The sequence below is a fragment of the Doryrhamphus excisus genome, chromosome 3 (assembly GCF_030265055.1).
Source record: "Doryrhamphus excisus isolate RoL2022-K1 chromosome 3, RoL_Dexc_1.0, whole genome shotgun sequence".
Taxonomy (NCBI): domain Eukaryota; kingdom Metazoa; phylum Chordata; class Actinopteri; order Syngnathiformes; family Syngnathidae; genus Doryrhamphus; species Doryrhamphus excisus.
The window spans coordinates 13295738-13439916 of record NC_080468.1 but is presented as its reverse complement, the minus strand read 5'-3'; the positions used below and the strand labels follow the sequence as shown (position 1 = coordinate 13439916).

The 144179-nt window shown below is 37.6% G+C and overlaps 7 protein-coding genes across 16 annotated transcripts in view; 5 read left to right on the top strand and 2 right to left on the bottom strand.

Annotated features, from left to right (window-relative positions):
• LOC131125752 (solute carrier family 22 member 13-like) overlaps positions 1–847 on the top strand; it is an 11261-nt gene extending 10414 nt beyond the window's left edge. Inside the window, exon 10 of the mRNA XM_058067590.1 lies at positions 664–847. Coding sequence (XP_057923573.1) covers positions 664–739 — 76 coding nt within the window. The 3' untranslated portion in view covers positions 740–847. The remainder of the gene's footprint in view (positions 1–663) is intronic.
• A 1767-nt stretch (positions 848–2614) lies between these two features.
• On the top strand, positions 2615–12057 carry LOC131126629 (solute carrier family 22 member 13-like). The gene is made up of 11 exons (XM_058069404.1): positions 2615–2989; positions 4969–5072; positions 5227–5381; positions 6949–7117; positions 7196–7316; positions 9084–9178; positions 9257–9471; positions 10613–10721; positions 10814–11020; positions 11310–11362; positions 11936–12057. Exons 1-11 carry the CDS (start codon positions 2615–2617, stop codon positions 12055–12057), a joined length of 1725 nt encoding a protein of 574 aa, XP_057925387.1.
• Positions 12058–19270: 7213 nt separating this feature from the next.
• Positions 19271–29794, bottom strand: xirp1 (xin actin binding repeat containing 1). The gene is made up of 3 exons (XM_058067521.1): positions 29663–29794; positions 29527–29568; positions 19271–27574 (listed from the first exon to the last, which is right to left on the bottom strand). The coding sequence occupies exon 3, from the start codon at positions 27572–27574 to the stop codon at positions 20993–20995; it is 6582 nt and encodes a 2193-aa protein (XP_057923504.1). The 5' UTR covers positions 29527–29568; positions 29663–29794; the 3' UTR covers positions 19271–20992.
• A 22351-nt stretch (positions 29795–52145) lies between these two features.
• LOC131125722 (cysteine/serine-rich nuclear protein 1-like) lies at positions 52146–64938 on the top strand. Of its 3 annotated transcripts, none has more exons than XM_058067535.1 (5): positions 52146–52298; positions 59293–59474; positions 61988–62220; positions 62292–62555; positions 63608–64938. In XM_058067535.1, exons 2-5 carry the CDS (start codon positions 59303–59305, stop codon positions 64541–64543), a joined length of 1605 nt encoding a protein of 534 aa, XP_057923518.1. In that variant the 5' UTR covers positions 52146–52298; positions 59293–59302; the 3' UTR covers positions 64544–64938. The 3 variants fall into 3 exon arrangements, with proteins under 3 accessions (XP_057923518.1, XP_057923517.1, XP_057923519.1); XM_058067534.1 differs by lacking the exon at positions 52146–52298 and adding an exon at positions 54898–55424; XM_058067536.1 differs by lacking the exon at positions 52146–52298 and adding an exon at positions 55541–55627.
• A 339-nt stretch (positions 64939–65277) lies between these two features.
• On the top strand, positions 65278–73843 carry gorasp1a (golgi reassembly stacking protein 1a). 2 transcript variants are annotated; one of them, XR_009129054.1, is made up of 10 exons: positions 65278–65441; positions 66171–66251; positions 66329–66532; positions 66603–66689; positions 66765–66895; positions 67006–67147; positions 67319–67427; positions 68554–68697; positions 69021–69459; positions 71061–73843. XR_009129054.1 is itself a non-coding variant. In XM_058067538.1 (9 exons), the coding sequence occupies exons 1-9, from the start codon at positions 65379–65381 to the stop codon at positions 69392–69394; spliced, it is 1335 nt and encodes a 444-aa protein (XP_057923521.1). In that variant the 5' UTR covers positions 65278–65378; the 3' UTR covers positions 69395–69648. The 2 variants fall into 2 exon arrangements, 1 of the variants encoding a protein (XP_057923521.1); XM_058067538.1 differs by lacking the exon at positions 71061–73843 and having other exon boundaries at positions 69021–69648.
• On the bottom strand, positions 71143–82668 carry LOC131125721 (WD repeat-containing protein 48). 3 transcript variants are annotated; one of them, XM_058067532.1, is made up of 18 exons: positions 82552–82668; positions 81220–81360; positions 81062–81140; positions 80778–80990; positions 80614–80702; positions 79316–79417; positions 78987–79211; positions 78763–78837; positions 78488–78590; positions 78316–78413; positions 78130–78237; positions 75441–75537; positions 75260–75355; positions 75022–75127; positions 73903–73990; positions 72855–72931; positions 72579–72771; positions 71150–72486 (listed from the first exon to the last, which is right to left on the bottom strand). In XM_058067532.1, exons 1-18 carry the CDS (start codon positions 82621–82623, stop codon positions 72391–72393), a joined length of 2058 nt encoding a protein of 685 aa, XP_057923515.1. In that variant the 5' UTR covers positions 82624–82668; the 3' UTR covers positions 71150–72390. The 3 variants fall into 3 exon arrangements, with proteins under 3 accessions (XP_057923514.1, XP_057923515.1, XP_057923516.1); XM_058067533.1 differs by lacking the exon at positions 82552–82668 and adding an exon at positions 82158–82362 and having other exon boundaries at positions 71151–72486; XM_058067531.1 differs by having other exon boundaries at positions 71143–72486; positions 80614–80990.
• A 1294-nt stretch (positions 82669–83962) lies between these two features.
• On the top strand, positions 83963–142839 carry LOC131125718 (sodium channel protein type 4 subunit alpha-like). Of its 5 annotated transcripts, XM_058067523.1 has the most exons (29): positions 83963–84142; positions 84235–84389; positions 89849–90155; positions 92060–92180; positions 94655–94742; positions 95889–96017; positions 98673–98764; positions 98842–99084; positions 99173–99236; positions 107959–108100; positions 108922–109119; positions 109184–109366; positions 110999–111376; positions 111452–111581; positions 112845–113083; positions 114286–114459; positions 114545–114901; positions 120351–120758; positions 123986–124103; positions 124174–124328; positions 124423–124596; positions 129257–129283; positions 131075–131197; positions 132670–132942; positions 133021–133074; positions 133145–133282; positions 135313–135417; positions 139453–139723; positions 139808–142839. In XM_058067523.1, the coding sequence occupies exons 3-29, from the start codon at positions 89889–89891 to the stop codon at positions 141040–141042; spliced, it is 5886 nt and encodes a 1961-aa protein (XP_057923506.1). In that variant the 5' UTR covers positions 83963–84142; positions 84235–84389; positions 89849–89888; the 3' UTR covers positions 141043–142839. The 5 variants fall into 5 exon arrangements, with proteins under 5 accessions (XP_057923506.1, XP_057923507.1, XP_057923505.1 ...); XM_058067524.1 differs by having other exon boundaries at positions 83963–84389; positions 110999–111370; XM_058067522.1 differs by having other exon boundaries at positions 83963–84389.
• The last annotated feature ends 1340 nt before the right edge of the window (positions 142840–144179 follow it).

The window sequence follows — 144179 nt, the reverse complement described above, 5'->3', positions numbered from 1 at the left end:
AGAAGGCCGGGTACTCCGAACTGCCATTTGGTGCGTACGCACAAATGACAGTCAGGACCCTTTCCCCAGCCCGAAGGCGTAGGGAAATGACCCTCTCGTTCACCGGGGCTGACTCCAACACAGAGGCACCAAGCCGGGGGGCTATTAATAAGCCCACACCAGCTCGCCGCCTCTCCCCTGCAGCAACTCCAGAGTAGAACAAGGTCCAGCCCCTCTCGAGGAGTTTGGTTCCGGAACCCAAACTGTGGGTCGAGGTGAGTCCGCCTATGTCTAGTCGGAATGTCTCAACCTCTCGCACAAGTTCAGGTTCCTTCCCCACCAGCGAAGTGACATTCCATGTCCCAAGAACCAGATTTGGCCGCCGAAGACCAGGTCGCCTACGCACCCGCCCTTGACCGCCACCCAACACACATTGCACCGGACCCTTATGCCTGCCCCCGTAGGTGGTGGGTCTACGAGGGGGAGATCCCGTGTGGCTTCTTCGGGCTGGGCCCGGCCGGGCTCCACGGGTGAAGGCCCGACCACCAGGCGCTCGCCTGCGAGCCCCTCCCCCGGGCCTGGCTATTTATGTATAATTTTTTTTAATATTTATGTATAAATTCATGTATAATTACACCCAACATGTTGCTTTAAACAGCTGATTTATGTTTGTTGTCTTTCCAGAAATATGATCATCACCAAAACAGAAAGTGACTCCAAGCAAACTGAACACAACAGCAGAAAAGCAACCAAACTTTAGTTTATGTGGTTTGTCTCCAGCAGGGGTGTCCAAACTTTGTACAAGCTAATTTTCCAAAAATAACAACTTTATTTTGTTTGGGTTTCTCTGAATATTATGACTATAATTACAAAATAACATTTTTATTTCATATTTCAACTGCATGCTAATAAAATAGTTATTTTTCCTCCTAATATTAGGAATCTATTCTTGTGAAATGACTGATTTTTCCCCTCATTTCTGTTATTGTTGTTATTTATTATGAATTTTCTTCTCATAATATAACTTTATTCCCAGTCATATTATATATTTTTCCCCTGTACTCATTTTCCAAAAGTTAAAACTTTATTTTGTTTTGATTATCAATGAAATTTTATTTTGATTGTTAGTATTATTATCATAATACTACCACATAAATAATAACATTAAAAATTACCTAAAGTGATGTTATTTTCCACATAATATTCTGAATTTATTCTTGTAAAATTGTGATTTTTTTTTGTCATTAGAATTTCTCAAAAAATTAGATTTTTTAGGGTTTTTTCCCCCATGTCTGGTGTTTTTGTTGTTTTTTTCCCCCCATCTTTTTCAACTTTATTTTGTTTTGATTGTTTCTCATAATACTACCACATAAAAAACATACAAAATTAACTAAAGTGATGTTATTTTCCACACAATATTATGAATTGATTCTTGTAAAATTGCAACTTTTTTCAGTAGAATTTCTTGAAAAATTTGGATTTTTAAAATTTATTTATTTTTTCCATTTTTTTTCCAGTTTTTGTTGGTTTTTTCCCCATCTATTTCAACCTTATTTTGTTTTGATTGTTTCTCATAATACTACCACATAAAAAATAACATACAAAATTAACTAAAGTGATTATTTTGGTGGTTATTTTCCACACAATATTGTGAATTTATTCTTGTTAAATTGCGACTTTTTTCATTAGAATTTCTCTCAAAATTTAGATTTTTTTTTGTTTTTTTTCCATTTCTGCTGTTTTTAATGTTTTTTCCCCATTTTCTTTTACATTTTCTTGTAATATTATGACTTTATTCCCATCATATTGTCACTTTTTCCCCTATAATATTATAACTTTTAAAACGTATTATTATTTCTTGTAATATTACCACTTAAAAAAAAACTAAAATATTTTTTTCATGTTACTAAAAATGAAATTATATTTCCTCACAATATAGCAATATAATTCTTAGAAAATTCTAACTTTTTCTTGTTAGGTTTCAACTTTTTTCCCTGAATATTTTGACTTTATTTTTGCAAATTACTACTGATATTTAAATTTTTCCTTTATTGTAGTTTTAGAATGGACTGCAAATGACCCCTTGGGCCGCAATTTGGATACCACTGTATACTTGTATTCCATTTAAGAATGTTCACATGTTCCTTAGAGCACCCGTACAGTAAAGGTGACTGTAATGTAATCATTTACTTCGTGTACAGAATTTTGACTTTGGACATCCCGTTGTCGAACATTCAGCATTTGTTTTATTGCGTCTCTTCCATTTTCTAGAGAGTTAAACGACACGGGCGAGGATGATAAGCCAGGTTGCAATAAAATATAGTGAAAGCGCAACAACGCTGTATATGATGTAACCCTTATGTCATAATACGCCGTAGTACTGGAATAAGTAGCATGAGCGTGTTTTTACATATAGCTCATAATGAAGGTGGCAATGCAAAGTAGGAGGTCTTTTCTAGTATACTTGAATGAAGTGTTACTACACATTTAAAGGTACAGTACTACTGGTACAGTACAGTGACTATAATTCATGAAGTAATGCTGTCTCATCTTTCTTGTCCCGTACAGTTAAGGTTTAATTATTAACCCATGTGGTTTAAAAGTCATCATTTGGACCCGAGTCAGCTCTAAAATCATGGCTGATTTTGGACAGATCCTGAGGAACGTCGGGGAATTTGGAACATTCCAGAAACTCCTCATATGTGCACTTTCTTTCCCGAATCTTATTTTATCTTTTGAATTTGCGTGCATATTTTTCATCGAGTCAGATCCAGAACGACATTGCAACACGGACTGGATCCTGAAGGCTGACGCCAACCTGAGCGTACAAGAGCAGTTGAATCTGACGGTTCCTCTGGAGCAGGATGGGTCCTACAGCAGGTGTCGGATGTTTGCTCCGGTGGACTGGGATGTGGACGCCATCAGGGAGCACGGACTCAATGAGACCAGCGTGTGTGACAATGGTTGGGTGTACTACAGTTCACTTTATACAGCCACCATCGTCACGGATGTAAGTACTGCATGATCTGACAACGGGGGTGTCCAAAGCTTTATGGATGTTATAGAGATATGAAGATAATATTTCACCAAGTAAACACCTCTCAGCTTTGTGATATTGGTGAAAACCTTCAATTCTTTTTTCCTCATTTTTGCTATTTAAAAAAAATATTTTACCTTAAATTTTCTTTTCATATTATTATGATTTTAAATTTAAATTTCCATTACACGTTTTCCTCAATTTTCCAAAATTAAATTCATTTTGTTTTATTGTCATTACAATAGTACTTAATTTTTTATTTCCATTTATTTCCATATTTTTATGATTTTAAATTTATTTCCATTATACGTTTTCCTCAATTTTCCAAAATTAAATTCATTTTGTTTTACTGTCATTATATTAGTACTTAATTTTTTATTTCCATTTATTTCCATATTTTTATGATTTAAAATTTATTTCCATTATATGTTTCCTCAATTTTCCAAAATTAAATTCATTTTGTTTTATTGTCATTATATTATTACTTATTGTTACTACTATTATTACTTATTATTACTTATTACTATTTTTTAAAATTTGAATATTTCAACTCTATGTTCCGAAAATAATAATAATATAATAATATCGGAATATTAAAAAGACAAATTGTGACTTTCTTTCTTATTAAATTACAACGTTTTTGTTTTTGGAGTTTCACTTTATTCTTGTAAAACTACTGCTGTTTTTTCACTGGCCATGAGTTCTCCATTAGTTCCTCAGTAACCACTCTAAATGTATGTGTCGGCGTCATTACTTCCTCAGTAACTATTCTAAACGTGTGCCTTAGTTCCTTAGTAACTACTCTACTAGTTCCATATTAATTATTCATCCATTCCTTAATAACTACTACTAAATAAATGAGCTTTAGTCATTCGTTCCTGAGTAACCACTCTAAATATACGGTCCTTAGAAATTAGTTGACCAGTAACTACTCTAAACATATACCTTAGTTCATTAGTAACCACTCTACTCATTAGTTCCATATTAGTTCTTCATCCATACCTTAGTAACTACTCTAAATGAATGAGCCTTAGTCATTAGTTCATCAGCAACCACTCTAAATGCATGCTCCCTAGTCATTAATTGACCAGTAACTACTCTAAACGTGTACCTTAGTTCCTTAGTAACTACTCTACTCATTAGTCCCTTATTACGTATTCATTAGTTCCTCAGTAACTACTCTAAATGTATGTGCCTCAGTCATTAGTTCCTCAGTAACTATTCTAAATATGTGCCTTAGCAACTACTCTACTCTTCAGTTCCATATTAGTTCTTCATTAGTTCTAGTCATTAGTTCTTCATTGCTTCTATGGTTCTTAAGTAACTACTCTAAATGTGTGCCTAGTTCCTTAGTAACTACTTTACTAATTAGTTCCTCAGTAACTACTCTAATTGTATATGCCTTAGTTCCTTAGTAACTACTCTACTCTTTAGTTCCATATTAGTTCTTCATTAGTTCTAGCCATTAGTTCTTCATTACTTCTTTAGTTCTTAAGTAACTACTCTAAATGTGTACCTAGTTCCTCAGTAACTACTCTAATTGTATATGCCTTAGTTCCTTAGTAACTACTTTACTCATTAGTTCCTCATTACTTCTTAATTAGTTCCTCAGTAACTACTCTAACTGTATATGCCTTAGTTCCTTCGTAGCTACTTTACTCATTATTTCCTCATTACGTCTTAATTTTTTTACTGTAATATTTCAAGTTTATACAGCATTATAATTTTTTGAAAATAATTCTCCTCAGATTACAACTTTGATATTTAGATTTAATTCTTGTAAAATGACTGCTTATTTTTTTCATTTTTGCTGTAGTTGTTTTCTTGTTATCGTTAATTATAGTTTTTAGAATGTGCCATTGGTCCCTGGGCCGCACTTTGGACACCTCTGATCCAACACATTTACCCAAAATGGTTTTTTTTTCCCAATTCCCATTTTGTTGTCGTCGTAGTTTGATCTCGTCTGTGATCGAGCTCCTTTGCTGCAAGTGGCACAAACGGTAATGATGTCGGGCATTTTGCTTGGTTGTCTCTTCTTTGGACCGTTCGCTGAATCGTAAGTGATGAGCGTTTTTGTACTGCATTCTCTGGCTGCTACACACTTAAAATAATCAACATAAATGCAGCGTGAACTTTTAAAAAACTTTATTTTATGTGTGTACCGGGTTTCATATGACACATCCTAATCTGTGGTGTTTTGGTGCCTTCAGGTTTGGTCGTAAACGAGCAGTTCAAATTCCACTGTCCATCATCCTCATCTTTACCATCACTAGCGCGTTGGTCCCCAACTTCCTGTTGTATCTGCTCTCGCAGTTTTTGATGGGCCTTGGCTATGGAGGATTTCGGCTCAACGGCATTATATTGGGTAAAGTACTGCTTTATCTTATTGATAGTACACGCTAGTTTTATAAAGATGCTACATTACTGCTGAATGTGGGAGTAAAATGACACATTATGATGCTGGATGGACCAATCAGTTGCAAAAGTAAAATGTGAGGAAAGTCTAAAAATCTTAAATTTTCTTTTCATATCATTATGATTTTAACTCCAAAATATTAATAATAATATTAATTATTAATGTAAATATTAATTAATAATTTATTTCCATTATAAGTAACTTAATTTTCAAAAATTAAGTTCATTTTGTTTGTTTTAATTTTGTTATATTATATGTTTTAATTTAATTATATTATTACTTACTTTTTAAAAATCTGAAAATCTTAAATTTTCTTTTCATATCATTATAATTTTAACTCCAAAATATTAATAATAATATTAATTATTAATATAAATATTAATTAATAATTTATTTCCATTATAAGGAACTTAATTTCCCCAAATTAAGTTCATTTTGTTTAATTGTTTTAATTTTGTTATATGTTTTAATTTAATTATATTATTACTTATTTTTAAAAAATCTGAAAATCTTAAATTTTCTTTTCATATAATTATTCAAACTCCAAAATTAATAATAATATTAATTATTAATATAAATATTAATTAATAATTTAATACAATTATAAGTAACTTAATTATCCAAAGTTAATTTTATTTAATTGTCATTATATCATTACTTATTTTTAAAAAATCGAATATTTCAACTCTATGTTACTAAAATAATAATAATAATATCATAATATCGGAGTTCTCCATTAGTTCGTCAGTAACCACTCTAAATGTATGCGCCGGCGTCATTACTTCCTCAGTAACTATTCTAAACGTGTGTCTTAGTTCCTTAGTTCATAACTACTCTACTCATTAGTCCCTTATTACATATTTATTAGTTCCTCAGTAACTACTCTAAATGTATGTGCCTTAGTCATTAGTTCCTCAGTAACTACTCTAAATGTATGTGCCTTAGTCATTAGTTCCTCAGTAACTATTCTAAACGTGTGCCTTAGCAACTACTCTACTCTTTAGTTCCATATTAGTTCTTCATTAGTTCCTCGGTAACTACTCTAAATGAATGAGCTTTAGTCATTAGTTCCTCATTAATTCTTCTTTAGTTCTTAAGCAAGTACTCTAAATGAATGTGCCTTAGTCAGTAGTTCATCAGTAACTACTCTAAATGTGTACCTAGTTCCTTAGTAACTACTTTAGTCAAACATTATTTGTTGCTTTGATTCTCATATTACGGATTTAAAAGACATTTTTTTCTGTAATATTTCAAGTTTATACAGCGTTATCATTTTTTAAACTTAATTCTCGTCAGATTACTTATTGTTACTACTTATTACTACTTATTTTTCATCTTTGCTGTTGTTGTTTTCTTGCTATAGTTAATTATGGTTTTAAATTGGTCATTTTAGTCAAAAACTGTGAGGAAAATCTGAAATCTGAAAACAAACAAAACAAAAAATAAAACACTGCTACTAATGTTTACACAACATTTTTGATTTTTGAACTTTTTTTTTGTTTCTTTGTTCTGGTAGCCACCGAGTGGATCGGTGTATCCAAAAGGTCTTGGGGCGCATGCATCACTCAACTATGTGGTGCAATCGGACAGGCCATCCTTGCTGGTGTGATCTACCTTGTCCGAGACTGGAGACTCGCACAACTTGTCACAGCAGCCCCACTAGCAGTCATTTTCATTTATATATGGTAATCCCAAACAATGTACAGTATATTATATACGTATATAATATATATAATATACCATCATGTTCATCATGAAATCAGGTTCCTTCCGGAGTCGGCCAGGTGGCTGTTGGACAGAGGGAGGACAGAAGAAGCCAAAATGTTGCTGGTAAAGGTGGCAGCTGTCAACAAACGCACTTTTACTGACACTCACCTGGAAAAGGTATCAATGCCGTGGTTGTGTTGTTGAGCTATTGTCCGAAGTAACATTTAACTTTCCTTTTTTGACAGGTATTATGGATATTTATAAATAGTATTTATTCATAATCGTAACTTCAAATAACAGTGAATTGTGCAAATTACCATTTATGCTAATTTATGCTACTTAAAAATGGTACAGAATGTGCACAATGAATTTAACTACAGTGGGACCTCAGTTAGCAATCGCCCCGGTTAGCATGTTTTTGGTTAATGTTCATAATGTATGTAATGTACAACATTTACAATCATTTTGAGCAATTGTCCGAAGTAACATTTAACTTTCATTTTTAGATAGGTATTATGGATATTTATAAATAGAATTTATTCATAATGCCTGTTTTCAATATTGGCTACACATGACTTTCTAATGACGTCTTATGATTGGTGAACATTTGTACATTTTACCTTTTCATTTCTTAAACTTAAAATAACTGTGAATTGTGCAAATGACCATTTATACTAATTTATGCTACTTAAAAATGGTACAGAATGTGCACAATGAATTTAACTACAGTGGGACCTAAGTTAGCATCCGCCCCGGTTAGCATGTTTTTGGTTAACATTCATAATGAATGTAATGTAAAACATTTACAGCAAAATGTTGCCTCATTTTGAATACAATATCTTATATCTTTTTTCAAAAGACGTCCCTCTCAGTACCGGCCATATTTGATTATTTTGACTAAACTACACAGAATATTGTTTTCTAGGGATATATAAAAATGGTAGCTACCATAGGAAAGATTAGACTCTCAGATTTCATCACAAAAAAGTTTGTTTCTACCTTTTTTGTTTTCTTTTTTCTTTAGTAATCAGAAGTAGAACATAGGTAAGTTTCAGTTCCTAACTAAAAAAAAAACTGAGAAAAATTGATTTTTGTGAAAAGATACATTCCAACAGAAATTTTACTTTGACACAAAACTACAGCACACAAAAAAAATTGTTTTACTCGAAAATATAAATTTATTTACAAATATAACATCATGAACTAATAAAATTGGCATATCGTTTTTCTTCAAAAAAGCCAATATCGGACATTCCCAGTAAAAATATTTGGAAGTGAGCAGAGAAAGCATTTTTTTTTTTTTTTTTTTTTTACACTGACGTCACTGCAACCCGGACTTCCTTACATGAGCATGCCCAGTTGAGTAATACGTAGCTACCAGGATTTTTTTTTAAAGCTTTGGCAAGCATCAGGCAGAAGTGGTTTGAGTTTCTGATTCCCAGCCACGAAGACCAAAAATATGCTCATCTGTCAACTGAACTTCACATGGTCTGTTTTGTGAACATGGGCCAATACGAGCTAGCCTATGCTAGTTGCTGAAGTCTGACGCCTTTCCATAGTTACTAGGTCGTGCTCAAGAGTCAGAAAAGCAAGCAAGTCGCAATTTATCAGTTTCTGTGTTTATTGTCTGTTTATAACTGTGTTTATTTTGTGTAAGTAATCCAACAAAAGGGTTTCGGCAGCTCTCTGGAAGTCCCCGGGAGTGCTTGGGAGTATGAGAAATGACAGTAGAGCTAGCTTGGCGGGTTGTGTGCCGGTAGGACTCGGGGTAGAGTAAATTCCGCTGCCTAAAAACATGTCTTGTGTTTACATTTTTGGCTTTATGGAACAGATTGACAGTATTTCCTTTGATTTTGTTAGCATTTGTTACGGTTAGCCTTTAAAATTTTGGAATAATGATGATGAGTATTGCAACACACCGACGTCTGAGCATTTGTGTTGCAGATTGTGGTGAAAGAAGCAGAGAAAAAGATTGGCGTTTCGATACTTATCCGGTCATCTGTGCTTAGGAAGTATTTCTTTAGTGTTATATTTGCATGGTAAGTCACTGATCTAAATGAACTATTTTAGGTTTGTGTTTCATTTGTGTTTTTTTTTTTTTTTTTTTTTTTTTGCAGGTTCTCATTGAATGTTGCATACTACTGCATTTCATTCAACGTGGGGAATTTTGGCTTGGATGTATTCCTGACACAGCTCTTGTTTGGTGTGACTGAGATGCCCGCTCACATACTTTGTATGTGGCTGTTGGAAGCATTGGGGAGAAGAATATCGTTCATCTCAACACTTCTGGCTGGGGGGTGCTTGTGTATCTTAATGCTTGTTTTTATTCAAGGTAAGGCAGTACCTATAAAACGTTATTGGATGGTTTAGACCTAAATGTTATATTTATAATATCGGAAAAAGATGGGTTTTATGGTTGTATTTCATTTGAACATGCATCAGATTACCATTGAATGCATCACATAATCAGTTCACAGTTCCACATGTCCAAAAGGAGTAGGAAGAAGCAAAGCTTATTAAATCCTACCCCTCCATCTGGTACTTTTACAATCAGTAACTGTTACATTTGTTCACTTCCTGCTTTCCTAATATAGTTATTTTTTTATTTTTTATTTATTATTATTATGATTTTTTTATCACGTGCCAAAGTACGAGGTGTATGACCATACAATGACAATACATACAATGTAATACAATGACCATACAATGACCCTCCATCTGGTACTTTTACAATCAGTAACTGTTATATTTGTTCACTTCCTGCTTTCCTAATATAGTTCAAGTTTTTATTTGTAAAAAAATTGTTAAAAATTGTAAAAAAATATAAAAAATTGTAAAAAAAGTAAAACATTGTAAAAAAAAGTTTAAAAAAAAAGTAAAAAAATCGTAAATATTTGTAACAATTGTAAACATTTGTAAAAAATGTAAAAAATGAAAACATTTGTAAAAATTGCAAAATTTGTAAAATTTGTGAAGTTTTTAAAAATTGTTAATGTTTTTGTTTTTTAAACAATTTTTATTTTTTGGTCTCGTACCGAAATACGAGGTGATATGACCATCCAATGACATAATGGGTACCATAGTAAGTGTCAATATAGTGATATGTATAGCACATCATGACTGGTTCAAGACTCTTCATCCTTGTATTTAGCAAACATCAACTGCTTGTATTGTTTCTTGAATTGGCTCATCGTTGTGCATTGTTTGAGTTCCTTACTCAATCCATTCCATAGTTTGATTCCACATACTGAAATGCTATGGCTTTTTAACATAGTCCTAGCATATAAGTGTTTCAAATTATTGCTGACATTTACAACAAAATGTTGACATGATCGAGAAAACACACAATTTAAGGAAGCAAGACATTCAACCCATGCTTTCATGCTTTCCAATTTCTCAGTTTCACGGAAATTCACTTATTACAGTCAGGTCTGTAACGTTCTGGCATTAGGTTTTGTTTGATTCCGTTCCAGGTAATCCTGTTGCTTTAACTGTGCTGGCAACATCAGGACGTTTCATTGTTAACTCGGCTGCAACCGTATGTAACGTTTATGTCCAAGAGTTATTCCCAACATCTTGTCGGTAAGACCATTCCCATTAACACTTCATCAATAGGGAGCCATCAATCAATATATTGGAAAATGCTCTGAAAGAACATTGACTCTACATTTCAGACAAACCGCCTCTGGTTTAGGCTCCATCGCAAGTCGGGCTGGTGGTCTGATCGCGCCGTTGATCAACATGTTGGCTTTGTACCATTGGTCCATACCCATCGTAATCTTCAGCGGCCTCACTCTCATCAGTGGGGGTTTGAGCTTCCTTCTTCCTGAGACGCAAGGGATTGAACTCCCAGATTCAACCGATGAGGCTGAGAGGAACAGGTACTGTAAAAATAATGAAAATTATACTTCAAAGTATACTGTAGCTTTCTCAGGACGTTGATTTTTCGATGGTAACTGCACTTTTCAGGTTATTCCAGTTGTGATTAATTCAATTTAAGAATAAAATGACTTTGATGATCGGGAAGAACGGACAGAAGTCTATTGACTTTGTTGTTTTAGTATTTGAGTTAGGCTAACAGACATGTAATGAGATTGGACTGAATTTACTGCTTACGAATTTACGTAGTGTGAAGCTAATTGTGTTTTTTTTTATGTTCTTTTCTTGCAGAAATAAGAAAACAACCAAAGAAGAATGTGAATCAAACGTACACATCAAATCAAGTAAACTGTAGTGCCAACTCCAACGTATGTGCGGGTCCAAACAAAAGTTTTTAGATACACTGCCTGGCCAAAAAACTGAATTATTTCAGAATCATAATGGCCTTAACTCATCACTTATTCTGAGGTACAATTCCAAAACCTCAAAAAAAACCTAAAACAAGCACACTTTACAATATAAGAACTCAAAGACTCAAAGCCAGCGACAGCAATTGCAGCCATATTTTGGCGTATGCTAGAGTACCTGTCCTAACCGGAGGGGGATAAAGCAGCAAAGACGTGGGATCAGGAATGTCTGTGAAGCATATGTGTGAGTATCCTTGGATACGACCATGAACGGGTCCCTGACAGAGTCAAACAATGAACAGGTATCTCCGTAAAGAGGGGTGAATATTCCAGAATGTCTTAGTTGAATCACAACGACCTTAACCCAGATACCGTGGAAGAGGGACCAAAATGCAGATTAGATTATTTGGATTAGCGACTACTCAGTTGCTTGGTACTCCAACTGCTGTCTTCTGAATTTTGTAATACACTGGGAATCAAATAGGTAGATGTTTTCTGTGTCCTCAACAGAAAGAATCACCAGGCGCATGACCTTCCACTTCCCCCCAACACGTTCCTTCGACCCCGAGCTTCTCATTGAGATGATTTTGCCAATTGCATGGAAAATCCAGTGGATTAAGTCCATGATTTAGATTTGGAAAACAATGCAGTATCTAGGCTGTAGAAAATCCTGGTGTACATACAATATACTGACTGGCAATTGGAACTTTGAGGAACCGGGGATCACTACATCGGGTTGCAACACCTACCGGACCGTTTTTCCGTGCTACTCGTACAGCGCGGGAAAAACCTAGCATGAACAAAACCCGGATCAGCAGTATTGACTGTTGTCAATGTATTGTTTGGCAGGTACCATTTTCTTTTGTTACATTTTTTTGTTTTGAAATTATTCTTGAACCTGTAAGACAATATCCTAAACATATGATTCACGTTCGGTAAATCCAGTTCAGGGATTCAAAATAAAAATTATGTCGAAAAATATGGTCTCAAAGATTCTATGCTTCATTCATTCATTCATTCATTTTCTGCCGCTTATTCCGACGAGGATCGCAAGGGGTGCTGGAGCCTATCCCAGCTGTCTTTGAAGGAGAGGCGGGGTACACCCTGGACTGGTGGCCAGCCAATCACAGGGCACATATAGACAAACAACCATTCACACTCACATTCATACCTATGGACAATTTGGAGTCGCTAATTAACCTAGCATGTTTTTTTTTGGAATGTGGGAGGAAACCCACGCATGCACGGGTAGAACATGGAAACTCCACACAGAGGGTGGAATTGAACTTGGGTGTTCTAGCTGTGAGGCCTGCACGCTAATCACTCAGCCCAGTTGTAAACATTCATTCATTCATTAATTTTCTACCCCTTATCCTCACTAAGGTTTTGGGTATGCTGGAGCCTATCCCAGCTGTCTTCGGGCGAGAGGCGGGGTACACCCTGGACTGGTGGCCAGCCAATCACAGGGCACATATAGACAAACAACCATTCATACCTATGGACAATTTGGAGTCGCTAATTAACCTAGCATGTTTTTTTTTTTTGAATGTGGGACGAAACACCGGAGTACCCAGAGAAAACCCATGCATGCACAGGGAGAACATGCAAGGGGTGGAATTGAACTCAGGTCTCCTAGCTGTGAGGCCTGTGTGCTAACCACTCGACCTCCGTGTAGCCCAAGTAATAGCAGTTTTACGGAAAAGTGTGAATTTTTGGGGGGAAAATTTTGATTTTTTTTTCTGTATAGGTTCCCCGAATGTGTTGAACGGTTGGTGATCAGATTTTAGTGAAACTTTTGCATAGAACAAAAAATAGCTAGCCTGAACGTGTGGCAGTCGTATCAGGTAATTGGTTTTTGGGAAAGGGGTGAATTTTGGATCACCCCCAAAATTTGGCAGAGGGTGGGATTGAACTTGTATCTCCTAGCTGTGAGGTCTGCACCACTCGAACACCGTGCAGCCGATTCAATGCGTCATTGGAAAAAAAAGCATAGAATTGTTGGAAAAATCTGATTATTGTTTGTTTTGTGTGAAAGTACAGTTTGTATCCTGTCATTTTTCAGCATTTGGAGTAAAGAGGTTTTACACCAGCATTTCAAATCACAACTTAAGTCTTTTATTTGTGAAGCGGGTACAATGAAACAATACTTTTAACTTCACTAACAGTAGCAACCGGTTTTCAGTTACATCCATCTTGTCCAGCGGATCATTACATCATCATTTTGTACAGTAACCGCCAGTTGCCATCTGGCACCAAAATTTTTTTTTTTTGCTTAATTGACATAAACAGTTTCATGCAGGAATGGACTTAAAATGTATTATCATAAACATGGATTAGCATATATTGACTCAGTTTCAGTCTGTTTACTCTATCAATCACAACATCAATTTAAACAATAAATAACACATTTCAGCTTTACTTTCCTTCATAAATTCATAAGCTATCAGTGTGTTGTGACACAATCTTTATTTTGTAATGGAAAGCATGTGCAAAACAAATAAATCATATCATACCATAATGGTATTGAGCCAAAAGTGAAAAGATTTATTATGAAAAAAACTGTAATTTAACACAATAAAAAAACAATAACATTTACCAGTATTTGTCACATTACTCGTATACTACAGTAAACCTCGGATATATCGGATTCAATAGTTCCTACTGGTTTTGTCCGATATAAGCGAAATCCGTTATATGCGTATACTGGAAAATGTCCGTTTTACGCATATATCGGATTTATATCCGGTATATGCGTAAATCGGATTTTATCCGTTATAAAAAGGCACTTCCTTGACTATGTTTCCAATGTACCTGGACGCGCAGGCAACGCTGCAAATGACGTCGTATAGCGGCCTGTCACGATTCGGCGAATCGGAGCGCCACGATGCGGCCATCCGATATATGCGAGGGAAATTTTATGGAAATGCATTGGAACGGGACTGGAGATTTTGTCCGAAATAGGCGAAATCCGTTATAAAAAATCTGATATATGCAATGAATTTTTATTGGAAATGCATTACAGAAAAATTGGTTCTTTTTTATCTGTCCGTTGTGAGCGAATTTCTGATATATCCGAGTCCGATATATCCGAGGTTTACTGTAATTATATTACTTATTTATAGGCTTTGTTCTGTCCCTCAAATTACGTTTTTTTATCCAAGCAAATCATCCATCCAGTTGCTCTGCGCTGCTTGCTCTGTATTGTTGTTGTCCGATTCTTTCAGACAGTCCAAAGTTGAGGATGTATTTCCTGACTCAGCATTTGGCAGCAACTCTGTTGCGAAGATGTCAAGAGAGAAAAGATCTCCCTGATCTGAAGAAGCTACTGTGGATGTTGCCGCTGAACCAAGCGACCCATTCAGTGGATTAGCACTAAGAACATCTAAACTAGCTGACATTTCTGTCAATGCAAAGATATCATCAGGGTCGGATGTTTGGTTTATGTGTAATAAAGTAGTATTTGGGCTGAATATGTCAAAATCCAATTCCAGAATGTGTGTTGGGCTATTTGTTGTCAGCAGGTCTTGATTAAAAACCTGGTTGACACACTCCGGGGCAATGAGTTGATCAGTTAAGCCGAGCTCGTCATTTTCAAGAAGGTTAAAATTTTCAGTAGCAACTGAAATCATCAAATCTACGGCATTATCCCCAAAAAGCTCCTGAGAAACAAACTGGTTGGTGGTGGTATCTTGCAGAGGCTCTTGGTTGAGATCAACAATTGTGTTGGGGTCAATATTTGTTTCTATTGGCTTAGCTGCGTCATCTGGTTCATCTTTATTGGTGAGAATGATGGACGGATCAACAAAGACCTCGAAAATGTCACTTTTCATAACTGTCAGTTGATCAGTTGACACTTGAGAGCCCTGAACGTCAGTAGAAGGAAAGTCTTCACTGCCGGCTAATGCCAGGATGGTAGCGTCATTGTTCTTATCATTTGTTTGATCTGTTTGAAGAGGTTCTGTTAGGCTGTCACTGATAGATTTGCTGTTCTTATCTGTTTGATCCTTTCGAACAGATTCTGTTCGGCAATCACTGATAGATTTGCTGTTCTTATCATCCGTTGGAACCATTTGAAGAGGTTTTATTTGGCTAGCACTGGTGTAGTTGCTGTTCTTATCATCCGTTTGATCTGTTCGGACATGTTCTGTTAGGCTATCACTGATAGATTTGCTGTTCTTATCATCCGTTTGATCTGTTAGAACAGGTTCTTTTAGGCTATCACTGCTGTAGTTGCTGTTCTTATCATCTGTTTGACTTGTTCGAACTGGTTCTGTGAGGCTATCACTGCTGTAGTTGCTGTTATCATCAGTTTGATCTGTTCCAACAGGTTCTGTGAAGCTATCACTGATAGATTTGCTGTTCTTATCATCCATTTGATCAGTTTGAACTGGTTCTGTTAGGCTGTCACTGGTGTAGTTGCTGTTTTCATCATCAGTTTTATCTGTTCGAACAGGTTCTGTTAGGCTATCACTGATAGAGTTGCTGTTCTTATCATCTGTTTGACCTGTTCGAATAGGTTCTGTTGGGCTATCACTGATAGAGTTGCTGTTCTTATCATCTGTTTGATCTGTTCGAACAGGTTCTGTTAGACTATCACTGCTGTAGTTGCTGTTCTTATCATCTGTTCGACCTGTTCGAATAGGTTCTGTGAGGCTATCACTGATAGATTTGCTGTTCTTATCATCGGTTGGAACCGTTTGAAGAGGTTTTATTTGGCTATCACTGATAAGCTCACTGTTCTTATCATCCTTTTGATCTGTTCGAACCGGTTCTGTGAGGCTATCACTGGTGTAGTTGCTTTTCTTATCATCCGTTTGATCTGTTCGAACAGGTTCTGTTAGGCTATCACTCGTATCCTCACTGTTGTTATCATCTCTTTGATCAGTTCCAACAGGTTCTGTTCGGCTATAACTGATAGATTTGCTGTTCTTATCATCCGTTTGATCTGTTTGAACAGGTTCTGTTAGGCTATCACTGATGGATTTACTGTTCTTATCATCCGTTTGATCCTTTGGAACAGGTTCTGTTAGGCTATCACTGGTGTAGTTACTGTTCTTATCATCTGTTTGATCTGTTCGAACAGGTTCTGTTTGGTAATCACTGCTGTAGTTGCTGTTCTCATCATTCGATTGACCTGTTCGAACAGGTTCTGTTAGGCTATCACTCGTATCCTCGCTGTTCTTATCATTCATTTGATCTGTTCGAACAGGCTCTGTTAGGCTATCACTGCTGTAGTTGCTGTTCTTATCATTCATTTCATCTGTTCGAACAGGTTCTGTCAGACCATCACTGGTAGCCTCGCTGTTCTTATCATCTGTTGGAACCGTTTGAAGAGGTTTTATTCGGCTATCACTGATAACCTCACTGTTCTTATCATCCTTTTGATCAGTTTGCACAGGTTCTAGTAGGCTACGACCGGTATCCTTGCTGTTCTTGTCATCAGTTTTATCTGCTTGGACGGGTTCTATTAGCATACCAGTGGTTTCATTAGTTAGTATGTGGTGCAGGATCAATGGGTCTTTGGTCTTAGCTTCCTCTTTGTTGTTCTGCAGTGTGTTTGGGTTCGAAGAAATTTCCCGGTTTTGAATGTCATCCAGATGTTTGACTTGAGTGGCAGCACCCTCATGAACCTCCTCTCTATTCGTTTTGTCATCGCTATGTATTTTGTGGGATACCGGTTTTGTGGCGTCTTCGTTTTTGTCTGAGGATTTCTGAAAGAGTCTTGCCAGGAGTCCTCCGCCAGGCTTCTCATCAACTTTCCTGACATTTTTTGCTTCAATTTTGTTAGTTTTCTCCGTGACGTTCACTGGGAATAGCTTTGACAAAGGACTCTTTTGTTTGGACCAGGATCCCAGTCTGACTTTGGATCTCTCAGCCTGTTTTGCATAACCCACAAGAACCTGTTTACTGCTGATCTGGTCTTTTTGTTGTAGTGAGTTTATCTTATCAGCCGTACTTGTGTTGCTTTTGGAGGTCCCATCAGTTCTGGTAGGAGGATGTGTACTTTCTAACTTGATGTCCAGTTTGTCATCGGTTGGTAGGATTTCTTGATTTTTCTCCATTTTATCTCCAGACTGTGTAGTGCTTGAATGTCTTCTGGGTTCTTGTTCTGGGTGTGTTTTTTGATCTGAGTCGTTTTGTTCACATTCAACATTTGGATTATTGAATGTATTATCTTCACGTTTCTGCATTTGGCTCAAATCAACTTCTGTTGCACCTGAGGTCTGTTGAGGAGGCTTTGCATCAACAATTGGTGCAAAATGGACGGACCTCCTTGTTTTTGTAGAACTAGCATTTTGTTTCTCAGGAGATTTATCATTGTTTGTTTTCACAACTGTTGTCTGACTTTGTTGTCTAACTTTCGAGGATATGTTGACTTGGAAATGTTTGGATTTTGTAGGAGAACTCGTGGGTTTTGGATTCTCTTCTGCGTTATGGGGTTTTGTCGGTGCTTTATCCCTGATTTCTGAGACCATGGCATGCGGAAACTGTTTATCTGTTAGGTTCAAACCCGGGGGATTTACAGACTGGAGTGACTTCTTTTTCTCTGGTGGCCATTTCACTTTCAGTTTGCCCCTGACGTCAGCATTAACGCCATGCTTCGTTTCAGCCGGACGCGACTTTGTGACGTACACTTCAGTGGACGACTCTTTGGGGACTGTGGGAGTGTTTAAACTGCTTTTTGTCAATTTCGATGTGGTCGTAGAATCGGGTTCATCTGTTCCTTTATCTTTCCTAAGCCAACGGTCTTTATGTTGCTTGTGCCCAAATCCCTCATCATAATTTCCTTTTCTTTTGAAAAGCTGCTGGTAGTGAGACATGCAGTAGAACTCGCCATAAAGAGAGGAGTAGTTGTGAATGCTGCAATAAAAAAGTCGTGTTTTTGAATCATAACAAACATTGTTTTTTTTTATCTGCACTTTTGAATCAATAGAAACGGTCTCCAAATTTGATTGATTGGTTGATTTGAATCATCGTAAACATCTCACCTGAGCTTCTTCTGACAGTGTTTACAGCAGAAACACTTGCTGTGCAGGGTAAGTTTATTGGCCACCATTTTTTCCATCGGATACACCGGCGTCATACAGGCTGAACACATTTCCTTGACAGGTGACAAAAACTATAACAATAGAGACAAATAAATGTAACAAACTGCAAATGTTTTGTATTTATTTCTTAAATTGGTTATTTTCTCTGATTATATAGTATATGATATTGGGTCATTTTACAGTGACCATATGGTTATTTAAAGTTTGATAATGTTCAAAAGATGGTTCCCGCACACTGTGTCAGTTTATCAGTTTATTCGGGTAACGTTTCGGTCCGTTTGACCATCAGACATGTAAAAATTTTGTATAAAATATTATATAAAATATATTATTATATAAATTATTATATATTATTATAATTATTATATATATATATTATTATATAAAATATTTTTAAAAACTATTTAGAAGGTCTTAGACAGATTATCTTTGCCATAACTATGAAAATCCCAATGATAGGAAAACCCAGGACACGTTGGAGAGACCATGTCTCTCCGCGGGACGACTTGGGAGCCGCCAGAAGGAGTCGGATGTAGCATGGGGGAGGGATACCCGACCTCGGATAAGCGAAAGATGATGGTTGGAGCCCAGTAACACACCACATAGTACAGGTAAGATTTTAATTTAATTTAATTTAATTTAATTTAATTTAATTTAATTTAATTTAATTTAATTTAATTTAATTTAATTTAATTTTATTTTATTTTATTTTATTTTATTTTATTTTATTTTATTTTATTTTATTTTATTTTATTTTATTTTATTTTATCTGAGCTGTTTTTAATGTTATGGGATTTATCGGTATGATGTCATAATCCCTCACATCGACCCCTTATTATTAATATTCACTGTCAAGTTCATCAACAAACTTGTGTGTGCGGATATCCATCCATTCAGTGAATCTCATAGAACACAAGAAGAACGTATTTTTTTTCTTAAACTGTAATTTATTGAACAATTTACACAACACTTTACAGCTATTTTGTTTACATTTTATATAATAGAGTACAGTATAAAATTTCTAAGACAAATGTTTCTTGAATAAAAACGTAACATATCCATCACTACATAAGTTGAGATTTTAGAGTGAACAAAACTGGATAAAACAAATACAAAATGTGGGTTTTTAAAGGAAAACATTTTGGCCATCTTCCTCAATCTTGGGAAACACATATTCCGCCTATAAATCCTGCTGAAAAAACTCCAAAAAAACACTCGAACTATGTTACTAGCACTGTGACATCTTGCCACACCACATAGGCTAACTAATAGCCAGCTAGCAAGTTGCTTTACCATGAACGAACGGGTCAAAAGAACTAGTTTTACTTTTTTGTGAACGGAATGAACGAGGCCACCGCCCCTAAAATACCCGTTCAGTTTGTTCAGTTGCAAATGCTTTTTTTTTGATTGGCTGGAGAGTCAGTTCATTGTTCCTTTTGCAGGGCGGGACGATCTGTGTGCTTGCCTGTCTCATCCTATCGTCACGCCGAGACCGTCTTTCTGACTGGGGAGCTGAGACGCTCAGATCCAGAGGACTGTCATAATACTTCTGATTTCAAGGTACTTCATCACGTGTTGTTGCGATGTTTTTTGTTTTTTTTTTTTAGATAGTTGAGTCGGAATGAACGTGAACATGAGTGAACGGACTGACTCGAAACCGCTGACCGGGTCTATGTACAGGGGGAGATCACAGGCTAACGACCAATTGACTGAAATGACCAAAATGACCGAAATGAACGAAATGAACGAAATGAACGAAATGAACGAAATGAACGAAATGAATGGATCTTTTTACTGAATGAACCGGAATGATCTGGTTCACTGAAATGAATGGTTTGGCCCCCACTGACTCGAACAAACTGACTCAAAACGGCTGACCAGGTCTATTCACAGGGGTAGATCACAGGCTAACGACTAATTGACTGAAATTAATGAAATGAACAAAATGAAAGCAAATTAATGGATCTTTTTACTGAATGAACCAGAATGATCCGGTTCACTGAATTGAATGATTTTGCCCCCCACTGACTCGAACGAACTGACTTGAAATGGCTGACCAGGTCTATTCACAGGGGTAGATCACAGGCTAACGACTAATTGACTGAAATTACCGAAATGAATGAAATGAACGGATCTTTTAACTGAATGAACCGGACTGATCCGGATCACTGAAATGAACGGTTTTGCCCCCCGCTAGCCTGCAGCACATCACAACCGAAGGTAACGCTACATTTTACATTTGCTTCTGTGTGTTTATTTTTGTGTTTTGAAATGTGTCCAATGCTAATGTAATGCTAATGCTAATGCTCAGGTAAAGGACCAAAATACAACCAAATACTGTAAGTATTACATGTTGTCATGAATGCACCTGTTCCATGGTTATAGTTGAGGGTTTTGGCGGTTGTTTTAACAGCAGTCTTTGTAGGCGGCATAGGTGTGTCTCGCACTTTTTTATCTGTTTTTATATCTATAGAATGAATATGTTATCCTTCAAAGACTACAATTGAGATGGGTTTGTTCAGTGTTGTTTGTTGGGCGGTTGGCTAAACGTTACAAACATCTCTTTCTGACGCAGCTTCTCATCCTCAGGTTGGAAAGTAGATCTTTGTGGTAATGGAGATGTCGTGACTTCGTATCTGCTTGGGTTCCCGACCACCTCGAACAGAGCGGCTGTTTGACCGTCAGACCGCGTGGTGACAAACGTAGACTTCACCGAGGACACAAAACTGTTTCCAAAGCCGTCAGTTTCTTCGTAGGTTTCACTGACGGTCTTTGTACCAACGATTCCTGAAGGTTCCTTGGGAAGTTTTTGAACCTCGAGCACGCTGACATTGCGCTTTGATGGGATGTTAGAAGACGTTTGGGTCGGATCATCTTCACTGCTTTGAACTTTGTCTTCCAGGGTTGGTTTAAATGTGGACATGGTGGGTTTGTGTTGTTGAGAAGGTCTTCTGGCAGCGGAATGAATGGAGATAAACGAAGGGGACGACTGGGAGGAGGACTTTCGAATGAGCTTTGGCGATTCTTTCTTTGGAGGACTGGGTCGATTTATTCGTTCGTTGCTTTGACACGATTTAACCTTGGTTGTCCCAATGCTGATTTTCCTAAGCTTGTTTCCAGGTTGAACATCCGATTTCAAGGATTCGTCAAAAAGTCCCGACAACCCTGCAATGTCTGCCTCGGATTTTAGATTAGAAACCGAGTAGAGAGCTTTTTTGATGGCTTCCTCGATGTCAAGGAGCTTCGCTAAAGTCTGTTCCTTCAGATTCAATATCTCCTTACTTGCCTTTTCCAAATCTTCAAACGCGGTTTCAACGGATGAAACGCTCTCCAGATCATCATCCTGTGTCTCGACTTCTACTTTCTTCTGTACTTTTTTTGGATCTTCACTTGGTGACACCATCCAAGCCGGGACGGTATTGTAAAAAGTCTTCAGTGAGCTCATGTCCACGTTACTGCTTTCGCTTTCTATCTCTTGGACCTGAGATAAAATTCCCTTTAGTTCTTCTCGTTTCCGTATATTTTCGAAGATTTCCATAGCGGCCTTCACATTCCCGGTCATGATCTCGTCCTTGTGCACGGAGAGCCTCTGTCGTCGCTCGTCTTCGGTCTCCTTTACTTTCTTCTCCCTTAAAACGACTTTATTTTTTGTTTGGATTTGACTTAGACTATCTGGATTATTATCGATGTCGCTGAGCGGATTGACACCGGTTGACGACTTTGGTTTGGAATTTTGAGCGACGGTTGTGTTCAGGGTCGGTTTCTTTGGATCTTTAAGCATTTTCTTTGAGGGTAAGAAATTGGCTTTTATATTCAAGGTCTCAGAGCCCGTTCTGTTGAAGTTCTTCAAAGCATCCTTCAAGCTCTTGTTCATTTCATGCTTGGTATTGTCTTCATGATCCTTTATGGACTTTTGGATCTCCTCTGATGCGTTGATTTTTTGTATGACATTTCTTTCCATGTTCGGTTCAGTAGGGTTGGACTTTGTTATTTGGGAATCCGAACATCTGGTCTCCTCAATGAAACCATCACTGGGATGTTTCTTTGCATTTTGATAAGTCAGATGATCTCCAATCGTAGGTTCGGTGGTGTTTGACTTTGTTATTTGGGAATCCGAACATCTGGTCTCCTGAATGAAACCATTACTGGGATGTTTCTTTGCGTTTTGATAAGTCAGATGATCTCCAATCTTAGGTTTGGTCCAATGTGGCTTTGGTGGCAACGCTGGCTTTTGTCGCGGCGGCGTAACGGTTCCAACTTCAGAACTGGCTTGGTTTTCTACCGAATGGTGATGTGTCGTGACGGATGGTTTCTCTTCACAGGTTACTGAAATTGAAGGAGACAACGTTGTGTCAGATGGAGGCAAAGGAACCACAACACTCCTCTCTGAACAACCTGACTTCCTGTACAGCATTGCGGATTTAAAGTCACCTTTGGATATGTTTACTTTAGACTTCTCAAGCGATTGCAGCGCTAGGTGAATGTTAGCTCCTATAATGTCTTCTTTATCTGGGAGCTTCTGCTCCGTTGCTGCACTTTGCAGAGATCTAATCGCAGCTTTTATATCTCCTTTAATAACATCTTCTGGATCATCATGTGTTGATGTCACACCATTGAATTCGTAGCTTAATAAAGGCTTATTATTACTGACTATAACTGCATCGCAATGGGATACAGTTCCCGGTTTGCAGGCATCTAAGGGAACATTTTCCAAACTTTTCACTGCATCACTGACCTTCAGATAAGTCTTGACTTGTCGGCTTCCGGAGGGAGATGATTGCGTAACCGCTGATGAGCTTCCTTCCTGTGCCGGGACTTCTAAATTGTATATTTTCCCAGGAACGACGACATCCCGTTCTAGGTTCATGCTTTGCTGTTTAGCGTTTTCCAAGGACTTTTTAGCTGCTTTTACATCTCCACATATGATGGTCTCTTTTTGGAATTCTTGGAGTTCTTCAGTTTCGGGATATTTATTAGATAAGTCCATATCGTAAATAGTTCCAGGTGTGACGACTTCCCGGTCGGTGTGCATGCTCTGTTGCTTCGCACGTTCTAAAGATTGCATCGTTGCTTTAACGTCACCGGCGACAATTTCCTCTTTTTCCATAAGGAATGCCGGTTTTACCGCAAGTTGTTGCTTAGCTGTTGAAACATCACCGGGAATTATTTCATTCCTCGGAATAGAGTTTTCAACAACAAAGGCGCACTCTGATGAAAATACTTTCTTAGTGTTCTTCACATCGCCCGGAAGAACATCGGAAATAGTTCGTTCTATCAGGTCCCGTTGTTGGGAAAGACTTTTCTTAGCTTCCCTGATATCGCCTTGAAGGATTGTAGTTTGCTCCTTGGAAAACTTCACTTCATCTTCATCTTCCGGTACCTCAGAATGGAGACTTCTCAGGAAGTTCAGATCTCCTTTCTCGATACAACTTTTGTATAAGTTCACGTTCCCTTTCTCGGTTTCGTTGATTCGATAAGACGTGGATGATTTTTGTCCGTGGGCGATGGCGAACAAATTTCCAATCGCCGACTTCACGTCTCCTTTTTCAATAGCAGGATTTTTCGTTTTAGTTTCGTTGTGGTTAATAAGCGAATAAACAAACATCTGTGCTTGTCCTCCAGAAGTCTCTTGCATAAGGATTCCGTTCTTGAAGTTCGTATCTTCTTCGTCGATGATCTTAACGATGTTTTGTATTGTTTGATCTCGTTCCAGAGTAATCGCTGTCGATGAATCGTAAATCGGGAGTTCAACTACGGTGGAGTTTAGTTGACCTTTTTCCGTTTCTCTGAGAAGATTAACTTCTGGGTTGGTTGGTTTTAGTAAGAGCTGGAGAATAATGTTCCTGAGGTTGCCTTCAACGACTTCTTCCTTCTGGATTTGGACTTCGTTTGTGTTTCCGAGATGGAATTTTGCCATGGTAACGTTCCCGCTTTCATTTGCTTCGATTATGATGCCACCTGAGTGAATTAATCGTAATTCGTTTAAGTACACCAACGTGTCGGTGATGCTACTAGATGTGATTTTGTCCAGTGGAGTTGTTTCAAAGAGCCAGGTTGTGCACTTCACATCAGTTTTTGGTATCTTCTCATCCGTTCCTCGGAATGAGGTTTCTTCATGTTGCTTAATTTTGTCCAAAGGTTGGGATTCAAACAACCAAGTACAACGTTTCACATCTCCTTTCTGGCTGTCTTCTCTGAAGACTGTTTTAACCGGATTTTGGTCTTCAGGTTCTCCCTTGAGACTGTCGATGGTTTGATTCTCAAAAAGCCAAGTGGAGGTCCTGACATCACCACGCTGAACATCTGTGACGCTGACCATCCTTACGAACTTGTTAGAGTCATCGGATTCGAACCTTTTTTTATTGAGCTGCACATTACCGCTCCCGAAGTCTTCAATGACTTTGACCGAAGGTTCTTCTCGACAGGTAAGGGAGTCCAGAGGTTGGGTTTCAAACCTCCATCTGGCTGATTTAACATCTCCTTTCTCGACATCCTCTTGAGTGACGGCTCTGATCACGTAAACTTCGTTCTCCGCCTTGATGGCTTCAAGTGGTTTGGTCTCAAACATCCATCGGGCTCCTCGAACATCACCGCTTAAAATCTCCTCCTTTTTTACAGTCGTCACTTCATGGAATTGTCCTTCTTTGTCCCGAATGGCATACAGCGGCAGGGACTCGAACATCATGGTGCTGGACTTGACATCAATATCGCTGATCGGTTCTTCAACAGATACTGATTTCTGTTCAAGTGCTTTCTGGTGGATTTGGTCCAGTGATGAGGTTTCAAATATAAACTTTTTGTTCTTCACATCTCCAATCAGATCTTCGGAAAATTTTTGTTTATTCGCATCATCGCCGTCGCCGTCGTCCTTGTTGATCGTGCTAACGGAACAGTTCTCGAACAACCATGTGAATTTGTGTACCGATCCCTTACGGATGGTATCGTCATGATTCCGTTCATCGTATGACATCTCTGATCCGATTTCATCCAGGGACTGGGATTCAAAAAGTTCTTTGACTCTTGAGACATCTCCTGATTGGACGTTAACTTGACTGACACATCTTAGGTCTTGGTCTGAATGTGGGTCATTCGGAAGTCTGTCCAGGGTCTCGGTTTCAATCAGATGTTTAGCTGTTTGAAGTCCGGTCTCAGGTTTGACGCAGAGTCTTAGATTGTAGTCCTCACCTTCTCCGATGTGGTCCAACGGTTGGGATTCAAAAAGCCACGTAATGGACTTGACTTTTGGGTTGTCCACGGTTTCCGTGTCTTTAACTCGGTCTGATTTATCGTACAAAACGTCCATCGGTTGCGTCTCGAAAAGCCATTTGCATGTTTTGACGTTGCCTTTACAAGGTTCGACTCCAAGGGAATCGCTCGGTTCCGTGTGGTTGAACTTGGAATGAATCCCGTCGATTGTCTGCGTTTCGAAAATCCACTTTGCTAACTTGACGTCACCGGTTGTGTCTTCCTGTCTGGTGATGCCTTTGATGACCTCGACGTTTTCTTTTCCATCCGTGAACTCATTTAAAGGCTTGGTTTCGAACATCCATTTGTAGTTCTGCACTTTTCCGTGGATTAATTCCTCACGGTTGACTGTTGTTACCTCGTGGAAATTTCCACAGCTGTCTTTTAAGGCGTACAACGGAACATCTTCCGATGTGGGGTTTTCTTTCTCGAAGTTCTCATCAAAATGAGAAATCTTACTCAGAGGAATTGTTTCAAAAAGTTGTTTGAATCCTCGAACGTCACCTTTTTCGATGTCTTGTTCTTTTCCGTAGACGCCGGTTCCAACGCCGCCGCAGTTCTCGAAGATGATCTTCTTGTCTTGGACCGTTCCCGTTTCATCCGCTGAAACGGTCACTTTCTTCAAACTACCGACTTGGTAGCTATCATTCAGAGTCTCCATTGGTTGAGTTTCGAACAACCACAACGAGGTCTTCACGTCTCCTCCGATGATGTTTTCTTTCTCCAAATACTTTTCCTCTGAGTTTCCTCTTAGCGTTTCCAACGGTTGCATCTCGAAGAGCTTTGTCTTGTTGGGAACGTCAACCTCAAATTGGTCCACTACAACTTCTCGGATGTCGTCAAAGGACTGAGTTTCAAACATCCATCTTTTTCCGTCTGTTGCACCTCGGTGGCGTTCCTCCAGAGATATACCCCGAATTATTTTCACTCCATCGGTTCGGTTTTTAATCGGGTCCAATTGTTGGGTTTCAAATAACCAACGTGCGGAGCTGGTGTTCCCGTTTTTGATCTCCTCCCTACAGATGGATTTAACGGAATGGATGTTGCCGTTTTTGTCTCTGATGGCACATCGAGGTTCTTCTGCCTGGAAGAGTTTCACGGTTTTCTGAACGTCTCCTTTTTGTTCCTGGAGCTCGGACCTCAGTTTTAGAAAGTTATGGTCTTCAATTGAGTTACAGCGTCCGAGGTCGCTTAGGGGTTTCGTTTCAAAAAGCAACCGAGTCCCGCTAACATCTCCTGGCTGGATTGCGTCTTTCAACACGGCTTCGACTAGCTCGTTATCTTCTTTTTTATTAAGAGAATCCAAAGGCTGGGTTTCAAACAACCAGGTAGATGTTCTCACGTCCCCTCTCACAGACGTTTGACGTTCCGCGTATGTCTGCTGTCTGCTAGCATTGTACTCAAACATGGAGGACGTTCCTTTGACGTTTCCACCGCTTACATCCTCCTCATGTAGCAGCTTCTTAGTTTCATGAGGATCTCCGATACTATCCAGGTTCCAGTTCTCAAAGATCCACCTCATTGACTGCACTTCGCCCTGGTTTGCTACGTCGTCTGATGCTTCTGTGTCGTTCAGCTGCACCGCTTTCATGATCTCGTCGTCCACAGCATCTCCAAGCTCTCCAAGAATGTTCGGGTGGATGTGTTTGAAGAGACGTTTCAGTTCAGTCTTCTGCCGTTGTTGGTAGTATGTGGAGAAGGTTTCTTTAGGTGGAGGCATGGGGAGGTTATTGGGACCTTCATCGTCAATGGACCTGGCTGGTCCAGGAGGGGGAGGAGGAGGAGGTGGGAGAGGTAGGTCGTCTTCATCGTGAGATGATTTCGAAACTGTGACTTTCCTGGCTGTGTCAGCCATCTTTAAATTCAAAAAACAAAAAACACAGAACATGCAACAATGTCAGTCATCAGTCAGTAGAACCAAAATCAGACGACATGCATGTGATTAGTTGGCATGCATTTAGTATGTAAAGTCGTACGTTACCTTTTTTTTTATGCTCGCTTGATGTTTTTCACTGCAAAGCATCCTCCGTCACACCAAGGTTAAGAAAAACACTACACACAGCTGTTAGTGGAACATGGGGGTTCTTCCTTGGCATGTTGTTGGGAATGAATAACGAATACTGCCCTCGCCTAACATACCGTATCTCGCAAAAGTGGACACATTGCAGATCTTCTCAAAGGACAATACTACAGAAATGTATGTTCACTTTTATGTTAATGGTAATGGTTTTATTTCATTTGAACATGCATCAGATTACAATTGAATGCATCACATAATCAGTTCACAGTTCCACATGTCCAAAAGGAGTAGGAAGAAGCAAAGCTTATTAAATCCTACCCCTCCATCTGGTACTTTTACAATCAGTAACTGTTACATTTGTTCACTTCCTGCTTTCCTGATATAGTTTAAGTATTTTATTTTATAAAATTTGCTTTGCTTTTATATATTTACTTTACTTTACTTTACTTTACTTTACTTTACTTTACTTTACTTTACTTTACTTTACTTTACTTTACTTTACTTTACTTTACTTTACTTTACTTTACTTTACTTTACTTTACTTTACTTTACTTTACTTTACTTTACTTTACTTTACTTTACTTTACTTTACTTGTTCACAGTTCCACATGTCCAAAAGGAGTAGGAAGAAGCAAAGTTTATTAAATCCTACCCCTCCATCTGGTACTTTTACAATCAGTAACTGTTACATTTGTTCACTTCCTGCTTTCCTAATATAGTTTAAGTATTTTAATTAATTTTATTTAATTGTATTTAGTTTAATTTAGTTTACTTTAGTTTACTTTACTTTAGTAGTACTTTAGTAGTACTTTAGTAGTACTTTAGTAGTCCTAGCATACAAGTGTTTCAAATGTAGTTTGAAGATGAACTATATCAGCAAGTTGAAGTATTTGTATGATTATTTATCCAGGTATTAAGTATTTAAGTACTTCCGGTTCTCTGTGCCATTTGGTAAAGAAGATAATAGGATGCTATTGAAGGTTAACAACATAGCAACACGTATGCCATTTGCATGCAAACCGAGGTGTTAATTTTTTTTACGTTAACCGAGCTTCTATTGATTTACTTTCGGTCAGCGTTAAACCACAATATTCTGATACTTTTTCACAGTTCCACATGTCCAAAAGGAGTAGGAAGAAGCAACGTTTATTAAATCCTACCTCTCCATCTGGTACTTTTACAATCAGTAACTGTTACATTTGTTCACTTCCTGCTTTCCTATGTTAATGTTATTTAATTTTATTTTGTTTAATTTTGCTTTATTTTGTTTACTTTACTTTACTTTACTTTACTTTTCCACATGTCCAAAAGGAGTAGGAAGAAGCAAAGCTTATTAAATCCTACCCCTCCATCTGGTACTTTTACAATCAGTAACTGTTACATTTGTTCACTTCCTGCTTTCCTAATATAGTTTAAGTATTTTAATTAATTTTACTCAATTTTATTCAGTTTACTTTACTTTACTTTACTTTACTTTACTTTACTTTACTTTACTTTACTTTACTTTACTTTACTTTACTTTACTTTACTTTACTTTACTTTACTTTACTTTACTTTACTTTACTTTACTTTACTTGTACTTTACTAAACTTTAAATACTTTAAACCGCAATATTCTGATAAAACTGCATAGTTTAAGCATTGGCGTACTGTGATATTGATGTTTTTGATTGCTAATAACGAGATAATCGGGGCAAGCAAAGAGTCAGTTACACCGCACACATTCAAAAGCAAACAGAGATTGTTAATAATAATAATAATAATAATAATAATAATAAAACACATTACCTTATTGCTTTTAGTCCTCGTAAGTGAAGTGCCAGTCACACCCTGTTCAACGACAGAAGGATAATAGCGCTCATTTCCTATTGAAGCCCCAGGACCCAAAGTGTGTTGAGGAATGAGAGGCATTCCAGGAACTTACTGGTTGCGTCCAACCTCCAATGGACTCGATGGACGTTGCTCTTGACAGATAGAGAGCTGACCTTTCTCTAACAGAGGAGGCCGTCACTTGTGTTGATAGGACAGCCCGCTTGGTCGGTGATGTATGATGTTTGTCATCTGTAGAAACACAAAGATAGTTTTTTTTTAAATGCAGTTCACACTCACAGACAGGTGGTCCAAAATAAACAAAGCAGGGCTGTCCAAACCTTGGCCCGCATCGTGAAAAATGAACATATGCGACTTTGCAATGGTGATATTTTCTAAAGCAATACAAGTGGTTAAATATATTTTAAGAAAAAACAGCATCTCAGCTTTGCATTATGGGTGAAAAAGACTTTTTGTAACATATTTTAACTTTCTTCTTGTAAATTTTGTGACTTTATTCCTGTCTAATTACAGCAGCATTTTTTCCCAACTATTTCAAATTATGATTTAATTCCCATAATATTATTTGTATCATAATAATAATAAAATAACTAAAAAATAAAAACAAAAATAAAAATAAAAATAAAAATAAAAATAAAAATAAAAATAAAAATAAAAATAAAAATAAAAATAAAAATAAAAATAAAAATAAAAATAAAAATAAAAATAGAAAATGAAAAATGGAAAAAATAAATACATAAAAAATAAAACATAAAACATAAAACTAAAATAAAACAAATAAAATAAAATAATAAAAAAATAAAATTAATAATTTGTATAATATATAATATTATTATTTTAAACTTTTCCCCAACCTAACTTTCCCAAAAAATACAACTGCATTTGGTTTACTTTCTTCATAATATTATAATATGTAATAATTAAAAATAAACATAAAAAATGATATAATATTAATATTATGACTTTAAAACATGCAACTAAAATTCTCGTTTATTCTCGTAGAATTGCGATTTTTGTCATTAAAACTGGCTTTTCTTTCTCTGCATATTTTGACTTTATTCTTGCAGAATTACAGCAGCATTTTTTTTTCCATTTTCCAACTATTTAAAATTATGATTCAATTCAAATAATATTATAACTTTTCCCCAACCTAACTTTCTCAAAAAATACAACTGTATTTGGTTTATTAAAAAAAATATATAAAAATAAACACAACAAATGATATAATATTAATATTATGACTTTAAAACAAATTAAAATTAAGTTTATTGTCATAGAATTTAGATTTTTGTCATTAAAACTGGCTTTTTTTTCTCTTCATATTTTGACTTCATTCTTGCAGAATTACAGCTGTCTTTTGTTTTCTGCTGTTGTTTTATTTATTTATTTATTTAATTTTCCAACTATTTTTTTCCTCTTGATTTTATGGCTTCATTCTCATAATATTTTGACTTTATTTTCATAATATTCTAACTTTTTCCCCCCAGCTAGTTTTCCCAAAATGGTTTGTTTGTTTGATTTCTACTTTATGCTACTAAAATTTATTTTTTTCCTCAAAATATTACTGTAAAATTACAAAGTTTTCATATTGGATTTAAAAAAAAATTCTTTATATTTTGACTTTTTCATTGTAAAATTGCTGTTAATTTTTTTCAGTTTTTGCTGTTGTTTTTTTTTAACTTTACTTCACATTGTTCACTTGAGCTCCCTGCCATGAAAGAATGCAACACTCGCGTGGATTGTCTATTCATATTCATATTCAGATGCACAGATAGCTGCAAAGTGGACACAATACGCCGGGTCAACAACAGCTTTTGCTCTGATTTACAGCCTTTGCAGCTGTAAGTCACGTTGGAACACACCTCCCCTTTTCACACAGTAAGCCCTGACAGGACAATAGCTGGCGCCGCTCACTAGGCCGGACTTAAAACATTTTCATAGATGGGTGAGCAGACAGAATGAGGCACGGAGCGGAGCTGAGAGGTCAACTTCGTCTCTTATTACACTTTTACACCACGGGTGTCCAAAGTGAAGCCCTGGGGCCTAAAAATATAATTAAAATATATATGTAAATAATGTAAAAAATTAAATAACATTTAACCAGAACACTTAAAAAAAAACAACAACAACAGCCAAGGAAAAATCAGAACAAATTTTCCAAAAATAGAGTAAAAATATTCAGACAAAATACTTAATAAGACATATGTTTTTAAAGTGCCAATTTTATGAGAAAAATAGGTTGCCAAAAAAGTCATAGTTTAATAGTAAAGTCCAAATATTATGGGTATAAATGGTATAAAAACATATTTATCACAAATTAAAAAAAATAAATAAAAGATTAAATGGAAAAAAAAAACTATAGCGTCAAAATGAGGAGCACCAAGTTTCTATTCAAGAAAAAAAATAAACTTTTGAGAAATCATCAAAACAAAACTAGGTTGTCATTTTGGAAAATTAAGTTGTGGGAAAAATATATAATATTATGGGTATATCGTCAAAATATTATGATATTGCAAAAAGAAAATTTGCAAATTGAAGAAGAAAAAGCAGCAGAAATAGAAAAAAACAAAAAAAAGTTGCAATTTTACAAAAATCGAGGGAAAATAATGGAAAAATAATTAGTAATATTAGAAACAAAACTAAATAATACAATTATTTAATAAAATTAGGTTGGGGAAAAATCTATGGTAATTAAGTCAAAATATAATGGGAATTCTGAAAAGAAAATTTACAAAGTTTTACAAATATTTGAAATTAATTAATGGAAAAAATGGCGGAAAAGCTGTAATTTTATGGAAATAAAGTCAAAATATTAAAAGAGAAAAGTAGCATTAAAACGAGATTTTTTTTACCAGAATAAACTAAACTAATGTAATTTGAGTAGCATAGATTTAAAATATTAAAGAAAAAATTGGTTGTTTTTTGGCGAGAATAAAGTCAAAATATTATGGAAATGAAGTCATTTTTTTTTAAATCACAAATATTTAGGAAGAAAGTTGAAATATTTGTAAAATTTACAAAAAAGGGGGAAAAAAGGAGCAAAAGGAGTGAAGTTGATACAAATAAAAGGCTTTCATCACAGCCACAAATGACAGACATAAACAAACAATAAACAAACGTTTATCGAAAAAGACCTAAAATAAACAGCCTTGTGAACGATCCAAACATTCTCAGGCCTTTCCTTCAGACATCTCTTGAATCAGCGCTAATTCTCAAGGAATGAGGAGGCGCTATTAACGGCGCAGTAACGTGAGGGCGTTGTAGCCCGCAAACAGCTGTACAAATGACGATGAAATGCGCTTGGTATTTACTCCTTTGCCGTCGCCACCGCGTCCTTCCCTAGCATCAGCTGTCGGTGATTGTTTCCACATTCGCAGACTGTAATGAAAACCGCCTGGGACCCAACCCTAAAAGTGTGTGGGTTACACCAGACACCTGAAGTAACCTTTTGCATGACTTGTTTTTATACTCGTTGATTGACATTTACTGTATCTAATCAATTATTAATGTGTGTTTATAGTAACATGCTAATCTTAGCATGCAACATCTAGCATAATAGTGTTTATGTATACGTCTCCCTATGAAAATTTAAAAAATGCTACTATGCTAATGTTAACATGCTAGCAATGGTAGCATGCTCACACCTAGCATGATAGTGCAAAGTGTTTATATCATTGTCTACCTATGAAAATGGCTATAAATGCTACTATGCTAATGATGGCATACTAGCAAAAGTAACATGCTCATCTTAGCATGCCAACACCTAGCATAATAGTGTTTATGTATGCGTCTACCTATGAAAATAATAAAAATGCTATTCTGCTAATGTTAACATGCTAACAATGGTAGCATGCTAACACCTAGAATGATAGTGCAAAGTGTTTATATTATTGTCTACCTATGAAAATGGCTATAAATGCTACTATGCTAATGATAGCATGCTAACAATGGTAGCATGCTAACACCTAGCATGATAGTCAAAAGTGTTTATATCATTGTCTACCCATGAAAATGGCTATAAATGAAACTATGCTAATGATAGCATACTAGCAAAAATGATATGCTAATCCTAACATGCTAACACCTAGCATAATAGTGCTTTTATATGTGTGTACCTATAAAAATGGGTAAAAATGCCGCTATGCTAATGTTAACATGATAGCAATGCTAACATTCTGATGTTAGCATGTCAACACATAGAATAATAGTGTTGATATACTATACGAAGCACACCCAGCATGATAGTAGTGTTTTATATGTATTTTCATATATATATAAAGAATATAAAAACATATTCATCACAAATTAAAAATTAAAATGAATTAAAAAAATTATTAAATTATTAAAACTAAATAAAAGGATAAATGGAAAAAAACTATAGTGTCAAAATATTATGAGGAGAAATGTCATTTTAGCAGCACCAAGTTTCTATTCAAGAAAAAAAAATCCTAGAAATCAACAAAACAAAACTAAGTAGTCATTTTGGAAAATTAAGTTGTGGAAAAAATATATAATATTATGGGTATATCATCAAAATATTATGATATTGCAAAAAGAAAATTTGTAAACATTATTGAAGAAGAAAAAGCAGCAGAAATAGAAAAACAAAGTTATAATTTTTACAAAAATTGGTAACATTATGAAGAAAAAATAATGTCATTCTGTTACCATAGAGTTTAAATACTTTTTGATTTTTTTAAGCTGGAATATCAGAAATAAGACGAAATAATAAAATTACTTAATAAAATTAGGTTGGGGGAAAATATATGGTAATTAAGTCAAAATATTACAAGAATTCTAAAAAGATAATATACAAAATCTATTTGAGTAAGACGTTTAAATATTTGAAAAAAAATAATAGCAAAAATGGGGAAAAAGCTGTAATTTTATGGGAATAAAGTCAAAATATTAAAAGAGAAAAGTAGCATTAAAACAAGAAAAAATAAATAAACGAAACTAATGTAATTTACAAATAGAGAAACCAAAGAAGTTGTAATTTTACAAAAATTGGTAATATTATGAAGAAAAATAATGTCATTCTGTTACCATAGAGTTGAAATACTTTTTGATTTTTTAAGCTGGAATATCAGAAATAAAACTAAATAATAAAATTATTTAATAAAATTAGGTTGGGGAAAAATATATGGTAAAGTCAAAATATTACGGGAATTTTAAAAAGACAATGTACAAAATTCAAAATTTATTTGAGTAAGACGTTTAAATATTTGAAAAAAAATAATAGCAAAAATGGGGGAAAAGATGTAATTTTATGGGAATAAAGTCAAAATATTAAAAGAGAAAAGTAGCAATAAAACAAGAAAAAAAAATAAACAAAACTAATGTCATTTAGAAACCAAAGAAGTTGTAATTTTACAAAAATTGGTAATATTATGAGGAAAAAATAATTCTGTTACCATAGAGTTGAAATACTTTTTGTATTAAAAAAACACATCTTAATAATGTCAATATCATACAGTCACACTGAACTCGGTTATAATAAATACTAAAAAATACTCACAAAAGTTCTATCCGGCGGTGGTTCTCTGTTGGAATTTGTTCCCTGGAGGCCTCAGTGATAACGCCTGCCTCCTCTCTGTCTTTCATTCAATCCACTCTGACGCTCGCCACTCCACTGGCCGAGGCCCGTGACAGCTGATTTTTATCAGAGCGACCCCCCCACACCCCCACCCCTCTGTGTTAGACGGGCTATTTTGGGAGGGTGGCTGGCGGCTGCTATTCGACTGAGTCAATCACCTCCGTTAGTCACTAAACGATGGGGGGGGGGGTCACCCCTCCTCCGGTTCCCATTCCCATTGATACTTTGTCATCCTCTATAACAGTCAGTATGCGTGTGGCAGGAAATGCTTACATAGATCAAAATTCTTCGTCAAAATTTGAAGTCCGATTATAAAAGTGCAAGAATTAAAGGAGAACTGCATCATTCAAAATCCTTATTAGAAACATAAACACATATTTATTTCCCTTTACTGTGCATTATAACACGAGAAAATGAGTTAATATCAGCTAGCTTACAATGCTGTCATTGGGATGTACGTTTTTATTATTTTTTGTATGTATTTTGATGATTTTAAACACTACCCAAACTTGGCGTCCACTTTCTGGAACAAGGGTGGGCAAACTTTTGGACTCACGGGTGTCCAAAGTGAAGCCCGGGGGTCTAAAAATATAATAAATATATATGTATATGTAAATAATGTAAAAATTAAATAACATTTAATCAAAAAACAACAGCCAAGAAAAAATCTGAACTAATTTTTCAAAAATAGTCAAAATATTCAGAGAAAAAAGTTAATAAGACATATTTTTTTCTAAGTGGCAATTTTCTGAGAAACAAATGAAGCCATTTTTAGAAAAGTAGGTTTCCAAAAAAGTTATAGGAAGTCCAAATATTATGGGTATTAAGGGTATAAAAAATATTCATCACAAATTTAAAATCAAAATTAAAATTCATTAAAAAATAATTAAATTATTAAAAATAAATAAAAGAATAAATTGAAAAAAACTATAGCGTCAAAATATTATGAGGACAAATAACGTTATTTTAGCAGCACCAAGTTTCTATTCAAGAAAATAAAGAACATTTTGAGAAATCAACAAAACAAAACTAATTTATATATTATGGGTATATCATATTATATAATATGGGTATATCGTATAACTTTTGGACTCCTGGGCTGCGTTGAGTTAACAAAATTGAAAAAAAATCCCGGGGGCCAGAATATAGTATATTTAATACACACAATTTTATGCTTATAATTCGAACAGTCCGCATTTAATTATTTGGTAAATTTTACAATACTATCAGCTATATGTTCGCATGTCCCTTTTTTCACTTTTAACATCAGACCACATCAAACTACGAAATTTAATTTTACTTAATTTAATTTTTTCATGTTGCTAGCTTGTATGTTAAAAGTTGAAATACTTCAAAAGCAACTGGCGGGCCGGATTCCAACAGTTGGTGGTCCGCATGTGGCCCCCAGGCCGTAGTTTGCCCAATTTTCCCTAGCTTCTCAATTGTATTTAGATTAGGGGATAGACCTTTGATTCGTGAAGCGTTGACCTGTTGAAAAAGCCGGTCCTGACCAGTGAGGGACAGCCATTTGACGCCCCTGCACAATCTGAGGCTCTATTGTTCCATTGAAGGATCAGGATGTTTGGTGTTCTGCAAATTCCAAAGGAGCAATTCGGGGCTTGTCTTGATGGACAGCCAAGTGAATCATCTGGTTGCGTAACAGTGACATTTTTTCGGAGTATACCACTTCCACAATACTCAGGATCTTTGAAAAAGTGAATGTCTTACTGCGTCCAATCAGCAATCGCGATCTGCGAGAGGCCTTGTTTATGCGACTCAACAATCTCACCGCTTTTTTTGTCTTTGCCTCAAGATCCGACAATCTAAAATGTAAATTATTTTGTGTATTTTACGGATTTTGTTATCATCCATTGTTAAGTCTTGCTAGCTCAAAGCTAACAATACAGTGTCAAAGCAACATGAGTTCAATGATATCAGATCCAAAACCGTCAGCGCCTATCTTAGGCGTGTGTGCCGTACGCATAGTTATGCATTTACGCCGATACATCCTGGTCTTTTTTTAGTCGGGCCAAGGGCAACACAACACTACTCTGAGCCAATGGTGACATGCTTTTTTGGAGGCTTTGAGGTGGATTTGTTCAATATAGAAACATGTGATGCATTGGTGTCAGAGGACAGATCGTGATGACAAATTTGTGTAACCGTACACCACAACTCACCGTATGAGTATCTGGACAGTCTGTTCAAAGACGCAGGGAGTCCATTTGAGGTCCTTCCCCCTTCCACCTGGGTCACTCTCTGTCATTGGAAGGAATAGTAGCATGACTTATCTTGGATTTTGTACAACATTAGCCTATCCCAGCTGTCTTCGGGTGAGAGGCGGGGTACACCCTGGACTGGTGGCCAGCCAATCACAGGGCACATATAGACAAACAACCATTCACACTCACATTCATACCTATGGGCAATTTGGAGTCGCTAATTAACCTAGCATGTTTTTTTGGAATGTGGGAGGAAAAAACCCACGCATGCATGGGGAGAACATGCAAACTCCACATAGAGATGGCCGAGGGGGAATTGAACTTGGGTTTCCTAGCTGTGTGGCCTGCGCGCCACTCATCCCACCAATAAATTAATCGAAACGTAATTTTGGCTAGGTTAATTGGCAACATATATAATATAATGTAATATAATAATAATATAATATAGACCTCACAGCTAGGAGACCAGGGTTCAATTCCACCCTCGGCCATCTCTGTGTGGAGTTTGCATGTTCTCCCCGTGCATGCGTGGGTTTTCTCCGGGTACTCCGGTTTCCTCCCACATTCCAAACACATGCTAGGTTAATTAGCGACTCCAAATTGTCCATAGGTATGAATGTGAGTGTGAATGGTTGTTTGTCTATATGTGCCCTGTGATTGGCTGGCCACCAGTCCAGGGTGTACCCCGCCTCTCGCCCGAAGACAGCTGGGATAGGCTCCAGCACCCCTGCGACCCTTGTGAGGACAAGCGGTAGAAAATGAATGAATTAATTAAAATATAATATCATAATTATTTTTATTTTATTTTATTTTATTTTATTTTATTTTATTTTATTTTATTTTATTTTATTTTATTTTATTTTATTTTATTTTATTTTATTTTATTTTATTTTATTTTATTTTATTTTTGGAGTACAACTTTTTTTTTTCCTAATAGATTTTGCAATAGTAAATATTGTAATAATACTATAAGAAATATCTGACCTCTAACAAGTACTAAGTCCAGTTTTACTTGGGGATGAAATACTTATTTCATTCAATCAAGTACAACTGAATGTGTAACGTTCATTTCATTTTTTGTTGATAATTTTTTGTGATTATTTTAGCAATGAATAAAACTGGCACTACCTGAGACATGGTGTCATGACTTCTGACGTCCTGCAGAGGACAGTCTCTTCCTGTCTTTCCATTGCTTGTAGATCCTGATGATGAGCTGAGGAGGGCGCTGCTGCTGCTGCTGCTGTTGAGGTTCTGCTGCTTCCCCTTGGACTCGAACAGTGCACACAGAGTCCTGGTTGCTGAGATCTCCTTCTGAGGGAGGTAATCCATGGAGCGACTTCTTGACAGACTCAAGGTTCTTGAAATTTCTCTGCCTTCCGAGCCTCTCCATCCTTTTTCTGTAAATCTGTCTGATGTCTGAAAGAGAGGCCATTTTAGTTTTCATCACAGCGATATTAATAATGCATATTTAAATATGTTATACCTGGAATGTATGCTCCTCTTTTTCCACACTCCTTAAGTCTCCACAGCTTTGATAACTATTCAAAAAATAATAATCACATTTATTCATTTTGATAACAACAAAAAACCTCTCAAACTATTTTGGGAACTTTGGGACCTTGCAGTGATTCTCAACTGGTGGCTGAGAAAATGTGGGTTGCAGATCGCAGAAAAGAATAGAAAATGTATAACCTGATGTCCATGAATGCACCTCCGCATTCTTGTCTGTGCTTTTCGGTTTCTACGTGCTATGTTTATGGGCGACTTTGTCAGGCTTGATATGGTCTCCGACCGACACACAGCTGCAGATGTCTGCTGGAGAATCTGCTGTCTTCAGGCTACACCCCAGACTGGTGGCCAGCCAATCACAGGGCACATACAGACAAACAACCATTCACACTCACATTCATACCTATGGACAATTTGGAGTCGCCAATTCACCTAGCATGTTTTTGGAATGTGGGAGGAAACCGGAGTACCCGGAGAAAACCCACGCATGCACGGGGAGAACATGCAAACTTCACACAGAGATGGCCGAGGGTGGAATTGAACTCGGGTCTCCTAGTTGTGAGGTCTAGGTGGCAAATGTGTAAATGTGCAAATATACAAGTGTACAGTGACAGTTATGATGTTGTCACTACCAACAGCACTAAATTCATAACATAGCAACTTAACACCCAAAAGGTGTACCTGATACAAACCTGATACCAGACTGGTGGCCAGCCAATCACAGGGCACATATAGACAAACAACCATTCACACTCACATTCATACCTATGGACAATTTGGAGTGCCAATTAACCTAGCATGTTTTTGGAATGTGGGAGGAAACAGGAGTACCCGGAAAAAACCCACACATGCACGGGGAGAACATGCAAACTCCACACAGAGATGGCCGAGGGTGGAATTGAACTTAGGTCTCCTAGCTGTGAGGCCTGCACGCTAACCACTCAAATTCAGTTTGAAGTAAAACTTGATTTTTTTGTTGACATGGTCTTGTTGTCAGTATTTCCTTGTCCTCCTAGTGTCACGGGGTATGCTGGAGCCTATCCCAGCTGACTTTCAGATGGCCGAGGGTGGGATTGAACTCAGGTATCCTAGCTGTGAGGCGTGCGTGTTAACCACTCGACCACCGTGCAACAGGACAATGTCTCACCTACCGCACTGAACAGACCAAAATAATCATAGAAGATTCATGCAAGATGCGGTTTTATTATCAGCTGCTCCAGCTGCTTCTGCCCTCCCACGGAAAGTTATGTGCTGCAGTGAAACGCGTCCAAGCGGAAACGACAGTTGTCAAAATTGTCCCCCACTGGGGTGGCCAAACCAGCTGAGCACCACTGATCGATCTACTTGATACCTACTGTTGCACCAGCTGAGACACAGATTTTCGGTCCCAGTGGGTGGGAGCTGGTAGGTTCCATGACCTTTCCTGAACCCACGAGAGGCTCCTCAGGGACTGGGTCCTCCTTAGGCTGACCGCTTCCATTACATGAGCCTGAATGAAGACAATCATATGTCTGTGACAGTACTAAGTGGCAATGACAAACTAAAGCAAGGGGGGTTCAAACTTTTTCAGTGAGTGGAAAAACTAAAGCAACACATGCTAAGAAGTTCTTGGAGTCGCTAATTAACCTAGCATGTTTTTGGAATGTGGGAGGAAACCGGAGTACCCGGAGAAAACCCACGCATGCACGGGGAGAACATGCAAATTCCACACAGAGATGGCCGAGGGTGGAATCGAACTCGGGTCTCCTTGCTGTGTGGCCTCTAACCACTCATCCCACCAATAAATTAATCTAGGTTAATTGTTATTTGTATTATATTATATTATATTATATTATATTATATTATATTATATTATATTATATTATATTATATTATATTATATTATATTATATTATGTATTAGTAATTTATTAATTCATTTATAATGAAATTTATTATATATTATATTATATGTCATTTTCTTTTTGGAATACAACTTTTTTTTCTCTTAATATTTTGAATTGATTTTTGCAAAATTACTGCTGATTTTGCAATAGTAAATATTGTAATAATACTAGAAGAAATATCTGACCTCCACCAAGTACTAAGTCAAGGTTTACTTGGGGATGAAATACTTATTTCACTCAATCAAGTACAACTGAATGTACAGTGAAGAAAATAAGTATTTGAACACCCTGCTATTTTGCTATTTCTCCCACTTAGAAATCATGGAGGGGTCTGAAATTTTCATCGTAGGTGCATGTCCACTGTGAGAGAGATAAACTAAAAAGAAAAATCCAGAAATCACAATGCATGATTTTTTTAACAATTTATTTGTGTGATACAGCTGCTAATAAGTATTTGAACACCTGAGAAAATGAATGTTAATATTTGGTACAGTAGCCTTTGTTTGCTATTACAGAGGTCAAACGTTTCCTGTAGTTTTTCACCAGGTTTGCACACACTGCAGGAGGGATCTTGGCCCACTCCTCCACACAGATCTTCTCTAGATCAGTCAGGTTTCTGGGCTGTCGCTGAGAAACACGGAGTTTGAGCTCCCTCCAAAGATTTTCGATTGGGTTCAGGTCTGGAGACTGGCTGGGCCATGCTAGAACCTTGATATGCTTCTTACGGAGCCACTCCTTGGTTTTCCTGGCTGTGTGCTTCGGGTCGTTGTCGTGTTGGAAGACCCAGCCACGACCCATCTTCAATGCTCTGACAGAGGGAAGGAGGTTGTTCCCCAAAATCTCACAATACACGGCCCCAGTCATCCTCTCTTTAATGCAGTGCACTCGTCCTGTCCCATGTGCAGAAAAACACCCCCAAAGCATGATGCTACCACCCCCATGCTTCACAGTAGGGATGGTGTTCTTCGGATTGTACTCTTCATTCTTCTTCCTCCAAACACGCTTATTGGAATTATGACCAAAAAGTTCTATTTTGGTCTCATCTGACCATAAAACTTTCTCCCATGACTCCTCTGTATCATCCAAATGGTCATATGCAAACTTAAGACGGGCCTTGACATGTGCTGGTTTAAGCAGGGGAACCTTTCGTGCCATGCATGATTTCACATCATGACGTCTTAGTGTATTACCTACAGTAACCTTGGAAACGGTGGTCCCAGCTCTTTTCAGGTCATTGACCAAGTCCTGTCGTGTAGTTCTGGGCTGATTCCTCACCTTTCTTAGAATCATTGAGACCCCACGAGGTGATATCTTGCATGGGGCTCCACTCCGATTGAGATTGACCGTCATGTTTAGCTTCTTCCATTTTCTAATGATAGCTCCAACAGTGGACCTTTTTTCACCAAGCTGCTTGGTAATTGCTCCGTAGCCCTTTCCAGCCGTGTGGAGGTGTACAATTTTGTCTCTGGTGTCTTTGGACAGCTCTTTGGTCTTCGCCATGTTACAAGTTAAAGTCTTACTGATTGTATGGGGTGGACAGGTGTCTTTATGCAGCTAACGACCTCAAACAGGTGCATCTGATTCAGGATGATACATGGAGTGCAGGTGGACTTCTAATGGGCAGACTAACAGGTCTTTCAGGGTCAGAATTCTAGATGATACACAGGTGTTCAAATACTTATTTGCAGCTGTATCACACAAATAAATTGTTAAAAAATCATGCATTGTGATTTCTGGATTTTTCTTTTTAGTTTATCTCTCTCACAGTGGACATGCACCTACGATGAAAATTTCAGACCCCTCCATGATTTCTAAGTGGGAGAAATAGCAAAATAGCAGGGTGTTCAAATACTTATTTTCTTCACTGTATAACGTTTATTTCATTTTTTGTTGTTGTTGATATTTCACCCAAATATCAACAAGCGATTTTATTTTATTTTATTTTATTTTATTTTATTTTATTTTATTTTATTTTATTTTATTTTATTTTATTTTATTTTATTTTATTTTATTTTATTTTATTTTATTTTATTTTATTTTATTTTATTTTATTTTATTTTATTTTATTTTATTTTATTTTATTTTATTTTATTTTATTTTATATGATGTTTGTCTATATACATATGCCTTGTGATTGGCTGGCGACCATTCCAGGCTCTACCCCCCCCCCCCCCCGTGACCCTTGTAAGAAAAAGCAGTAAACCCACGCATGCACGGGGAGAACATTCAAACTTCACACAGAGATAGCCAAGGGTGGGATTGAACTCAGGTATCCTAGCTGTGAGGTCTGCGCGCTAACCACTCGACCACCGTGCAACAAGACAACGTCTCACCTACCGCACTGAACAGACCAAAAAAATCATTAGTATGAACCGTGGCCTTCAGTTTCACCGTTTATTATCAATTATACTATACAACTACTATAAAACTGGCTTCACAGGTGGTATAACTACAATATCAATACTATGAATATTATGCAAATAATACTTCTACTATCTAAGCAAAGGTTAATGATTATGTACCAGGCTGTCACACTGAATGTCATATGACTTTGTTAATGTTTATAGTGCCACAAAAATATACTTAAATATAATAAGTAAGGTATTATATTACAAGAAATAGAAATTACTGAATAAAATAATAAGAAGCAGAATTTATATATTGAATATTTTCATTTTAAACAGTAAAACTTTTGTGCTGTAAAATGAAGGCAGTGATAAGTGGTTGCCAGATATCCGATGCCAAAGTGCAGCAAAGCATAATACACACATGGGAGAGATTTTACTTATGTTATGCTATATATACTGTAGATAATAATAATAATAATAATAATAATAATAAAACACATACCAAAAGAGAAGGCAAGACCACCTGTGCATGGGTGTCTCAGAAGGCAGGCTTATGGTTCAAGAGCATCTCTCACAAGATAGACACGGTCTTATGTCCAAAGTCCTCCAAAACCTTGTGATTCCAGGTGTCCGGATATGACATCCGCCATCGTAACATCACCTAATAAATCTCTGCAACAGTCCCATAAAGTAAAAAAAAAAAAAACTCCACAAAGCCATGTTTTATTTCACAAAAGAGTACACACTTATGTGATTTTTTTTTTATCCGTGTCTTCAGGAAACCAGAGACGTGCATGCAACATGGCAGCTGCTCCGATTGGACATCAGTGTTGAAATTCCTGGCAGGACTTGGTAACCGTCGTTCCTAACCGTTCCTCGCCTAAGTGGATGTTAATGTGGGTTAAACTGCCGGTGCCGCTAGTTAATCTGTCACATGTCACGGGGTCAAGGAGGGCTGACGCTGACATTGAATTTATGTTGTCGTTGTATTCATCTGTTGATGCAGACTGGAAATGTAGACGTTGCTGGATGGCAGGTGGGGCCATACTTGAAAGTCAGATGGGATAGGTTCCAGCATAACCCTACAGAGCGGCTCTACTTAAATGACATTGATTTTTTTTCAACCTTTTTTCTCCTTAGAATAAGGCCTTTTTTTTTTCTTTTGACTTTATTCTCATAAAATGTTTTATTTATTTTTTTATTTTTGCTGTTGTTTTTTTCTTTAAAATGTCCATCTATTTCAGTTTTGTAAATTTTCTTCTCATAGTTATGACTTTATACCCATAATATTTTGACTTTATTTTCATAACACTATAATGAGGACCCAACCAAATTGCCAAAATTACTTTATTTGTTAATTCGTTTTTTTTTATAATATTATGACTTTCAAAAAATATTATATATTTAGTATTATATTAGTATATTATTATATAGTATATTTAGTTTGTTTTTTATTTTACTTTTGACTTTATTCTCGTAAAATTTTTCATTTTTTTTTATTTTTGCTGTTGTTTTTTTCTTTAAAAACATCCATTTATTTCAGTTTTGTACATTTTCTTCTCATATTTCATATTTCTCAATATTTGGACTTTATTTTCATAACACTATAATTTGGACCCAACCGAATTGCCAAAAATTACTTTATTTTCTAGTTTTTTTTTATATTATGACTTTCAAAAAATATTTATATTTAGTATTATATTAGTATATTATTATATAGTATATTTAGTTTGTCTTAATATTTTTTGCTTTATTTTTATAAAATAATTTCTCATTTTTACATTGATTTTTCAAGTTTTCTTGTAAAATGTTCTCATAAAACTATATTTTTAAATTTTAAGAGAGTTGCCAAGCAAAAGTGATAGATTTTTTTCCATTTTTGTTGTTGTTTTTTTCTTTAAATATGTCCATCTAATTTATTTATTCATTTAAAAGAATGTTCTTCTCGTAGTTATGACTTTATACTCATAATATTTGGACTTTATTTTCATAACACTATAATGTGGACCTAACCGAATTGCCAATTACTTTATTTTTTTGTTGTTGTTTTTTTTTTTTAATATTATGACTTTCAAAAAATATAATATATTTAGTATTATATTAGTATATTATTATATAGTATATTTAGTTTATCTAAATATTTTTTGCTTTATTTGTGTAAAATAATTTCTAATTTTTACATTGATCTTTTTGTTTTCTTGTAAAATGTTCTCATAAAACCATATTTTTTAATGTGAAGATTTGCTGTGTAAAAAACATTTCAAAATAAGAGAAATTGGGGGCATTTTTGTCCTACAGTTTTTTTAATGGGCCCACAGAATGTTCAACAATATATAGTTTAACAACAAAAAAAGCAATAACAACGATAGAAAAAAATCTGCAGTAATTTTACAAAAATGGGGCAAAAATATTAAGACAACTCAAATGAGAAATTAAAATATAATACAATTTTAGCTGCATATAGCTGCAATTTAAAAAAGTATTTCTTGGAAAATTAGGTTTGTGGAAAAAGTTGTAGTATTACAAGATTAAAGTATGAATAGAATAAATATTATGGGTATAATTTTAAAACACATTTGCAGTATCAAAAACTGAAAAAACAGTTGTGGGAAAAGTTATAAAAATAAAAATATTATGGAAATAATTTACATAGTTTACAAAGACTATTTCAGAGGAAAGTTGAAATATTTGGAACATTTAAAAAACATGGAGGGTTAATTTTTCCCATCTATGACAAAGCTCCTGTGTAATTCTATGCTGGAACCTCATCATTCCCAGAACCATGTTGACCTCTAGTGGAGAAAAGAGTGACTTGCTGTGGAGGACCAATCATTTGTGAAAACTTATATATAAAAACTATAAAACTTATAAATCTTATATGACATCCTCCCTACTGGGATTCTGTTACCTAAGGAATTCACTTAAGAGGTCGTCCCTGGTGGGCATACAGTCCTTGGTCCTCAGAATGTTGGACTTAGGGGTGGAACCTTCCATGTATTTAATGGATCGTTTTTGTCTTGATATCAGTGGTTTGGATCCAGGGTATTATACCAGTAGAGTGTCCGATTACTGATATGGCCTGGATCCTATCCTTTTTATATACTTAGATATTCTTCACATTGTGTTTTGTCCCAGGTAGTTTTGGTTTGTGCTTTGGTTTCAAACTTCTACTCCAGTCTTCTCGGCCCTGAGCTAAATCCTTACAGACTGAGCTGATTCTGTATTCTGTATGGCCGAACCTTAGTCCCTGAACCTTGACTTCAGACAAAATCAAGTCAAAATATAGTCAACAAAGGATCCATGGATCCATACTACTGGGATTCTGTTACCTAAGGAATTCACTTAAGAGGTCGTCCCTGGTGGGCATACAGTCCTTGGTCCTAAGAATGCTGGACTCTGGGGTGGAACCTTCCATGCATTTTATGGATCTTTTATGAATCTGGAATTTGTCCGTGTTCGGTGCCGTACAGGGACTTGTCCTTACATGACATCATCCCTACTGGAATTCTGTTCTGTAAGGAATCCAGTCCCTGGTGGGCATACAATCCTTGGTCCTAAGAATGCTGGACTCTGGGGTGGAACCCTCCATGAATTTTATGGATCTTTTATTAATCTGGAATTTGTCCGTGTTTGGTGCCGTACAGGGGCTTGTTCTTACATGACATCCTCCCTACTGGAATTCTGTTCTGTAAGGAATCCAGTCCCTGGTGGGCATACAGTCCTTGGTCCTAAGAATGCTGGACTCTGGGGTGGAACCCTACATGCATTTATGAATCTGGAATTTGTCCGTGTTCGGTGCCGTACAGGGGCTTGTCCTTATATGACATCCTCCCTACTGGAATTCTGTTCTGTAAGGAATCCAGTCCCTGGTGGGCATACAGTCCTTGGTCCTAAGAATGCTGGGCTCTGGGGTGGAACCCTCCATGAATTTTATGGATCTTTTATGAATCTGGAATTTGTCCGTGTTTGGTGCCGTACAGGGGCTTGTTCTTATATGACATCCTCCCTACTTGAATTCTGTTCTGTAAGGAATCCAGTCCCTGGTGGGCATACAGTCCTTGGTCCTAAGAATGCTGGACTCTGGGGTGGAACCCTACATGCATTTATGAATCTGGAATTTGTCCGTGTTCGGTGCCGTACAGGGACTTGTCCTTACATGACATCACCCCTACTGGAATTCTGTTCTGTAAGGAATCCAGTCCCTGGTGGGCATACAGTCCCTTGGTCCTCAGAATGCTGGACTCTGGGGTGGAACCTTCCATGCATTTTATGGATCTTTTATGAATCTGGAATTTGTCCGTGTTTGGTGCCGTACAGGGACTTGTCCTTACATGACATCCTCCCTACTGGAATTCTGTTCTGTAAGGAATCCAGTCCCTGGTGGGCATACGGTCCTCTGGGGTGGAACCCTACATGCATTTTATGGATCTTTCTTGTCTTGATATCAGTGGCTTGGATCTTTTCCAGTGGCCAGGGTTTATACTGTATTGTATGTACTTACTGTAGATATTCTATACTACTATATTGTGTTTTGTCCCAAGTAGTTTTGGTTTATGCTCTTTTTTTTGGTCTGCAACAGGTTTCAAATTTCCAAACCTGTGGTGCCTGAGCCAAATCCTTACAAACTGTAAGGCCTATCCCAACTCCCTTAATCTTAACTTCTAATCTTAACTAAAATCAACTTCAAATATATTCAAGAAAGTATGTCAGTAACATTGAGCAGGCCCCAACACGTGGGGCCACATTGCAGGCACACAGTCCAGTATGACGCCGATTCAAGGTTACATGTTTGTTGAGCATAAAGAACCAGGTGATGTGATGATGCACGTGTTTTTTTGCCAGCTGCAAAGTAAGAACTGAGAGTATCTGGAGGCGCCGAGCCACAGAGCGGTCGATGCTGATGTGAACAGCTGAGCAGGTTAAGTCCTCCTTCCTGCTGCCTGCTCCGGCTCACATGGAGGCGCATGTGACAGCCGAAAAAACACTGGGCTGAAATTCCGAGAACAGAGCGAGCTTCCACTGCTGAGCTGACACACACGCATACATTTGCTAGTCTGGAATTGCGAACTTGGAATATGCGACACATTTTAACTACATTCTTTCAGTGAATACTCCTATGAGCTCGGAGTTAGATCAAGGTCAAAAGTGCTTATTTTTTTAACAAAAAGTATTATTTTTTAAAATCGGGGTTAAACTTTCAACTTTTGGCCAAGTACCGATTATTCTGGCTATAATTGACCAATTTATCGTCTGGGTGCTATATCCGTTCCTAAGAAAAACACATGTATCAGTGAAAAATAAGTGTCAACATCCGATTACCTGATTGGCCGATTACCCATTATTCTATAATGGCAATAATCTGCCGATTAATCGATGGAGCCCTATCATTAATTTAGAAGAAAAAACACATAAGTGCATTTTATCAGTGAAAAATAAGTGTGAACATTTGGTGTCAAAAATTCAACTTTTGGCCAATTACCGATTATTCTGTAATAACTATAATCAGCCAATTAATCGGTTGGGTCCTATCATCTATTTTTACTTATTTTTGTTACCAGTCCAGAGTAATTGGCTTATCTTAAGTTATATTGACTGTATATTGATATATATTACTTAACATGAGCAAACAGAACAAGTCAAATGTTCTGTGACCACAGCTGCTCTTTTTTTTTGTCTATCTGACAAAAAAAGTAAAAAAGCCACACAGCTGCTTTTCTGTTACACATGCAGCAACAGATAAGATCCCTTGTGTTGTAAACTGTGTCACCTACTTTTACACAGTGCTGGGTTGTGGCTTGTTGTGAAAGAAAACCCATGTCAATATTTCCCTTTGACACAAGAAACGTATGACAGATTTTGGGAAAAAAAAAAAAAAAAACATAAAGTGCATATGAAATTTGAAAATTAGCTTTGTATGTGGAATTTTGAGGCTAAACCTGTTAGGAATATTTATATGAGTATTTATAACTTGACATAACATTGACATCCCCTATAATTAATAAATGAGAAATAAAATAGTTATGCAAAGTCTATATGAATGAACACACTTTAACATGGCAACTGCACGGTGGACGAGTGGTTAGCGCGCAGGTCATGCAGCTAGGAGACCCGATTTCGATTCCACCCTTGGGCAACTCTGTGCATGTGCGGATTTTCTCCGGGTACTCCAGTTTAATGCTAGGTTAATTAGCGACTCCAAATCGTCCATAGGTATGAATGTGAGTGTGAATGGTTGTTTGTCTATATGTGCCCTGTGATTGGCTGGTGACCAGTCCAGGGTGTACCCCGTCTCTTGCCCGAAGACAACTGGGATAGGCTCCAGCACCCCCACGACCCTCGTGAGGATAAGCGGTAGAAAGTTAACGAACTTTAACATGGCAGCTGCAGGGTGGATGAGTGGTTAGCACACAGGCCACGCAGCTAGGAAACTCGAGTTTGATTCCACCATTGGGCTTCTCTGTGTGGGGCATCTCAGCTGGGATAGGCTCCAGCACCCCCGCAACCCTTGTGAGGATAAGCAGTAATGAAAATGAATGAACTTTAACATGCCTATAATCAGCCGATTAATCGGTCGGGGCCCTATCATTGATCTCTAAGAAAAACACCACATTACCTTGTTTTTATCAGTGAAAAATAAGGGTTACCAACTGTGTCAGTTGGTCAACTTATGGCCCAAAGTGCAAGTTTTTGAAAACAAGAGTGTTGTGTACATATCAATGTGCATACCTCTTCACTGTTCCGTCTGGGCGCCTCTGTGTCAAAGTCAAAACAACAATGGCAAAAGACAACATTCTTGTTTCGCTTTGACTTACACTTCTATGTTTACTCATGCCAGTGTGTCCACATTTTTCACCTAGCATATATTAGCTGCATTTTATGAGTGAAAACTAAGTGTCAACTTTTGGCCAATTACCGATTATTCTCTAATGCCTATATTTGGCTGATTAATTGGTGGGGCCTTCTATGAAAAATAGGCATGTTAAAGTACTTGGCATGTACTTTAAGTACTAGGCATGTTAAAGTACTTGCGTTTTAGTAGGGAAAACTAAGCGTTAACATCGGCATCAATCCGACAGCTTCTGCCTGATTATTCTCTAATGCCTATAATCGGCTGATTAGATAGAAGAATCTGCAGGGCCATAGTATACATTGTAGCATTTTAACAGCATATTATTAAGAAGTATGTAATTTCTATCAAAACAAATATATTACCGCGTTTTATTTGTGAAAAATAAAAATCCGGGTTAAACTTTCAACTTTTGGCCAAGTACCGATTATTGTCAAATGGCTATAATGGACCAATTTATCGTCTGGGTGCTATCATCCGTTTCTAAGAAAAACACATGTATCAGTGAAAAATAAGTGTCAACATCCGATTACCTGATTGGCCGATTACCCATTATTCTATAATGGCAATAATCGGCCGATTAATCGATGGAGCCCTATCATTAATTTAGAAGAAAAACACATAACTGCATTTTATCAGTGAAAAATAAGTGTGAACATTGGTGCCAAACATTCAACTTTTGGCCAAGTACCGATTATTCTGTAATGGGCCAATTAATCGGTTGGGTCCTACCATCTATTTTTAAGAAAAACACATGTATTACTTGGATTTTTCATTCATGAAAAACAAGTGTTAACATCAGCGTCATTGTGTGAATGTTTGGCCGATTATGTATTATTTTCTCGTGACTATAATCGGTCGATTAATCGTGCCGCCCCATCCTTCATTTCTGAGGAAAAAAACCGTACTACCTGCATTTTATTTCTGAATAATAGGTGCTAACATCCACATTGATTGGTTAATTATTGGCTGATTACCCAGTATTCAATAATGGCTATAATCGGCGCATTAATCAGTCCCAGCGTGATTGTGTGAATATTTGGCTGATTACCCATTATTTTCTGATGACTATAATCAGTCGATTAATTGGTGGGGCTCTATCATTAATTTCTAATAAAAACACATACATTACATGCATTTTATCAGTAAAAATAAGTGTTAACATCTGTGTTGATCGGGCATCTTTTGGCCAATTGCCCATTATTCTCTAATGCCTATATTTGGCTGATTACCCATTATTTTCTAATGACTATAATCAGTCAATTAATTGGTGGGGTCCTATCATTCATTTCTAATAAAAACACATACATTACATGCATTTTATCAGTAAAAATAAGTGTTAACATCCGTGTTAATCGGGCATCTTTTGGCCAATTGCCTATTATTCTCTAATGCCTATATTTGGCTGATTAATTGGTGGGGTCTTATCATTCATTTCTAAGAAAAACACCATTTTATCAGTGAAAAATAAGCGTTAACGTCCGTGTCGATTTGTCAACTTTTGTCCGATTGCCTATTATTCGATAATGACTATAAAAGGCCCTAGTTTACACTGTACTGTTTTATTGTAAACAGTTTATTTATTTATTTTTCATTTACTTTTTTAAATTTACTTTTATTTATTTTTTATTTACTTTTATTTATTTTTTATTTACTTTGTTTATTTATTTATATATTTATTTTATTATTGAGTATTGATTAAGAAGTGCGTCATTTCTGTCCAAATATGCAAGCTTTTGAAAACAACAGCATTTTGTGCATATTAATGTGCATACTTCTTCAATGTTCCGTCTGTGTCTCACAGCCACAACAAAAAGGTCACTTTTGTTTGACTTTTACTTGATACTGACACATTTCTATTTCTTCTAATACTTCCAGGGCCAAGAGACGAAGAGCGGCACACGAAAAAAAAAGCAATCAATCCCCCGACTGCAATTTCTGGGAAAGAAACTACATCAAGCTTTTCATGCCTGAAGCTTTGTCAGACTTCATCAGGATATTATCGCTGTATGTGGGCCATCAGCGACGGAGCCTGACTGTGAGTCTGAAATGGGGCCACAAGAGCGAGCAACAGCAACCTGAGAGGCCACCAGAATGTAGGTTAACTATAAATTACATAACAAGCTGAACTGAAAAAACCCTCGCTGTCTGTGACAGGAAGAGCAGGTATGGCTGAAGATGAATGATAACCTTGAGGTGTTCATTTGACACTTGAACGGAAATCAGGGTTGACTGTGGCTGTCAATGACTGGTGGACTTCACTGTGTTGATGGCAGGCCGGTGTCGGCGGATACTGCAGATTTTGTTATCGATCTGATACCAAGTAAGTACAGGACCACTATTGCAGATGCCTGTAGCGATACCATTCATTCATTCATTCATTTTCAACCGCTTATCCTCACAAGGGTCGCGGGGGGGGGGTGCTGGAGCCTATCCCAGCTGTCTTCGGGCGAGAGGCGGGGTACACCCTGGACTGGTCGCCAGCCAATCATAGGGCACATATAGACAAACAACCATTCACACTCACATTCATACCTATGGACAATTTGGAGTCACCAATTAAGCTAGCCTTAAACCGGAGTACCCGGAGAAAATCCACACATGTATGGGGAGAACATGAAAACTCCACACAGAGATGGCCGAGGGTGGAATCGAACTCGAGTCTCCTAGCTGCGTGGCCTGCGTGCTAACCACTTGTCCTCTGTGCAGCTGCCATGTTAAAGTTAGTTCATTTTCTACCGCTTATCCTCACAAGGGTCGTGGGGGTGCTGGAGCCTATCCCAGCTGTCTTCGGGCGAGAGGCGGGGTACACCCTGGACTGGTGGCCAGCCAATCACAGGGCACATATAGACAAACAACCATTCACACTCACATTCATACCTATGGACAATTTGGAGTCGCTAATTAACCTAGCATGTTTTTGGAATGTGGGAGGAAACCGGAGTACCCAGAGAAAACCCACGCATGCACGGGGAGAACATGAAAACTCCACAGAGAGATGGCTGGGGGTGGAATTGAACTCGGGTCTCCTAGTTATGAGGTCAAGGTGGAAAATGTGTAAATGTGCAAATATACAAGTGTACAGTGACAGTTATGATGTCGTCACTACCAACAGTACTAAATTCATCACATAGCAACTTAACACCCAAAAGGTGTACCTGATACAAACCTGATACCAGACTGGTGGCCAGCCAATCACAGGGCACATATAGACAAACAACCATTCACACTCACATTCATACCTATGGACAATTTGGAGTCGCTAATTAACCTAGCATGTTTTTGGAACGTGGGAGGAAACCGGAGTACCCGGAGAAAACCCACACATGCACGGGGAGAACATGCAAACTCCACACAGAGATGGCCGAGGGTGGAATTGAACCCTCGTCTCTAGCTGTGAGGCGCTAACCACTCGACTGCCGTGCCGCCATGTAGCGATACCTATACATTCTAATACATTAATTTTGACCCCAGATTTAATAATACACTTCCTTGCATGCACATGAAAACTATTTAAAAAAAACAAAAACAAAATAAGGGCAGTCTATATGCTCCGTCAGTGAGTCCGTCAGAGTCCTCCCCTCAAGCTAAAGTGGGTCAAGCATAACACACACAGCCTTCTCTCGGCCAGCGCACTTGACCCAGCAGGTATTAGAGCTGTATTTTAGTGAGAATCATCAAATCAAAGTACCGCATCAACATGGAGTCAAAGCTCCGGCTCCAGGGTATTTTGTCTGCCTTTTCCATCTGTTAATCTGCCACGCACTCTGAGCAATGAGCTTCATTTTCCTCCCAGTCAGGGACAGCCTGTGTCGCCTGTGATTATCTTTAAAAGCAGGACGCTGGAATGTTTGTTAATCCAGTCTAGGTTTGATCATCAATCTATAAGTTCCATTCATTAAAAAAGCATAAAATTCCTAAATTGAACAACCTTATTGTGACAATATTATAAAGATATTTGACTGATAACAAAACAATGGAGATTTACAAGAGGAAGTAAAGTAGCCAAATGGGCTTCAAACAAATAATCAAACTAGAGTTGGGATTTTTCAGCATTTTTTCTTACAAAGGGACATGAGTATGAATTATTTTTCAAAACATTATTACTGATACGAAATTAATGGAGATTTATATGTGGAAGTAAACTAGCCAGCCAAATTGGCTTGAAAAAAACCTCCCATAAAACAACAAAAATATGATATGTAAAATAGCTGCTGTTTTGGGCATTATTTTTCAAAACATTGATAGTTGTAAGAAAATATTGGAGATTTACAAAAGTAAGTAAACTGACCAAATGGGCTTGAAAAAAACAACAACAACTAAATACAAATAAATCTTTATATAATATTTATTATACATATTTAATAAGTTGTTTTCAGGCATTTCTTTTCTTGTATCAATGCTACTGATAAGAAAATAATGGAGAATTAGAAGCGTAAGTAAACTAGCTAAATGGGCTTGAAAGACACCAAAAATAAACAGTATTTTCATGAGTTAGTAAATTACCTGAATGGGTTTTTAAAAAAGCAAAACATACATAAAATATATATATATATATATAAATTATAAAAAAATATATAAATAAAAATATAAATTATAAATGTATTATATTTTATTTTATTACATTATATTTTATTACATTATATTTTATTACATTATATTTTATTACAATACATTACATTGCATTGCATTGCATTGCATTACATTACATTACGTTATATTATATTGATATATATGTATATGTATATATATATTTGTTTTATTTTTTTTATTATGTTTTGTTTCTTATACATACATATGCTATACACATGCTGTGTATAGCATATATTACATATTGTGAAGCACCATGAAGTGCGTGTGCAGCTGGAGGTTGAAAGTTTATTTAGCTCCCTGTTACGTCACTGTGCTGTGGCTGAGCACAACAGACGGGAATCGGAGAGCAACGGCGCTGACAAAAAAAGCAAGATAGATCGCACACTGAGAAGCTTTCTTTCGTTTGTCATACCGTACAAGTTATGGACTGCTTTGTCTCCTTATTTGCTGCAGTTGGCTTTTTCGACGAACGGCTCTGGTAGCATTTAGCTAGGGTGACTTCTTTGTTGTAAAATACTTCGTGTATGACATGTATTAGCATGTCTATATGGCTGACTATGTTATAGTCACCAGGTTGTGTCATATTTTTATTTTATTTTTATCAAAGTACATTTTAAGGAGGGACAGCTAACCTGCTTGCTAGCCTAGCTAACTAGCTTTGCTAGCCGGAAATGAACGGGGGTAGGTAGTTATCTCACTGCTGCGTGTATAGTCTTTGGGAGGTGCCAGCAGAGTCCTGAGGCGTTCAAGCAGCTACTACAGTGTAACATTAGCTCCTCACCCACTCACACACACACACACGCTGACTGCAGACCCACAACTTCATCCACATCATTATGCTACTACGGGAGCCGTGGTGAGTAAATTACACGTGAACTGCACCCCTTCGTGTTTTTTTACACGCATTTCTATCTGTTTACTTTCTGACCTTTTCACCGTTATCACTTCATTGGTGACGTCACTACGACTCCCTAGCCAGTCCCGTGCAGTTTGGGTTGTTGCACAGCTGTTGGACTATTTCAGAGCTCATCCGTACCCGAGACGGAATCGATCACTATGGTACGTTTTGTGTAGCACTGCGAGCTAGAACAAGCGTTGTAATTGTAGCTGACAAGTCTCGGCAAAGGGGTGAAGAGGTCAGCGGCATAATGACTGTTATTATACCGTAGCAGGAAACGGACTCCTTTTCAGCGAAAAGTCATGGAGTTGCACAGTGGCTTAGCGTGCCTGCTGCTGGCGCCGCAGTTACCTTTTAATAAACAACTCGATCATTTCCAAGTCCACATGAGCTTGCATGGGCTTAGACCTTCTAAATAAATGATGCACTCCCAGCAGAGAGCCACATGGAACATCTAGCTGAAGCCAGATGCAGCACTAAGTACACTGGATGGGGTGTTCAGGGAATAGGGACTGTATGTGCATATGGGTATTATTTTTGTTCTTGAATATTTCAACAAAAATGCTACAAAATTGGCATTATTGTGTCCATATTGTTACTGGTTTATTCTTGGAAAATTGTGACTTACGTTCTTGTTTGAAGACACATTCTTTTTTTGAATGTTTGGACTTTACTGTCATAAAATTGCAGCTATTATTTTGGCCTTTTTGTTTTTTTTTTTTTGCCACCTAGGCCCAGCTTTATTTTTGTTAAATTCTTTCCCGAAATAATGACTTTATTCCCGTAATATTTTGACTTTATTCTCGTGACGTTCTAATTTTATTATGTTTATTTATTTTATTTTTATTTATTTATATTTATTTTTACCAGTTTATTCTTGGAAAATTGTGACGTATGTTCTTGTTTGAAGACACCTTTTTTACTGAATGTTTGGACTTTACTTAAAATCATAAAATTGCAGCTAATTTTGTTTTCATTTTTGGTTTATTTTTGTATTCCCCCCCCCCCCCCCCCCCCCCGAAATAATGACTTTATTCCTGTAATATTTTGACTTTATTCTCGTGACGTTCCAACTTTACCCCTCCAATAATTACAGGTACAAATTTATTTATTGTTTTGTTTGTTTATCATAATATTACAGCTTTTTATTCTTTAATATTTCTAATGCCAAAAATTTTAAAATTACATTATTCTCATAAAATTAAGACTTTTTCTTGTGAGAAACTTTTTTGTCTTATTATTTGGACTTCTACTTTTTATTTTTTTTGCATTTTTTTTTAGTTTTCTTGTTAAATTTTATTTTTAGTATTTTGAAAATCCTAACTTTTTCCACAGAAAGCCACATACTGAAAATCACTTTTATATTTTTTATGTATTTTTAAAAATAGTGGAAAGGCTGACAAGAAAAACCTAAATTTATATTTGAAAAAAACCCCTTTGTTTTATTACTAGTTAAGTTATTAAGTTATTATTTTCATTATTTTTTGCATTTTTGCTGAGTTATTTTGCTGCAAATGGCCCTTGAGCCACACTTTGGACACCCGTGACGGAAACGGCGCAGGATGAAAAACATAAATGCAAAAGAAAAAATGCACACAAATCACTCAAAAACAAACTGCATGAAACTGCAAGTTCACTGAGCCATTATCACTAGGGTCGCAGGGGTTTGCTGGAGCCTATCCCAGCTGACTTTTGGTGAGAGGCGGGGTACACCCTGGACTGGTCGCCAGCCAATCGCAGGGAGAACCATTATTAATGATATTATTATTAATAGCAAATAGCCCTCAGGCCGCACTTTGGACACTCCCGATCTAAACAGCGCCTCTTGTTTTAGTGCATATTTGTTGCCGGGTGCACAAACACACAGAGAGACACATCCTGAACGGCTTGTGTTAACTTAGGACAGCGGAGGAAAGCAACCTGTCAGTGCAGATCAACCAGAAGCCTTGCCACTGTTTACCTGTAGCATTTTATAGCTGCCGGGAGGCTTGAAGGCTCGCTTTGAGCCATACAGAAAAGCAATCATTTCAACGTTAGCTTGTTTTTAAACACCATTCCCACTATAAAAGCCCAAGAATTGTAATGATTAACCTGGCTTGCTGTAAATGACTCAGCACATGTTTTGACACGGATCATGTTCCCCGGGTGAAATTATGCTTTTTTTTTTTTTTTTTACATTCTTTAACTAGCAGAAACCATCCTTTATTTAATCTTGCCTGCCTTCACTCACGCCTTTCATCCAAAAGCACTGCTTGTGTAATAAAGTGTGACAGATATTTCAAGATTAAGGAGTAGCGGCTCTCCAGTACGCTCCACTTTTCCTCGAAAAAGCCCTCCTGATATGGCTTTTAACCCTCAGCGTTTGGATTCACCCCCCCCCCCCCCGCCCCCCCAAAAAATTGCCTCTTTAAGCCCTCCCCAGGCCTCACAGCGGTCACCAAAAACATGAGGAATCACTGGAATGTTAATTACCCTGCCGGGAGAAAGAAAAAGCTGTTAAATTTTTTTTCTGAACGGACTCAAGTCATGCCCAAAAAACAAAAAAAAACCATCAATGTTAAGGATACGTGCTATCGATATGCAATTAGCTTAAACAAACTAGTTGCTGAAAACCGGCCTGGCCGCCACTGATGCAGCTTCTAACTCTTTCATGTGAAGCCTTAAGCATGTTATGTATGTACATGCAGTATATGGTACTATGCATTGCTGTAATAACCTTATGTCACTGTAATGCCATTCAGGTGATACAGTACTCCGTCAAGGCCTAACTGTTGGGTAAAAATAGTCAAAATATATGTTTTTTCTTTGTTTATTCAACTTAAGTCATTAAATCCCAGCCGTTTTTATAAAAACATCCCTCTCAGTACCGTCCATTTTTTGGTGATTTTGACTTATTTGGTATATACAGTATTTTCTGGACTGTAAGTCGCTCCGGAGTATAAGTCGCATAAGGCCAAAAATACACAATTAGGTACAAAAAAAACATATATAAGTCGCACTAGAGTATAAGTCGCACAAGGCCAAAAATACACAATTAGGTAGAAAAAAACATATATAAGTCGCACTGGAGTATAAGTCGCACAAGGCCAAAAATACACAATTAGGTAGAAAAAAAACATACCTAAGTCGCACTAGAGTATAAGTCGCACAAGGCCAAAAATACATAATTAGGTAGAAAAAAAACATACATAAGTCGCACTGGAGTATAAGTCGCATTTTTTGCGGGTAATTTATTTTACAAACTACTGTATTTTTTTGGTCAAGTAATTTGTAATTTATTTTACAAACTACTTGACCAAAAAATACGGTAGTTTGTTCGCAAAAAATGCGACTTATACAAACTACTTGAGCAAAAAATACGGTAGTTTGTAAAATAAATTGTCCGAAAAGTGAGTGGTTAGCGCGCAGGCACAGCTAAGAGACCCGAGTCCAATTCCACCCTCGGCCAATTCTGTGTGGAGTTTGCATGCGTGGAAAAACATGGTAATTGGCGACTCCAAATTGTCCATAGGTATGAATGTGAGTGTGAATGGTTGTTTGTCTATATGTGCCCTGTGATTGGCTGGCCACCAGTCCAGGGTGTACCGAAGACAGCTGGGATAGGCTCCAGCACCCCCTGTGAGGATAAGCGGTAGAAAATGAATGAATGATCGAGAAAAAATCAGATATTAACCGATTTTATGCGTTTGTAACCCATGCACACGCCCAGGTCTACAACCATGGTCTACCGAATGATAGCGGAGAGCGCTCTAGCCGTCGAGCAAAAAGCCATGGCTATCAAATCGATGTAAAACATCATGTGTAATGTTTTATTGTTTTCATGCAGAGTAACGACAATGGCGGGTCTCCTCAAAAGGAAGTTTGCTGAGATAGAAGACAACTGCTCTTCCTCTTCCCTGTCGTCATCTTCGCCCACGTCCTCCGAGTGGGAGTCGGACGGGGAGGGCGGTTCCTCAGACGCGCAGGATTTTACACCCCACAGCCCCCCGGCGCCGACCAGCTTACCCAGTGAGTCTCCGAGCCAACAACCAATCCACCTTTTCTTTCAAATAATGCAAACCCCCCCCCCGTTCTTATCTGTCCACTTCCTATTAATGTTTTATTATCGCGCCGCAGCAGCCTTATTATGACTTACTGATATGAAAATGCTAACCTCAGGGCTGTTGTGATAACGCTCACCTCGGGGGCCGTCTGTCCAGTTGTGCAGAAGATCATTTGCCTGAGCAATAGGATGCCGTGGAATCTATTTGAATGTTTTTTTTGTTTTTTTTAATCGCATCGGCTTCACTTGATGCGTACGTATTTCGACAAGTTTGAACATATTTTAAGCGTGACGCTATGTGTTACCGTTTCAGGTTTGTTTGTTTTTTTTTAAAGCCGTCACGACTGAGTCATGATGCAAAGAGAGGGGCTTTTTTTTTAGACATGCAGACACAGGCTGAGATCAGCTTAGTCAGCTGGCTTCGCTTGTTTACTGTCTGTTGGGGCAAGAATTCATCCTCGCTGATGTGCGAAGGTCAGACAGACTTTTTTTTTTTAAAGCAAACTGTTAAACTAAACAGTAAGCTGGCGCGTTACCTCCCTGCAAAAAGATTCCCAACATGGTCGTTTTTTCCCCCCTCCCACCTTCTTTTTCTCTCTGCTATTTTATTTGGTAGCAACACAGCTTAGCAACATATGGTGTTCATTTAGCCACCTAAAAATCATTCATTCATTCATTCATTTTCTACCGCTTTTCATCACGAGGGTGCTGGAGCCTATCCCAGCTGTCTTTTTGACGAGAGGCAGTGTACACCCTGGACTGGTGGCCAGCCAATCACAGGGCACATATAGACAAACAACCATTCACACTCACATTCATACCTATGGACAATTTGGAGTCGCTAATTAACCTAGCATGTTTTTGGAATGTGGGAGGAAACCGGAGTACCCGGAGAAAACCCACGCATGCACGGGGAGAACATGCAAACTCCACACAGAAATGGCCGAGGGTGGAATTGAACCCTCGTTTCCTAGCTGTGAGGTCTGTGTGCTTACCACTCGAACACCGTGCAGCCCCCTAAAAATCATATTTAACAAAAAAAAAATTACCACAAAAAAGGAAAAAGTATGAAGCCAATGTATTAAGGGAAAAAAATGTAACCAGACAAAGTCGGAATTTTATTGGAATATTATGAGTAGGGATGTCCCGATGCGGGCTGCACGGTGTAGGAGTGGTTAACACACAGGCCTCACAGCTAGGAGACCCGAGTTCGATTCCACCCTCGGCCATCTCTGGGGAGTTTGCATGTTCTCCCCGTGCATGCGTGGGTTTTCTCCGGGTACTCCGGTTTCCTCCCACATTCCAAAAACATGCTAGGTTAATTGGCAACTCCAAATTGTCCATAGGTATGAATGTGAGTGTGAATGGTTGTTTGTCTATATGTGCCCCGCAATTGACCGGCAACCAGTCCAGCGTGTACCCTGCAGCTCGCCCAAAGTTAGCTGGGATAGGCTCCAGCACACTCCATGACACTAGTAGACAAGGAAATACTGACAAGACTATGTCAACAAAAACATCAAGTTTTACTTCAAACTGAATTTGAGTGGTTAGCATGCAGGCCTCACAGCTAGGAGACCCAAGTTCGATTCCACCCTCGGCCATCTCTGTGTGGAGTTTGCATGTTCTCCCCGGGTTTTTGTCCGGGTACTCCGGTTTCCTCCCACATTCCAAAAACATGCTAGGTTAATTAGCGACTCCAAATTGTCCATAGATATGAATGTGAGTGTGAATGGTTGTTTGTCTATATGTGCCCTGTGATTGGCTGGCCACCAGTCCAGGGTGTACCCCGCCTCTCGCCCGAAGACAGCTAGGATAGGCTCCAGCATCCCTGCGACCCTTGTGAGGAAAAGCGGTAGAAAATGAATGAATGAATGAATGATTTTGATGGAGGCTGAATGGTAGTTGAGTGGTTATAGTGCAGGCCTCACAGCTAGGAGACCCAAGTTCGATTCCACCCTCAGCCATCTCTGTGTGGAGTTTGCATGTTCTCCCCGGGTTTTCTCCGGGTACTCCGGTTTCCTCCCACATTCCAAAAACATGCTAGGTTAATTAGCGACTCCAAATTATCCATAGGTATGAATGTGAGTGTGAATGGTTGTTTGTCTATATGTGCCCTGTGATTGGCTGGCCACCAGTCCAGGGTGTACCCCGCCTCTCGCCCAAAGACAGCTGGGATAGGCTCCAGCACCCCCCGCGACCCTCGTGAGGATAAGTGGTAGAAAATGAATGAATGAATGAATAAAACAACCATAAAAATGGGGGGAAAAAAGAGTAACACATGAAGGTCATACTAATAATACTATACTGACATATAATGTATATTTGTTCCTAACATCATCTGATGGACTATTGTTCAATTGTGAAAAGGATGCTTGATAATCCTTGAGGATTAATCAAAAATAACAGCTGTTCAGGCATCAATAACAAATTGAAAAGTCATTTTTAAAAACTCGCTTTCTCTCCTTCTTCTTCTTCTCAGCTGCCTCCATTGTGAAAAAACCCAGGCTGGTAAAAAGGCAATGTCACGTGCGCTTCGACCAGGTGATGGTGTTCAGTTTCCCTCGCTGCCAGGGCTTCACCAGCGTTCCCAGCCATGGAGGTGCCACTCTGGGAATGACGCGGCGGCACAGCGCCCTCTGCAGGTACACAGTAGCAGAGCACGAACTGGAGCGGCGGTGCAGGCAGAGGGGATTCGATGCGCTGAAACAGGAAGTGAGTGTTTAGTGTTTAGTTCACTTATGCGCATTGGCTTTGTTTATACTTAGATTTTTTTTCTTTTATAGCTGATCAGCAGCGAGGAAGGCCAGCTTCTAAATGGCGACGTCCACATCAGCGACGCTGAGCTGGAGGATGGGGGTTCCCTACAGCCGTACTCCTCCAGGCAGCGGCAAGCTCTGCTGCTGGCGGCTGGGGTGAAGCGCATCGACAGGGAAGAGAAGAAGCAGCTTCACGCTCTGCGTCTGTCCAGAGAAGCTTGCGGATGCGACTGCCAGGGCTTTTGTGAGCCCGAAACCTGCGCCTGCAGCTTAGCGGGAATAAAGTGCCAGGTAAGGATCAATCCATCTATCCATCTATCCATCTATCCATCTATCCATCTATCCATCTATCCATCTATCCATCTATCCATCTATCCATCTATCCATCTATCCATCTATCCATCTCTCCCTCTCTCCCTCTCTCCCTCTCTCCCTCTCTCCCTCTCTCCCTCTCCCTCTCCCTCTCTCTCTCGCTCTCTCTCTCGCTCTCTCTCTATCTGTCTCTATCTCTCTATCTATCTCTGTCTATCTATCTCTCTCTCTCTATCTATCCATATCTCTCTCTCTCCCTCTATATATCTCTATATATCTCTATCTATATCTCTATCTCTCTTTTTTTGGCTTTTCGCCCCTCAATCCGATGCGTCCTCATGTCCTCCTTCACTACATCCATAAACCTCTTCTTTGGTCTTCCTCTGTGCCTCCTCTATGCCTATGCCCTATCTGGCAGCATCCTTCTACCAATATATTCACTATCGCACTTTTTTCTTTCGGAATGAGGTGTATACAAAAGGAATGGAATTGGAATATTTGGGTCCATGTAAACACACCAATGGATGCTACTTGCCTCACAAACTATCAATGTATATATAAATATTTTACTGTTGTGTCAGATTATAGGTTATTAATTATTATGGCTAGTAATGTTTTTGATGCCTTCAAATATATTTCTGTACTGTAATAATAAATTAAACATTTTTTTTATTTATGAAGTGACTGCTTCGGGTGTGTTCAGTGGTTCATTAAATTCAATTTACATTGCCTTTAGTGAAGGGCCACTATAGCCTTTATTTTACAAAAAAAGACCAATACAAACAATTATGTGACGTTATTAATCATTTTCAAAAAATAATAAAAATATCAAATTCTACCACAAAAATATTAAGAAATATTTTTATATATGAATATAAAAATATTTAAAAATATTTTTATATATGAATATAATTGCATTTTGTGTTCGGTTGTGGTCATTGACTAATATTTAAATTGTTTGATGATCCATGGTGAGACAATCCAGAGTTCCAACAGTCTTTAACCTTGTCTCATCTTCCCACCCCTTCCAGGTGGACCGCTTCACCTTCCCATGTGGCTGCACTAAGGACAGCTGCGGAAACACGGAAGGACACGTGGAGTTTGACTCCAAGCGTGTGCACACACATTACATCCACACTGTCATGCGACTCGAATTAGAGCGACGACTCCAAGATGAAGCAATTAGCCGAGAGGACCGGTCAGGAATTTCTGAAGACCACGTCGGGTCTGAAGAGCCGGTTGAGGCCCGCGCGGTGACAAACAGGTGCCCATTCGGCTTCACCTTGGAAGAAGACGACCTCGCTCTTACTATTCCCACTAGCCCTTCGTTTATTTTGCGATCAGTGATGGAGGAGAACAGCTGCAGCAGCGACATGACCGAGTCCTCTTTTTCGTCGTCCGACTGCGACGGCGGGCGTCTTCAAACCGGTCATGAAGTAGCGCCTTGCACCCTCAGCATCTGTGACTCTGAAAATAATAACTACTCTATGTGTGACCAACTGAGACTCATGGCAGCGCCACTGACCCCGGAGAGAAGCAGTTCCACGAACACGACGCCCGACAATGCGGGACCGCTTCCAACAAACACTTTCACAGACAATCAAAACAAAACCGCAACGGATTATCTCGATGAAAATGCAAACCAAGCTAGAGACCCCTTTGAGGATGAGAATTCCCTGGAAGTTTTTCCAAACACCCCTTTTCCTACTTTGGAGTATCCCTCCTCCAGGTATATGGACCCAAGCCTGTCCTCGGACTCAGACCTGGAGTTCTTTGACAGCGACTATCCACCCGGTCCGCTGCATAGCTCGTTTAAAGAGCACAGACACTCAGACAGCTTTCACCATCTCCAGCTGATTAGCTCTGTTTATTTGCCTCCGTGCGAGTCGAGCGCCTACCTCCTGGAGTCTCTGATCGGTCTGACCGAGTCGAGCCCAGAGCAGCCTTGTGATAATCAGCTTTTTTAGCAAAAAATTTGTTTTTATATGAATAAGAAATAATTTTCGATAATATTTAACAGAGAATTGCTTGTGATTTTGTGGTGTTCTGCTTTTTAAATCATATGTTTCAGAGAACTCACACTGTCTATTTCTAATCTACGCCATATTTTTTATTTATGAACTTCTGTGCTAAGCTTTGATTTGTTATTTAATTTTCTCTTATTCCTTAGCCACAAAAATATTTGACACACAATGGATGCTACTTGCCTCACAAACTATCAATTTATTTTATATATATATTAATATTTTACTGTTGTCAGATTATAGGTTATTAATTATCATGGCTAGTAATGTTTTTGATGCCTTCAAATATATTTCTGTACTGTAATAATAAATTAAACATTTTTTTATTTATGAAGTGACTGCTTCGGGTGTGTTCAGTGAGTTTAAATTGCTTTCTAATCACAGATTTTTTTTTTTTTTACATATTTTTTTATCCCCAGGAGCTCCATGTGCAGAGACCCGGTTCATTAAATTCAATTTAAATTGCCTTTAGTGAAGGGCCGCTATAGCCTTTATTTTACAAAAAAAGACTTACACAAACAATTATATGACGTTATTAATAAATTAAAAAAATAATAAAAATATCAAATTCTACCACAAAAATATTTAAAAATAATTTAGTTTTACTGTATTTATCTTTAGTTCTATATATTTAAACTCCAGTCAGCGCGCTCTTGATCGATTGGCGCACTGCTCGATTAGTCTTGTCTGCAGACAAGATGGCGGCGGACTGTCAGATGTGATCATTTATAAGTTAATCATTTTCTGCCTATATTTATGTTAAGAATCTCCAGCTGAGATGGGTTTAACGCAGAGTTCGGATGTCTCCGAAGGCGGGACGTATGGATATCATGTCCATGGGGTAAGACCTGTTTTATTTTCATTATTCAATCTTTGGCTTAGGCAGCAGAACGACGGCTTATCTATGCTAACAGCTAAGCTAAGTAGTCTGTCCAGACTCACCGGTCGAACATGTCGATGTGGTGCTTCTTCGGTGGTTGTGTTTTAATATACTGACGTTTTAAGTTGTTTTAAGTCAGGGGTTCATTTTGTAGCTACGGAAACAACGACAGTTTGATGTTGGAAGGTTCAATAGCTGTTTATGCTTATTTAGCTTTGTTTATTTAGCAAACTACAGTGTAGCAATACTTACTGTATACAGTCGGTTCTCGCCACCTAACGCTTCGAATTTTGCTGTTTCACGTTCGGGTTTTATTCGAAAACACGCACATTTCAGCAAATGTTGCTTTTTTTACCCAATTTAATCATTTTCTAGCATAAAAAATGGCTGAACTCAAATACAAACGTAAGACAATCAGAAGGCATTGAAAAACACTGTGAATAAAATGTAGTGTTCTAAGATGGTCACTAGGTGTCAGTAATGTTACCATAATGTTTGGTGAGCGTGAGGCTTATTTATGTCTTATTTGGTCTTCTATATTAGGTCATGGGAGTGTTATTTCTTGTCTCCAGGGCTCTAAAATCATATTTAGAAGATTGTAAGCAGGTCTTATAGGCTTTAACTGGGAAATATTAAACTTTAAGACTCCCCACTGAGTGCATGCTTGAACACTGTTTATTTTTTTGACAGGTGCAACCAAATTCGCCTGCAGAAAAATGTGGACTGCAACCCTTCTTTGACTTCATTCTGTCGCTAGACCACAAACGACTTGTAAGTTAACTAACAGCAATATAACAGAATATGAACCCATGGCCATAGACGATGAGTTTGGCGTTGTCGTGTACCAGAATGAGGAAAACGATCAGCTGAAGGAGCTCCTGAAAGCCAACATGGAGAAAGCGGTGTGCATGGAGGTGTACAGCACCAAGAGCATGAAGGTTCGGGAGGTGGAGGTGGTGCCCAGCAATATGTGGGGAGGACAAGGCTTGCTGGGTGCGAGTGTTCGTTTCTGCAGCTACCAAGGAGCCAATGAGAATGTCTGGCACGTGCTGGTGAGGATGAGAACGTTATGATTTCATCTTCTGTTTCTTTCAGTTTCAATATTAAGTTTATATCCGGCAGGATGTGGAAGCGAGCTCACCCGCTGCCCTTGCGGGCCTCCGTGCCCACACCGACTACATTGTTGGAGCGGATCAGGTGCTGCAAGATGTAAGAATTTTGAAAATTGTCATCATGCGAGATGATAATTAGTACGTGTTGACCCAACTCGCAACTCATTTCCAGTCCGAAGACTTCTTCTCGCTGATTGAAACCCATGAAGGGAAGCAACTGAAACTGATGGTGTACAACACACTAATGGACGCCTGCAGGGAGGTGGCAGTCACCCCGAATGGAGCTTGGGGAGGCGAGGGCAGGTATGGGGGGTAACCTTCATTTCATGATGTCTCCATTGTTTTTTTTTTATTTTTGATAAGGACTAAATTATAACCATCTTTGTTTTGCCGTGACCCATTCTCACATTTAGTTTAGGTTGCGGCATTGGGTATGGATACCTGCACCGAGTCCCTGCACCTTCTGATGTGTCCGTGGCAACTCCCCCGGCCGTCGTCCCGCCTCCTCCTGAGGAAAAACCACCCCCAGAGCTGCCTAACCATGGATTCACCGAGGTACCTGATGCGTTTGCAACTGCAGATTCACCGACCTTCATGCTGACCTTGATTGAACCTGCTCTCACTGACACATCTTACATTTAGTCCCCCGTAATCTCGACTATTACTCATAAAGCTCTAAAAGCTCCACCCGAGATCATTCTTTGGTTGTACCTTGCCTGATTTTAGGCACCCTTGGTGGCGCCATCAAACCAAAGCGAGGATGTCTTAGACTTAAGGCGGATCACCCTGCAGGACGCTTCACCGCCTCCACCTATCCACAGTGTCACAGATTCTGGTGAGTTGAGAAGACATTTACGTCCTCACCATCCAAGCTTTTCCCAGCAAGGGCCCACTAGCTAAGCTGAGAAGTTATACAGTCTATGTACAGTATTTCAAGAAAAAACTGCTCAATCTCCTCATAATAGTTTGTTTATTCCCATATTCTGAACTTTTTCCTTAACCAAATTTTCTAAAACTTTTTCTAAAGTTTTTGTTAGTTAATATTATTGCAACATCAAATATGAATCATCATCTTAATATTTCAACTCTATTCTTGCAAAATTTGTCCTTTTTTTCTTATTTCTAATTTTTTTCCTTATTATGTTGACTTCATATTTACACTTAAAGCAATTTTTTTAATGTTCCCACCTATTTCAACTTTCTTTTTATACATTTCCTTCTCCCAGCTATGACTGTATTCTCTATATACTATATTTCCCCAACCTGAATTTCCAAAAAAGGACACATTTGATTTTGTCTTCACAATATTATGACCTTAAATAAAAAAATATTAATATTAGCAATATCAATAATAAATATTTTTCTTTAATAATTCCACTCTAAAATGATGTTATTTTTCCTCATAATATTATGAGTTTATTTTAATAAAATCGCACAATTTTTCTTTCGTTTTTATATATAAAAAGTCCAAATATTTCAAAAAAGAAATTAAAAAACACCACTTTTTATATATTTTAGATGGTGGTAGAATGGTGTGATTTAAAATAATATAATATTTTATTTTATATATATATTTTTTATATATATTTTATTTTATATATTTCTCAAATATTTTGACTTTTTATACATTTATATATATATATATATATATAAATAGTCTAAAATATATAAAAAGTCAAAATATTTGAAAAATGAAATTAAATAATAATAAATATTATTATATTAATTAATTATATTATTATATTTAAAAAATATATATATGCTATGACTTTATTCCCATAATATTTTGAGGTTATTCTCATAATATTATTTATTTATTAAATTCAGTTGTTGTTTAGAGGTTGTTGCATTTAGAGGTGAAAACAACATGAAAACCAGAGAGGTGTCGACAGGCGAACAGCGGAGTTCTACTGTGTATTGACCTGCATTGGGCTGATTTGGTCTCCTGTTATCTTTTACAGGCTTGTCTGACTCTGAAGCAGCCTTGACCAGCCCAGATCCCGCCGATCTGTCGGACAGGCTGGATGCATCCGTGTCGTCGATTGACATGAACGACACCTCCCTCGCGATAAACGACGAGCGAGACAACGAGATCTCTGGTATCGGTAAGTTAGGTCGCAGCTCGTCCTGGGTGGAAGGTTTAAAAATGTTCCATTGAACAATAGCGGTTCCAGGATTGACCCCTGGGGAACACCACACCATTTGGTCTAAGACACAGTTACTAATTCCAACAAGGCACTAAAAGTCCAGGACAGGAAGTGCCTGGAGCTTTGTTGGTAACTGTGTCTTAGACCAAATGGTGTGGTGTGCCCTAGGGGTCAATCCTGAAACCACTATAGTGCAAACAATGCATGTAAATTTTGTTGGAGGAAGTCAGGTGGGATACATTGTGGTTATTTCCGAGACTCTTTGGTTTCCTGTTCTGCAGAGGAGCTTGACGGATCCGAGCTGCAACCTTCCAAACAGACTGATCCCCAAGATCCGATCCCCTCGGCCCCCATGGATCTCACCTCCACGATGAGCCAGCTATCCGATCCAGGTCACCTCCATTCTGACTCTCTCTGCGAGTCCAGTTCTAGCCCGAGTCCACCTCTAGGTGCACCGTGTCCCTTTACAGACCCACCGGAGCCCTCCAGTCAAGAACCTCCCCCTTGTTCACATGCTACTGATGATCTTCCAGGTGAGCCACAGGTCGATGATTCGCCCTGTCAGGGATTTGAGGATTCTCATCCCAAAGATGAGACTCCCGCTCATTGCTGTGAGCATGAGGACAATGACGACGAACCGCACGAGTCGGAATAAGACCGCATCAGGCCACCACGTGGACAGGGTGAAGGATCGAAACTGAACCAGCTTCAAGTCGAAGGGTACTGGTTTTTCTTTTTTTTTTAATGTTAGACGATCAAGTTACTTCTAATTTATAAGCCATGAGGCCATTTTGTGCTTCAATATATTCTCACCTAATGCAATAGGTAATGACACATGATTCTGAGACCCCAATTCTATAAGTCAGGGGTGTCCAAAGTGCGGCCCAGGGGCCATTTGGTGTCTAAAAATTTTTTTTTTTAAATCAGAAGTAATTGTACAAAAATGAGGACAAAGTATTATGAGGGGAAAAAAAGCTATGATCTTATAAGAAAAAGTCGTAATTTTTTTAAATGATTTTCATAATGTTGCAATATAATGAGGAAAAAATAACATCATAATGATAGCATAAAGTTGAAATATTCATATCTACGTCCATGTGTGGCTTTAGAGACTATGAAAGTGGCCCCTTGGACCCTCCCATTTTTCACTATGTGGCTCTATGTGCCGCAAGTTTGGACACCCCTGGTGGACACTTTTATAGATGATATATATATAAATCTATATATCTACATATAGATGATATGATAGCACAGAAGCGTTCCAGTGGATCCCCGCACATTCACCAGTCAATCATTTAATTATTTGTAATCTTTTTTTTTTCCTCCAAAAATAAGCATTTATTTCCTGCATAAAGTCGGTAATAACAATAAATAATATAATATAATATAATATCAATATGTCATATTAGAGGTAAAATGTGCAGAATGTCAGAAAGCCCACACTTGTCACACATTTATGCCTTTACCGATTGTTATTTTAAATTTTTTAATCAAGTGCCGTGATGTCGCGCTTTGTTCGTCGGTGCTTGAACGCACCGCAGCTCTGTACTTTGACTGGCTATATACTTTAAGTACAAGTGCGTCTGCTTACGCCTGGATTGTTTATGTAGCGTGTTAGCGGCACGTCACATGTTCTCAACTCATAACCATCACTTTTATTGCAAATGTTGATCCGAAATCAGAGGAAAATATCAATGCAAGTCAATTACTTGGGGCTTTTCGCTGGTAGGCGTGGGGATCCACTGTAGTTTCTGTAGAAATACCGACATCGGTTTTTTTTTTGCTCGGCTTGTTCGTCAAAGTAGAGCTGACTTATGTTGCCGCTTTTGTTTACAGCGTATTACCCAATTCTACTGCAATCTATGCAACATTAGACAATTGCAATTGAGACTTTTTCATGTGTAATTAGATAATATAGTATAGTTTAGTAATTGTTTGTTTTTTAATGGGGGGAGTATTTATCGTTTTAAATAGCTTCTTTTAGTAAAAGGAAGTATTTTTGCAGATATTCTATCAATGAATTGTATGTTTTTTCTAATGTGAGGAATGACTCTAATGGGATAACTGTCAAATGAGATGAGAATTTTGATAGTAAAACAACTGGAACACTAAAACTCCCTTGTTATTTCCAATTTACAATGGAGATCATCTTCAATTCATAGAACATCTTTGTATAATTTCTAGGGGTGTCACGAGAATTTGGGTCTGCAAGACAGAGACTTTAACGTTAATTTAAAAAAAAAAGAACAATGAAAAAATATTAGTATACTAATATAATTTCTACGTTTACACTCTTGTGCATTCTGTGTGTATGCTTGCAGCCCCGCCTCCACCCACCTGAGATTGTATGACTGCCAAATAAGATCACTCCATTCATATCGTCGCTGTATGGAACAAATGCATAAAGATGCTCACAAATTAACTTCTTCATTATTGTAACAATAGAAATATTGTCGCATTTTAATATCACAAGATCTTGTGACACCCCTAATAATTTCCAGAAATGTGTCATTGTTAAACCATTCCAATTTATTTCTCCGGAAGCCTAAAATGTACATATTTCACATATTATTACAACAGTGGATTTTACAGTTTTGCGATTTTGTGATAATTGGGATACCCATCTTTTTTTTTTTTTTTTGGGCCAACCGTAGCTCACTTGGCTTATTCACCATCACTTGTACAATAAAAATATGTCCTGCTTGGTGACACACCAAGACAGAAACATATATATATATATAAATATATTACTATTCACGTTTTATTATGCTTCTATGTAAATGAAATATACATTAGGAACATCCCTCACTTTGATAACATTACTAATAATGACCCAAGCATAAAGCGAGATTTATATATATATATATATTTTTTTATAATTTCAAATTGCTAAGATGATTTAAACAACTACACACATTCTTAAGAGTAAAACTGCAAATTCAAGGTTGTAGTGAATACAACAAATGCCATTTGTGTCATCCATGTCAAGTTGCGTCATCCATGAATGTGCCTCGAAGGAAAAATTGGAAAAATAACTGTTTGGTATTATTAACTGTACAACAAAACAAATGCAACCCCCCACCCCCCCCAAAAAAGTCACTTAAATCAAAAAAAATGTTGTACATATATTTACAAGAAAACAGAACATTCAGTTGACTTTAACAGCACAGCTAGAAAGACAAAGAACAAGTGACGTGATGGCGTTCAGGCTTTGTCCTAAGAAGAAGTTAGGAGGGTGGGGGTGTTGAAGTGAGGATGGGGCGAGTGGGGGGGGGTCGTCCTTGACAAGAGATAGGAGTGTTTTTGTAGAAGAAGAGCAGGTCTGGAATGTACGAGAACATTCTGCACACGCACTCACACAAACGTGTACAGCAACTTGATGAGAACCAAAATAGCAGTCAGATGTGTAAAAAAAAAAAAATTAATTAGAGTTAATTCTTCAAACTGTTAGGGAAGGAGAAAGGGGGAAGAAAAAAAATCCATCTGACACGTCCTTGAAAATATCTTAGTGGATTCTTGTTGACACTACAAGCATTGACCTTGAATGGAGGTCAGGGTTCTACATGTCAGAAGGGGTTGGCGATTGGCAAATGATTGACAAGAGTTCTTGCTTTCCCAAAAAAAAAAACAAAAAAAAAAATATCTGAACTTTCACGTCGACTTCTGCCTATAGTGAAGCGTCAAGTCGCCACCGCTCTTCCAGATAAAATGTTTAACTGTTCGCAGGTCCATGTTGGGATCCAGAACCTAGTGGTGACATGACAGGAAGATAGGGTTCTTAGCACGAAGCGGAGGAGAGAGAGAGAGAGAGAGAGAGAGAGAGAGAGGAGACGCCGTACCTGGTCTTGACACATGAGCTCTATCTTCTCCTCGGCTAGCATAGCCATGTCCTCCTCCTTTTCCTGCTCTCCAGGCTTATCGTTGGCGGAGGAACTGGTGGTCTGAGACTCGTTGTCCAGGTTGATGATCTTCTCGTACACGTGCTCCATCACCTTTCTCACCTGGAGCATGTCGCTAGCTGAAAGACGGTCCCTGTGGAACACAAAAAAAAAGTAAGCTCAATGTAGAAAAAAAAAAAGATTCTTTATGCAAAGAACTTTTGGGGTAAAACTCACTTTTTCAGCGTTTTTGCACCAGAGGATGAATGAGGCTGGAGGTAGAATGGGATTTTGTTGAACTTGGGCATATTTTTCTAGCCAAAAAGAAGGGAAGGTGATAAACGTGTAAGTAAAATCCTGTAAATTCACGCACATGTACTGTAAATCACCACAAATTACAATGAAAAGGCATCAAAATCACATTTAATTTGCTATCCTGAGGCAAGAACCGATTATCTTTGGTACTCAATTGTGTTGCCTGCTACAGTAAACCTCGGATATATCGGACTCGGATATATTGGAAATTCGCTCACAACGGACAGATAAAAAAGAACCGATTTTTCTATAATGCATTTCCAATAAAAATTCATTGCATATATTGGATTTTTTTTTATAACAGATTTCGCCTATTTCGGACAAAATCTCCAGTCCCGTTCCAATGCATTTCCATAAAATTTCCCTCGCATATATCGGATGGCCGCATCGTGGCGCTCCGAAGCTAGCTGACATTCTGAGACGTTTTAAAGCAGAGGACATTTTTAATGCCGACGAAACTGGGTTATTCTGGCAAATGCTGCCAGAAAACACCCTGGGATTTATTGAATGAGATCTTAACCTCACTATTGGAAATAACGTAGGCCTGACGGGCGTAACAGGGCCTAGCTTAATTAACAATTTGTTATGCGCAGAGTCCAATAAAGTTAAATTCTCATTACCTTACGTCTCTTTTCATTGCCCAGTCCAGGTACATTGGAAACAGTCAAGGAAGTGCCTTTTTATAACTGATTAAATCCGATTTACGCATATACCGGATATAAATCCGATATATGCGTAAAACGGACATTTTCCGGTATACGCATATAACGGATTTCGCTTATATCGGACAAAACCAGTGGGAACAATTGAATCCGATATATCCGAGGTTTACTGTATTTAGACAAGAATGGCTGCGTGTTGGCTTATTTTTTTTAGAGGCCGTACAAGCTGTACACATACTACTCTAAAGTACAGCCAAGTAATGTTTGGTCAGAGAATATATAGACATATAAACTGATATTATACTCACATCTACAGTTATATCAATGACCCACTGAGGGACAGTCTCATTCAGCAGCATAGACTCCGTCTCTCCGCCCGAGTCTCGACACAGCAACCTGCCGCAAAACCACACAGGACGTTAATGAAATGCACTCAAACTATTCCACTTTCATACGGTATTGCATGTACGGGTTCTACTACGCCACAGCTGGGTATGTGCAGGATTTATAAGCCTCGGCTTTTTTTCGGAAACTTTGAACCCAGCGTCTTTATACAGCGGTGCGGCTAATTTATGGCTAACTTCTTATCTAGTGACATCTCCTTTAGTTCAGAACTAATAATTATTGTCTTTGTTTCTTTGGCAAGAACCAATCAAGAAACAATTGGAAATCACAGGAGGTTATTATACGTAACAGTGTAACAATTAAACAGTCCACACTGAACATCCAGTAACACGTAACACTCAAAAAGGTATACCTGAGGAATATACAAACGTGCAAATGCGAGTTTGAAATTGAAGAAACTATAATTCATTTATTGAGGGTGCTGCAATAACGTCGGCCTCCCTCTGGCGACCAGAGCTTTGCTCTGTTTGGAGAACTTTAAAAGTTTTTTCCATTTTAAACTTGTATTCTGTCTTGTTTGTATATATTTTGTAGCTATACCTATTCAGTGTTAGGTTGCTGTTTGATGAGATTAGTGTGTTTTTTTTTTTTTTTTTTTTTTTTTTTAAATGGTACACACGGGGCGGCACGGCATTCTAGTGGTTAGCGCGCAGACCTCACAGCTAGGAGACCAGGGTTCAATTCCACCCTCGGCCATCTCTGTGTAGAGTTTGCATGTTCTCCCCGGGTTTTCTGCGGGTTCCTCCCACATTCCAAAAACATGCTAGGTTAATTAGCGACTCCAAATTGTCCATAGGTATGAATGTGAGTGTGAATGGTTGTTTGTCTATATGTGCCCTGTGATTGGCTGGCGACCAATCCAGGGTGTACCCCGCCTCACGCCCAAAGACAGCTGGGATAGGCTCCAGCACCCCCGCGACCCTCGTGAGGAAAAGCGGTAGAAAATGAATGAATGAATGTATATCTTTAGGCCATTTATCGTATTTATGTCAGACAATGTTCAAACCTCAGATACAACATACCTGAAAAGAGTTCTGCCGCCAGCTTCCCCGAAAATAACCGGCGTGTGTGGCGGCACCTGGAAGTATCCGTTGCCTTTCTGGACACGATTTTCCGGCTCTCCATTCACTGTGTGAAAGTATTGGATTAAAAATGTTGACACGGTTAATTTCTTCTTCACAAGAATACTTGTGTCGACAGCACAATTTAGGAGACGTCAATCAAACATTCACAATGACTAAGTCATAATTAATGACTCACCATGGTTCACTTCGTTCTCTTCCTCATCCATGGGATTAATGCGAGTTCTGGGCCAGAACTCCAGCAGAGCCTGAAGCAGTAGTCCACCCAGGTTTACTGCAGAAGACAGAGCATTGTATATTTTATATATATTGCAGTTACTTTTACCGCAGCTCAAATGGCTTTGGGTCGGTTATCCTACATTTGGGGTCAGATCCATCGGAGCTTGAAAAACCTGCATCCTTTGCAGACACCCATGCAGCGAAGCAGTCGCTCTCGTCCAGCGTGATGGTGAGCATCTATTCAGAGAGACAACACCTTTTTAGATGATTATTTCCCTCGCAAAAAGGCTTCAATATATGGCATAGTCAATATATGAATTATAGCAGGGGTCACCGACCTTTTTGAGGCCGAGGGCTACTTTGTGAGCACGGATAAGTATGAAGGGCTACATGACTTGTTTGCGGTGAACTTCCAAAATGACAAAACTGCACGGATCACTTTTTAGTAAATCAGAACAAAAGGAATAGTAGTACAGTAAACCTCGGATATATCGGACTCGGATATATCGTAAATTCGCTCACAACGGACAGATAAAAAAGAACCGATTTTTCTGTAATGCATTTCCAATAAAAATTCATTGCATATATCGGATTTTTTATAACGGATTTCGCCTATTTCGGACAAAATCTCCAGTCCCGTTCCAATGCATTTCCATTAAATTTCCCTCGCATATATCGGATGGTCGCATCGTTATGCTAATCTTGTTGATGTCACTGGCTATTGTCTTTCTCCTGGCTCCAGATTTAGGACAAATATAAAAGTGAGTGACGTCAATAATACTAGCACAGCAGTGAATGAGATCTTAACCTCACTATTGGAAATAACGTAGGCCTGACGGGCGTAACAGGGCCTAGCTTAATTAACAATTTGTTATGCTCAGAGTCCAATAAAGTTAAATTCTCATTACCTTACGTCTCTTTTCATTGCCCAGTCCAGGTACATTGGAAACATAGTCAAGGAAGTGCCTTTTTATAACGGATAAAATCCAATTTACGCATATACCGGATATAAATCCGATATATACGTAAAACGGACATTTTCCGGTATACGCATATAACGGATTTCGCTTACATCGGACAAAACCAGTGGGAACAATTGAATCCGATATATCCGAGGTTTACTGTAGTAACACTATATGAAGCGACTGCTCACATATCAATATTAATTATTTTCCACAATAATGGTAACAAGAAACATTTATTTATGTGCTAACATATTTGAAAGTCAGAGGGAACACCTTTCTGTGATTTTTTTTCACCTAGTGAAAAAAAGTCCTTTGTTTGTCCAAAGCTGCCTTTAACAAACGGGCCTTTTCCGTCCTTATTAATGCGCTGCTGGGTGGTTAGCTCGCATTGAAGCTTTCGTGACAAGTTTTGAAGTGTCTCTCCACATTGTGCCGCTTTGGTATTGCAAATAAGACACATACATTTTTCTTCAAAATACGTAAAGAAAAATTCTTCCTTCCAAGTCCTTTTTCCGCTTTTCTGCCATGTTTTGGGGGGGCTAAACTGCACGAGTAAGCTAACTCCTCAAAGCGGTGAGCGGGACGTGTGCGCACACATGAACTTTGACTTGAGGTAAGAGTTTGTTATAAAATATATTTGTTTTAATTTTTGATGTTATAAGACGATTAAAAAAATACATTCATGTAAGCAATTCTGATTCAAAATTCATTCATTTTCGCTTTTCCTAACGAGGGTTGCGGGGTGCTGGAGCCTATCCCAGCTCTCTTCGGGCGTGAGGCGGGGTACACCCTGGACTGGTGGCCAGCCAATCACAGGGCACATATAGACAAACAACCATTCACACTCACATTCATACCTATGGACAATTTGGAGTCACCAATTAACCTAGCATGTTTTTGGAATGTGGGAGGAAACCGGAGTACTCGGAGTACCACGCATGCACGGGGGAGAACATGCAAACTTCACACAGAGATGGCCAAGGGTGGGATTGAACCCTGGTCTCCTAGCTGTGAGGTCTGCGTGCTAACCACTAGGCCGCCGTGCCACCCCGATTCAAAATTTAAAGCACAAAAAATAACAATGATAATTTGTGACCAGTGCTATTTTTAGAAGATGCCTCGCGGGCGCCCAGCGTTGGTGACCCCTGATTTATAGCGTTAAAGGAGACATACACATAGTTGTCTTAAAAACATTAACAACATTACGGCATTAGCATTCACAGCAGCTAGTTTTGGAGGGTTTTCCCGTCTGGTGCAGTTGAGCCACTGCTCACTTTGCCGAGCGGCTTGGCGCATGTCATATGTTGCAAACGATGTTTCAACCCAGAAATAAGACAAGAATCTGTGCACTTTTATTTCTACACGGCAGGGGAATGAGGGAATTAGCAGCGGACAAGGCTCCCTCCAACCGTATGTGACAATATCATTCATTCATTCATTTTCTACCGCTTTTTCCTCACGAGGGTCGCGGGGGGTGCTGGAGCCTATCCCAGCTGTCTTCGGGCGTAAGGCGGGGTACACCCTGGACTGGTCGCCAGCCAATCACAGGGCACACATAGACAAACAACCATTCACATTCACATTCATACCTATGGACAATTTGGAGTAGCCAATTAACCTAGCATGTTTTTGGAATGTGGGAGGAAACCGGAGTACCCGGAGAAAACCCACGCATGCACGGGGAGAACATGCCAACTCCACACAGAGATGCCCGAGGGTGGAATTGAACCCTGGTCTCCTAGCTGTGAGGTCTGTGCGCTAACCCCTAGACCACCGTGCCGCCCGTATGTGACAATATGCCACATAAAAATGTCAACGCTAATACAAATTTAATGCTTTTTACACTGTCAGGTTGAGGACTCACCCCGGTTTTCAAATCCACCGAGAACCAATTTGGCACGTAAACCATCTTGAACCGCTTTTTAATCTCTTCGTCAAACTCCACTTTGCCCAGGTCTTCACCCTTGCAGGCCTGAAGATCACAAAAGGAAGTTGATTCAAAAGTATCTGCCATGCATTCAACATTTTATTATTAACGTTATTTGTTTACCTTCAGGACGTCCCAGAAAGCCACGTTGTTGTTGGTATCTTTGGTGAGTATGTGTCTCTTGTCGTTTAAAATGTGGCACTGTATAATACTGGCACCGCCTGCAAAGGCAATGTAGAGTTTTCAGTCATAAATTGAGAAAAAAAAAGAACTTTAATTTGACAAATGTTTTTACCTTTAATAACTTGTTCTGGCTGTGTACATAGCGGCGTTAAAGGGGTGCTGCAGTCGTTGTCGTACTCCCCCGATGATCTGAAGTTATGCATTCCCTTTAGAGACTGGACAAAAATCAACATAAACAATCAAAACAAAGAGGGCGCGCCCTGCGTTGGAGGTGACAGGATACAGTCTCACAAAAGGTGGTTTATCACATCCTTTTACACTGCGTTCCCCTGTCATTATGCTCACATCAGCGAGTGATCTCATAGGTGTGATATCACGCATGCTTACCCATTTATTAACAGATGACTTGGTGGTGGAGACCCAAATAGCAGGAGGTGGGTCAGCAGATCTGTCCAGTTCCATCTGTGCAGTGGAGAGATAAAGACAGAGACTGAATGGGAGTAGAATGAAAGCGTGCATATATTAAAAAAAATAATAATAAATTCAGTGAGATGTTCAAAAGACCAAAAACCACATGACATGATGCGCAGAATGCATTTCAGGTGTCTTACTTTCAATACCGGAGCCTTCTCCTCACAGATGAGGACACGGATGTCTGGGTTGCGTAGATCCGTGCAATATATCTTTTTGTCTCGCCCGCCAGAATAGACGTGCGTGAAAGCCTCGTTGACCTGCAGGGCCCAAACCCCTTCGTCATGCACGCGGTATGTGGCAATGCACCTCTGCTGACCGAGGGACCACAGACGGATCGTTCCGTCCGAACTGCCTGACAGGCACTGGTTAGGGAGAAGAGGACGGCACGGCACGGCACATTCATGGTAAATAAAAACGAAAAAAAAATCCCCCACAATATTAGCCGTTGATGAACATCTGAACTCACCTGCGTTCCGTCACGATTCAAAAGCAGCGACTTGACGTTGTCCGTGTGGCCCTTTAGCTTCATTAGCTTTGCGCACGTTCGTGGATCCCACACTCTCAGCACCTGAACCAAAATAAGGGAGGAATAATCAAAAATGTTGTGTCAAAATGTCAAAAGTAATTTGTGTCTGTATTTAAAATATCAAAATATGTCTTGGAATGTAATTTATGAGCAGCGAAAATGTGCATTTTTGAAAAAGAGTTTTCTAAATACAGTGGAACCTCGGTTAGCATCAAAAATTGACACCGCACTTTTGTTGTGTATCCTCTGGTTAGCATACAATACGAATTGTCGCGTTACTAATACATTACGTGAGTTAGTAAATACAGAATAGGACGGGACAAACAAACTTTTATTTAACTGTCACAAAACAATGCAGGTGCGTTTTGAAATGTTTATTATATTATTGTCAGTATTTTGGGACATGAAATAAAACCATTAATGTTATGACAATAATAATAATAGGGTCACGATGCAATATTTTATATTTCACTGTTTCAAATGCAATTCATACTGTTTAACATATGCAGCATTTCCAGAAATGCTGCCTTTTCAACTGTGTTAAAGAGCAGAATTTCTTTTTGCGGGGACTTTCACACACAAATTTGTGCCGTTCAGTTTGTATTTACATTGTAAGTCGTGTCATGTTTTAATTTTTTTTTTTCATCAATTTTAAATCGCTAGGAGACCAGGGTTCAATTCCACTCTCGGCCATCTCTGTGTGGAGTTTGCATGTTCTCCCTGTGCATGCGTGGGTTTCCTCCCCCATTCCAAAAACATGCTAGGTTAATTGGCCACTCCAAAATTGTCCATAGGTATGAATGTGAGTGTGAATGGTTGTTTGTCTATATGTGCCCTGTGATTGGCTGGCCACCAGTCCAGGGTGTACCCCGCCTCTCGTCCGAAGACAGCTGGGATAGGCTCCAGTACACCCTGCGACCCTCGTGAGGAAAAAGCGGTAGAAAATGAATGAATGAATGAATGTTGTGGACTATGTTCCTCAAACACAATTCATACTGTTTAACATATGCAGCATTTCCAGAAATACTGCCTTTTCAACTGTGTTAAAGAGCAGAATTTATTTTTGCGGGGACTTTCACACACAAATTTGTGCCGTTCGGTTTGTATTTAAATTGTAAATCTTTTGAACGGGAAATAGTGTCATGTTTTAAAAATGTCCTTGTTAGCATCCTATTAGTAAACAAACTATTCTGACACACGTCACATTGTATACTTTGTATAGAGTCTCAACACCTCACCTTTTCCGTCGATCCAGACACAATGACTGTGCCCATCTGGTTCATTGCCAAGCTGTAGATCGAATCCTTGTTACCACTCAGTGACGATGCTGTCGCACACGGAATGTATTTAGTCGCGCTAACAGACAGACAGAGGAAATTCAACAGTAAAAAGCGTGACTTACTCGTGACGGTGTTGTTGGAAGCGGTGAGCGCTGTCAGCGTGTTCACGTCCCAGAGAAATATCTGCCGGTCAAGCCCCGCCGACGCGACCAGCTCCTTGTCCTTAGCGTAGGCTAAAGCTTTCACGTAATCTTTGTGCGTTCGTAACGTCGACATGCAGAACCCTTTGTGTGCATTCCATACTTTAACCGTCGTATCCGAGGAAGCAGATATTACTGGAGGAATAACCACAACAGAAATTTTGAACAATCTAGCAGGACTGAAGTGGAAAAACGTTCAAACTTACGTGTTTTCCCGTTGCAGCAAAGAACTATGTCATTGACCCAGTCTGTATGATGCTCCATTGAAGCAATATATGGGTCTTGCTGCAACAATAACGGGGACAAGTTACGACATGAATGATGTCAGCATCCACAAAGATTAGAGCATCCTCGACAAGCCTACTTTATGCTGGTAGACGCTCCATATCCGGATGATCGAGTCCCTTCCAGCGGTAAAGAGGCGGTTCAATGCGGGGTCCAACTGGAGAGCATTCACCCCATTTCTGTTGTACTTTTCCACCTCATCTCTAATGACGTACGACACCTAAAGTGGCCATTGAGATCAGGGTGTTAACTTGAAGACGTCTGATTTCCCTGCAACACCTTATTATTTGGTGTCACCCGCCAACATTTAGCATTAAAAAAAAACACTGGTTATTTGTACGACATATAAAATGGCAAATAATTATTTTTCATATTAATGACCCGTAGCACACTTTGACTTGATGCAACCATACTAGTAATAGATTAGATTCAACTTTATTGTTATTGCTCATGTCACAACAAAATTAGTTCAGTTAGCATCCAACCAGATATGCAAATTTATAAATTATTAGTAAATAAATGAAGAAATAGAATAGAGCTGTAAATGGACAAATATATATGTACAAACTACAACAGGCTATGACTATGATACAGTGTGGATATATATATAAATATATATTTAAGGATTTGACAAGATATAATAACAGTAATAAGCTGCACGGCAGTCTAGTGGTTAGCGCGCAGACCTCACAGCTAGGAGACCCGAGTTCAATTCCGCCCTCGGCCATCTCTGTGTGGAGTTTGCATGTTCTCCCCGTGGGTTTTTTCCGGGGACTCCGGTTTCCTCCCACATTCCAAAAACATGCTAGGTTAATTAGCGACTCCAAATTGTCAATAGGTATGAATGTGAGTGTGAATGGTTGTTTGTCTATATGTGCCCTGTGATTGGCTGGCGACCAGTCCAGGGACCCTCCGCCACCCTCGTGAGGAAAAGCGGTAGAAAATGAATGAATTAATGAATGAATAATAACAGTAATATGTACAGTAGTGCAATGAAGTGACTGACTGACTACACACCGACTGACTGACAGGACATCAGCCCAGCCTACGTCCGTTCTCCCAGCAATTAGACCGAGCCCATTAGCAATTGAAGCTAAACTGTTCAAGCCAAGCGAAACAGCTCACCCGACTCAGCGGTTAGCTGACAAAAGCTCGCGTTTATTCACCCGCACACTCGACACCAGCCTGGTAAACGCATGCGCGCGAAAAACGGGCATTTAACGTTTTCGCGCCGACGTTAGCACAAATTGCTGAGTACCGTGCTAAGCTAGCCAAATTAGCCGGCTACAGTGCGAACAGCAAGGTTTCTCACTCATGTCCGTCCATTGTACGCGGAGCACCCCATTTTAACTCACAACCGTGGTGTCACCGCTGACAAGTGCTCGGTAATAAAGCAACTATTACAATTCACCTGCACTTTTCTCCGCCCAGCTGCATTTTGCCTGTGATGCGTGGCCATCTTGCATGTTGACAGTCGATTCATGTGATGCTACATCCGGGACATACACATTAAAAAAAAAAAAGAAAACACGGGCCGCTAAGAACTATGGGTAGTGTGTCCGGTGCATTACCACGCTGTTGCATGGACAATGACATAATGACTTTATCTCGCATTTGACTCCTTTACTACAACGTATACAGTATGTCACACAATACTACACAATTCTACAAATAAATTCGTCGATTTTGAGTTAAGGTAAGAAGCTAGCACCGTAAACAATATGCGTGTCGAGTTTACAAAATTACTTCCCTTCAATGTAATACAAGGACGAATATGCAAAAATACATAAATATGTTTACCTTAATAATTACCTACCTCGGAATTCACATTAGAAATCAAGCCACAATATTGGTTTTAAATGAATACTGAATACTTGATATCACTTTTAGGTTAATCTTTTTGCTGCAGTTTTCAATACGACCACTAGAGAGCGCTGTAAATCAGCGCCAAGATCAACAGCCATGCAACAATACAGTATACTGTATAAATACAACAATAAAAACTTTTTATTCCTTTATGATTGACTTTTACCTTTACCACAGCAAGTATCATTATAAAAACAACACAAAAATGTCGATAAAATTATGACATTACAAATACATATATTTTATAATATGTAAAATTTTACTGGCTCCACCTAGTGCTGCATACTGAGAATCTAAGGATGATTATTTTTTTATATTGAAAAAGGTTTTCAAAAACTCTAAATATACAGTGGTGTCAAAAAGTGTTGCCCCTCCCCCCTTTTTTTGAACGTCTGTCACACTTAAATATTTCATATTACATAACAATTTAAATATTAATGATACCACAACTAAACAAAAAAAAATTTAATGAAATTTTTCATTATTAAGGGAGAAAAAAAATCCAAGCCTACATGGCCCTGTGTGAAGAATGTAATTTAGATCTTGAAATGGTTATAAAGCCATTTCTAAAGCTTTGGGACTCCAGCAAACCACAATGAGAGCCATTGTCATTATAAAAACAACACAAAAATGTCCATCGGTAATAAAATACGAGCAACAAAATAACAAAAAAATATATATTATGAACATAAACACAAAAGAGAACTGGAAAATATTTTTTATGTCGATCCGATACTCGTTATCGTGTGATCGGTATTTGGATGTACCGTCCACTCTTAACCTCTGACGCTTTTGGTGATCACTGTGCTTTTAGTTTAGGGTTCACTTGAGTGGACTTGACCGCTTCTCTAACGTATTTGTCCGTCCAATCGGACTTGAACCACGGGACATATTGATGCGCTAATCCTCTGTGACCCCCCCTCGGCACCACCAACACCCTCCCCCTTCCCTCTCACCCTCTTGCTCAAGGGCAGCTGCTGAAAGACAGACTGGAAGTACAACCTCTGTGGAAAACAACAACACCTGCTAGCAAAACTGTGTCATGATACTCCCAGAAGAAGCACCCCAAAAACCGGAAGACAACATGACAACTCGTGCGCCGCGGGCGTGGCCTGCTTCAATATGTCCATCATAAGGTGATTAGCGCACTGGCAAGTCTGGAAGTCACTTTTTTTTCACCGCCAAACTGTGGGATTCAACACGCACTCCGTGTCCCGTTTCTCTGGAGGTTTGCATCACCATGAAGCGGGAATAAGCCACCCCCCGGGGGAAAAAAAAAGAAAAGAAGACATGGCTTTCCCACGGAGGATCTGGCAACCACTTTTAATGAAAACACAAGAATTCAACTCTGGAAAAGATGCTTTAAATCTCGGAGTTTCATTGGTAAGTCACGTGATTTGAATATTTAACAATATGCTTTGGGATAAAAAAAATATACATTGTATAATTGACATTTTTGAAATGAATAATTTTATAAAAATGTTATTTTCTGACCTTTTAATTGCATCCTTTATGAATAATACAATACAAGGACATGATGACACTCTTTTATAGTGTTGAAAAATATTCTTATATATATATATATATATATTCTTTGTGTATATATGCTGTAAAAAGTTACTTTTTGTATAATTTATATTTTTGAAATGAATAATTTTATAAAAATGAACATGATGACACTCTTTTATAGTGTTGAAAAATATTCTTACAGTACATATACATCTCAAACAGCTTTTACTTTAAATATGATTTGTGTATATCTGCTGTAAAAAAGTTAGTTTTTGTATAATTTATATTTTTGAAATGAATAATTTTATAAAAATGTTCTTTTCTGACCTTTTAATTGCATCCTTTATGAATAATACAATACAAGAACATGATGACACTCTTTTATAGTGTTGAAAAATATTCTTATATATATATACATATATATATATATATACATATATATATATATATATATATATACATATATATATTCTTTGTGTATATATGCTGTAAAAAGTTAGTTTTTGCATAATTTATATTTTTGAAATGAATAATTTTAATAAAAATGTTATTTTCTGACCTTTTAATTGCATCCTTTATGAATAATACAATACAAGAACATGATGACACTCTTTTATATTGTTGAAAAATATTCTTACAGTACATATATATGTCAAACTGCCTTAATTTTAAATATGATTTGTGTATATCTGCTGTAAAAAGTTAGTTTTTGTTAAAAAAAAAATAAGTAGGTCATCCCTTGCTGTATGTAAGCTCTGAGAGGGCAATAAGGCTCAGTAGAGGATGTGTATACTTGACTTTCAGACGCTTTAATTCCATCTGTGGCTGTAACCAGCTCAGCTTTTCTCATAATCAATATTACTTATTATATTATTATATTAAATGTGCCCTGCGATTGGCTGGCAACCAGTCCAGGGTGTACCCCGCCTCTCGCTCAAGGTCAGTTAGAATGGGCCCCAGTATACGCCCTGCGACTTGAAGACCTGAATCCTATGACCTTAAAAAGGTACTTCATGCTGGAAAAGCCTCCAATGTGGCTGAATGACAACAATTCTGCAAAATTAATCCACAGCGCTGTAAGAGACTCATTGCAAGTTATCCCAAACGCTTGATTGCAGTTATTGCTGCTAAGAGTAACCCAACCAGTTATTAGCTTTAGGGGGCAATCAGTTTTTCACACCTTTTGGATTTTTTTTTCCTTAATAATAAAAGGTTTCATTCAGTTTAAAAATTGTATATTGTGTTCAGTTGTGTTGTCATCGACTAATATTTATTAGTCATATTTACTACTACTATAATAATAATAATATAATAATAATTCATTCATTCATTTTCTACCGCTTTTTCCTCACGAGGGTCGCGGGGGGTGCTGGAGCCTATCCCAACTGTCTTCGGGTGAGAAGCGGGGTACACCCTGGACTGGTGGCCAGCCAATCACAGGGCACATATAGACAAACAACCATTCACACTCACATTCATACCTATGGACAATTTGGAGTCGCTAATTAACCTAGCATGTTTTTGGAATGTGGGAGGAAACCGGAGTACCCGGAGAAAACCCACGCATGCACGGGGGACAACATGCAAACTCCACACAGAGATGGCCGAGGGTGGAATTGAACCCTGGTCTCCTAGCTGGGAGGTCTGCGCGCTAACCACTTGACCGCCGTGCCGCATATAATAATAATATTAAATAATAATGGCACCTCCAAATTGTCCATAGGTATGAATGTGAGTGTGAATGGTTGTTTGTCTATATGTGCCCTGTGATTGGCTGGCCACCAGTCCAGGGTGTACCCCGCCTCTCGCCCAAAGACAGCTGGGATAGGCTCCAGCGGCTCCCGCAACCCTCATGAGGAAAATTGGTAGAAAATGAATGAATGAATGAATGAATAATATTAAATAATAATAATGATAATAATGATAATAATGATAATAATGACAATAACATAATAGTAATTATAATAACAATAATAATAGCAATTATTATATTATTATTATTATTATTATTATTATTATTAACAATAATAATTATTAGTATTATTAATAATGATAATAATAATAATGATTAATATTATTAATATAATAATAATAATAATAATAATAATAATAATAATAATAATAATAATAATAATAATTATTATTATTATTATTATTATTATTATTATTATTATTATTATTATTATTATTATTATATTAGTTTGATTATCTGAAACATTCAAGTGTGACCAATCAGGGTGCAAACACTGTATTTGTATTCTTACACAGAACAATTTCAAGCCCCAAAATCATATAATTTTTTTTTAAAAAACATTTTTAATAATTCAGTCACATAGCATAATGTGATGTGAGTCACGTTTTGCATCCAATTGTTGAAAAGCTTCCAAAAATATTTTTTTTATAGCTTGCTGAACTATTTTCAGACGGCTAATGCAGTGCAAATTTAAATAGAGCGACTTTACGTAACTCTTAATACTTGGCAACGTATTTATTTGTTTATTTCTGGAGTACCAGAAGCTGTACGGAGGGCAAACATACTGTATAGGATGTCGTTGATGACCTCGGAAAGTGTCAAAATACATGCACATATGTTGTGTAATTTCATATCATAACTTAAATTTAAGTTAGAAATGACAACATATGTAATACATGATATCGTACCATCATCAGTCAGTGTTACTTAACAACTTCTGTATAAAACATCTGTACAGCATATGCAAACGACCGTGCGTGTCTTTGTCCAAGCAACTGTACTGTGAATCCAATTATGATAATTATTAGTAATCATGATGAGCATATCACAGCTGGCTGTTACTGGAATTTAATTTCATTCATGTTCCCCCCACCCACCCCGCTGCTGCAACGTTTAATACTTGATTGCCCCCGCGTTTAAGCCGGGCATGCAATAGGAGTCGGCTATCCCTCGGCGACTTTTTAATGTCGATTAGTAACGTTTCAGCATTTCAGTATGTGGAATCAAACTATGGAATGGATTGAGTAAGACCCTCAAACAATGCACAACGATGAGCCAATTCAAGAAACAATACAAGCAGTTGATGTTTGCTAAATACAAGGATGAAGAGTCTTGAACCAGTCATGATGTGCTATACATATCACAATTAAATTAAATTAAATTAAATTAAATTAAATTAAATTAAATTAAATTAAATTAAATTAAATTAAATTAAATTAAATTAAATTAAATTAAATTAAATTAAATTAAATTAAATTAAATTAAATTAAATTAAATTAAATTAAATTAAGAAATTAGGAATTCAAGAAACAATACAAGCAGTTGATGTTTGCTAAATACAAGGATGAAGAGTCTTGAACCAGTCATGATGTGCTATTCATCTCACTATTTATCATTTATTAAATTAAATTAAATTAAATTAAATAGTCGATTAGTAACGTTCTTCGCAAGGCTACCTTCTGTTACGTCACCACAGCAAACGTCACAAACCTTGAACCCCGGCTTTATGGTGTTTGGAACTTGACCTATTTATTGAGATTGAACATGTGATAGCGTTGGATTCGCCACGTATGAGAGACACGCTGATCTGAGCTCAACCTGGGCCAAAATAAGCAGATCAAGTGAAAGCAGATAACTAGCGTCTGGCTAGACGTTTAAAGGGATCAATGCATTTCAGGATAGAAGGAGATATACAATAGAAACAATAGTATTTGGAGAGCTTTTTGCGCTGTTGGAATTGAACTGGAGATGGAATACCGATCGTACCGATACAGATCACATGGATACATTGTACATTTATTGTTCTTTATTGCTCTCTGGTTCTACCATATCTTACTTATTGTGTGGAATTATGGGCTAATAACTATAAAAGCAATCTTCATTCGCTAAATGTACTGCAAAAAAGGTCAGTAAGGATAATTCATAATGCCGCCTACAGAGAACATACTAACTCCTTATTTCTAAAATCACAAATACTTCAACTTGCTGATATAGTTCATCTTCAAACAGCTAAAATAATGCATAAGGCTAAAAACAACCAATTAGCTAAAAATGTCATCCAATACTTCTCTACAAGAGAGGAGAAATATGATCTCAGGGAAGAACTACATTTAAATAAAACACTTATATGCTAGGACTACGTTAAAAAGCCATAGCATTTCAGTATGTGGAATCAAACTATGGAATGGATTGAGTAAGACCCTCAAACAATGCACAACGATGAGCCAATTCAAGAAACAATACAAGCAGTTGATGTTTGCTAAATACAAGGATGATAATTAAAAATTAAATTAAATTAAATTAAATTAAATTAAATTAAATTAAATTAAATTAAATTAAATTAAATTAAATTAAATTAAATTAAATTAAATTAAAAACTATATTTGGAAATTAGGAATTCAAGAAACAATACAAGCAGTTGATGTTTGCTAAATACAAGGATGAAGAGTCTTGAACCAGTCATGATGTGCTATACATATTATATTGACTATATATATGACTATATATGACTATATTGACACTTACTATGGTACCCATTATGTTATTGGATGGTCATATCACCTCGTACTTCGGTACGCCACATAAAAAACAAAAACCTTGCACTATATTAGGAAAGCAGGAAGTGAACAAATGTAAGAGTTACTGATTGTAAAAGTACCAGATGGAGGGTCATTGTATGGTCATTGTATTACATTGTATGTAATGTCATTGTACGGTCATATCACCTCGTACTTCGGTACGTGATAAAATAAAAAATAAAAAATAAAAAATAAAAAATAAAAAATAAAAAATAAAAAATAAAAAATAAAAAATAAAAAATAAAAAATAAAAAATAAAAAATAAAAAATAAAAAATAAAAAATAAAAAATAAAAAATAAAAAATAAAAAATAAAAAATAAAAAATAAAAAATAAAAAATAAAAAATACAAAATACAAAATACAAAATACAAAATACAAAATAAAAAATACAAAATAAATTAGGAAAGCAGGAAGTGAACAAATGTAACAGTTACTGATTGTAAAAGTACCAGATGGAGGGGTAGGATTTAATAAGCTTTGCTTCTTCCTACTCCTTTTGGACATGTGGAACTGTGAACTGATTATGTGATGCATTCAATTGTAATCTGATGCATGTTCAAATGAAATAAAACCATTACCATTTTCCAATTTTTTAATATTTATGAATGCTATTGGCCAGAGGTGGCGTATAAAGGGGAACAGTCAGGACAAGACCAAAGTCCCTTGACTGCCGGGGGGCCCAAAAATGTATAATTGTGTGAATGCTTCAAATGTTATTGTACTCGGCCATTTTCATGTATTTATTCCTCTTCCTTTCTTCCTACTGCATACACACATATAGCTGTAAGTCAATTCTAGTACCGGAGAATCAGGATGAAAAGATGGCAGCCATGCTGTTACCAACGGGTCCTGATGGCTTGCGGCCGTTCACTCGTGAATCCTTGGCTGCCCTGGAGCAGCGGATTGCTGAGGAGCAGGCCAGGAATGCCAAGGATTGCAAGGAGGCTCACAAGAACGTGGAGCCACCCAGACCTAGGCTCGACCTGGAGGCGGGCAAGCAGCTGCCACGCATCTTTGGTGACATCCCTTCGGAACTTATCGGGGTGCCACTCGAAGACATCGACCCGTTTTACTTCAAGAACCAGAGGGTGAGAGCTTGTTTGTGATTATGTATTCCACTGTATGTTTTTCCATGATTTTTCATTGATTCCTGCGGAAAATGGGCTTTAGTACATGTAAACCTTTAATGGGCTGCTTGAAAAAAGGACGTGATAGTCATTCTCAGGGTCTCTTTGTTTTGGCATGTGATGCGCTGCTGGATGGGAGGATTATCCACAGATGACAAAATATTGAAATAAATGCCACATCTGTTGGGGAAAAGGGTTCAGGCTGCTTTGGAGTAGCCTCCATTATCTCGGTTATCTCAGTCTTGGAAGTCTCTGAATTCCTCCTCTTTGCATGGTTTCAGTCAATATGGGCTTTTTGTTAACATAGTGTAAAGCAGGGGTGTCCAAACTGCGGCACCGGGAAGTCTTTTGTGGCTGGCGGCAAAATTTAAAAATGGAAATCTAGCAATAAAGTCAAAATATGAAGACGGAAAATTTGTAATCTATCAAGAAAAAGTAAAAAAAAAATACGAAAATAGCTTAACATTATGCAGAACAAAAAATTCCATTCTCGTAGCATAAATTAAAGGTACATTATTCTTTTCAATTAGGTTGGGGAAAAAATTGTAAAGTTACAAAAATGAAGTCCAAATATTATGGGAATAAAGTCACATTTTGAAATAAAAATAAAAAAACAGCCAAAATCGATTTAAAAAAATTGCTGTCATTCTACATGAATAAAGTCAAAAAGTCACAATTTAATTTCAACAAAAAGTTAGAATATGACGAGGGAAAAAATATAATTTTAGCCGCGTAATATTGAAATATCAATAACAAATACATCGAGCAATAAAGTCAAAATATAAAGATGAAAAATTTGCAATCTATCAAGAAAGAGTCGTAATTTTTACAAAAATAGCTTAACATTATGCAGAAAAAATTCCATTCTCGTAGCATAAATTAAAGGTACATTTTTCTTTTCAATTAGGTTGGGGAAAAAGTTCTAAAGTTACAAAAATTATGTCCAAATATTATGGGAGTAAAGTCACTATGACTAGAAATAAATTTGAACGTTTGAAAAAAAAAAAAACTGCGAAAATTGAAAAAATAGCTACATGAATAAAGTCAAAAAGTCACAATTTAATTTAAACTAAAAGTTAGAATATGACGAGGGAAAAAAATATAATTTTAGCCGGATAATATTGAAATATCAATAGTAAAAATAATGAAAAAATTGTGTTGAATCTGTAATTTTATTTGAAAAAAAAAACAAACATAATAAAGTTGGAATATGACAAAGGAAAAAATGTCATTTTAGTCGCATAATATTGAAATATCAATAATAAAAATAATTAAAATGTTGTGTTGAAGCTGTAATTTTATTAAAAAAACACATAATAAAGTTGGAATATGACACGGGAAGAAAATGTAATTTTAGCCGCATAGTATTGAAATATCAATAATAAAAATAATTAAAATGTTGTGTGGAAGCTGTAATTTTATTAAAAAAAACACATAATAAAGTTGGAATATGACGAAGGAAAAAATGTCATTTTAGCTGCATAATATTGAAATATCTAATAAAAATAATTAAAATGTTGTGTTGAAGCTGTAATTTTATTTAAAAAAAAACAAACATAATGCTGAATTTTTTTGGAAAATTAGGTTGGGAAAAAAAAATCCTATTACGGCAATAAAGTCATAATATCACAAAAAGAAAATGTATAAAGAGCATTCATGAAGAAAGTTGACATTTTTTAGAAAAAAAAAATATTTTTAAAAAAATATATTACTTCTAAGTATATTTACAAAATATCAAAGTTGCAAAGTTTCCTTTTTCCCCGAATTTGGCCCTCGATGAGAAACTTTGTTGTCAATGTTTAATTTCTGCCTTTTAGAAGAATGTGATTGAGTAATAATGACATCTCTCTGTTTGTTTTTTTCAGACTTTTATAGTACTTAACAAAGGAAAGGCCATCTTCAGATTCAGTGCCACATCTGCTCTTTACATTTTAACCCCGTTCCACTTCCTCAGATCTATTGCCATCAAAGTTTTAGTCCATTCATATCCTTTTTGAATTATGTCTGCACATATAATTCTTCTGTTTTCTGCCAGTTTAGTACGCATTACATTAAATAATGGTGTTTAATCTAATGTAAAACACAAAAATATGAACCTCTCAAGAGTTTTATGACGCTGGATAAGCCAATTCTTAATATTTACACATTTTCTGTGAATGTTACTGATGTTTTTTTTTTTTTTTCAATATTTCTATTTTTGATACAGCTCTGTGATAGTCCTCTGGCATCACAAACCAAATCCCCCCCTGAGATCCCTCTTTTAATCTCAGATATGAAATAAGAGCAAACCTTTTACATCATATGACAGCTGCCTATTATTTATCAGGCAGGAAGTAATACTTCATGAAGGGGAAGCTTTTTTTATGCAATAAATTCCCGATTTAAATACCTTAGTAACTTTGATTCTGCAGTAGTAGAATAGCAGTGGGCCGGTCCACTTTTGCTTGCTGCAACTCTATTTATTGTTGAGTTTTTCAAACTTCAAATATGATAATACGCATACTGTACTACTCAAAATGTGTCAAAGTCTCCTCAGCTAAGATGGCCCGTTTAAGTAACAGGATTGAAAGTAACAGGAATGAGTTTTTATGCATAGTTTTACCAAATACATGACATTTATACCAATAACATGTTGATACCAATCACATATTATAGTGATTAAACCAAAAATTGTGTATGAAAAATCTGTTAAAATATCATCAAACGCACAGAAAAAAATGGTTGTTCTCAATGAAGAAGTCACTTAAATAAGACCTGTCTGACAAAAAAGTAGACCAAAAGATCCTCAAAATGCTGAGATCTGAGAAACAAAGAAAGTAAACAAGATCTATCCATCTGGAAAAGGTTATAAATGTATTGTTGCGGTAGTTGGTAGTAGCGAGTGTCGTCGTTATTCCACGCCGCGGCTGCTGATTCCCAGAACTCTGCCAATTTTAGGGTGGCGTTGTTAGCCATGTTCGCTGTAGCTCCGAACACTTCGGGACTACTGTCGGGGTCACCAGTGACGCGTCGAAGAACTGGAGTCTGAGGCGGAATGTCGAATTTTGGGGGAAAACTTTATTTTTCTTGCAAACATTAACATTAACATTAACTCTTCGCTACGTGAGACCTGAAAGCCGTCGCGCAACCACAACAGGAAGAAGAAAAAAACCCGTACCTTGCGCCTATCGATCGTTCTGGGGTGAATTATATCCCGGTAATTTTACCACTACAGTATTTCTAAAGCATTGGGACCCCAGCTAACCATAGAGAGAGCCATTATCCACAAAAAAATAGTGAACAACAGTAACAGTAACAGTAACAACAATAGTGAACCTTCCCAGGAGTGGCCGGCCAACCAAAATAACCAGCATACACCCCTGCCACCCAAGTGAGGATAAGCGGCATAGAAAACAGATGGATGGATTATTATTATTACATATTTTTAAGCACAAATAGGAGTCACACAGTGCTTGACTTACAAATACTTATGTTGTATAATATGTGAAATTTTACTGGCTGAAAATGTCAAACTTTGTCAAATGCCAAAAAGGTGTTGCCCCCTTCTGTCACACTTAAATATTTCATATTTAAAAAATATTTAAATTTAAAAATTTAATTTAATTTAATTTAATTTAATTTAATTTAATTTAATTTAATTTAATTTAATTTAATTTAATTTAATTTTATTTTATTTTATTTTATTTTATTTTATTTTATTTTATTTTATTTTATTTTATTTTATTTATATCACACAAAAAATTGAATTTGGTGTTTTAATATTAATATTTAGTATTAATATTTAAATATTAATGAATGATAACACAACTGAACAACAAAAAAACATTTTTTAAATAAAATTTTTCATTATTAAGAGAGAAAAAAATCCAAGCCTACATGGCCCTGTGTGAAAAAGTGATTTCCCCCCGCTCCAGAAAGAAAGTAATTTAGATCTTGAAACGGTTATAAAGCCTATTTCTCAAGCTTTGGGACTCCAGCAAACCACAATGAGAGCCATCGTTCGCAAATGGTGAAAACATAGAACAGTGGTGAACCTACCAGGGGTGGCCGGCCAACCAAAATAACCCCCGAGAGTGAGACCACGACTCATCCAAGAGGTCACAAAAGACCCCACAACAACATCCAAAGTACTGAAGGCGTCACTTGCCTCAGTTAAGGTCAGTTTTTGTGACTCCATAATAAAAAAAAAAAACGGCCTACATGGTAGAGTTCCAAGACCAGAACCAGGTAGAAACTTAGAACTATCAGTAAACGGTCCCACAGTCTGCTGAGTTATTAAAAACTTTATTTTGAAAATTATATAAATCCCTTAAGGGTTTGATGCTGTAAATGTAACTGACTTACTGCAAGCCTCATTTCATGTGTTCATGTCATGCATGGGTCATCCTAATTCATAATACATATATGAAATTATGAAGTTCAAATTCCGACATACACTTTCCTTGACCTTTTTTCCACATTATTCAGCCTGTTCATAATGTTCACCATTCTGACCAACTGTTTCTTCATGGCGATGTCAGACCCGGCCCCATGGACCAAGTACCTAGAGTAAGTACTTATTAAATATTACAACATTTTAGTGTCCTTCTGCAAAAAAAAAACAAAATATTAAACTCAGCTACATGTCGTATGTTCCAACATGGAGTCTTCATATATCAAGAATCGAACACTTGTAAGTATACGATGCATGCTACATTTGCTGTTACTTTTGCCATTTCCTTTTCCGAGCAACGCTTGGTGCAGTGGATGCGGGGCTGCTAGCATGTTTTGCATGCAGCATTGCGATAACAACATTGCATTATGGTATGCCAAAACTAGCTTGAACTAGTTTTGTTGAAACTATCTTTATCGTTCTAATACAGAGGTGTCAAAAGTGTGGCCCCGGGGGACCATTTTTGGCCCGTGGCTCATTTTTTCTTGGCCCCACGGCCACGGAGGTTGTAAATAGAGCTTCAAAATAAGAAATAAGATATGAGAAAAAATGTGAAAAAGCATTAAAATGAAATAACTATAACATAACTATAAAAGCAGGGTGGCACGGCGGTCTAGTGGTTAGTGCGGGGACCTCACAGCTAGGAGACCTGGGTTCAATTCCACCCTCGGCCATCTCTGTGTGGAGTTCGCATGTTCTCCCTGTGCATGTGTGGGTTTTCTCCGGGTATTCCGGTTTCCTCCCACATTCCAAAAACATGCTAGGTTAATTAGCGACTCCAAATTGTCCATAGGTATGAATGTGAGTGTGAATGGTTGTTTGTCTATATGTGCCCTGTGATTGGCTGGCGACCGGTCCAGGGTGTACCCCGCCTCTCGTCCAAAGACAGCTGGGATAGGCTCCAGCACCCCCCGCGACCCTTGTGAGGAAAAGCGGTAGAAAATGAATGAATGAATGAATAACTATAAAAGCAATCTTCACTCGCTAAATGTACTGCAAAAAAGGTCAGTAAGGATAATTCATAATGCCGCCTACAGAGAACATACTAACTCCTTATTTCTAAAATCACAAAAATTTAATTTAATTTTGTAAACGGAATTTAATTTAATTTAATTTAATTACTCAAAATGTTTTTTGTGTCACTTATTCATTTATATCACACAAAAAGGTGAATTTGGTGTTCTTGTATTCGTCATAAATTAGTATGACTTTCTGTCAGTGTTCACTTAATTCACTCGTCTTCTTTTCTATTTCCTGTTCAGATACACGTTCACCGCCATTTACACTTTTGAGTCAGCAATCAAGATATTTGCACGAGGATTCTGTATAGTTCCCTTCACCTTCCTGAGGGACCCTTGGAACTGGCTGGACTTCAGCGTCATTCTCATGGCGTGAGTAACAATATCATTTTATGACGATACCGTTCCTTTCATTTTCGGCAGTGGCCTCAATTTTAACATATGACATGAATGTCCTGTGATGCAAGTTGGAAATTGGACCGATTGAAGGTAAATTGTTTTATTTCTGTTTGGTAACATTTGAAGCTGCACACAGTGATCCAACTTTCATCTTTATTATTCTGATTACGGATAAACTTACTGAGCTGATATCTTTTTTTTTTTTTTTTTTTTATTTTATTTTATTTTTTTATTTTTTATTTTTTTATTTTTATTTTTTTTATTTTTTGTCCCGTCCAGCCATTGGGGCAGATAGTATTGTTGATCTAAATGCCCTTACATGCTAGACAGATTTGCTCTGTGTCAGGAAAGGTGTTGGCTACAACTTCCCTGTACCATGAAATTTTATTTGCCGTTATTTGATGTCTTTGTTATGCCATTTGGGACGACCGGACCGGAGCAAGAAGAAGAACAGAAAAGAAGAAGAGAGAAGAGAAAGGTGGGGTCGGGGGGGGGGGGGGGCAGTAGAGGGAGAGACAAAAACAGCAGCAACAAGAATTCCCAAAACAACAACAGTGACAAACAGAACAGTTAAATGTCAATGATGGCTAAGGGTCACACTGGAGATGATATCAGTGGAATGAAACAGTCCAACTTACCAATAGCAATAGTAACAATGAGGACATGACCCATGATAGTAAACACAATTGCAACCATACAGTTACAGTAATTAAAATCTCATTGCTTGACATCATTATTACTGTAATAATAGCATACCAATACTATATAAACATCAGGGATAAGAGAGTAGATTGTATAGAGAAGCACCCATGTGCTGTGAGTGCCCATATGGAGGTGTGTTGTGTATGTGAATGCGAGTGTGTGAATGTGTAATTGTCACTGAGAATGACAAAAGGAGAGAGACTGCCTTCTACCACCCAGCAAACCCCGCCCCGCGCAGCCAGGTCAAGCCCCCACCGCCAGAGATCCTCCGGCCCCGTGGGTGTGGGCAAAGCCAGGGCCGACTCCCCAAGACCCGCCCCCGAAGCAACTCCCCGAAGAGACCAGCAAGAGGCCATGGAGGAGCAATCCCAACCGGCAACAGGGCGCCAGCAGGCCGGAGGAGAGCCGCACCCCCGAGACCAGCGGGAGACCATACCCTACTAGGGCAGAAGGGCATCGAAGGCCACACACCCGTGGGCACAGGGGCGCCCCTGCCGGCCGGAAGGGAGCCCGTCCACGGCCGAGGCACCGCCTCCCGCCCCCCACACACCCCCAGGAAGCAGAACCCGGCCCGCCCCAGGTAACCCCAGGCCCGACCACCGACATAGGACCGCCCCGGCCAGGACAGAAGAGGCCCGGGCACACTGCCCCATGGAGGACCGGGCGGTTGAGATGGAACACCCTACGCCAGACCCCCGCAGAGCCCCCCCCCCCCCCGTATATCTACATGGCCATATACCCACATACACATCCACACATATACATATATATATACATATATATATAATTATAATAAAACTAATCATTAATTATCTAAGTATTTAAAACAATAAATACATAAAATAAACTCAGAAGCTGATATCTTTAACCAACAAAAAAAGTCAATTGTTTGATGAACGTCCAGCAGCAACACAACATTTTGGCATGACTACTCATTCATTCATTCATTTTCTACCGCTTATCCTCACAAGAGTCGCGGGGGGGGGTGGTGCTAGAGCCTATCCCAGTTGTCTTCGGGCGAGAGGCGGAGTACACCCTGGACTGGTGGCCAGCCAATCACAGGGCACATATAGACAAACAACCATTCACACTCACGTTCATACCTATGGACAATTTGGAGTCGCTAATTAACCTAGCATGTTTTTGGAATGTGGGAGAAAACCGGAGTACCCGGAGAAAACCCACGCATGCACGGGGAGAACATGCAAACGCCACACAGAGATGGACAAGGGTGGAATCGAACTTGGGTCTCCTAGCTGTACGAATGGACATCATGCAGTGTTGGGTCACCTCAAAAATGGCTTATGGGCATGCTTGATGCCACAGTTTCCAGGAGGTTTCCACTGTCACAGTCATTCATTTTGTACCGCTTATCCTCAAGAGGGTCGCGGGGGGTGCTGGGGAGCGGTGGGGTACACCCTGGACTGGTGGCCAGCCAATCACAGGGCACATATAGACAAACAACCATTCACACTCACATTCATACCTATGGACAATTTGGAGTCGCTAATTAACCTAGCATGTTTTTGGAATGTGTGAGGAAACCCGGAGAAAACCCACGCATGCACGGGGAGAACATGCAAACTCCACACAGAGATGGCCGAGGGTGGGATTGAACCCTGGTCTCCTAGCGCTAACCACTCGACCGCCATGCAGGAGGTGTTTTACTTTTCTTAAGCTGAGAAATGTCACCCAGATGACTGATTTCCGGAGAGGGAGTTTGTGATGGGCGCCGCCCTGAACTATCAATGGAATTTTTGGGAATTTACTGTCCGTTTCCAAAACCGAACATATTTCCAAACAGTATATCATGTCAGGGACCCTTTTAAGGAAATATATGCACCAGTTGTGCCAAATTTAGACTACTGTTTATATTCCACACATTAGAAAGTCAGCTTTTTCTTTGCTTTTGTCATTAAATTACAGATATCTAACAGAATTTGTCGACCTTGGGAACGTCTCCGCACTCAGAACCTTCAGAGTACTCCGTGCCCTGAAAACCATCTCCGTTATTCCAGGTAAAACACGTCTTTTCATTCCATTCATGAAGGCATCGAGTCGACTATGCATATCTTGGTTCTTCTCATCCACGCAGGCCTGAAGACCATTGTCGGAGCTCTCATCCAGTCGGTGAAGAAACTCGCCGACGTGATGATCCTGACTGTGTTTTGTCTCAGCGTGTTCGCCCTCATCGGCCTGCAGCTTTTCATGGGTCTGCTGCGACAAAAGTGTGTTCGCAGCCTCACGCACTGCATCAACTCCTCCTATAGTCCTAATGCATCTTTCATATGCAACAACAGAACCTGGAGCTCCAGGGCCGATTTTCTCACCAGTGAAGGTGACTCAATCGTGAAGTTGCGTGATCGGTTTCGGAAAGTTATGAAAATTAAATGTGTTCTTCTTCTTTTTGTTTTTTTTTTTTGTAGATAATTTTTATAAAGTTGAAGGAGCAAAAGATGCCTTAATATGTGGATATGGCAGCGATGCAGGGTAAGTGAATGGCGCTATCTCTTATGTAACGGTAAAAGGTCCTTTTCATGGCACGCATGTCATGTTTACGGTCCACAGGCTCGGACTAAATAGACTTTTCACAACGAGCACAAAGATGTACCATAATGTGGTTTTATACTGTATTTCACTCTCATGACATAATGTATAGAGGAGTAATGCGGCGGCGGCGGGATGTGCGCGGGGTGTTGTAGCGTGAGAGAGGCTGTACACAAGACGACATGCAGTGTGGATTATCACCATAGCGCCACTGGCACCCTGCACTGAGAGACGTGGAGTTGCCAGCTGGAGAGAGAGAGAGAGAGAGAGAGAGGGGGGTCTTTGGAGATTTCATCATCTCAAAAGCTCCACGAAATGATGAGGTTGAATCAGAGTGGACTGGATCACTGGATCACCGGATTGATTGATATTCCCCCTGTTATTGATGTGTCGTAGTTTATTCTATCTATTTGAAAACAAATCAATATTAACCCCCAATAGGATAGATGAATAAGAAATGATAATTCCAAAGGGGAAATTTATATGGGTCAATTGTTTAATATATTTTTAATCAAAATAGTAGTCATGCCATGTCGTGTTGCTGCTGGATGTTCACACTATCTGGTAGTAAATGTAAATGTATATTTGTATTCTTTATTATTTCATTAACTGAGTTTACAAAGGTACTGCAAGTACTTGGTTTTGGTATACTTGGTTTAGTATATTTTTGTTCAATATAGTAGTTATACCATGTTGTGTTGCTACTGGATGTTCACATTATCTGGTACTGCAAGTACTTGGTTTAGTATACTTGGTTAAGTATATTTTTCATGAAAATAGTAGTCATACCATGTCGTGTTGCTGCTGGATATTCACACTATCTGGTACTGCTAGTACTTGGTTTTGGTATACTTGGTTTAGTATATTTTTAATCAAAAAAGTAGTCATGTCATGTCGTGTTGCTGCTGGATGTTCACACTATCTGACACTACAAGTAATTGGTTTAGTATATTTTTAATCAAAATAGTAGTCATGCCACGTCGTGTTGCTGCTGGATGTTCACACTATCTGGTAATGCAAGTACTTGGTTTAGTATTTTTTTACATGAAAATAGTAGTCCTGCCATGTCGTGTTGCTGCTGGATGTTCACACTATCTGGTACTGCAAGTACTTGGTTTAGTATATTTTTTTATCAAAATAGTAGTCATGCCATGTTGTGTTGCTGCTGGATGTTCACACTATCTGGTACTGCAAGTACTTGGTGGAGTATACTTGGTTGAGTATATTTTTAATCAAAATAGTAGTCATTCTATGTCGTGTTGCTGATGGATATTCACACTATCTGGTACTGCTAGTACTTGGTTTTGGTATACTTGGTTTAGTATATTTTTAATCAAAAAAGTAGTCATGCCATGTCGTGTTGCTGCTGGATGTTCACACTATCTGGTAATGCAAGTACTTGGTTTAGTATATTTTTAATCAAAATAGTAGTCATGCCTTGTTGTGTTGCTGCTGATTGTTCACACTATCTGGTGCTACAAGTACTTGGTTTTGGTATACTTGGTTTAATATATTTTTAATCAAAATAGTAGTCATGCCATTTCGTGTTGCTGCTGGATGTTCACACTATCTGGTACTGCAAGTACTTGGATTAGTATATTTTTAATCAAAATAGTAGTCATGCCATGTCGTGTTGCTGCTGGATATTCACACTATCTGGTACTGCAAGTACTTGGTTTAGTATATTTTTAATCAAAATAGTAGTCATGCCATGTTGTGTTGCTGCTGGATGTTCACACTATCTGATGCTGCAAGTACTTGGTTTTGTTATATTTGGTTTCATATATTTTTAACCAAAATAGTAGTCATGCCATGTCGTGTTGCTGCTGGATGTTCACACTATCTGGTACTGCAAGTACTTGGTTTTGGTATACTTGGTTTAGTATATTTTTAATTTAAAAAAAAGGGGAACTTTATATAGGTCAATTAATATCAACGTGTAGCGACATCATGCTTGCAGTGAAGGACTTTGTTTCCAGTGACAGGCACCGTGTGACACCGGCCAAATATTGCTACTCAGCCTACATACGGAATAATCCTATAAATCTGCAAATGCTTTTGAAATAAGCACAACAGGATGACTCTGCCCATGCCAGGCCCAGTTCAGGGGTTATAGTGAACTAAATACCCATCTGTGTCAATCTGAATGCCTGCCGCTTTAAGAAATGCCTTCTGTGACTGTCGGCGCTTGTGTCAATGATACGAGCAGATGAGATGAATGTGACTAACAAATAATGAAGTATTTTTTTTCTGGGAAGTTTTGGCCAGATATCGATATGTTAAGCATATTGTATGTCAGCTTCATACAGTTAGCAGTGGACGGGGGGGGGGGTCACAATACACAAGATTGAACAATTCAGGTTTGAACAATTGATTGAACAATTCAGGTGCGATTGGGAATGTTTATTGTCACCCAATTATTATAGAAATGTTATTATTAGTATAAAGTACACTTTTGAGCTGTTCTATTTGTATTTATTTTGCCAAAATGAGACTTCACTGTTAGGATGAAGGCCGTGCATCTTCATAATCCAACCCCCCCCTGGAAAAATTGTCTTGCTGGAAAAGTTTGTTGCATTGCCTTTTCGTTGCCACCACTTTCGGATAAATTCTGTGTTGTTGTCCGTGTAGATGGGCTGACCTTCCTCATATGGTTTTTTGAAGCAGACATATTGCCATACTATTCTGCTGTGTGTATGCTAGCGGCCCCGCCTCCCCTCACAGATACAAAGAAACTGTATGATGGACAAGAGGGCTCACTTCGTTCAAGCCATTGTCATGCCATAGCATTGTGTTGCTGCTGGATGTTCATACTATCTGGTACTGCAAGTACTTGGTTTAGTATATTTTTAATCAAAATAGTAGTCATGCCAAAGCATTGTGTTGCTGCTGGATGTTCATACTATCTGGTACTGCAAGTACTTGGTTTAGTATACTTGGTTTAGTATTTTTTATTCAAAATAGTAATCATGCCATGTCGTGTTGCTGCTGGATGTTCATACTATCTGGTACTGCAAGTACTTGGTTTAGTATACTTGGTTTAGTATATTTTTTAATCAAAATAGTAGTCATACCATGGTGTGTTGCTGCTGGATGTTCATACTATCTGGTACTGCAAGTACTTGGTTTTGGTATAGTTGGTTTAGTATATTTTTAATCAAAATAGTAGTCATGCCATGTCGTATTGCTGCTGGATGTTCATACTATGTAGTACTGCAAGTACTTGGTTTAGTATATTTTTAATCAAAATAGTAATCATGCCATGTCGTATTGCTGCTGGATGTTCACACTATCTGGTACTGCTAGTACTTGGTTTTGGTATACTTGGTTTAGTATATATTTTATCAAAATAGTAGTCATGCCATGGTGTGTTGCTGCTGGATGTTCACACTATCTGGTACTGCAAGTACTTGGTTTAATATATTTTTAATCGAAATAGTAGTCATGCCATGTCGTGTTGCTGCTGGATGTTCATACTATGTGGTACTGCAAGTACTTGGTTTAATATATTTTTAATCAAAATAGTAGTCTTGCCATGTTGTGTTGCTGCTGGATGTTCACACTATCTGATACTGCAAGTACTTGGTTTTGGTATACTTGGTTTAGTATATTTTTAATCAAAATAATCGTCATGCCATGTTGTACTGAGCAGCCAGGACATGATTGCCTCTGGATTTTTATGTGACTGTCAGGTGCTTTCAAATGTAGCCTTCCCACTCTATTAGGTCCTTGGTTAAAACCCTTTTAAAGTGAACTGTGAGCGCCTATAGATAACAATACAGCTGTTTGAATGAATTCTTACTTAAGCTAGGGGTTAGCCAGCCTTGAATGTCATGGTTTTTTAATCTCCCTCCCTCACCTACACTCCAAAAAAGCACAGGGACTTAATCTCCTAAGAAGTCAAATCTGACTCAGTGACTTGTGTTCATTTCAGAGAGAAAAGCAGATACGCTTAAGGGCATTAAGGGGGAAATTGCATCATTTTAGGTCAGTAAGATCAGACCTATCCAGCTGTTTACCTACAAGTTAATGCTGCGCTCTTCTTCTTCTTCTTGTTTTTTTTTGGTCCCGCCTTTTCCTGACATGCATATCACCTGCTTAATAAACAGGATGAAAAAATAATAACTACACAACAAGGCTTTGTTTGCATTCATTTGATGGACAGTGTACTGTCCATTTTAAGGAATCAGCCCGTCGACGGTTTTGATAGAACTTTCTGAGGCTGTGGCTGTGGAGACAGGCAAGATATTAAGCAGGTCAGGATGGAGGACGTAAAACATAGAGGATGCTTAATCTTTTGAGTGTATTCCAACAAGTAATCCCTGAGTAGATTTCCAAATTAAAGCTTTGGATAGGGTATGATGACACAAACACACGCAGACAAGCCTGCACAGACACCACTCAGCCCGGCCCACATGTGCACAGACACACACGTATATATTTGTCACTTCGGCGTCATGCTTATTGAGTTTGAGTTAAATGAGTTTGAAAAGGTACTGCAAGTACTTGGTTTTGGTATACTTGGTTTACTATGTTTTTATTCAAAAGAGTAGTTATACCATGTTGTGTTGCTGCTGGATGTTCACACTATCTGGTATTGCAAGTACTTGGTTTAGTATATTTTTAATCAAAATAGTAGTTATACCATGTTGTGTTGCTGCTGGATGTTCACACTATTTGGTACTGCAAGTACTTGGTTTTGGTATATTTGGTTAAGTATATTTTTATTCAAAATAGTAGTTATATCATGTTGTGTTGCTGCTGGATGTTCACACTATCTGGTACTGCAAGAAGTACTTTGTTTAGTTTACTTGGTTTAGTATATTTTTAATCAAAATAGTAGTCATGCCATGTTTTGTTGCTGATGGAGGTTCACACTATCTGGTACTGCAAGTACTTGGTTTAGTATATTTTTAATCAAAATAGTAGTCATGCCATGTTGTGTTGCTGCTGGATGTTCGCACTATCTGGTGCTGCAAGTACTTGGTTTTGGTATACTTGGTTGAGTATATTTTATTCAAAACAGTAGTTATACCATGTTGTGTTGCTGCTGGATGTTCATACTATCTGGTACTGCAAGTACTTGGTTTTGGTATACTTGGTTTAGTATATTTTTAATCAAAATAGTAGTCATGCCATGTCATCTTACTGCTGGATGTTCACACTGTCTGGTACTGCAAGTACTTGGTTGAGTATATTTGTATTCAAAATAGTAGTTATACCATGTTGTGTTGCTGCTGGATGTTCACACTATCTGGTATTGCAAGTACTTGGTTTAGTATACTTGGTTTAGTATATTTTTAATCAAAATAGTAGTCATGCCATGTCGTGTTGCTGCTGGATGTTCATACTATCTGGTACTGCAAGTACTTGGTTGAGTATACCTGGTTTAGTATATTTTTAATCAAAATAGTAGTCATGCCATGTCGTGTTGCTGCTGGATGTTCACACTATCTGGTACTGCAAGTACTTGGTTTAGTATTTTTTTAATGAAAATAGTAGTCATGCCATGTTGTGTTGCTACTGGATGTTCACACTATCTGGTACTGCAAGAAGTACTTTGTGTAGTATACTTGGTTTAGTATATTTTTAATCAAAATAGTAGCCATGCCATGTTGTGTTGCTGCTGGATGTTCACACTATCTGGTACTGCAAGTACTTGGTTTTGGTATATTTGGTTTAGTATATTTTTAATCAAAATATTAGTCCTGCCACGTCGTGTTGCTGCTGGATGTTCACACTATCTGGTGCTGCAAGTACTTGGTTTTGGTATACTTGGTTTAGTATATTTTATTCAAAACAGTAGTTATACCATGTTTTGTTGCTGCTGGATGTTCATACTATCTGGTACTGCAAGTACTCGGTTTTGGTATACTTGGTTTAGTATATATTTAATCAAAATAGTAGTCATGCCATGTTGTGTTGCTGCTGGATGTTCACACTATCTGGTACTGCAAGAAGTACTTTGTTTAGTATACTTAGTTTAGTATATTTTTAATCAATATAGTAATCATGCCATGTTGTGTTGCTGCTGGATGTTCACACTATCCGGTACTGCAAGTACTTGGTTTAGTATGATAAGTCATAAGTGATAAGTGATGAGAATTTGCTGTAAACAGGTAGGGATGCTAGATGCTGTTTGTGCAGCGGGAGATCAAATCCCATTGGATGTGTGCATTACACAGGTGTATACTGCAGCTAAATATATAGCATCTGTTTGGTCTCCGGGGTAGTTACTGTTGAACATCAGGTGTCTTTTATGGCAGCATTTCACAGCAAGACAAGAGACAATGTTTGTCATCATCAAACTCATGTAAATATTGGTCACATATATCACAATATTTGTCCACCCCAGACTGGTGGCCAGCCAATCACAGGGCACATATAGACAAACAACCATTCACACTCACATTCATACCTATGGACAATTAGGAGTCGCTAATTAACCTAGCATGTTTTTGGAATGTGGGTGGAAACCGGAGTACCCGGAGAAAACCCACGCATGCATGGGGAGAACATGCAAACTCCACACAGAGATGGTCGAAGGTGGAATTGAACTTGGGTCTTCTAGCTGTGAGGCCTGCGTGCTAACCACTAGAGCACCGTGCAACCGACTATATTATTATTTCATATTATTTAAAGTACCCCGAGATAACCCACTCATGCATGGGGAGAAGATGCAAACTCCACACAGAGATGGTCAAAGGTGGAATTGAACTTGGGTCTTCTTGCTGTGAGGCCTGCGTGCTAACCACTAGTCCAGCGTGCAACCGACTATATTATTATTTCATATTATTTAAGGTACCCGGAGAAAACCCACTCATGCACGGGAAGAACATGCAAACTCCACACAGAGATGGTCGAAGGTGGACTTGAACTTGGGTCTTCTTGCTGTGAGGCCTGCGCGCTAACCACTAGTCCACCGTGCAACCGACTATATTATTATTTCATATTATTTAAGGTTCCCGGAGAAAATGCAAACTCCACACAGAGATGGCCGAGGGTGGAATTGAACCCTGGTCTACTTCGGAAACAGTACTGTCCAATTAATGCATTAATTAATTTGACTGCTACTGTCATTTGCTGTCCTAAAAATGAGGGTCATTCTATTTCCTGTGTATTGATCCCTACGTTGTAAACCTTTTGTCGGGAAGTGTGACTTAGTGCTGTTTTCTCACACGAGGTCAAAGGTTAGCTGAGTGGAAGAAACAGGACGGCGCGGCGGCGGCCGTCTCGCGAAGCTTCCTCCGTCCTCATTGCTGGATATTAGTGAGCATCCCCCCGGGGCCCAGCTGGCCGCTTGCTGGGACGTCCAGCTGTTCCCCCACAGCGGCGTTCTCCGCCCAGCTGTTGAGCAGCCATTATGAAATTATTCTGCACTCAGATTGACATGACAGCCCGGCTTGTTCTCAGCTGCCAGACCTAAATATTTGCTGTAATGCCACCACCGCCGCGTTGACAATGAAGATCAGAAATGGAGGCAGCAGGCTGGAAAAAAAAAAAAAAAAATGTTTGAACCTCAATTTGATATCCATCTGGCTTGGCATATAATCTCTTTTACTGCGGTGCCGTTTAGTGCAGGCAGAGTGGGATGAATTTCAAGTGCCCTCTTCAGTTGAAATAATGGTGATGATAGCACTGATATGGACTTACCGACTCGCCTGCCGAGTCAAAGGCCAACCAGGCTGAATGTAGATACTGGGGGATGTTTTTAACCCTGTTACAGAGCAGCAAGCACGCTATCACAACCGTATCTGTCCCTTTAAATGCTTTTGACTGGATTTTGCGCTCTTTTTTTTTTTTTTTTTTTTGTCATGCCATAGCATTGTGTTGCTGCTGGATATTCATACTATCTGGTACTGCAAGTACTTGGTTTAGTATATTTTTTATCAAAATAGTAGTAATGCCATGCCATGTCGTGTTGCTGCTGGATGTTCACACTATCTGGTACTGCAAGTACTTGATTTAGTATACTTGGTTTAGTACTTTTTAATCAAAATAGTAATCACGCCATGTCGTGTTGCTGCTGGATGTTCACACTATCTGGGACTGCTTGTACTTGGTTTTGGTATACTTGGTTTAGTATATTTTTAATCAAAATAGTGGTCATGCCAAGTCGTGTTGCTACTGGATGTTCATACTATGTGGTACTGCAAGTACTTGGTTTAGTATACTTGGTTTAGTATTTTTTAATCAAAATAGTAGTAATACCATGTTGTGTTGCTGCTGGATGTTCACACTCTCTGGTGCTGCAAGTACTTGGTTTTGGTATACTTGGTTTAGTATATTTTTATTCAAAATAGTAGTAATACCATGTTGTGTTGCTGCTGGATGTTCACACTATCTGGTACTGCAAGTACTTGGTTTTGGTATACTTGATTTAGTATATTTGTATTCAAAATAGTAGTTATACCATGTTGTGTTGCTGCATGATGTTCACACTATGTGGTACTGCAAGTACTTGGTTTTGGTATACTTGGTTTAGTATATTTTTAATCAAAATAGTAGTCATGCCATGTTGTACGCTATCACAACCGTATCTGTCCCTTTAAATGCTTTTGACTGGATTTTGCGCTGTTTTTTTTTTTTTTTTTTTTTATTCAGCATGTCATTTTTTTATTTTTATTTTTTTTACAAATCTGAGTACTCTATTTGTGCATTACAGGAAATGTCCGGATGGTTTTGACTGCCTAAAGGTTGGAAGAAATCCAAACTACGGCTACACCAGCTTTGACACCTTCGGTTGGGCTTTTCTGGCCCTTTTCCGTCTCATGACCCAGGACTACTGGGAAAAACTGTTTCACCAGGTACAATTTCACCTGTTTTCCATTCACACATGAGAAAAAAATGGCTAACTAGGCCCAGTTAGTACAGTTTAACAACTCTCGGTAATGGCCATTTTTTGATGATTTTGACAGATTTTTTAAGGCGCACAGACTGTTTTGTTCCAGGAAGCTTAGACTCTTATCTTTCATTTAAAAAAAATATACATTTGTTTCTACCTTATTCCGTTCTTTAGTAATCAGCAGGAGAACAGCTAAGTTTCAAGCAAAATACAGTAAACCTCGGATATATCGGATTCAATTGTTCCCACTGGTTTTGTCCGATATAAGCGAAATCCGTTATATGCGTATACCGGAAAATGTCCGTTTTACGCATATATCGGATTTATATCCGGTATATGCGTAAATCGGATTTTATCCGTTATAAAAAGGCACTTCCTTGACTATGTTTCCAATGTACCTGGACGTGCAGGCAACGCTGCAAATGACGTCGTATAGCGGCCTGTCACGATTCGGTGAATCGGAGCGCCACGATGCGGCCATCCGATATATGCGAGGGAAATTTAATGGAAATGCATTGGAACGGGACTGGAGATTTTGTCCGAAATAGGTGAAATCCGTTATAAAAAATCCGATATATGCAATGAATTTTTATTGGAAATGCAATACAGAAAAATCGGTTCTTTTTTTATCTGTCCGTTGTGAGCGAATTTCCGATATATCCGAGTCCGATATATCCGAGGTTTACTGTAGTATTTTCACGTTGTAAAGTAATTGTGAAATGGACCAAAAAAAAACAATCAACCGACTTCCATCCTTATGCATTTGTGTCTTATGTCTTCAAGACACTGCGCTCAGCCGGAAAGACCTACATGGTGTTCTTTGTGCTGGTTATCTTCCTGGGCTCCTTCTACCTGGTCAATCTGATCCTGGCTGTCGTAGCCATGGCCTACGAGGAGCAGAATCAGGCCACCATCGCTGAAGCCTGGCAGAAGGAGAGAGAGTTCCAAATGGCCATGGAGCATCTCCGTCGAGAGCAAAGGGTATGGTCAGAGCGAAGCGGCGAACGATAAACAATCTATTAACGCCGTTTGTTGTTGTGTGAAGTTGGCAGCGAAGAGGCAAGCGCAAGAGACGGACTCCATCTTGTCCCCGGAGTTGTCTCCGTTCTGCGTGAAGACAGGAAGCATGAGGAGAAGCAGCACGAGGAGGAGACGATCTCACAGGACGTTATCGGAAGAAACCGCGGAGGAAGCTGAAGACACGATTGACCCACTAGATGAGCTGAAGGTACGTCACACAGTGACTTTGTTGGGGCAACTTTTTAGCCGTTGCCATTTACTTCATATTAGATCACAATAGATGAAAATATGAGCTGGAAACCTCATATTACAAATATTATATAGTACATATTACAGAAATATTTCAATATTGAACAAAGCAAAATTTGTTCTCAATCAGAAATCACTCCACACTCTTTTGCTCTCTGGTTCTACCATATCTTACTTATTGTGTGGAAATATGGGCTAATAACTATAAAAGCAATCTTCACTTGCTAAATGTACTGCAAAAAAAGGTCAGTAAGGATAATTCATAATGCTGCCTACAGAGAACATACTAACTCCTTATTTCTAAAATCACAAATACTTCAACTTGCTGATATAGTTCATCTTCAAACAGCTAAAATAATGCATAAGGCTAAAAATAACCAATTAGCTAAAAATGTCATCCAATACTTCTCTACAAGAGAAAAGAAATATGATCTCAGGGAAGAACTACATTTAAATAAAACACTTATATGCTAGGACTACGTTAAAAAGCCATAGCATTTCAGTTTGTGGAATCAAACTATGGAATGGATTGAGTAAGACCCTCAAACAATGCACAACGATGAGCCAATTCAAGAAACAATACAAGCAGTTGATGTTTGCTAAATACAAGGATGAAGAGTCTTGAACCAGTCATGATGTGCTATACATATCACTATATTGACACTTACTATGGTACCCATTATGTCATTGGATGGTCATATCACCAAGTACTTCGGTACGTGACAAAAAATACTAAAAAAAAAAAAATATAAAAATAAAAAAACTTAAACTATATTAGGAAAGCAGGAAGTGAACAAATGTAAGCTTTGCTTCTTCCTACTGTTTTAAATTAAAATTATTTTTTTTTAAATTTTAAAATTAAAAAAAAAATTACATTTGAAAATTTTTTAAAAAATAAACTTAAACTGTATTAGGAAAGCAGGATGTGAACAAATGTAAGCTTTGCTTCTTCCTACTGTTTTAAATGAAAATTTAAAAAAAAAAAATTTAAATTTAAAAAAATTTTACATTTAAATTTTTTTTAGAAATTAAACTTAAACTATATTAGGAAAGCAGGAAGTCAACAAATGAAAGCTTTGCTTCTTCCTACTGTTTTAAATTAAAAAAAAATAAAAATTTTAAAATAAAAAAAAAAAATTTAAAAATTCAAAAATTTTTAAAATTTAAACTTAAACTATGTTAGGAAAACAGGAAGTGAACAAATGTAACAGTTACTGATTGTAAAAGTAACAGTTGGAGGGTCATTGTGTGGTCATTGTATTACATTGTATGTCATGTCATTGTATGGTCATATCACCTCATACTTCGGTACATGACAAAAAAAAAAAAAAAAAAAAAAAAAAATATATATATTAGGAAAGCAGGAAGTGAACAAATGTAACAGTTACTGATTGTAAAAATACCAGATGGAGGGGTAGGATTTAATAAGCTTTGCTTCTTCCTACTCCTTTTGGACATGTGGAACTGTGAACTGATTATGTGATGCATTCAATTGTAATCTGATGCATGTTCAAATGAAATAAAACCATTACCATATTTTCTGTGTTTATTCAAAGCTATCAAAGCTAACATGTCCTCTTCCTGTCTGTAGCCTCCTCTGTCCCCCCTGCCAGCCCACCCTCTGCTGGCCACGCTCTCCTCTCACCCGCTCAGCACCAGACGCGCCAGCCAGATCAGCATCTTCAGCGCATTTCGGGTACGCAACAACTCCGAGGCTGACTTCGGCGACGACGAGTACAGCATCCACGGGGACGCTTTCCGAAGCCGCGCCAGTTCAACTGCAACGCACTGGAAGAGAAGAACAGGAAGCGTGAGGAGCCATTGCTCGCAGGTCTTCACCCCCAGCTTGACGGTGAACGGACGGCTCAACGTTTCCCTCGACCACAATGGGGTGACAGCGGTGGGACCCCACACCCCAAGTTCCTTACCGGCCTACAGCATGGAAAGGATCAAGGAGGACGCAGTAAGCGTGAGTGTTCGTAACGATTCTTCATTTATGCGGCAGCAGCGTTTGAAGACTCTGTTGTATATGTCCACCCACCAGAAGCCCATCGGTGCAGAAGACAGTGTCCAAAAGGTTCTCCTTCAACCATCCCCCACCGTGACGGAGGGTCCTCCTGTGCACAGAAAAAGGGGACTCAGTTCTGTCAGCTTCTTCAGTGATGCCATGGACGGTTAGTCTTTAGAACCATTCAAATATCTTTAGCTTTCTCTTATGTTAACAAGTCAGTTTTGACCCATGTATTAAATCAGCTATAAAATACACTAAAAATAATAAGTTACCATCAAATTTGTTTCTCGTGTCTTGGTTACCTTCTTAGGCTTCCTCATCTATGAAAATGTTGCTTTTAATACTTTTAGTGTGGGCATGTAGGCCTTTTTTTGTCACTATACCCCTCCATTTCAATTTCCAAAAATGGTAAAATGAACCTCAAAATAATCATATTAATAAATTGAATTATTTTGTTACCTGGCTATTACTGAGAGCTATAGAACATATCTCTTAAATCAATTAGTTTGATTTATTTTCTCATTTTAGTATTAATCACTAAAGAAACATCTATGGCAGGGGTCTCAAACACGCGGCCCATGGGCCAAATGTGGCCCGCAAGACGTTAGTTTAGGCCCCCTAGTTTGCGAGTTAGCATGTGTCTCAAGACCCTGCGGTTGCGCAATATGTTGTAAATAAAAAGAGTATAAATGTGACTATAGTCGTGTTTTGTCATGTCTACAGGGCTCTAATAATGCGTTATTAATTTTATTATATGTGGTTTCTTAAGTTTTTTATTATTTGCCGTTTTATTGGCTCAAAATATTGCTTTATAGCAGGGGTCCTGCGGGCCACATTTGGCCCGCAGGCCGCATGTTTGAGACCCCCGCCTTGATATGATAGTTTAATGTTAGTGCGGCCCGCGCAAGTTTGATATGGATGCTGTATGGTATCATGTACCCAGAAAAAATGAATGTTTATGTTAAAGGTTAAATAACTGTTAATAGTTATCCTCCCTATCCGTGTGGAAGTGGTAAGTTTTTGGCTATTTAAGTTTAAAGGAAATAACTTGAAGGCTACCGTTTTGGTCGCTAAGCTCACTAGTTTGCGAATTTAGCATGTGTCTCAAGACCCTGCAGTTGCGCAATATGTTGTAAATAAAAAAAAGTATAAATGTGACTATAGTCGTGTTTTGTCACGTCTACAGGGCTCTAATAATGCTTTGTTCATTTTAATCTGAACCAGTCCATTTTAAAATGTAGTAAAAATTGTTTTTTTTTGTTTTATTTTGTTTAAATAGAGTTTCCTGACAAAGTCAAAAATCCTTGATGCAATAAACAAATGTTATGTGATTATTTTTATGCATAAAAATGTAAAACGAGTCGGTGCCGACCCTAACACAAGAGGAGGGTTAACGTCCAGTTTGGTAAAAATTTGTTCTTTGCAGAGTTGGAAGAGTCGAGACAAAAGTGCCACCCCTGCTGGTACACGTTTGCCAAGAAGTACCTGATATGGGACTGCTGCTCCTGGTGGCTGAAACTGAAGGAATGGGTGAAACTGATGGTGATGGATCCTTTCTTGGACTTGGGTATCACCATATGCATCGTACTGAACACCCTCTTCATGGCCCTGGAACACTACCCCATGACTGAGGAGTTCAACACCATGCTCTCAGTGGGGAATCTGGTGAGGATTTGATTAATGTAACGGCCCTTGTTAGGTTTCTGAAGGAGAAAAGAATGAAAATAAAGTTCTTTTCTCTCCACTTCTGAAACTATACTTGAAATATATTTGTAATGAAAATTGTTATTTCATATTCCATGTATTCCTCAAAAAACATGTTTTTGATATCATGCCATTCACATTTTTAACTTACCTTTTATACATTTTAAGAAATTTTTGTTTTTGTGTTACTACCCCAACCTTCCATAAGGGGGTCAAAAATGACCCCGTCAGGTTGTTTTCTTGAAATATCTTTGGAATAAAAAAATTGTTATCATTTCATATTCCAGGTATTCCTCAAAAAACATGTTTTTGATATCATGTAATTCACATTCATAACTTACATTTTAAGAAATTTTTGTTTTTGTGTTACCACCCCAACCTTCCATAAGTGGGTCAAAAATGACCCGGTCAGGTTGTTTTCTTGAAATATATTTGTAATGAAAAAAAATTATAATTTCATATTCCAGGTATTCTTCAAAAAACATGTTTTTGATATCACGCCATTCACATTTTTAACATTTTAAGAATTTTTTGTTTTTGTGTTACTACCCCAACCTTCCATAAGTGGGTCAAAAATGACCCGGTCAGGTTGTTTTCTTGAAATATCTTTGTAATTAAATTTTTTTTATAATTTCATATTCCATATATTCCTCAAAAAACATGTTTTTGATATCATGCCATTCACATTTTTAACATTTTAAGAAATTTTTGTTTTTGTGTTACTACCCCAATCTTCCATAAGTGGGTCAAAAATGACCCGGTCAGGTTGTTTTCTTGAAATATCTTTGTAATAATTTTTTTTTTATTTCATATTCCATGTATTCCTCAAAAAACATGTTTTTAATATCATGCCATTCACGTTTTTAACTCACCTTTATGCAACACACAATGGATCCTCACATTTTCTATTGTTGTATGGCGTCATTTTCTTGATGTAAAAAAGTGAAGAATTACTATGTTTCTAATATGAAATCATTCTTGTGTGGTCCTAAATATAATACTAAATATCATACAAGTGATTATTCCTAACAAAAATGGCAAAATTGGCATAAAAACGCATTGATTCTAGTATGGGTCATTTTTGGCCCACTTATGGAAGAGTGTAGGGTCCAGTCACTCGTGCATCTAAGGGTTAAGAATGTGGTCTATGTACGGTTTTGCAGGTCTTCACCGGGATCTTCACTGCTGAGATGGTACTGAAGCTGGTCGCCATGGATCCTTACTACTACTTCCAACAGGGCTGGAATATTTTTGACGGGATCATTGTTTGCCTCAGTTTGATGGAGCTCGGTCTCTCCAACGTTGAGGGGCTTTCTGTTCTGCGCTCCTTCAGACTGGTAAGTCTTGAAGAACATTTCTGACAACGATATCAAGCGACTGAATAATTCAAATGTCGTTCTTGTCCCGGTTTCTCCACTTCAGTTACGTGTCTTCAAACTGGCAAAATCTTGGCCCACCCTCAACACTCTCATTAAAATCATTGGCAACTCAGTCGGGGCGCTGGGAAACCTGACGCTCGTGTTGGCCATCATCGTCTTCATCTTCGCCGTGGTGGGCATGCAGCTGTTTGGCAAGAACTACCAGGACTGTGTGTGCAAGATCTCTCATAACTGTCAGCTTCCTCGCTGGCACATGAAGGACTTCTTTCACTCCTTCCTGATTGTGTTCAGAGTGCTGTGTGGCGAATGGATTGAAACCATGTGGGATTGTATGGAAGTAGCCGGGCAACCTCTCTGTATCCTGGTGTTCATGCTGGTCATGGTCATTGGGAATTTGGTGGTGAGTACATTTGCGATTATTTAGCTATTTTATTATCTTTATAATCGTATCTACATCGTTAAAGTGGGTCACGGGGGTTCTGGAGCCTATCCCAGCTGTCTTCGGGCGAGAGGCAGAGTACACCCTGGACTGGTGGCCAGCCAATCACAGGGCACATATAGACAAACAACCATTCACACTCACATTCATACCTATGGACAATTTGGAGTCGCTAATTAACCTAGCATGTTTTTGGAATGTGGGAGGAAACCGGAGTACCCGGAGAAAACCCACACATGCACGGGGAGAACATACAAACTCCACACAGAGATTGCCGAGGGTGGAATCGAACTCTGGTCTCCTAGCTGTCAATTATAAAACAGTGCAATAGAAATTCTTGCAATTTTTCATTCATTCATTCATTCATTCATTTTCTACCGCTTTTTCCTCACGAGGGTCGCGGGGGTGCTGGAGCCTATCCCAGCTGTCTTCGGGCGAGAGGCGGGGTACACCCTGGACTGGTGGCCAGCCAATCACAGGGCACATATAGACAAACAACCATGCACGCGGGAGAACATGCAAACTCCACACAGAGATGGCCAAGGGTGGAATTGAACCCTGGTGTCCTAGCTGTGAGGTCTGCGCGCTAACCACTGGACCGCCGTGCCGCCCCCTGTTTGACATTTTAATGCATAAAAAGAATCACATAACTTTTGTTTATTGCATCAAGGATTTTTTGACTTTGTCAGGAAACTCTATTTCAACAAAATAAAACAAAAAAAAAAAATTTTAATGGTCTGGTTCAAATTATGACCACTGTATTGTTAGGGTCGGTTTCGACCCAGTTATAATAATAATGACTATAAAGCAATATTTAGAGCCACAACTGTTAGTTGGTGGGTAGACAAATTATATTTTTTTTCAGATTAAAATGAACAAAGCATTATTAGAGCCCTGTAGACATGACAAAACACAACTATAGTCACATTTATACTCTTTTTATTTACAACATATTGCGCAACTGCAGGGTCTTGAGACACATGCTAACTCGCAAACTAGAGAGCTTAGCGACCTAAACGGTAGCCTTCAAGTTATTTCCTTTAAACTTAAATAGCCAAAAACCTACCACTTCCACATGGATAAGGAGGATAACCATTAACAGTTATTTAACCTTTAACATGAACATTAATCAAACGTAATAATTTTTTCTGGGTACATGATACCATACAGCATCCATATCAAACTTGCGCGGGCCGCACTAACATTAAACTTCATATCAAGGCGGGGGCCTCAAACTAGTGGCCTGCGGGCCACACTTGGCCCGCGGGCCGCATGTTTGAGACCCCTGCCATAGATGTTTCTATAGTGATTAATACTAAAATGAGAAAATAAAATTGATTTAAGAGATATGTTCTGTATCCCTCAGTAACAGCCAGGTAAAAAAATAACCTTAAATTTATTACTATGATTATTTTGAGGTTCATCTGTTTCGCAGATTAGCATTAGTAAAACTTCAAAACAGACCACGTCTGGATGACAAATAAACCATCTGTTGTCTTCTCATAGTCATATAATGTACAGTATAAGTATTATCCCCACATGTCACGCAAACAGTAGCCACAGCGGAGAGACAATGGGAGCGGTTTGACCTCAACCTCAACGTTTCATCCACTGACAATGAACTAAGTCCCATGGGTGGAATTGTGATCTAAGTACTGAACAAAGGATCAGCCAGCCACATCCAGATTTTGCTGGTGAAAGAATATATACTATCTATACTCCTGATCAAAATAGTAAAAGCAGTTGAAAAATTGCAAGGATTTAGATTTTGCACTGTTGGATCTTAAGGAGGTTTTAAGTAGACTTTTAAAATGCAAAAATAAGAAATGGAAATTAGACTTTTTTTGTTTTGTTCATTCATTCATTCATTTTCTACCGCTTTTTCCTCATGAGGGTCGCGGGGGTGCTGGAGCCTATCCCAGCTGTCTTCACGCGAGAGGCGGGGTACACCCTGGACTGGTGGCCAGCCAATCACAGGGCACATATAGACAAACAACCATTCACACTCACATTCATACCTATGGACAATTTGGAGTCGCCAATTAACCTAGCATGTTTTTGGAATGTGGGAGGAAACCCACGCAGGGGGAGAACATGCAAACTCCACACAGACATACATGAGAGGGGAATCGAACCCGGGTCTCCTTGCTGCAGCTCTGAATATGTTATATTCATTCATTCATTCATTCATTTTCTACCGCTTAACCTCACGACCGTCGCAAGGGGGGTGAATGTTGTTGTGATAGAGGTTAGGCCAGCAGAGAAGGCTTTGCTGGCCATGACTGCATATAAAGAGTGCATTAACTTGTCCTTTCTGTCGACAAACAACCATTCACACTCACATTCATACCTATGGACAATTTGGAGTCGCCAATTAACCTAACATGTTTTTGGAATGTGGGAGGAAACCGGAGTTTAATTTTTTTTTTAGGTTTTTGGGGTTTTTTGGCCATGAAAACCAATACAAATAATTTGCAGAAGTTTACAGAGCCTGTAGTATTTTTTTGTTAATATTACATTTTTGTATAATTATTATTAATTTAGTTGACTTCACATTATTTTTTTGTAAAATTATGCATTATACAAATCTAATTGGTTGGATTATAATAAACAGCACAGACTTGTGGACCTGGTGTGGACCTGGTGGTGGATCGTACCATTACGTACCATTTCCTTGTTAGTGTAAAAGATGACTACAGTGTTCCTTGCACAGTGAACAGAAACTTCTTCTGCACATGAATCGTGGGAAAGCTGTTTATCCAAGGGATTATCCATGGTGCTTAAGGGGCGATAAGGTCAAAGGGCATTCATCACTAATCAACTGCTCATGCTCCCCATCTCTGACTAGCTCAGTGGCTAAAGATGATCCGTGTGCACCGACTGTGCACGTCACATATGCACACAGGCACATGTACGTACATACAGCGCTGTGTGTGTTTCCCGCTGCTGCTCTCTAAGCTTGTAGACAGATTACTTGGAAGTTGGATGCTTGGAAACTTGAGTTCAGAAGAGCTGAAAGCACCAGAAGTCATCTGTGTCGCAGCCTGATTTCAAAGCGGTTCTGAAGCACATCTTACAGCACATGCAAGGAAACTAACGCAATCTGTGCCGTCATGAGTCAGAGAAAATCGTTTGTCATGTGACTTTTACGAACTACTTGGTGAATACACATTTAAACAGTGGTAGTGGAGAAACAAGATGGACTTAAAAATGAGCCTTGGGGTACACCACCACACTAGTATCTTTCCAATCTGACCCACTGTGTGTTAAAAAAACAGAGGTGGGAGCAAGTCAGTGTTTTGCAAGTCTGTTGTCTTCAAAAAAGGTCGAGTCAAGTCCCAAGTCGCAGGCTTGACATTTTTGAATGATTAAAATTAAAATTAAAATTAAAATTAAAATTAAAATTAAAATTAAAATTAAAATTAAAATTAAAATTAAAATTAAAATTAAAATTAAAATTAAAATTAAAATTAAAATTAAAATTAAAATTAAAATTAAAATTAAAATTAAAATTAAAATTAAAATTAAAATTAAAATTAAAATTAAAATTAAAATTAAAATTAAAATTAAAATTAAAATTATTTTTTAAGTGAAATTAAAATTATTTTTTAAATTAAAATAAAAAAATAATTAAGATGAAAAAAATTAATTAAAATTAAAAAAAATGTTGAAGTATCAATGCTTTTGATACTCATTTGAGGTAATGGTTGTCTGAAATGTTTTTTAATTTTTATTTTAAATTTAAAATTAAATTCAGTCATTTGAGGTAATGTTTGTCTGAAATGTTAAAATTAATTAAAATTAAAATTAAAATTAAAATTAAAATTAAAATTAAAATTAAAATTAAAATTAAAATTAAAATTAAAATTAAAATTAAAATTAAAATTAAAATTAAAATTAAAATTAAAATTAAAATTAAAATTAAAATTATTTTTTTAAGTAAAATTAAAATTATTTTTAAAGTGAAATTAAAATTATTTTTTAATTAAAATAAAAAAATAATTAAGATTAAAAAAATTAATTAAAATTAAAAAAAATTTTGAAGTATCAATGCTTTTGATACTTCAGTCATTTGAGGTAATGGTTGTCTGAAATGTTTTTTTATTTTTATTTTAAATTTAAATTAATTAAAATTAAAATTAAAATTAAAATTAAAATTAAAATTAAAATTAAAATTAAAATTAAAATTAAAATTAAAATTAAAATTAAAATTAAAATTAAAATTAAAATTAAAATTAAAATTAAAATTAAAATTAAAATTATTTTTTAAGTGAAATTAAAATTATTTTTTAAATTAAAATAAAAAAATAATTAAGATGAAAAAAATTAATTAAAATTAAAAAAAATGTTGAAGTATCAATGCTTTTGATACTTCAGTCATTTGAGGTAATGGTTGTCTGAAATGTTTTTTAATTTTTATTTTAAATTTAAAATTAAATTCAGTCATTTGAGGTAATGTTTGTCTGAAATGTTAAAATTAATTAAAATTAAAATTAAAATTAAAATTAAAATTAAAATTAAAATTAAAATTAAAATTAAAATTAAAATTAAAATTAAAATTAAAATTAAAATTAAAATTAAAATTAAAATTATTTTTTAAAGTAAAATTAAAATTATTTTTAAAGTGAAATTAAAATTATTTTTTAATTAAAATAAAAAAAAATAATTAAGATTAAAAAAATTAATTAAAATTAAAAAAATTTTTGAAGTATCAATGCTTTTGATACTTCAGTCATTTGAGGTAATGGTTGTCTGAAATGTTTTTTTATTTTTATTTTAAATTTAAAATTAAATTCAGTCATTTGAGGTAATGTTTGTCTGAAATGTTAAAATTAATTAAAATTAAAATTAAAATTAAAATTAAAATTAAAATTAAAATTAAAATTAAAATTAAAATTAAAATTAAAATTAAAATTAAAATTAAAATTAAAATTAAAATTAAAATTAAAATTAAAATTAAAATTAAAATTAAAATTTCAGACAAACATTACCTCAAATGACTGAAGTATCACAAGTATTGATATTTTAATTAAAGTATCGATTTTTAGACCCTGAAGAGCTGGTGTTGTATATTTCAGTATCAATCCGCAAATGACATAATAGTGATAATGTTAGTTGAATACTTTGAATTGGGACACATTTTACTCAACATATTCAAGTTTCAAGTATTTTCAAATCATCAGACTAATATCAAAGTCAAGTCGAGGAGTCATTAGTGTTAAAAGTACAAGTCGAGTTGCAAGTCTTGGATGATATTGTCAAAATTATGACTCTAGTCCAAGTTGCATGGTCCTCAATATTTTTAGGAGGACATATTGGTCAAATATGAACGTGTGCATAAGACAACTTAATATTCTGAGATATTTATGAAGCTTCAGATGCCATTGACGCCATTTTTGTGTGCCGACAGGTCTTGAATCTCTTCCTGGCCTTGCTGCTTAGCTCGTTCAGCTCTGACAACCTTTCCGCTCCAGATGAGGACGGCGATTTGAATAACATCCAGATCGCCATCGCTCGCATCCACTCTGGTGTCTCTTGGCTTAGCAGAGGCATCGTAGACCTTTTCAACCACACTTTGAAATGCAGGCAAAAGAAAACCAAAGAAACCTGTAAAGCCGTCAAGATGGTTGGCAATCATCTGGACAGTAATGGTGGAATTTATGGACGTTATGGAGAGAAGTACATCATACCGGAAGAGGACAGCTACATGACCAACCCAAACCTGACCGTTATTGTTCCCATTGCGCCCGGAGAGTCTGATGTGGAGTTTATAGAAGAGGAGGAGATTTCCGAGTCGTCAGAGGATGAAGACAACAAAGTAAGTTTGTCATCTTTTGGAGAAGATCACAAATGTGAGACAATGAAGGGGGCCCTAGAGAGAGAGAGAGAGAGATACTAGATGGATGGATGGATGGATGGATGAATACTAGATGGATGGATGGATGGATACTAGATGGATGGATGGATGGATAAATGGATGGATAGATGGATGATAGATGGATAGATACCTGATGGATGGATCGATAGATACTAGATGGATGGATAGATGGATGGATGGATAGATGGATAGATGGATAGATGGATAGATGGATAGATGGATGGATGGATACTAGATGGATGGATGGATGGATGGATGGATGGATGGATGGATGGATGGATGGATGAATACTAGATGGATGGATGGATGGATACTAGATGGATGAATGGATGGATGGATATTAGATGGATGGACGGATGGATGGATAGATGGATGGATAGATGGATGGATAGATGGATGGATAGATGGATGGATAGATGGATGGATAGATGGATGGATAGATGGATGGATAGATGGATGGATAGATGGATGGATAGATGGATGGATAGATGGATAGATACCTGATGGATGGATCGATACCTGATGGATGGATGGATGGATACCTGATGGATGGATGGATAAATAGATGGATGGATGGATGGATGGATGGATGGATGGATACTAGATGGATGGATGGATGGATAGATGGATACTAGATGGATGGATAGATAGATAGATACGAGATGGATGGATGGATGGATGGATACTAGATGGATGGATAAATACTAGATGGATGGATGGATAGATACTAGATAGATGGATAGATACTAGATGGATGGGTAGATTGATACTAGATGGATGGATGGATACTAGATGGATGGATGGATGGATGGATACTAGATGGATGGATAGATAGATACTAGATGGATGGATGGATGGATACTAGATGGATGGATGGATGGATGGCTAGATGGATGGATGGCTAGATGGATGGATGGCTAGATGGATGGATGGCTAGATGGATGGATGGATTGATAGATGGATAGATACTAGATACATGGATAGATACTAGATACATGGATAGATACTAGATAGATGGATGGATACTAGATAGATGGATAGATACTAGATACATGGATGGATAGATACTAGATACATGGATGGATAAATACCAGATAGATGGATAGATGGATAGATGGATAGATGGATAGATAGATAGATAGATAGATAGATAGATAGATAGATAGATAGATAGATAGATAGATAGATAGATAGATAGATAGATAGATAGATAGATAGATAGATAGATAGATAGATAGATAGATAGATAGATAGATAGATAGATAGATAGATAGATAGATAGATAGATAGATAGATGGGTTGAACCCACAGTCTGCTGATTTTATGTAAACAAACTCCATAATGGACTGTCCATAATCAGTAGAACTACAAAGCCTGTTAAACCAAGCATGCTGTACATACATAAACACTAATCACGTTATTCAAGCATTTTCATTGTCAGGGGTGGCCACAGTGACTCGGTAGCATGAATGGCTTAGTTTTTACGCTCAATGCCTTTCCTAGGAACTGAACCTGTGCCCTCTGCCATGAAAGGCATGAAGCATGTATTACTACACCAGCAGGGATTACTTTATTCTAGCTATTCAATATCATTGAGGAGTGAGATACAATGTGAGTTAGATGGATGAGACAAGGAGGGATGGGGAGGACGTAGCATGTGGCTGCTCTGGGAAACATAATCTGTTAATCTGTACAGCAGACAAGGTGAATTCTGATGGAGATTTTCTGTGCTCTGCTGTATTCTTCTTCATTTTTGTCTGTTTTATGTCATTCATAATCATTTAAGTTTGTTCAATAATTCAATTTAAACTTTCACAAAAGTACAATTACATTATTTTAATGGGCAAACTAACTTTTTTTTATTTACTAAACACTTCACAAAACACTGCAGGTGTGTTGTGATATGTTTATTGTCCACAAAAATAAGATGATATCAAGTTTTTGGACTACCAAATAAACCACTGTTATATATGGGGAGAACATGCAAACTCCACACAGAGAAGGTGGAATCGAACTCGGGTCTCCAAGCTGTGTGGCCTGCATGCTAACCACTAGTCCATATGATAGAATGTTAAGAATAAATTCATACAATTCCTGGAACAAATTGAAGTTGTCAGTGTAAATTCACTGTATTATGGAAAGCAGGAAGTGAACAAATGTAACAGTTACTGAACTAAACTAAACTAAACTAAACTAAAATAAACTAAAATAAACTAAAATAAAATAAACTAAAATAAAATAAAATAAAATAAAATAAAATAAAATAAAATAAAATAAAATAAAATAAAATAAAATAAAATAAAATAAAATAAAATAAAATAAAATAAAATAAAATAAAATAGGAAAGCAGGAAGTGAACAAATGTAACAGTTACTGATTGTAAAAGTACCAGATGGAGGGGTAGGATTTAATAAGCTTTGCTTCTTCCTACTCCTTTTGGACATGTGGAACTGTGAACTGATTATGTAAACTAAACTAAACTAAACTAAACTAAACTAAACTAAACTAAAATAAAATAAAATAAAATAAAATAAAATAAAATAAAATAAAATAAAATAAAATAAAATAAAATAAAATAAAATAAAATAAAATAAAATAAAATAAAATAAAATAAAATAGGAAAGCAGGAAGTGAACAAATGTAACAGTTACTGATTGTAAAAGTACCAGATGGAGGGGTAGGATTTAATAAGCTTTGCTTCTTCCTACTCCTTTTGGACATGTGGAACTGTGAACTGATTATGTAAACTAAATTAAACTAAAATAAACTAAACTAAAATAAAATAAAATAAAATAAAATAAAATAAAATAAAATAAAATAAAATAAAATAAAATAAAATAAAATAAAATAAAATAAAATAAAATAAAATAAAATAAAATAAAATAAAATAGGAAAGCAGGAAGTGAACAAATGTAACAGTTACTGATTGTAAAAGTACCAGATGGAGGGGTAGGATTTAATAAGCTTTGCTTCTTCCTACTCCTTTTTGGACATGTGGAACTGTGAACTGATTATGTGATGCATTCAATTGTAATCTGATGCATGTTCAAAAGAAATAAAACCATTACCATTACCAATGTTCTGATAGAGGTTAGGCCAGCAGAGAAGGCTTTGCTGGCCCTGACTGCACATAAATAGCGCATTAACATGTCCTTTCTGTCGCTCAGGAGAAGATTAGCCTATCAGAAGGCAGCACGGTGGATTTGCGGAAGCCTGGCGAGGAGATGGACAATTTATCGGAGCTGGCTGAAGAGTGTATGGAGCCGGAGGAATGCTTCCCGGAATGTACGTATGCCAATTTTCGGTTGAATTGGACACATCAACTGCGTCAAAATCAATGCTCCTTTGCTCTCAGTTTGCTTGCGGCATTGCCAGTGCTGTGACATAGACATCAGCCAAGGTCTAGGCCAGGCCTGGTGGAGACTGAGGAAGACCTGCTACCAGATTGTGGAACACAGCTGGTTTGAGACCTTCATCATATTCATGATCCTGCTCAGCAGCGGAGCTCTGGTACAGCGGTGGAATTTTTTTTTCCGTCTTAAATAAGGTCGTGTAGCCTAGCTTGATCGTGACTAGGACATGGCTCTCTCTCTCTCTCCTGCAGGCATTCGAGGATATCTACATCGAGAAGAGAAAAGTCATCAAAGTCATGTTGGAGTATTCAGACAAAGTCTTCTCCTACATCTTTGTTCTGGAGATGTTCCTCAAATGGATCGCGTATGGATTCAAGAAGTATTTCACCAACTACTGGTGCTGGCTTGACTTTCTCATCGTGGATGTAAGTACGCAAGGAACGCTGTGTGTGACCTTCAAGTACATACTTTGCAGAGAACATTTTTTGCAGCGGATTACTAAAAACAGCAGAGCACTCTTCATACAGAATAAATAGGATCTGATTAGCATTTTTGAGGATCTTTGACTCAGAGGAGCACTTCTGTCATACTGAGAATATTTAGGATCTTTCACTCTGTTTTTGTTTTGCGGCCAATCTTCAAAAAAACAGCAGAGCGCTCTGTCATGGTGAGGATCTTTGACAAGGTTTTTTGCTGCAGGCACTTAAAAACAGCAGAGTTCTCCTGTTATATATAGAGGATCTTTGACTAGTGTTTTATGCAGTATGTCTTTATAAACAGCAAAGTGCTCCTGTCATATTGAGGATCTTTGACTCAGAGGAGCACTTCTGTCATACTGAGAATATTTGCAGTAGGTCCTTAAAAACAGCAGAACACTCCTATTGTATATAGAGGATCTTTGACTAGTGTTTTTTTTGCTGCATGTCTTTATCAACAGCACAGTGTTCCTGTCATATTGAGGATCTTTCACTCTGTTTGTTTTGTGGTCAGTTTTCAAAAAACAGCAGAGTGCTCTGTCATGATGAGGATCTTTGACAAGCTTTTTTGCTGCAGGTCCTTAAAAACAGCAGAGTACTCCTGTTATATATAGAGGATCTTTGGCTTGAGTTCTCCCGTTATATGTAGAGGATCTTTGACTAGTGTTTTTTTTTTTTTTGCTGTATGTCTTTAAAAGTGCTCCTGTCATATTGAGGATCTTTCACTCAGTTTTTTTTTTGTGGTCAGTCTTCAAAAAAACAGCAGAGCGCTCTGTCATGATGAGGATCTTTGGCTTGAGTTCTCCCGTTATATGTAGAGGATCTTTGACTAGTGTTTTTTTTTTTGCTGTATGTCTTTAAAAGTGCTCCTGTCATATTGAGGATCTTTCACTCAGTTTTTTTTTTGTGGTCAGTCTTCAAAAAAACAGCAGAGCGCTCTGTCATGATGAGGATCTTTGACAAGGTTTTTTGCGGCAGGTCCTTAAAAACAGCAGAGTACTCCTATTATGTATAGAGGATCTTTGACTAGTGTTTTTTTTTGCGATTAGTCTTCAAATAACAGCAGAGCACTCTGTCATGATGAGGATCTTTGACAAGCTTTTTTGCTGCAGGCACTTAAAAACAGTATAGTTCTCCTTTTATTTATAGAGGATCTTTGACAAGTGTTTTTTTTTTGCTGTATGTCTTTATAAACAGCACAGTGTTCCTGTCATATTGAGGATCTTTCACTCTGGTTTTTTTGTGGTCAGTTTTCAAAAAACAGCAGAGTGCTTTGTCATGGTGAGGATCTTTGACAAGCTTTTTTGCTGCAGGTCCTTAAAAACAGCAGAGTTCTCCTGTTATATATAGAGGATCTTTGACTAGTGTTTTTTTTGCGATCAGTCTTCAAAAAACAGCAGAGCTCTCTGTCATAGAGAGGATCTTTGACAAGCTTTTTTTGCTGCAAGTCCTTAAAAACAGCAATACTCCTAATATATATAGAGGATCTTTGACTAGTGTTTTATGCAGTATGTATTTATAAACAGTACAGTGCTACTGTCATATTGAGGATCTTTCACTCTGTTTTTTTTGCGGTCAGTCTTCAAAAAAAAAAGCAGAGCGCTCTGTCATGGTGAGGATCTTTGACAAGCTTTTTTGCTGCAGGTCCTTAAAAACAGCAGAGTTCTCCCGTTATATATAGAGGATCTTTGACTAGTGTTTTTTGCTGTATGTTTTTATAAAGAGCACAGTGCTCCTGTCATATTGAGGGTCTTTCACTCTGTTTTTTTTTTGCGGTCAGTTTTCAAAAAACAGCAGAGCGCTCTGTCATGGTGAGGTTCTTTGACAAGCTTTTTTGCTGCAGGTCCTTAAAAACAGCAGAGTATTCCTATTATATATAGAGGATCTTTGAGTAGTGTTTTATGCAGTATGTATTTATAAACAGTAGTGTGCTCCTGTCATATTGAGGATCTTTTACTCTTTTTTTGCGGTCAGTCTTCAAAAAACAGCAGAGCGCTCTGTCATGGTGAGGATCTTTGACAACTTTTTTGCTACAGGCACTTAAAAACAGCAGAGTACTCCTATTATATATAGATTATCTTTGACTAGTGTTTTTTTTTGCGATCAGTCTTCAAAAAACAGCAGAGCTCTCTGTCATGGAGAGGATCTTTGACAACCTTTTTTTGCTGCAGGTCCTTAAAAACAGCAGAGTACTCCTGTTATATATAGAGGATCTTTGACTAGTGTTTTTTGCTGGCTGTATGTCTTTATAAACAGCACAGTGCTCCTGTCATATTGAAGATCTTTCACTCTGTTTTTTTTTATGGTCAGTCTTCAAAAACAGTAGAGCGCTCTGTCATGGTGAGGATCTTTGACAAGCTTTTTTGCTGCAGGTCCTTAAAAACAGCAGACTTCTCCTGTTATATATAGAGGATCTTTGACTAGTGTTTTTTTTTTTTGCTGTATGTTTTTATAAACAGCACAGTGCTCCTGTCATATTGAGGATCTTTTACTCTGTTTTTTTTATGGTCAGTCTTCAAAAAACAGCAGAGTGCTTTGTCATGGTGAGGATCTTTGACAAGTTTTTTGCTGCAGGTCCTTAAAAACAGCAGAGCGCTCTGTCATGATGAGGATCTTTGACAAGCATTTTTGCAGAGTTCTCCTGTAGAGGATCTTTGATTAGTGTTCTTTGATTTAAAGAACATCTTTGGCTACCTTTTTTTGCAGTGTGTTCTTTAAACAGCAGAGTGCTTCTGTCATATAGAGGAGCTTTGACCAGTGTTTTTGCTGTAGGTCCTCAAAAACAGTCAAGCTCCTGCCATAGAGGATCTTTGGACTCAGGGCGAGCAGGGCGCTTGTGTTTTATTAAGGATCTTTGACTAGATTTTTTTGTGTTTTTTTTTAAACAGCAGAGCACTTGTCATATTGAGGATCTTTGACAAGTGTGTGACAAGAGCTAGGTCCTTAAAAACAGCTGGGACTAGCTTTTTTACAGTATGTTCTTACAACAGCAGAGTGCTCCTGTCATATGGGGGATCTTGGACTCGTGGTTTTAGCGGTCGGTCTTTAAAATTGGAATATTGCTGCAGTAATTTGAGCCGTGGTCTCGGTGTGCAGCGTGGATTTTAACCCTCCTCTTGTGTTAGGGTCGGCACCGACCTGTTTTACATTTTAATGCATTAAAAAAAATCACATTTGTTTATTGCATCAATGCCTTTTGACTTCGTCTGGAAACTCTATTTCAATAAAATAAAACCAAAAATATTATTTTTCCTAAATTTTAAAATGGTATGGTTGAAATTATGACCACTGTATTGTTAGGGTCGATTTCGACCCGGTTATAATAATATGACTATAAAGTTTATGGCAAACACTGAAGGGAAAAGGTTTTCAGTTATAAGTACTCAGTTGAAAAACATTTCAGTTTTTAAGTTGAAAACAATAACTTTTTCTACATTAATATATATGGGTCAAAATTGACCCGAACACCATAGATGTTTCTTTAGTGATTAATACTAAAATGAGAAAATAAATAAAACTAATTGATTTAAGAGATATGTTCTATATCCCTCAGTAATAGCCAGGTAACAAAATAACATTTCATTTATTAATATGATTTTTTTTAGGTTAATTTTACCATTTTTGGAAATTTTAAATGGACTATTCCAAAGTAAAAATTGTCAACATTCGGGACATTTTGCCTTCCCATCATGCTGGGTGTTAGCATGCTAATGTTAGCATGTTGGCATTACTTGCATTTTTAGCTATTTTCATGGGTAGACACGTAAAAACGATCATGCTTAATGTTACCATGATAACTTTAGCACAGCATTAGCATAGTAGTAGTCTTATCCATTTCCATAAGTATAAAGGTATTTTAGGTATAGGTATTTTCACATATATAAAGGCTTGACACTATTATGCTATGTGTTTGCATGCTAATGTTAGCATTTGAAGCTACTTCCCTATTTCTCAACCAGTTCAGACCATTCCAAAGTAAAAATTCTCAACATTCAGGACATTTAGCCTTCCCGGTGCATTGTGCATTGTACATGTTACCATGATAACTTTAGCATGTTAGCATTGCTATCATGCTAACACATCATTAGCATAGTAGTATTCTTATCCATTTTCATAGGTATAAAGGTATTTTAGGTATAGGTATTTTCACATATATAAAGGCTTGACGCTATTATGTTATGTATTAGCATGCTAATGTTAGCATTGCTAGCTACTTCCCCAATTTCTCAATCAGTTCAGACCATTCCAAAGTAAAAATTTTCAACATTCGAGACATTTAGCCTTCCCGGTACATTGCACTATCATGCTAGGTGTTAGCATGCTAATGTTAGCCTGTTGGCATTACTTGTATTTTTAGCTATTTTCATGAGTAGACACATAAAAACACTTAACACTCATGCTTAATGTTAGCATGATAACTTTAGCATGTTAGCTGATTTAATACATGGGTCAAAACCGACCCGTTAACATAAGAGATGATACCAGAAAGCTAACACAAGAGGAAGGTTAAAAAAGGAAGCAAGCAAGCATGTAGCCAACCAAATCGCCCGAGGCGTGCAGTGCAGCCCGTGGCCTGACTTGACCTCTGATTTCACCTGCTGTTACACAGATTGCTACAGACCGCTCTATTGTTAGGGTAAGTTGTAATTAGCAGGTCCCAGGTGAGTATGATGAGCTCTGGGAATGAAACCTGCATCCGCATCACAAATGTGTTTCTTTTTCACAATTTGTTGTGATATCAAAAGCCACTGTCTTGCATCGTGTTCTTCTGCGTAATGCAGGGGTCTCAAACTCAATTTACCTGGGGGCCACTGGAGCTAGGGTCTGGGCAAGGCTCGGCCGCATCAGGTTTTCAAAAAAAAAAAAGAAACGCATTTATTAAAAACAGAAAAATATATACACTTTTTTAGTGCTTTGGTTCTGATTTTCTACAATAAAAGCTCTGATAAAACAATTCCACTGTTCTCAAATATCTTAATTTTTATTTTTCTGCACAAAATAAGATGAAAAATAAATAAACAAATCAAGAATAAAGAAAATCAATCAATCAGTAATAAATAAATATAATAATAATAATAAAATCTTCAGAAACCACATATAGTTGGTGGGTAGACAAATTATTTTTTTCAGATTAAAATGAACAAAGCATTATTAGAGCCCTGTAGACATGACAAAACACGACTATAGTCACATTTATACTTTTTTCATTTACAACATATTACGCAACTGCAGGGTCTTGAGACACATGCTAACTCACAAACTAGAGAGCTAGCCACCTAAACGGTAGCCTTCAAGTTATTTCCTTTAATAGCCAAAAACTTACCACTTCCACACGGATAGGGAGGATAACTATTAACAGTTATTTAACCTTTTAACGTGAACATTAATCAAACGTAATAATTTTTTCTGGGGTACATGATAGCATACAGCATCCATATCATAACATTAAACTTTCATATCAAGGCGGGGGGGCCTCAAACTAGTGTTCTGCGCGCCACATTTGGCCCGCGGGCCGCGTGTTTGAGACCCCTGGCGTAATACCTCTTAATGACCATTGGAAGACACTTTAAAAGACTTTGGTTTTTATATCAAGAACAAATACATTGCCATATACTTTAAGGTTTATCTACAGAAGATCAGTTCATATTATTAATCCTGATAAACGTTATTAGCGTGGATATTGTACAATGGATGTGTTTGATCTGAATTTTCATTTTTTGCTCTGTAAAAAGTTGAAAATTTCCTTCAATTTTTTTTTATGTTGTTATTTTTGCAGTCAAAGACTTCCTTTGCGTTATTTAGCTAATAACTTGAAGTATCTTCTTTAGATATGTTGGCCTAACACATGTGTAAATAAGACTTTTATAAAGAAATTCACACTATTGGGACGGCTAAATTATTTTAAAGAACCGATTGGCTGGAATTTGTGACAAAATTTGGCTTGTTTTTTTTTCAAACCTTCTTTATAAAACTCACTCTATTTGATATATATACATATTTGATATGTATATATAGCTGAGTATGCATGCATGGACACATGGTGTACATGTGTGCAGACTTGTCTGTGTTTTGTCATGAGTGTGTGATTGGCATCCTTCCATTTTTTTTTCCCATTGACAGGGTCATTCAACAGCGGAATGTCATTTTGTTTTGTCTGTTTTGGATGTAGAATAGAGTGGAAGTGTAAAAGTTCCAAAAGATATAAAAGATTATAACCAACCAAATCAAATCTAAACTTTTTTTTTTCCTAACTGTGGAATGTCCCAATTCATAGCAAATTTTATTTCTTGCTCTTGTTATGTTTTTGTTAGCAAATTCCTTAATACCCGATATGCAGTCTTTGGCTGAGACCTCTAAGGAAATGGATACTTTTTTGTGCGTACAACTCAACTTTGTGAACTTTAACCTCTTTCAATTTCCATTCTAGGTGTCCCTGATAAGCCTGGTGGCAAACTCTTTGGGATATTCCGACTTTGCTGCTATCAAGTCCCTGAGGACGCTCCGCGCTTTGCGGCCTCTCAGAGCGCTGTCCAGATTTGAGGGCATGCGGGTGAGAGTGAAAACAATAATAATCATCATAGAATGTGCTCGTTCTTCATGCCGTTTATGATAACCTCCACTTTGCATTGTTGACATGATTTATCAACACGTAAAAACACTCATGCTTAATGTTACCATGATAACTTTAGCATGTTAGCATTGCTAGCATGCTAACATAGCATTAGTATAGTCGTATTCTTATCCATTTTCATAGGTATAAAGGTATTGTAGGTATAGGTATTTTCACATTAATAAAGGCTTGACACTATTATGCTATGTGTTAGCATGCTAATGTTAGCATGTTGGCATTACTTGCATTTTTAGCTATTTTCATGGGTAGACGCATAGAAACACTTAACACTCATGCTTAATGTTAGCATGATAACTTTAGCATGTTAGCATTGCTAGCATACTAACATAGCATTAGCATAGTAGTATTCTTATCCATTTTCATAGGTATAAAAGTATTTTAGGTATAGGTATTTTCACATATATAAAGGCTTGACACTATTATGCTATGTGTTTGCATGCTAATGTTAGCATTGGAAGCTACTTCCCCATTTCTCATTCTCATAGCACTATTATGCTATGTGTTTGCATGCTAATGTTAGCATTGGAAACTACTTCCCCATTTCTCATTCTCGCTAGCATTGCTAGCATGCTAACATAGCATTAGCATAGTACTCTTCTTATCCATTTTCATAGGTATAAAGGTATTTTAGGTATAGGTATTTTCACATATATAAAGGCTTGATACTATTATGCTATGTGTTAGCATGATAATGTTAGCATGTTGGCATTACTTGCCTTTTTAGCTATTTTCATGGGTAGACACATAAAAACACTTAACACTCATGCTTGATGTTAGCATGATAACTTTAGCATGTTAGCATTGCTAGCATGCTAACATAGCATAGTAGTATTTTATCCATTTTCATAGGTATAAAGGCTTGACACTATTATGCGATGTGTTTGCATTCTTTTGTTAGCATTGCTAGCTACTTCCCCATTTCTCAACCCGTTCAGACCATTCCAAAGTAAAGATTTTCAACATTCGGGTCATTTAGCCTTCCCGGTACATTGCACTATCATGCTAGGTGTTAGCATGCTAATGTTAGCATGTTGGCATTACTTGCATTTTTAGCTATTTTCATGGGTAGACACATAAAAACACTTAACACTCATGCTTAATGTTACCATAACTTTAGCATGTTAGCATTGCTAGCATAGCATTAGCATAGTAGTATTTTTTTATCCATTTTCATAGGTATAAAGGTATTTTAGATATGGGTGTTTTCACATATATAAAGGCTTGACACTATTATGCTATGTGTTAGCATGCTAATATTAGCATTGCTAGCATTTCTCAACCAGTTCAGACCGTTCCAAAAATTCTCCCTGAACTTCAAACAATGGAACAATGGAAATAAACAACGACTTCCTGTATCTGTATCTTACTGTTTTCTCTGCGTCGCTCACCAGGTGGTCGTGAACGCTCTCATTGGAGCCATCCCCTCCATCATGAATGTGCTGCTGGTGTGTCTCATCTTCTGGCTCATCTTCAGCATCATGGGAGTCAACCTGTTTGCGGGAAAGTTCGGGAAGTGCGTGAACAGAACGGGCTTCATTCACAGTTTCTTGGTCGTCAACAACAAATCCGATTGTCTGGCCATGAATGACACCCAGTACTACTGGACAAAGGTGAAGGTCAACTTTGACAACGTGGGACTGGGCTACCTTTCCCTTCTTCAAGTGGTAGGCTTCTTCCGCTTCTGTAACGTCGCCACGATGTGCCGTTTTATGGACGCAAATCATAACGATGATTTATTACAGGCTACATTTAAAGGCTGGATGGAAATAATGCATGCAGCGGTTGATTCAAGAGGAGTAAGTATGCAGACGAGCTCATGAATATGTTGCTGCAACCATTTCACTTGTTCCGTTTGTGGTTTTTCAGGTGGAGGAGCAACCCATCAGAGAAATCAACCTCTACATGTACCTTTACTTTGTTGTCTTCATCATATTCGGCTCCTTCTTCACCCTCAACCTCTTCATCGGCGTCATTATTGACAATTTCAATCAGCAGAAAAGAAAGATGAGTATAGTTTTGAAAATCCTTGTCACATATCACATAGTGTTTTATTCATTACTATGTCACCTGGTGGGCTGGTTTTAAATAAAGTTTTTTTTTCGTTTTCAGTGGATAAGCCTGAACGTGATGCTATAGCTAAAAGATCAGTGCAGATTCAGCAAGTTGTGAATTGGATGAGTGGACACTAATATCACGTTTTGCAGTATAAAGTATTGATCATCTTTTGATCTGACAAATCTTAAGTAAGTTTGATCAAGTGTAGAATTACTACCAGAAATGACGGTAATTGATTGGTTCGGAAGTACAGCAGTTTTGGGACTTTGTACTGCATCAGGATAGAGTATGAATATGCTGTATGATAACATCAAAATAAACAAAAACAACACATAATGACAATTCATATTTAGAGGTACTAGTGTTTATTTGGGCGGCACGGCGGTCGAGTGGTTAGTGCGCAGACCTCACAGCTAGGAGGGTTCAATTCCACCCTCGGCCATCTCTGTGTGGAGTTTGCATGTTCATTCCAAACACATGCTAGGTTAATTAGCGACTCCAAATTGTCCATAGGTATGAATGTGAATGTGAGTGTGAATGGTTGTTTGTCTATATGTGCCCTGTTGTTGGCTGGCCACCAGTTCAGCGTGTACCCTGCCTCTCGCCCGAAGACAGCTGGGATAGGCTCCAGCACCCCCCCCCCTCGACCCTTGTGAGGAAAAGCGGTAGAAAATGAATGAATGAATGAATGATCTGACAAATCTTAAGTAAGTTTGATCAAGTGTAGAATTACTACCAGAAATTACGGTAATTGATTGGTTTGGAAGTACAGCAGTTTTGGGACTTTGCCACATTGTATTGTAATGACAATGTACACATAATGACAATTCATATTTAGAGGTACTATTGTTTATTTGGGCGGCACAGCGGGTGAGTGGTTAGCGTGCAGACCTCACAGCTAGGAGACCTGGGTTCAATTCCACCCTCGGCCATCTCTGTGTGGAGTTTGCATGTTCTCTCCGTGCATCCGTGCACTCCGGTTTCCTCCCACATTCCAAAAACATGCTAGGTTAATTAGCGACTCCAAATTGTCCATAGGTATGAATGTGAGTGTGAATGGTTGTTTGTCTATATGTGCCCTGTGGTTGGCTGGCCACCAGTTCAGCGTGTACACTGCCTCTCGCCCGAAGACAGCTGGGATAGGCTCCAGCACCCCCCCCCCTCGACCCTTGTGAGGAAAAGCAGTAGAAAATGAATGAATGATCTGACAAATCTTAAGTAAGTTTGATCAAGTGTAAAATTACTACCAGAAATTACGGTAATTGATTGGTTTGGAAGTACAGCAGTTTTGGGACTTTGCCACATTGTACTGTAATGACAATGTACACATAATGACAATTCATATTTAGAGGTACTAGTGTTTATTTGGGCGGCACGGCGGTTGAGTGGTTAGCGTGCAGACCTCACAGCTAGGAGACCTGGGTTCAATTCTACCCTCGGCCATCTCTGTGTGGAGTTTGCATGTTCTCTCCGTGCATCCGTGCACTCTGGTTTCCTCCCACATTCCAAAAACATGCTAGGTTAATTAGCGACTCCAAATTGTCCATAGGTATGAATGTGAGTGTGAATGGTTGTTTGTCTATATGTGCCCTGTGATTGGCTGGCCACCAGTCCAGGTTGTACCTGGAAAGACAGCTGGGATAGGCTCCAGCACCCCCCCATCCCCTGCGACCCTTGTGAGGAAAAGCGGTAGAAAATGAATGAATGAATGAATGAATGATCTGACAAATCTTAAGTAAGTTTGATCAAGTGTAGAATTACTACCAGAAATGAGTGTAATTGACTGGTTCTGAAGTACAGCAGTTTTGGGACTTAGCCACATTGTACTGCATCAGGATAGAGTATGAATATGCTGTATGATAATGAACCAAAACAACACATTATGACAATTCATATTCAGAGGTAATAGTAGTTATTTGAATTATTTATTTGAAATGTTCGATGTTCTGAAAAATAACGTCAGGTATTTCTGACTATACTTAGGTGGACAGGATATTTTCATGACTGAGGAGCAGAAGAAATATTACAACGCCATGAAGAAGCTCGGAAGTAAAAAGCCCCAAAAGCCAATACCAAGACCTGCGGTAATTAGTTACAGTTTCTTTATTTGTTTGTGGGTTGATTTTTAACATTCCTTCTAGAGCAAAAAATGAATGGGTGAATAATTAGTAATAAACAGTAATTTCATAAAGTCAAAATATTAAGAGAAAAATATCTGATTCTAATGAGTAATCTTCTGAAGGGAAAAAGTAATTTTAATAGTAGATAATTGGAATATTAAATAAAAAACAATGTTATTATTATTATTATTATTATTGTTATAATAAGAAGAATGATTTAAAAGTCATAATATGGAGGAATAAGAAGAAGACAGAAAAACAAACACAGCAAAACAAATTGATTGGTTGATTGGTTCAAACATTATGGGGAATATAATATATAATATGACATTAATTTACAAGAGAAGAACAAACAACAAAAATAGGGAGAAAAAGAATAAATAGTCATAATATTATTTCACAAATAAATATATTTCTTATTATCTTATTACATTATGGCAATAGTTTGCCTTCATTGCCATCTTTTTTATAGTGATTTTATTTTTTTAGGACTTTTCCAATGTCAACTTCCTGGTTTAATAAATATTTGTTTCCTGTTGTGGCCTATTCAAGGGGAGGGGATTGGAGTACATGACCACCTTTCCCGGCTTTGAGAAACAGGGAGTAGAGCGGCCTCTGCTGGCTGCCGCCATATTGCAGCATAATGAAGCATGACGTTCATTTTAATGCTGTACAAATAAACTAAAAATCTAAAAAAACCCAAAACAATCTCTGTTTCCCATTTTGTATTTTTTTTCCATTCCTGAAATATTTACATTTTAACATCAAAGCTGATTAGACTATAGAAGGAATATGGTTGTGACACTCTGCCAGTGTCAATAACAGCTTAGCATTGTTATGTCACCCTTAATGGGTACTTTATTTAGGTGTATGGTTGACTATAGGGGTGTTATTTCATGTCTACAGAGCTCTAATCATGTTAAAAAAAATTACTCAGAGGGTTATTGAGAAGGTTTTCTCTGATGTAACCTAAAAAATATTCAATTTATGCAACTTTACATATATATTTGGGTGTAAAGTTGACTATAGGGGTGTTATTTCATGTCTAGAGGGCTCTAATCATGTTGAAAAATGTGCTTAGAAGGTCATTGAGAAGGTTTTCTCTGCTCTAACCACAAAAATATTCAATTTATGCAACTTTACATGTATATTTGGGTGTAAAGTTGACTATAGGGGTGTTATTTCATGTCTAGAGAGCTCTAATAATGTTTTAAAAATGTGCTTAGAAGGTCATTGAGAAGGTTTCCTCTGATGTAACCACAAACATATTCCATTTATGCAACTTTACATTTATATTTAGGTGTAAAGTTGACTATAGGGGTGTTATTTAATGTCTAGAGGGCTCTAATAATGTTTTAAAAATTACTTAGAAGGTCATTGAGAAGGTTTTCTCTGATGTAATATTCCATTCATGCAACTTTACATATATATTTGGGTGTAAAGTTGAATATAGGGGTGTTATGTCATGTCTAGAGGGCTCTAATAATGTTTAAAAATGTGCTTAGAAAGTCATTGAGAAGGTTTTCTTTGATCTAACCACAAAAATATTCCATTTATGCAACTTTATATTTATATTTGGGGGTACAGTTGACTATAGGGGTGTTATTTCATGTCTTGAGGGCTCTAATAATGTTTTAAAAATGTGCTTAGAAGGTCATTGAGAAGGTTTCCTCTGATGTAACCACAAACATATTCCATTTATGCAACTTTACATTTATATTTAGGTGTAAAGTTGACTATGGGGGTGTTATTTCATGTCTAGAGGGCTCTAATCATGTTAAAACATGTACTCAGAAGGTCATTGAGATGGTTTTCTCTGATGTAACCACAAACATATTCCATTTATGCAACTTTATGTTTATATCTGGGTGTAAAGTTGACTATAGGGGTGTTATTTCATGTCTAGAGGGCTCTAATCATGTTAAAAATGTACTTAGAAGGTTATTGAGAAGGTTTTCTCTGATGTAATATTCCATTTATGCAACTTTACATATATATTTGGGTGTAAAGTTGACTATAGGGGTGTTATTTCATGTCCAGAGAGCTCTAATCATGTTAAATAATGTACTTAGATGGTCATTGACAAGGTTTTCTTTGTTCTAACCACAAAAATATTCCATTTATGCAACTTTACATTTATATTTGGGTGTAAAATTGACTATAGGGGTGTTATTTCATGTCTAGAGGGCTCTAATCATGTTAAAAATGTATTTAGAAGGTCATTGAGAAGGTTTTCTCTGATGTAACCACAAAAATATTCCATTTATGCAACTTTACATTTATATTTGGGTGTAAAGTTGACTATAGGGGTGTTATTTCATGTCTAGAGGGCTCTAATCAGGTTAAAAAATGTACTTGGAAGGTCATTGAGAAGGTTTTCTCTGATGTAACCACAAAAATATTCAATTTATGCAACTTTACATTTATATTTGGGTGTAAATTTGACTGTAGGGGTGTTATTTCATGTCTAGAGGGCTCTAATGATGTTTGAAAAATGTACTTAGAAGGTCGTTGAGAAGGTTTTCTCTGATGTAACCACAAAAATATTCTATTTATGCAACTTTACATGTATATTTGGGTGTAAAGTTGACTATAGGGGTGTTATGTCATGTCTAGAGAGCTCTAACCATGTTAAAAATGTACTTAGAAGGTTATTGAGAAGGTTTTCTCTGATGTAACCACAAAAATATTCCATTTACGCAACTTTACATATATATTTGGGTGTAAAGTTGACTATAGGGGTGTTATGTCATGTCTAGAGAGCTCTAATCATGTTTAAAAATGTACTTAGAAGGTCATTGAGAAGGTTTTCTCTGATGTAACCACAAAAATATTCAATTTGTGCAACTTTACATGTATATTTGGGTGTAAAGTTGACTATAGGGGTGTTATTTAATGTCTAGAGGGCTCTAATGATGTTTAAAAAATGTACTTAGAAGGTAATTGAGAAGGTTTTCCCAGATGTAATATTCCATTCATGCAACTTTACATATATATTTGGGTGTAAAGTTGACTATAGGGGTGTTATTTCATGTGTAGAGGGCTCTAATCATGTTGAAAAATGTACTTAGAAGGTCATTGAGAAGGTTTTCTCTGATGTAACCACAAAAATATTCCATTTATGCAACTTTACATTTATATTTGGGTGTAAAGTTGACTATAGGGGTGTTATTTCTTGTCTAGAGGGCTCTAATCGTGTTTTAAAAAATTACTTAGAAGGTCATTGAGAAGGTTTTCTCTGATGTAACCACACAAAATATTCCATTTATGCAAGTTTACATTTATATTTGGGTGTAAAGTTGACTATAGGGGTGTTATGTCATGTCTAGAGAGCTCTAATCATGTTGAAAAATGTACATAGAAGGTTTTCTCTGATGTAACCACAAAAATATTCAATTTATGCAACTTTACATTTATATTTGGGTGTAAAGTTGACTATAGGGGTGTTATGTCATGTCTAGAGAGCTCTAATCATGTTGAAAAATGTACATAGAAGGTTTTCTCTGATCTAACCACACAAATATTCCATTTATGCAACTTTTCATGTATATTTGGGTGTAAAGTTGACTATAGGGGTGTTATTTCATGTCTAGAGAGCTCTAACCATGTTAAAAAATGTACTTAGAAGGTCGTTGAGAAGGTTTGCTCTGATGTAACCACAAAAATATTCCATTTACATGTATATTTGGGTGTGAAGTTGACTATAGGGGTGTTATGTCATGTCTAGAGGGCTCTAATCATGTTTTAAAAAATTACTTTGAAGGTCATTGAGAAGGTTTTCTCTGATGTAATATTCCATTTATGCAACTTTACATATATATTTGGGTGTAAAGTTGACTATAGGGGTGTTATTTCATGTCTAGAGGGCTCTAATCATGTTTAAAAAATTACTTGGAAGGTCATTGAGAAGGTTTTCTCTGATGTAACCACATAAATATTCCATTTATGCGTCTCTGCCAGTGTCAATAACAGCTAAGCATTGTTATGTCTGCACCCTAGAACATTCTCCAAGCCTTCTTCTTCGACCTGGTGTCCAAGCAAGCCTTCGACATCATCATCATGATGCTCATCATCGTCAACATGCTGACGATGATGGTGGAAACGGACGAGCAGTCGGAGCGCATGGAGTCCATCCTCAACAAGATCAACCTGGTCTTCATCGTCATCTTCACAACCGAATGCCTCATCAAGATCTTCGCTCTCCGCTGTTACTTCTTCACCGTGGCGTGGAACATCTTCGACTTTGTCGTGATCATACTCTCCATCGTTGGTAGGTTAGATATGATTTAAAAATTATATTCAAAATGTGGATGTTGCATTTGAGACAAATGTGCGTGCTCGATTCTCGTTACAGGGATCGTTCTCGCTGACATCATTGAGAAGTATTTCGTATCTCCAACGCTTTTCCGAGTTATCCGCCTGGCAAGGATAGGACGCGTGCTTCGACTTATACGTGCAGCCAAAGGAATACGGACTTTACTGTTTGCCTTAATGATGTCCATGCCAGCGCTCTTCAACATCGGACTCTTGCTCTTCCTCGTCATGTTCATCTACGCCATCTTCGGCATGGCGAACTTCGCCTATGTGAAAAAACAAGACGGGATCGACGACATGTTTAATTTTGAGACCTTCGGGAATAGTATGATCTGCCTTTTCCAGATCAGTACCTCAGCAGGCTGGGATAACCTCCTGAGTCCGATCATGTCCAGTTCTCCGGATGAGTGTGACGGGAATTTTATCAATACCGGAACAAATACTCGAGGTAACTGTGGCAGCCCTTCGGTGGGAATCGCTTTTTTTGTTAGCTACATTATTATCTCCTTCCTCATCGTGGTCAACATGTACATAGCCATCATTCTGGAGAACTTCAGCGTCGCCACGGAGGAGAGTACGGATCCGCTGAGCGAGGATGACTTTGAGATGTTTTACGAAGTTTGGGAGAAGTTTGATTCCGAGGCGACGCAATTCATCGAGTTCTCCATGTTGTCAAACTTTGCGGATACGCTGTCGGAACCTCTTCGTATAGCCAAGCCCAATAAGATCAAACTGATCTCCATGGACCTCCCCATGGTCAGCGGAGATAGAATCCACTGCTTGGATATTTTGTTTGCCTTCACAAAACGCGTCCTGGGCGAGTCGGGCGAAATGGACGCGCTCAAGCAGCAAATGGAGGAGAAGTTCATGACCACGAATCCCTCCAAGATCTCCCACGAGCCCATCACGTCCACGCTGAGACACAAACTGGAGGAGGTGTCGGCTGTTATTATTCAGAGATGTTACAGGAGGCACCTCGTTCGCCGACAGATGAAACAGGCGTCTTACCTCTACAGGCAAATCAACTACGAGACTGTCGTGGATGTCGCCAACGCACCGGAGACGGAGGGGCTCATAGCGTCCATGATACAGCACTATGGACCTACGGGGGAGGAATTCCTGGAGACCACTGAGGAGACCACGATTATGTCCTCACCACCTTCTTATGACAGTGTAACCAGGGCGGCCAATGACCTCTCTGAGTTCATTCGATTAATATCCAGAGATTCTGAACTCGAGGATCCTCATGATAAATATGAGGAAACCTTTCTTTGAGATTGCGTGGAAGCGTCTTTGCTTCAAGCAAGTCATGGTCAAAGAGATTTAGCTTTTTTTTTTAAACGCAACAACCCGTACGGATGATGAGGGCTTCAAAATAAACACAATTCAAATGCTAATACAATACAATGCTAATATGCTAAGATTCATGTTCAGAATTTTAAAAGCAGTTGAAAAATTGCACTGTTTTATAATTGACAGCTAGGAGACCCGGGTTCGATTCCACTCTCTGCAATCTCTGTGTGGAGTTTTGTTTTCTCCGGGTACTCCGGTTTCCTCCCACATTCCAAAAACATGCTAGGTTAATTGGCGACTCCAAATTGTCCATAGGTATGAATGTGAGTGTGAATGGTTGTTTGTCTATATGTGCCCTGTGATTGGCTGGCCACCAGTCCAGGGTGTACCCCGCCTCTCGTCCAAAAAACAGCTGGGATAGGCTCCAGCAGACCCGAAACCTTAGTGAGGATAAGCGGTAGAAAATGAATGAATGAATGTTTACAACTGGGATGAGTGATTAGCGTGCAGGCCTCACAGCTAGAACACCCGAGTTCAATTCCACCCTCTGTGTGGAGTTTCCATGTTCTCCCTGTGCAGGCGTGGGTTTTGTCCGGGTATTCCAGTTTCCTCCCACATTCCAAAAACATGCTAGGTTAATTAGCGACTCCAATTTGTCCATAGGTATGAATGTGAGTGTGAATGGTTGTTTGTCTATATGTGCCCTGTGATTGGCTGGCCACCAGTCCAGGTTGTACCCCGCCTCTCGCCCGAAGACAGCTGGGATAGGCTCCAGCACCCCCGCGACCCTAATAAGGATAAGCGGTAACCACTCGACTACCGTGCAGCCCAAATAATATACAATTTATCTTTTTTTTTTTTGCATAATTTCTGTGTAGGCTCCATGCTAATTTTATATTGCTTTACATTGCATCCTTGCAAACGAAGTTCTTGACTGCGGTGACAATCACAACCGTTCAAAACCAAACATAACAGGTATATACGTAGCTAATTGTCAATAATTCATAATATTAAAATCTACACATGGGTGTTGACAGTATGACATACACTATAGAAGAGAAATTAATTTGTATTTTTTTCCCCCCTAGCAATGTACTAATAATTATTAGCAGTACTAATAATTGCTGAACGATGTGCCTGATTTTCACTGTTGAGTGCACAATTCTCTCAATCTCTTTGGACCATGTCGTTTGACTGATGGATGCGGGTTTGAGGAGGATACTGAAGCAAAAGAGCTAATTTTGTAATTAATGCACAAAAAATATAGCGGTTGTATACATGTAAAACACATTTTTATGATTTTTTTGTAATGTATATTTATATGTATTTATAAAGAAAGACATGCATGGCAGCCATATGAGAAGCTGAAATGAAGTACATATATTGTGTTCACTTTTCTATAAATATATATATATATAGACTTTCCTTGAGAACCTGATTGTCTCTAAATGTAATAAAATAAATATCTTTTCCATTTTGGTGAGTTTTCCAGCTCTCGCTACGAGGAAAGGAACGGAGTGAAACATTTTTTTAAAGACAATTTACATGAAAATGATGTTTTTCTCTGATTTTCTCAGTTCTCGTATTTGACCTCATTACAAGGCTGGCAAATCTGAGAGAAAAAAACAAAAACAAAAAAAAAACAAGCCAGATGTGCACAAGCCTCTGAATCCATGGCTTTCGGTCCGTGTGAGTGTATTGCCCTTTAAAGCTTGAATATGTTTATAATACCATTTATAATGCAGTACTATTGCCATTGCTGAAAGGATCTGTGGTAATTATAGGGAATATATATAACACTTAGGTTAAATGTGTGTTATTATATTCAAATAACCACTGAAAATGTGAACAAAAGTACTAATAATGATAAAAAAATGTCCCACATATCATGAATTTGTGAATGAATTGCGAGCAGACAGCGCCAAATCTAAATATATATTTTTTTAAAAAGATAGTGCCAAAGCTCTCTGTGGTGGTCCACTAGTGACTTTTTAGTTTTATTACTGCCACAGAAAGATTTGGTGCTCTCTTTTTTAAGTGTTTACATTTGGCGCTATCTGTTTTTTGTTAACAGCTTTTCTGCTTTCTGTCGTGTTCTTCCTGGACCGCCACAGAGAAATTTGGATTTTTATTTTTAGATTTGGGACAAAAGCACTGAATCTTTATGTGATGGTCTGAAAGATTTAGCACGATCTTTTTTCGAAATTTTGATTTGGCGCTGTCTGCTCGCAACTGTTCATAACGATGTATATGATAATAATTATAACAAAACAAAAGATAGAAGAAACACAAATAACAAAAGCAGATGGCACCGAAGCTTAAAAAAAGAAAGATAGCGCCAAATCTAAATATATATTTTTTTAAAAAAGACAGTGCCAAAGCTCTCTATGGTGGTCCACTAGTGACTTTTTTGTTTTATTACCGCCACAGAAAGATTTGGCGCTATCTGTTTTTTGTTAACAGCTTTTCTGCTTTCTGTAGTGTTCTTCCTGGACCGCCACAGAGAAATTTTGATTTTTTTTTTTTAGATTTGGGACAAAAGAATATTAGCACTGAATCTTTTTGTGGTGGTCTGAAAGATTTGGCACAATCTTTTTTCAAAATTTTGATTTGGCGCTATCTGTTTTTTGTTAACAGCTTTTCTGCTTTCTGTAGTGTTCTTCCTGGACCGCCACAGAGAAATTTGGATTTTTATTTTTAGATTTGGGACAAAATAATATTAGCACTGAATCTTTATGTGGTGGTCTGAAAGATTTGGCACAGTCTTTTTTCAAAATTTTGATTTGGCGCTGTCTGCTCGCAACTGTTCATAACAATAATAATTATAACAAAACGACAGAAGAAACACAAATAACAAAAGCAGATGGCACCGAAGCTTAAAAAAAGAGATTTTTTATTTTTAAAAAATATATATATATTTATTTAAAAAAATAATTATTTTATTTTTTCATTTAAAAACAAATCTTGTTCTTTTTATTTTTTTATTTAAAAAAATAAAACAATAAAATTAAAATAAAAAAATATTTTTTATTTAGATTTGGCGCTACCTGTGGGGTTTGTTTTTTTTTAGATTTGGTGCTTTAAAAAAAGATGGCAGCAAATCTTCATGTGGGTGGTCA

Coding starts and splice junctions, on each gene's coding strand:
- LOC131125718 (XM_058067523.1), top strand. CDS start 89,889: ATGGCAGCCATGCTGTTACCAACGGGTCCTGATGGCTTGCGGCCGTTC. Junction 133,283..135,312: donor TCAATCAGCAGAAAAGAAAG/ATGAGTATAGTT, acceptor TTCTGACTATAC/TTAGGTGGACAGGATATTTT. Junction 135,418..139,452: donor AGCCAATACCAAGACCTGCG/GTAATTAGTTAC, acceptor TCTGCACCCTAG/AACATTCTCCAAGCCTTCTT.
- xirp1 (XM_058067521.1), bottom strand. CDS start 27,574: ATGGCTGACACAGCCAGGAAAGTCACAGTTTCGAAATCATCTCACGAT.
- LOC131126629 (XM_058069404.1), top strand. CDS start 2,615: ATGGCTGATTTTGGACAGATCCTGAGGAACGTCGGGGAATTTGGAACA. Junction 5,382..6,948: donor GCTCAACGGCATTATATTGG/GTAAAGTACTGC, acceptor TTGTTCTGGTAG/CCACCGAGTGGATCGGTGTA. Junction 7,118..7,195: donor GTCATTTTCATTTATATATG/GTAATCCCAAAC, acceptor TCATGAAATCAG/GTTCCTTCCGGAGTCGGCCA.
- gorasp1a (XM_058067538.1), top strand. CDS start 65,379: ATGGGTTTAACGCAGAGTTCGGATGTCTCCGAAGGCGGGACGTATGGA. Junction 66,533..66,602: donor AGAATGTCTGGCACGTGCTG/GTGAGGATGAGA, acceptor TATATCCGGCAG/GATGTGGAAGCGAGCTCACC. Junction 67,428..68,553: donor CCACAGTGTCACAGATTCTG/GTGAGTTGAGAA, acceptor TATCTTTTACAG/GCTTGTCTGACTCTGAAGCA.
- LOC131125721 (XM_058067531.1), bottom strand. CDS start 82,623: ATGAATCGACTGTCAACATGCAAGATGGCCACGCATCACAGGCAAAAT. Junction 75,538..78,129: donor CGGTGGATTTGAAAACCGGG/GTGAGTCCTCAA, acceptor CTCTCTGAATAG/ATGCTCACCATCACGCTGGA. Junction 72,932..73,902: donor TCATTGATATAACTGTAGAT/GTGAGTATAATA, acceptor CTTTTTGGCTAG/AAAAATATGCCCAAGTTCAA.
- LOC131125722 (XM_058067535.1), top strand. CDS start 59,303: ATGGCGGGTCTCCTCAAAAGGAAGTTTGCTGAGATAGAAGACAACTGC. Junction 59,475..61,987: donor GGCGCCGACCAGCTTACCCA/GTGAGTCTCCGA, acceptor TCTTCTTCTCAG/CTGCCTCCATTGTGAAAAAA. Junction 62,556..63,607: donor TAGCGGGAATAAAGTGCCAG/GTAAGGATCAAT, acceptor CACCCCTTCCAG/GTGGACCGCTTCACCTTCCC.